A 102527-nucleotide genomic window follows, 5' to 3' on the forward strand; every position below is an offset into this window, starting at 1 on the left:
TTCTTGTCTTGTGTGTTCAGGGCTGACCCTGGAGTGGAGATTGTCTGTTCGTACAGAGGGACAAACATGAAGGTCCATGAGGGGCTCATGTGCTGGCACGTCCTTCTCAGCTCCCTCAGCCCAGGGACAGGCCCCAGGGATGTGGACCCCAGATCAGGTCCCCAAGGACTGAGGGTGACGTAGTTGGAATTTCATTTTATTTACCAGATTAGTAAATAATTTGTATTGGAGTATAGTTCATTTCCAATGTTGGTTTTGTAGGTGTACAGCAGTGAGCTGCAGATATTCATAGACCGGATATGTCTTTAGACCTAACATGTAGTCTTTTTCGGAGGCTTTGCCCTATAGGTGATTTCATAGTGTTTAATAGGTTCCCCATTATATACGGTCAGCCTTTGTGGATGATCTGTTTCTGTACATGGATGTACATGTGTTAATCCGAATCTCCTGATTTTCTTTTCACCCCGACATTTCCACTTCAGTGCCTCTAAACTGGGTTTTCTGTCTGTGAGTCTGCTTCAGTTTTGTAAATGAGTTCATTTGTGTCAAATTTGAGATTTTAAGTGATAACATATGACATTTATCTTTTTCTCTCTTACCTGCATCACTTAGAAGGACTTAGCAATCATAATACGATGTGGCTGAGAGTCATTATTCCGTTCTTTTTCTCCGGTTGAGTAACATTCCCTTGTCTGTATATAAACCTACCACAACTTCTTTATCCATTCATCTCTGTGTGGACATTACGGTTACTTCCTGGTGTTGGCTCTGGTGGACAGTGCTGCGGTGCACCTTGGCCTGCACGTGTTTCGTTTCGTTTCCAGATTACAGTTATTTTCAGGGCAGAGTTCTAAGAATCGGTGTGCTGCATCATACGGTATCTCTGTCTTTAGGTTTTTATGGAACTTCCACGCTGTTCCCCACAGCACTATTACCAATGTACATTCCCCCAGTGGCCTAGAGGCTTCCCTTTTTCCAGGCTCTCTCCAGAATTTGTTTGTAGTCTTCTGATAACAGCCATCTTGTCCATTGGGAGGTGATATCTCTTTGTAGTGTTGATACGCATTTCCCTAATTATGTGTGATGCTGATCATGTTTTCATTTGGTGTTTGGAAGTGCAGAGCCTTAATCATTAGCCTGATGGGGAAGCCCTTGCCAATGTGTGTTAGCTGACTATATCACAGGCATGCCTTTCCTCCCTGTGTTGTTTAGTCTTTTTTAAAAATAAATCTCTAGTTCTGTAAGATCCTTTCTCATAGGTTCTGATCTTCTCACTGATGGTTTTTCTACAAACATTTGTGATTTTGGTTTTTTCTAGGGGCTATGAGCTCAGGGACCTTCTACTTTCTTGGCTTTTCTCTACTGAATAATTTCAGTCAAATTATTTTCAAATATTATCAGTGTGATTCTTGTTTACCAACTTTTTTAGTATATTTATGTAACAGTGTACGGTAAGTTATATACTCTTGTTTTTTAAAGAATTAGTGTTTTCAAGATAAATAGCACTTAGTTTAGCTCCGTTGCTTCAGTTTATAGAGGAAGCAAATGAAATCCACTCAGAGAGTCGTTGCCAGGACTAAGTTTCTGGGCTGGTCTATTGTTCTTCAGCCAGTTGCTCCTTCCCATTTACAATATGGGTCACAATTTGTCTGGATGACCATTTCCTAGAACTGCGTTCTACACAGTAGATTGTTCTTCAAAAATATTTTTTTAGAAATGCTGCATAACATAGCTTGTTCTTGGTAATTCTTGGGAAATCCTTATTAAAAAAGTGAGACAACCTATGTTGAGAAATCTAACTTCTCACCTCTGGACATGAAGCTGCACAAACTCGAGGAGATAGTGAAGGAAATGGGGAGGCTGGTATGCTGTGGTTCATGGGGTCCAGTGTTTCTTAATGTAACCAAAGGATACATTAAAATATTCCATTAAAATACTGAGGCTAACAGCACAGAGTCTAATGTGGGAAAGCTCACATAAAGAAATGTCCAGGACTTCTATTCAGTAGGGCTGCTAAGTTACAGAGGGATTATGCATATTTCAGAGCTCCAGACAGATGTGTACAATCTAAAGGAATAAAGAAGAAACATGTTGACTCAAGAAAGAAGCCGCTTTACTCCTAAGTAACTGAAGGCAAGTAAATGAGGATGACACTCAAGCTCCAGTGAATAGATTATGTAAGTAGGTGCCTAAAGCCCCTGAACCTTAACCTCTCAGTCATGAGAAAAATTTCCTGTTATATATAAAACTTTGAAGCAGATAAGCTAAGGGAAGTACAAGTGCACACACACAGAAATACATGTGTGTGTATGTGTGTCTGTTTACATATGTCTGTGTACATACGTAAGAACAGAAGAATTGTCTTGTTCACAGAATGGTTTCTCAAACAAGGATATATCCTGAATTTTATAAACAAAGAGTTTAGAAAACCTAGTGGCTTAAAATTCGGCCAGAAAATATTTGCAGAACACCTACAAAGTACCAAATATTATTCATCAGATTCTAGTTCTCATTTCTTATTAGGCTTACATTACACTATGTGATAAAACACTTTTTGAAAAAAGTATGCATAATGAATTAAGGTGATGTGATAAAGTGGCTGAGTACTTCCTTTATATGGTGTAATCAGGGAAGACCTCTATGAGGACTTAGCATTTGCAATAAGCAGTGTGGCCCTCCAAAACTGCCTATGCCCTAGTCCTGATAATCTGGGAATATTCTTCTCATACCACATGCTTCAGACTTGACAGCTGATAGGGCTGTGTTCCACAAGGTCACCCAGGAAGTCAGGCGATGGGAGCCACCATCTCTCTGCATGTTGTCAGGTATAGCAGCAGGTGAGTGCTCTGTAGCCTTTGAGGAAGTCTTGCATAGCACTTCCATCCAGTCTGCTAGAATTTATTGTATAACCACTCCTAATTATAGGTGTCTGAGAGATTCAGGGGAGAAGACAGAATATTTGGAGCCACCACTATCTGTGCCACAGGTAATAACACCCCTTTTTAAAGCAAAATATCCGTGGCATTAACAGATAGATTCATCTATCGTACAATTCAGGGGACACAAACTATAGTTGGATGGTGAATAGAAGTTGCACAGAATGTGAGTATATTGAATATAAAGAAGTATTCAATTAATAATAAGGTATCTCACATGTAAGAGTAAGCAAAGAATTTTAGAAAGTTACAGCAGGGAGTTAGGAATGTTAGCACTTATGTAAGTAGCTCTGTAGTCCAGGATGTGTCATGTGGTACAAAAACTTAAAACAGTGTAGTTACTACCATAATCAGATGATTAAGGTTAGCATGTCAGTGAAAGCCACAGAATAGGGAAAACAACCATTTCAAATACTGAGCACTTTATACATGTCTCTTTTTGCACTGAGTACTTTATATTCATGTGTGTGCTGTGCTGTGCATAGTCGCTCAGTTGTGTCTGACCCTTTGTACCCCCATGGACTGTTGCCCGCCATGCTCCTCTGGGAGCCTGGGATGCCTGGAACATCCCAGGCAAGAATATTGGAGTGGGTTGCCATGCCCTCCTCCAGGGGATCTTCCCTTCAACCCAGGTATCGAACCCAGGTCTCCAGCATTGCAGTCAGATTCGTTACCCTCTGAGCCACTAAGGAAGCCCAAGGGATAGGCTACTGGAGCAGGTAGCCTATCCCTTCTCCAGGGGATCTTCCCAGCCCAGGAACCAAACCGGGGTTTCCTATATTGCAGGCATATTCTTCCCCAGTTGAGCTACCAGGGAAATCCATATTCATGCATAGCTTAAGTATAGTACAGTGTTTTTTAAAGACAAAGAAATGAATTATGAGAGGCAAGGAAAATAGTAATACCCAACAGTACTTTTTAAAAACTGTACTCGGCATTCGTTATTCATAAGTAGAATGAATTCATGGTCATAAAATTTAAAGGAAACACTGAACAGTAATTTTTCCTCTTGGATATTTTCTGTCACATTAAGAGCTCTGAGAAGCCTTCCAGAAGAAACCAGGTAGTGTCTTTTACCCAAGTTTACCAAGCTTTTTATCATATAGGTAAAAAGAATAGAGAAATATTAACCTGCCATACCCTGCTCAGCCTGGCATACAACTGAAAAAAAACAAAAAGAGGCTTTTCTGCCAGTTGGCTTTCAAAGTGGTCGATTCCTGAAATTCAGCCTTCCTCAGCTGTAATGTAAACCTATCATGTGCATAGTCTGTTTGAATTTGTTGCATCTCCCCTATGAGGTTTGAGATCAGGGGAAACTGACAGCAGATAGGCTGATACGCATGCTTTTTACTGAGCTGTAACAAAGTCTTTTGTCTCTGTCCCAGGAGTTTTATGTGTCTCCTGCCAACGTATTAGCTTGTAAGTAACATTAAGTCTAAAATATAATAGTGCAGCATCAGATCAGATCAGATCAGTCGCTCAGCCGTGTCTGACTCTTTGCAACCCCATGAATCACAGCTTCCCTGTCCATCACCAACTCCCGGAGTTCACTCAGACTCACGTCCATCGAGTCAGTGATGCCATCCAGCCATCTCATCCTCTGTCGTCCCCTTCTCCTCTTGCCCCCAATCCCTCCCAGCATCAGAGTCTTTTCCAATGAGTCAACTCTTCGCATGAGGTGGCCAAAGTACTGGAGTTTCAGCTTTAGCATCATTCCTTCCAAAGAAATCCCAGGGCTGATCTCCTTCAGAATGGACTGGTTGGATCTCCTTGCAGTCCAAGGGATTCTCAAGAGTCTTCTCCAACACCGCAGTTCAAAAGCATCAATTCTTTGGCGCTCAGCTTTCTTCACAGTCCAACTCTCACATCCATATATGACCACAGGAAAAACCATAGCCTTGACTAAACGAACCTTTTTTGGCAAAGTAATGTCTCTGCTTTTGAATATGCTATCTAGGTTGGTCATAACTTTCCTTCCAAGGAGTAAGCGTCTTTTAATTTCATGGCTGTAGTCACCATCTGTAGTGATTTTGGAGCCCAGAAAAATAAAGTTTGACACTGTTTCCACTGTTTCCCCATCTATTTCCCATGAAGTGATGGGAGCGGATGCCATGATCTTCGTTTTCTGAATGTTGAGCTTTAAGCCAACTTTTTCACTCTCCACTTTCACTTTCATCAAGAGGCTTTTGAGTTCCTCTTCACTTTCTGCCATAAGGGTGGTGTCATCTGCATGTCTGAGGTTATTGATCTTTCTTCTTGCAATCTTGATTCCAGCTTGTGTTTCTTCCAGTTCAGAGTTTCTCATGATGTACTCTGCATATAAGTTAAATAAACAGGGTGATAATATACAGCCTTGACATACTCCTTTTCCTATTTGGAACCAGTCTGTTGTTCCATGTCCAGTTCTAACTGTTGCTTCCTGACCTGCATACAAATTTCTCAAGAGGCAGATCAGGTGGTCTGGTATTCCCATCTCTCTCAGAACCCTCCAGAGTTTATTGTGATCCACAGAGTCAAAGGCTTTGGCATAGTCAATAAAGCAGAAATAGATGTTTTTCTGGAACTCTCTTGCTTTTTCCATGATCCAGCAGATGTTGGCAATTTGATCTCTGGTTCCTCTGCCATTTCTAAAACCAGCTTGAACATCAGGAAGTTCACGGTTCACATATTGCTGAAGCCTGGCTTGGAGAATTTTGAGCATTACTTTACTAGCATGTGAGATGAGTGCAATTGTGCAGTAGTTTGAGCATTCTTTGGCATTGCCTTTCTTTGGGATTGGAATGAAAGCTGACCTTTTCCAGTCCTGTGGCCACTGCTGAGTTTTCCAAATTTGCTGGCATATTGAGTGCAGCACTTTCACAGCATCATCTTTCAGGATTTGGAATAGCTCAACTAGAATTCCATCACCTCCGCTAGCTTTGTTCGTAGTGATGCTTTCTAAGGCCCACTTGACTTCACATTACAGGATGTCTGGCTCTAGGTCAGTGATCACACCATCATGATTATCTGGGTCGTGAAGATCTTTTTTGTACAGTTCTTCTGTGTATTCTTGCCACCTCTTCTTAATATCTTCTGCTTCTGTTAGGTCCATACCATTTCTGTCCTTTATCGAGCCCATCTTTGCGTGAAATGTTCCTTTGGTATCTCTGATTTTCTTGAAGATATCCCTAGTCTTTCCCATTGTGTTGTTTTCCTCTATTTCTTTGCATTGATTGCTGAAGAAGGCTTTCTTATGTCTTCTTGCTATTCTTTGGAACTCTGCATTCAGATGTTTATATCTTTCCTTTTCTCCTTTGCTTTTCGCTTGTCTTCTTTTCACAGCTATTTATAAGGCCTCCCCAGACAGCCATTTTTCTTTTTTGCATTTCTTTTCCATGGGGATGGTCTTGATCCCTGTCTCTTGTACAATATCACGAACCTCATTCCATAGTTCATCAGGCACTCTATCTATCAGATCTAGGCCCTTAAATCTATTTCTCACTTCCACTGTATAATCATAAGGGATTTGATTTAGGTCATACCTGAATGGTCTAGTGGTTTTCCCTACTTTCTTCAATTTCAGTCTGAATTTGGCAATAAGGAGTTCATGGTCTGAGCCACAGTCAGCTCCTGGTCTAGTTTTTGCTGACTGTATAGAGCTTCTCCATCTTTGGCTGCAAAGAATATAATCAATCTGATTTCGGTGTTGACCATCTGGTGATGTCCATGTATAGAGTCTTCTCTTGTGTTGTTGGAAGAGGGTGTTTGTTATGACCAGTGTGTTTTCTTGGTAAAACTCTATTAGTCTTTGCCCTGCTTCATTCCGTATTCCAAGGCCAAATTTGCCTGTTACTCCAGGTGTTTCTTGACTTCCTACTTTTGCATTCCAGTCCCCTATAATGAAAAGGACATCTTTTTTGGGTGTTAGTTCTAAAAGGTCTTGTAGGTCTTCATAGAACCGTTCAACTTCAGCTTCTTCAGCATTACTGGTTGGGGCATAGACTTGGATTACTGTGATATTGAATGGTTTGCCTTGGAAACGAACAGAGATCATTCTGTCGTTTTTGAGATTGCATCCAAGTACTGCATTTCGGACTCTTTTGTTGACCATGATGGCCACTCCATTTCTTTTGAGGGATTCCTGCCCACAGTAGTAGATATAATGGTCATCTGAGTTAAATTCACCCATTCCAGTCCATTTTAGTTAGCTGATTCCTAGAATGTCGACATTCACTCTTGCCATCTCTTGTTTGACCACTTCCAATTTGCCTTGATTCATGGACCTGACATTCCAGGTTCCTATGCAATATTGCTCTTTACAGCATCGGACCTTGCTTCTATCACCAGTCATATCCACAGCTGGGTATTCTTTTTGCTTTGGCTCCATCCCTTCATTCTTTCTGGAGTTATTTCTCCACTGATCTCCAGTAGCATATTGGGCACCTACTGACCTGGGGAGTTCCCCTTTCAGTATCCTATCATTTTGCCTTTTCATACTGTTCATGGGGTTCTCAAGGCAAGAATACTGAAGTGGTTTGCCATTCCCTTCTCCAGTGGACCACATTCTGTCAGATCTCTCCACCATGACCCGCCCATCTTGGGTTGCCCAAGGGGCATGGCTTAGTTTCATTGAGTTAGACAAGGCTGTGGTCCTAGTGTGATTAGATTGACTAGTTTTCTGTGAGTATGGTTTCAGTGTGTTTGCCCTCTGATGCCCTCTTGCAACACCTACCGTCTTACTTGGGTTTCTCTTACCTTGTGCGTGGGGTATCTCTTCACGGCTGCTCCAGCAAAGCGCAGCCATTGCTCCTTACCTTGGACAAGGGTTATCTCCTCACTGCCGCCCTTCCTGACCTTCAACGTGGGATAGCTCCTCTAGGCCCTCCTGCGCCCATGCAGCCACATCTCCCTGGACACGGGGTTGGTCCTCCCGGCCACCACCCTTGGCCTCGGGCGTGGGGGCATGGGGGCGTGGGGTAGCTCCTCCCGCCAGCCACCCCTGGCCTCGGGCTTAGGGGCATGGAGTAGCTCCTCCCGCCCACGGCCCCTGGCCTTGGGCTTGGGGCATGGGGTATCTCCTCCCTTTGCTATTTCCATGTTAAGGTAATTTTTCCTGGGCTACTAGTTTTGACAGAGGAGAAATAAGAGTTACTGGGCAGTCAATTCACAGATGCTATGATCTACCAAAGTGGCAAGGTCTTTTTTTGTGTGTGTGTCAGTATTACAATTTATTTTTAGCTTTTTATTTTTAATTGGAGTGTAGGTGATTAGCAACATGTTAGTTTCAAGTGTACAGCATAATGATTCAGTTATAAATATAGATACATTTATTACTCAGCCATTAAAAAGAATACATTTGAATCAGTTCTAATGAGGTGGATGAAACTGGTGGTGATTATACAGAGTGAAGTAAGCCAGAAAGAAAAACACCAATACAGTATACTAACACATATATATGAAATTTAGAAAGATGGAAACAATAACCCTGTATGCGAGACAGCAAAAGAGACAGAGATGTATAGAACAGTCTTTTGGACTCTGTGAGAGAGGGAGAGGGTGGGATGATTTGAGAGAATGGCATTGAAACATGTATAATATCATAAGAAATGAATAACCAGTCCAGGTTTGATGAAGGATACAGGATGCTCGGGGCTGGTGCACTGGGATGACCCAGAGGGATGGTATGGGGAGGGAGGTGGGAGGGGGGTTCAGGATGGGGAACACGTGTACACTCATGGCAGATTCATGTCAATGTATGCCAAAACCAATACAATGTTGTAAAGTAATTAGCCTGCAATTTAAATAAATTTATATTAAAAAATAAAAAGATTCTTTTCCTAAATGAACGGTTACAGAATGAGTAGAGTTCCCTGCACTGAACTGTAAGTCTCTGTTAGTTATTTATATACAGTAGTATGTATATGTTAATCCCAAACTCCTAATTTATCCTTCCCCCACCTTTCCCTTTGGTAACCATAAATGTGTTTTTGCAATCTGTGAGTCTATTTCTATTTTGTAAAGAAGTTCATTTGTATCATTTTTTTTAAGATTCCGTCTATGTGATACCATATGACACCTTTCTGTGACTTACTTCACTAGTATAGAAATCTCTAGGTCCATCCATGTTCCTGCAAATGCCATTATTTCATGCTTTTTTCATTGCTTTGTGTATATGTACCACATCTTGTCTGTGCAGTCCTCCATCACTGGATTGTTTAGGTTGTTTCCATGTCTTAGCTAAACAGTGCTGCAGTGAACAGTCGGGTGTGTGTATCTTTTCAGATTGTGCTTTTCTCTGGGTACATGTTCAGGAATGGGATTGCTGGGATCATATGGTAGCTCTGTTTCTAGTATTTAATTAACCTTCATACTGTTGTCCAGAATGGCTGTATCAATATACATTCTCATCAACCGTGTGGGAGAGTTCCATTTTCTCAGCACTAACTCCAGCATTTACTGTTTATAGATTTTTTGATGATGGCCATTTTGACGATGTGAGGTGATACCTCATTGTAGTTTTGATTTGCATTTCTCCAGTAATTAGAGATGTTGCGCATCATATCGTGTGCTTTGTTGGCCATCTGTATGTCTTCTTCAGAGAAGTATCTGTTTAGATGTTCTTCCCATATTTGATTGGATTGTTTGTTTTTTGATGTTGAGCTGCTGCTGCTGGTAAGTCACTTCAGTATATGCTGTTTGTACATTTTGGATATTAATTCCTTGATAATTGCTTCATTTGCAAATATTTTCTCTCATTTTGTGAGTTGTCTTTTTATTTATGGTTTTCTTTGCTGTGAAAAGTCTTCAAATTTAATTAGGTCCCTCTTTTTTTTCATTATTCTAGGAGGTGAATCCAAGAACATAATGCTGTGATTTATGTCAAAGAGTGTTCTGCCTGTGTTTTCCTCTAAGAGTTTTATAGTATTTGGTCTTACATTTAGGTCTTTTAGGCATTTTGAATATCTTTTTGTGTGTAGTGTTAGAGAATGATATAATTTCATTCTTTTACATGTAGCTGTCCAGTTTTCCCAGCACCACTTATTGAAGAGACTGTCTTTTCTCCATTGCATATTCTTTCTTCCTTTGTCATAGATTAATTGACCATAGGTTCATGGGTTTATTTCTGGGCATTCTGACCTCTTCCATTGATCGATATTTTTTGTTTTGTGCCAGTACCACACTGATGTGTTACTGTAGCTTAGGAAAATATCTTTTAAACCCTCCCAGTTAAAAGACATTTTGTCAGTATGTTTTGAGTAACTTTGGATTTTTCAAAGATCCTTCAGAAATGGTGATATCTCAGTTTGTGGTTTTCAGTGTTTACTGTGGCACCTAATGTGAGGAGACTGAATTGCTTTTGGATTTTAGTAGGCAAACAAAGCAATTAAAGTTTGTTAATCAGCCAGTTGTGTCTGATTCTTTATGAGTCCCAGGGCTTCCCTGTCCTCCACCATCTCCTGGAATTTGCTCAAACTCATGTCCATCAATTTGGTGGACTTGATGCCGTCCAACCATCTCATCCTTTGTTGTCCCCTTCTCCTCCTGCCCTCAATCTTTCTCAGCTCAGAGGCTTTTCCAATGGGTCAGCTCTTCACATCAGGTGGCCAAAGTATCGGAGCTTCAGCATCAGTCCTTCCAATGATCATTCAGGGCCGATTTCCTTTAGGATTGACTGGTTTGATCTCCTGGCAGTCCAAGGGACCCTCAAGAGTCTTCTGCAACACCATAATTTGAAAGCATCAATTCTTTGACGCTCAACCTTCTTTATGGTCCAACACTCTCATCTGTACAAGACTATTGAAAAGAAAAAAAACACACACACAAAAATGTAGCTTTGACTGTACAGACTTTGTTGGTAAAGTAATGTCTCTGCTTTTTAATACACTGTCTAGGTTTGTCATAGCTTCTCTGCAAAGGATCAAGCATCTTCTCATTTCATGGCTACAGTCACCATCTGCAGTGATTTTGGAGTCCAAGAAAATAAAGTCTGTCACTGTTTCCATTGTTTCCCAGTGTATTTGCTATGGAGTGTTGGGATCCACTGCCATGATCTTCATTTTTTGAATGTAGAGTTTTAAACCAGCTTTTTCACTCTCTGCTTTAACCTTCATCAAGAGGCTCTTTAGTTCCTCTTTGCTTTCCGCCATAAAGGTGGTGGCATCTGCATATCTGAGGTTATTGACATTTCTCCCACTAGTGTTGATTCTAGCTTGTGCTTCATCCATCCCAGCATTTTGCATGATATACTCAGCATATTAGTTAAGTAAGTGGTGACAATATGCAGCCTTGACGTACTCCTTTCCCAATTTGGAACCAGTCCATTGTTCATGTCTGGTTCTAACTGTTGCTTCTTGACCTGCATACAGGTTTCTCAGGAGGCAGGCAGGGTGCTCTGGTATCCCCATCTGTTGAAGAATTTTCCATAATTTGTGTGATTCACTCAAAGGCTTTAAGCATTGTCAATGAAACAGAAGTAGATGTTTTTCTGAAATTCTCTTTTTCTTTGATCCAAAGGATGTTGGCAATTTGATCTCTGGCTCCTCTGCCTTTTCTAAATCTAGCTTGTACATCTGGAAGTTCTCAGTTCACATGCTGTTGAAGCCTAGCTTGAAGTATTTTGAACATTACCTTGCTGCTGCTGCTGCTAAGTCACTTTAGTCGTGTCCAACTCTGTGCGACCCCATGGACAGCAGCCCACCAGGCTCCTCTGTCCCTGGGATTCTCCAGGCAAGAACACTGGAGTGGGTTGCCATTTCCTTCTCCAATGCATGAAAGTGAAAAGTGAAAGTGAAGTCGCTCAGTCGTGTCGGACTCCCAGCGACCCCATGGACTGCAGTCCACCAGGCTCCTCCATCCATGGGATTTTCCAGGCAAGAGTACTGGAGTGGGGTGCCATTGCCTTCTCCAATTACCTTGCTAGCATGTGAAATGAATGCAACTGTGCAGTAGTTTGAACATTTTTTGGCATTGCCTTTCTTTGGGGTAGGAATAAAAACTGACCTTTTCCAGTCCTGTGGCCACTGCTGAGTTATCCAAATTTGCTGGCATATTGAATGCAGCAGTTTAAGAAATGCATTTTAAAAAGGAAAAGAAAATGAAAAACCTTATAAAAAATTTAGGAAAATGTGGTCAAGATTGAATTTAAAAAGAATGTTTCAGAAAGAAATACAGATGCATAAAGAAATAAAAATTCAAGTAGACTACTTCACACAGAACATTAGACTGAATGTTTTGTGATACAACAGGAACTAGGCAAAGCACAGGGATACGAAAGGGCATCTTTTAATGAATGAAACCAGTCTTTCTGCAGTGACTGTGAAAGCAAGAAATATTACAGAAAGTAACCATTAATGCCCATTCTACTCATTGTACCCTTTCACCCAAAACTTTTTATTTTCATTTACATCTCTTAACACTAGCACAGAACTCTTTTTATTTTTATTTATTTATTTTCTGGCTGTGCTGGGTCTTCATTGCTATGTGCAGGCTTTCTCTAGTAGTGGTAAGCAGGGGCTACTTGTTGTGATACATGGGCTTCTTGTGGCTTCTCTTGTTGCAGAGCGTGGTCTTTAGGTGCATGGGCATCAGTAATTGTAGCACTTGGGCTTAGCTGTCTTGCTGAATGTGGAATCTTCCTGGACCAGAGTTCAAACCTGGGTCTCCTGCATTGGCTGGTAGATTCTTAACCATTGGACCACCAGAGAATTCCTAGCATAGCATTCTGAAATTGCCAAGCATAAGTTGTATGCAGCTGAGTGAAAAGATCAAAATGTATTCAGTTTTCCAGAAGAGCTGATGAACATGGAAAATGACAAAATCCTTTTACATACCCATTTATATAATCATTGACAAAAATATAAGCATATATTGTTAAAGAGAGCATCATTAAAAATAATTCCATAAAGAAGGAAACTGAAGTAATGGATAATAAATGGTTCAGAGGCCAAGCGTTTGGTTACCATTCTTAAATGCCTTTCAAAGTAGTTGATCCTCGTGAAATGCATGTACCAACAGTCTTGGGGTTTGTGTTGTTTCAGGGACATTGATAAGAGTAATGATATTTCCTCTTTGAGGAAGACAAGTGTTCAAGATCCAGGATTTGTTTAGGTTGTCCAGTCCTCTGCCATATTTACCACCAGGGAACCAATTAGTAAATCAATATCCAATAAAAATACTTGTATCATGAATAAGTGAGATCTGTAGAAACTTAATTCAAGTTGTTGTGTGTATGTTAAATTTTAAAAGGTACCTATTTTTGTTCCAAGTGTGGATGGCATCTTAGTAATTCTTTAGAAATGTGCTTATGCTCAGTGCAAAACAAAAACAAAAAAATGCCACTAGTTCTTCAACTCTAAGATAAGGTGTGCTTGCAAAGATAAAGCACATCAAATCTTCATTTTGTAGGTCGATATTAAGAATGGTCCTGACGTAGCCGATGCATGAATGTGAAGACTCATTTGCTCCCTGGAAAGCAGAAAGTAAGTACTTAGTGCTTATCAGAAAGTTGTGGAAAAAATAGGTAATTCTGACATTCTTTAGATTGAAGATGTCATATTTTCTAGTAATTAGCCCAGCTTCTCAAGCTGGAGAGAAAGATTCTCTGATGCACTTCATGGATGAGACAATTATTTTCCCATTCCAGGGAGCATGAAGCCTCCTTCCCAGCTCTCAAGAGCTGCACGCAGTCAGATGAGGAGGGTCACTCATTAAATCTGCTCTGAATGAGCATTTCCACTCCTTGCTGTCCCTTCAGACCATCCTCCATTTAGTGGTGTATGTACTGCTACTTTCAGAAAGACTACTGGTTTATTCTCTCTGTGAATAAAACCACACCTTAGCTCTACCATCTTTGCTTTATTCCCTCCTGTACATCCATCTTCTTATTTTTCAATTGTTTATAAATCTGCCCACAGGCATAATTATTAAATATTCAACATGAGGCCTGTTTAAGGAAATCTATATCTGTGATTCTTCTAAATCTAGTAAATCAAGTAATCTATAGAGAACAGTGTTCTCTGTTTGTAAAGGGAAAAAAAAGAACATTGTGTAAAGAGCAGTAGCTTTCCACTGCAACAATCAGATGTTTAAGAAAAATCAATATACTTGTTGACAGTGACACGTTAGAGAGTTCTCCATCTTTTACCTTAATTTAGCCACATAGAGCCCCAAGATACTGGGTATTCAGGGTTCATTTAGCACTGATGAAATATATCACATAACAGTTACAGGGAAGAATACAGAAAAATTTACAATTATTACACTTCATTTTGAAAAGAATATTTTCCCACCAGAACAAGTTTTTGTTGTAATATGGCTTTTAAGTGGATAATCTTTTCTGTTGTATAAATGGTCATGTGCATTACTTTGTTTAATCATAACTTATTTGTTACTTGACTAATGATAGGTCTTAAAGGTGATACAATATTTCCTTCATTACAATGTGAATATATTAGATTAGCATTTTGAATATTCTGTTCAGATGGATTGTAGGCAGAAGTATTCAGTCTTTTTAGTGAATAAATATAGGCAGAAAGCATCAGAACAAAAGATTGAGTGGTCTTCCTAAGCCCAAGTTCTCATTCTTACATACAGAAAATACTGTTGTATGTCCTGTTTTACTTTTTTTTAATAATTCAGTTTGACTGATGTCACACTTAGAAAATGAACAGATTTGCACTGTTAAAATTTTCTGTAATGTCTCAAAAAGATAGATAGAATGAATGCTGGTGAATCCCTGGCTACTGGAAGTATAAAATTTTCATAGAGATTAGTTGTGATAATTCATATAAAATGGTTATCATAATTTTGGTGCACAATAGAAGGTCAGTCATTATCAGTGGCAGCTCCAGAATTTCTGTATAAGACATCATACAGTCAACAATCTGATTGAAAGTAGAGTAAGAAGACTTATTTTGAAGTTGTAATTTTTCATAGCAAGTATATTTGCTTTTATTTTGATTGTATATATTTTTTGATTTTCCTGGGAAGAAGGGTGGATGGAACCTAATGTAAGTGGAAAATCCTCCCCACACCCTACCAGGCCACACCAATGCCACATATGATTATTAAAGGCTTCATTTAGGGAAGATTGAGTCAGATGTTCCTCTATTTACAAGGGGGCATAGGCACTAATAACTAAAACACAGAGACCTGAGCCACGTCTTCAATTTTGCTTAAACTCCTACTGTCCACATTTACCTGATTTTTCCTGTAAACTCTGAGTAATTTGGTTTTACTGTATTGACTTGTTTTTCTTCTATTCTTTATACTATTGTATTCAATTTTAGTTCATGAATTGTAATAATTCATCAAGACTTCAACATTAAACATGTAGGGTACACACTGATTTTGTACTGTGATTGTAGCATATTTTTATGCTACAGTCCTTTATATTAATATGTTATCTTCATCTTAAAATAGCATATTTATCCTGTTTTCTTACCATCATTTATTGAGTTTCTATTTCTCCTTAATTTCTAGCTTATTTAATAAACCTTTCTATTTTCTTTTCTCTTGTAAATTTCAGTCTCCCCAAATATCTACTGTTTTCATTTATATATAAACTTTCCTAGTCTGTGATTTTAGTAATTTGTGATTTTAAAATAATTAGCTAGAAATAATCAAGAAATGAAAAGTTAGAACACATTTAGCTTTTGTGCAACATTTTAACTTTTCAAAAGTGATGACTTCATTTTTTAGTGCAGTCCTCTCAGAAGAAAGATGTAGTGATCTGCTTGGTATTACTAGGGCTTATTATTCATTCAGCCTTCATTTATGTTTTAATTTACGTTCAGTTCAGTTCAGTTCTCAGTCATGTCTGACTCTTTTCGACCCCATGAATTGCAGCCAGCACGCCAGGCCTCCCTATCCATCACCAACTCCTGGAGTTCACCCAAACTCACGTGCATCGAGTCAGTGATGCCATCCAGCCATCTCATCCTCTGTCGTCCCCTTCTCCTCCTGCCCCCAATCCCTCCCAGCATCAGAGTCTTTTCCAATGAGTCAACTCTTTGCATGAGGTGGCCAAAGTATTGGAGTTTCAGCTTCAGCATCAGTCCTTCCAATGAACACCCAGAACTGGTCTGCTTTAGGATGGACTGGTTGTATCTCCTTGCAGTCCAAGGGACTCTCAAGAGTCTTCTCCAACACCACAGTTCAAAAGCATCAATTCTTTGGCACTCAGCTTTCTTCACAGTCCAACTCTCACATCCATACATGAGCACTGGAAAAACATCTCAAAACTTCAAAGATACATTAAAAACAATTGTTGACTAGACAGATCCAGAAATATTTGTAGCCTAATTTATAACCTCTTTTTGATAAAATGAAAACAAGCAATATATAATGTTATAGCAGCTGTATATAATTTTTATTATATACTTACTTATTTAACACTCCACTCGGCATGCACAGTATGAAATCATAAAAGCAACAAACATCACTGTACCAATACTCCATAAGATTATTTGTACCAGGCGAAGGAGGTTTATTTTTCCAGTTACTTGATCTATGAACATTGCTGCCTTCTCATCACCAATGGTGGCAGTCTGTAATAAAGTTAATAGTGTTTTTGGGGTAGTTTAGTGAAGCAAAATACTCAAAACCTTCAATTTATGTATCAGTTTTTTTTTTTTCAAAACACTGCATAAATTTTAGTTATTTTTTTCTGTAAAACAAGCTAATGGAAGTCTCTTTGCATGTCAGAGAAGGTAATAAATGCCAAGGTGGAATATTTAGAGAAATACAATCATTTCCCTTTAAACATGTTATATAGCATTCTTCAGTACACTGACTTCTTTGTTCAATACACTGGTCTTACAGAAATATTTTCCAGTTTCCCAAAGAATGTTTCTTAGTGACAGAGGGAAATATCAAGGGTCAGCAGTTTTCTTCCTCTAAAGGCTTATACAATGCATTTCCTAATTCTGTGGCTAATCCACTCCATGATTTTTACACTAAAAATGTCTCATCAGGAGATAAACTGCCTACATTTACCATAAACTCATCTTTATAAACTTGGTTGGCTTTTATTAACACTACAATATTCACACTGAGTTATTTGGAATGTCATGTTTGCATGACTCTTCCCCATGCCAAGCACTATGACAAGAGATAGTGTTTAATATATGCATTATGGAAATAATCTTAAATGATAGGAAGTACTTTGTCTTTCTAAAATAAAAACACTGAAATCTAACATAATCCTGATATTTCTGCATGGCTTGGTTCTCTCAAAATAATTAATTCTATAATTAATAATGTATAAACTTGCCCACATGAGTAATGGAAACTCATACAACTTCAAATACTATGCACACTTACTCAATCTTCAATCATCCAAGATTTATTCTATATACAAAGATGTTTGCTATTTCAGTGACTAATAGATAAAAATACTAACCTCATTAAGCCAAAGAATAGGCACCAAATAGTTCTGCTCCAAATGCTTTAATGCTCTGTAATATACATTGAAAATAATTATAAAATATTAAATAATTATGGAAATAAATATATATTATACACGCATAAGAGAAGTGTTAGTAATTATCTCTATACATGAATGTTCAGAAACTAGTTGCTGTTGTGTCTTGGTTAAATTCCTTGATTTTTGTTCCACGTGATGAATCATTTAAATTTTAAGGTCTGTTTCTGAGTTTTATAATCACTCTATGAATCTTTCTAATATATATTTCTAATTAGATTCACTTTTTCTAATCACTTATTTTCCCTTTCAACAAGTGATGCCCAGGAAACTGAGAGAGTAAATTCCTAGGCAGGTTGATAAGAAGTCGGGGATCCCCAAGGACAGAGGGGTCTGGAACTCTTGAGGAGGAGAGGACAAACTTTTTTATCCTCTATATTCCTTAGGATTATATAGCAATAATGTAACCTGCTTGAGGACAGTTTCTGGAAAAAAAAACCTTCTGGCTAATCCTGTTATCATAAAATGTAAATTATGGGAGTGGGTCTAGTAAGGTCTTTACAACCTCCAGACATTGTTTTGATTCGCTTATTATTAATTTGACTAATAATAAAATTCAATAAAAATTTGATAATTATTATAAAATAATAATTATCAAATTATTATAATAATATTTTGATAATTATAATTTGATTATTATAATATTTTGTAATTATAATTATCAAATATTATTATCATCATCATCAAATAGCTAACACTAGCAATGGGGTACTCTTTCTGCCCCCTTCTGATGTCTATGTCAGAAGCTTTCTCTACCTCTTTTATACTTTAATAAAACTTTATTACACAAAAGCTCTGAGTGATTAAGCTGCGTCTCTGGCCATGGATTGAATTCTTCTCCTCCGGCAGCCAAGAATCCCAGTCTTTTTTGGTTTGGCAACAACCTTTCAAAACTAAACTTTGAATTCTGGAAACTACTGTCATAGAAATATTTGGACAGCTAGTGTGGAATGAGCAATACCACTATACACTCATTCCAAAATGTGTGTAAATACCATTTCAATACAAACTAGATATAATTCTAAATTGCAAATGAAAGTTATTAGCATTTTATGATTTAATGAATTAAGCCAAAGAAGTTGAAATTTTATTTTATGTATGTTTTTTCATCATATTGGATTATTACTGCATGAGTTTATTCAAGAAAACTAAGAAGAAGTGGCAAGAATACACTGAAGAACTATACAAAAAAGATCTTCACAACCCAGATAATCACGATGGTTTGATCGCTCACCTAGAGCCAGACATCCTGGAATGTGAAATCAAGTGGGCCTTAGGAAGCATCACTATGAACAAAGCTGGTGGAGGTGACGGAATTCCAGTTGAGCTATTTCAAATCCTAAAAGATATGCTGTGAAAGTGCTGCACTCAATATACCAGCAAATTGGAAAACTCAGCAGTGGCCACAGGACTGGAAAAGGTCAGTTTTCATTCCAATCCCAAAGAAAGGCAATGCCAAAGAATGCTCAAACTACCACACAATTGTACTCATCTCACATGCTAGTAAAGTAATGTCCAAAATTCTCCAAGCCAGGCTTCAGCAATACGTGAACCGTGAACTTCCAGATGTTCAAGCTGGTTTTAAAGATCAAATTGCCAACATCCTTTGGATCATCAAAAAAGCAAGAAAATTCCAGAAAAATTTCTGCATTATTAACTAAACCAAAGCCTTTGACTGTGTTGATTACAACAAACTGTGGAGTATTCCTCAAGAGATGGGAATACCAGACCACCTGACCTGCATCCTGAGAAACCTGTATGCAGGTCAAGAAGCAACAGTTAGAACTGGACATGGACCAACAAACTGGCTCCAAACTGGAAAAGGAGTACGTCAAGGCTGTATATTGTCACCCTGCTTATTTAACTTCTATGCAGAGTACGTCATGAGAAACGCTGGGCTAGAGGAAGCACAAGCTAGAATCAAGAGTGCTAGGAGAAATATTAATAACCTCAGATATCCAGATGACTCTCTTATGGCAGAAAGCAAAGAACTAAAGAGACTCTTGATGAAAGTGAAGGAGGAGAGTGAAAAAGTTGGCTTAAAGCTCAACATTCAGAAAACTTAAGATTATGGCATCTGGTCCTATCACTTCATGGCAAATTGATGGGTGAACTGTGGAAATAGTGACAGACTTTATTTTTTTAGGTTTCAAAATCACTGCAGATGGTGATTGCAGCCTTGAGATTAAAAGACACTTGCTCCTTGGAAGAAAAGTTATGACCAACCTAGATAGCATATTAAAAAGCAGAGACATTATTTTGCCAACAAAAGTCCATCTAATCAAAGCTATGGTTTTTCCAGTAGTCATGTATAGATGTGAGAGTAGGACTATAAAGAAAGCTGAGCGCCAAAGAATTTATACTTTTGAACTGTGGTGTTGGAGAAGACTGTGGTGTTGAGAGTCCCTTGGACTGTAAGGAGATCCAACCAGTCCATCCTCAAGGAAACCAGTCTTGAATATTCATTGGAAGGACTGATTCTGAAGCTGAAACTCCAATACTTTGGCAACCTGATGTGAAGAACTGACTCATTTGAAAAAACCCTGATGCTGAGAAAGATTGAAGGTGGGAGAAGGGGAAGACAGAGGATGAGTAGGCTGGATGGCATCACAGACTCGATGGACGTGAGTTTGAGTGAATGAACTCTGGGAGTTGGTGATGGACAGGGAGGCCTGGCGTGCTGCAGTCCGTGGGGTTGCAGAGTCGGACACAACTGAGCAACTGAACTGAACTGAACTGATGGTGACAAAGAATACTTTAATCCACAGCTTACAGTTTCTACAGTCAGAAATTCTTGGACATAGGTTTTCAAATCATTTAATGGTCATGCTTTTCTTTAGTAGCCTGTTTTGACATTCCTAAAGGGGCAGATATTCTAAATTTATGTAGAAATTAGAAAAAAAATCTTATCTCTAAATCTTTTAAGAGTATCAGTAATAAAGCTGGTAGAAAGAATTGAGCTGCAAACCTCTTACAGTGCTAACATGGAAGGATATAACCATGCTTATACAATTTTTCATATCTCCTTTTGCATTTTTTTCTGTGCATATATATTTTCCTCATACAAATTTGTTTATGCAGTCCATTCACTGTCTGTCTTCCTAGTCCAGCTACCTAAATTTCCGTAGACTTTCTTTTATTTCTATTTACCAACATTTTGTTTTATAGAGGTACAGGTAGATTTTTACTTTCATGACTCATTATTATCTGTGGTCAGTGCCTTGGGCTAAATAACTCTGATCATCTACATTACTTTAAAAAACAGATTTTTTTTTTTTTACATTGGAGTATAATTGCTTTGCAGTGTTGTGTTAGTTTCTTCTGTACAACAGCGTGAATCAGTTAAAAGTATACATAAATCCCCTTCATCTTCAGCCTCCCTGCCACCCCTCTACATCATCACAAAGCTCTGAGCTGAGCTCCCTATTCTATACATCAGCTCCCCACTACCTGTTTTACACATGGTCGTGTGTTTCTGTCAGGGCTGCTCTCTCAATTCATTCTACCCTCTCCCTCCCTCGCTGTGTCTACACATCCGTTCTTACATCCTCATCTCTATTCCAGCCCTGCCAATAGGTTCATCAGTGTCCCTTTTCTAGATTGCATATATATGTGTTAATATATGATATTTTTCTGACTTAGAGAAGTTGAATTTTATATTCTTTCCCCTTCTTTTCATAGATATGCTCTCATTCTTACAAGAAAATACTAAAAATCATAATGAAACTTGTTCAAGAGACTCACTCAATTTTTCTTGCTGGTTTAACCAGTATATTGATCTGCAGTTGTTTTGCAAACTGTAGAGTGAATCCAGTTATCTAAAGACAGAACAAACTAAATTAATTATCAACTTCCTTAAAAAAAAAGATTTTATAAATCCAAAATTTATTTTTACTGTTACATAAAACCTAAAGTGAAACTCTACTACTTGAAATTTATTAAATAACTAATTGGACATATTGCTTCATGCACACATAATTCTCCATAATTAAATTTTGTGTGCGCATGAATAGGTGTATACAGATGTATATACCCATGCATATATATACACACAAAATTCCTTTGCCCATCCTAATGCCTAGGCTTTATTTAAATTTAAGATATTTATTTGAACTGGTTTTGAGGGATCCACCACAATAGTACTGAAACCCAGTACTGTTTATACTGTCTATAAATCCTGAACTTTGCATGGTTAAGTATATATCAGTCAGAACCCATATATCATCTGTATAATTATAATACTACTTATTATTCCTTATACTGAAATGTGACTTTTAAAATGCTGGGATATCATTTAAACTTTGAATAGGAGAACATTAAAATAAATGAAAAGTTGAAAACTGTTACTCTATAGGAAATTTAATAGATGTTTCCCTACACTGAGTATAATCAATCTTACCTCAAATGCATATATATCTGTAAAATCTTTCAATTGCTTGTAATCTACAGTATCCCTTCATGTGAGCAGTACTTGCAGTTGTTATAAAATGAGCATAAAATTGTACTTTATACCAAATTGTTTTAAGTAGAATCATGTCTATCATTGCTTTCCCTGACCTATGAAGAATTAAAAAGATCTATAAAATTTCACATGCTATAAATTAAAACAGAATTATTTCATCTCATAAGCAACAATGGGAAAAAAATGTTATTTTCATTGATATAAAAGTAAGTAATTTATCAAGATTGTGATGCAATAAACATAATCAATAAATGTGAGAAAATGGAGAGAATTTAATTTTTCTTTCATTAAAAAATAATGTTAAACCAAACAGGTCAACAATGTAGTTGCTTACAGGTTCAACATCTAAGTACGTGCTATGTTCTTCTTCATTTGGACTTACGCCTTCAATAGGTTCTGCAATTTCTGGACTTGCATATAGAAAATGAGGAAGTGAAATGTACACAGGTTTTCTTGCAAGCAAGTTTTAAAAGACAAATGATATAAATACTTTTTCTTATTATACATCCCTTTCAGAAAAGATTTCCTTGAAGATAAAGCTTTTTAAGTTAAAAATGAAATGCAAAGTTTGCTTTGACTACTAATTGGATGGTGAGGGTTAGAGACAATTATAGCATCTAATCACTTTTGAACAATAACAAAGAAGAAATGTAACCAGTCATCCCTTAGGTGTTTATTTCCTATAAGTAAGGCTTAACTGGCCTTCCCTGGTAGCTCAGTGGTAAAGAATCAGCCTGCCAATACAGGAGATAAGGTTTGATCACTGGGTCAGGAAGATCCCCTGGAGGAGGAAATGGCAACCACTCCATTTTCTTGACTGGGAAATTCCATGAAAAGAGGAGTCTGGTGGGCTATATAGTCTATGAGGTCGAAAAGAGTCAGATACGACTTAGCAACTAAGCAACAACAGCAAAGCTTAGCTGCTGAACACAAAGTTACAACCATATACCTTCATGTTTCAGGTAGTAATGTGCCTATGGACTGATAATTTTTTAAAGAGATTCTTTCTTTCTTCACACCTACACCAATAGGAAATAGGTGAGCAAAATATGATAAACTCCATATTTTGAGTCAATTCTTGTTTTGGAGACTTCCTGAATACACTTATTTTTATTTACCATTTTCTAGGGTAGAAAAGTTAGAAAAATGCTAGATAAGTTGGGATGTTTAAAGTATTCTGATAACTATTTTAATTTTATCCTAAATCTAAAAAGAACACAGAGATTCTGCACAGCAGAGGACACCATCAAAAATGAAAAGGCTACCTATGGGATGGGAAAAAATATTTTCAAAACTTATATCCCATAAGTAAGTAATATCCAAAATATACAAGGTATTCACACAACTCAAAAAAATAATCCTTAAAAAATGAGCAAAGAACCTTAAGATTTATTTTCCAAAGTAGCACAGAAAAATATCAGGGTGGTTTTACCTAATAACAACTAACTTTTGAAACAGTGAAAATCAGAACAAAAACAGCCTACCACTTTCTGCCATTGTTGCCTTCTCACTTTAAATTTCTTGTGGAAAGAAACCCTGGGTGAAGTTTACATTTTAAAGAATAATGCAAATTATGCCATGGATTGTAACATTGAGAACCTGTAAACTTACCTTCTTGGCATTTGCCAATGTCTAGCACACCATATAAGGTACAGTTTTTTGAGAAGTTTTTCTGTGCAGAAACAGTGGTTGTCTGGATTTTGAAGTGGAGATGCAAAAGCCAAGGATGGAAGAGTGAATCTGTACACAGGGATTCCTTTCAGATTCGTTTCAGCTGTGAACACAACATAGATGGACCTGAACACAGATACGGAAAAGCTTCATTCTGGGAAACTGAACTTCCTTCTGGAGATCCATTTTCTCCTATTGTAAAATTTATATTATTGCTTTAACTTAGGAAAATTATGTAATCTTGCTAGAATTCCTGCTTAATTCTTAGGAAAAAAATCTTGAGAGATTTTAAGCTATAACAGAACTCAGTACTTGGATATTCTTACCTTTGTTTTCAAAAGCTTCTGAGATTAATTTTTGTTTGTGAACTGCAATAGAGTATTTATCCCTTGAGATGGGAATGGCAGCCACTCTAGTTTTGTTGCCTGGAGAATCGCACAGATAATGGAGCCTGGTGGGCTACAGGGCTACAGTCCACAGAGTTGGACATGACTGAGCGACTAACCACATAGAGTATTTATACAGCAGACATTTCTCATAGTTCATTTCTTCTGTGGATTAATTATTGATGACTCTCTCAAATCCTTAATTCGTGCCCAATTTAAGTGAGATAAAAATAAAGTTTCAATCTTCCAAAACTTAATCATGGAGAGAAATTCTGCTTGAGTGTGTGCATGCTTGTGTTTAATATTTGCCTTCTACATGCCCATCATTTACAGCTCTTCACCATAACCAGGCTTCCCTGGTGGCTCAGAGGATAAAGCGTCTGCTTACAATGCAGGAGACCTGGGTTCGATCCTTGGATCGGGAAGATCCTCTGGAGAAGGAAATGGCAAACCAGTCCAGTACTCTTGCCTGGAAAATCCCATAGACTGAGAAGCCTGGTAGGCTACAGCCATGGGGTCGCAAAGAGTCAGACAACGACTGAGTGACTTCACTTCACTTCACTTCACTTTACCATAGCCTCGACAATGTACTGGATCCCACTATATACTTTTTTTTTTTTTTAATACCCAGATGACCTTATTTGAAGAAATTCTGCTCTCTTCAATTTTACAGATAAGAAAAGTTTCAGAGATCTTCAAAGCTTTCTCACACCACAAAGAATTTAGAAACTAAAGGATTCAAGCATACCCAATGCCCAGTGTGGGTGCTGATGCTTGTGTGATAGTTACTGCACCCTGCCAATTTGAATGGATGTCGTAATGCCAGTAGAGCACATTAACAGATCTGTGCCTGGAATCTCATCATTTTAGACAATTTAAGGAAGATCGGGCATGTCTTTCTTGACTGTTATTAAGCATACTACCACTTCAGTAAAAGAGAGGAACAAATAGCTCTTGCTTAGAAATGACAAAGAAGAAAATGATTTGTGTTACGCAGAGTGCCCTTCTACATCTTTTAGTTTACAGAAATAAACACATTATGAATTCTATATTGTATTTATTAATATATCAAAAAACTTCCTTAAATTTGTTTTATTTTTCTAATGTACTATTATTGAGTGTGGTCTTCTTGATTTATCTCTTGTCACTTGGGGAAATAATTCTGACTTAGAGAAATACATCAATGTCTTTGTCTTACCTGAAAATGTCCAAGGAGAAGAATTGTAATACCCGGATCTTCTCAATAAAAGGTGGAAATGAAGCTGCATCTGTTTAAAAGTTGAGCCAGTGGCAAGGGATTAGATGCAGTTTGTGTCTTAAATCAAGAAATCTTGATTCCAACATGCTTGATAGAAATATAATATGAACTGTAGCAATTCTACATGTAATTTTTTAAACAGAAATTTATTTTTCTCATTCCTTTCTCTTTTATTAAATTTTCTGTTGGATCAGTTGATGAACCATGTTTTGTTAGTTTCAGGAGTATAGCAAAATGATTCAGTTATACATACACATGTATCTATTCTTTTTCTTTTCCCATCTAGGTGAAAAAAGAATATTGAGTAACGCTCTTTGTGCTATACAGTAAGCCCTTGTGGGTTATCTGTTTTAAACATTAATAGTGTATGTATGTCAATCCCAAACTCCAAATCCATCTCCTCCTCCAACTTCTTCCCTCAGTCACTGTACTTCATTGTCTGAAGTCTGTGAGTCTGTGTGGTAAGTTCATTTGTATCACTTTTTTAAGAGTCTGCAAAAAAGCAATATCACATGATCCATGTCTTTCTCTGATTTACTTCACTTAGTATGATAATCTCCAGGTCCATTCATATTGCTGCAAATGGCATTATTTCATCCTTTTTAATAGCTGAGTAATATTCTGTTTCACATATGCACCACATTTTCTTTATCTGTTGATGGACATTTAGGTTGCTTCCATCTCTTGGCTATGGTAAGCAGCACCGCAATGAATCCTGGTCTGCATATAACCTTTTGAACTACATTTTTATCCAGATACATGCCCAGGAGTGGGATTGCTATATCATATGGTAGCTTTATTTTTAGTTTCTTAAGAAACCTCCATACTGTTATCCATTGTGACTGTTACCAGTTTAAATTCCTACCAACAGTATAGGAAAATTTCCTTTTCTGCACATCCTCTCCAGCCTTTATTGTTAGTGAATTTTGGGGTGATGGAGTCTGACCATTGCGAAGTGATACCTCATTGTAGTTTTGATTTTCATTTTTCTAGTAAACAGTGATTTTGAGCACATTTTAATGTACTTCTTGGCCATCTGTATGTCTTCTTTGGAGAAATGTCAGTTTAGGTCTTTTGCCCATTTTTTGATTTTTTTTTTATATGTAATATAGAGAATATGAGCTGTTGAAAACTTTGGAAATTAATCCCTCATTGGTTGCATTGTTTGAAAATATTTTCTCCCATTGTGAGTTGTCTTTTAATTTTGTTTATGGTTTACTTTGCTGTACAAAAGGCTTTGAGTTCGATTATGTCCTATTTGTTTATATTTCTTCTTATTTCTATTTCTCTAAGAGGTGGCTCAGAAAAGATACTGCAGTGATTTATGTCAGAGAGTGTTCTGCCTATGTATTCCTCTAAGAGTTTCATAGCATTCAGTCTTTAGTTACTTAATCCATGTTGAGTTTATTTGTGTATGGTGTTAATGTTCAATTTCATTTTTTTACATGTACTTGTCCCATTTTCTCAGCACCATTTATTATACAGTCTTACCTACTTTGCTGTACATTAATTGGCCATATATGTGTGCGCTGTTTCTGGGCTTTCTACCCTGTCCCAGGGATCTACATTTCTGTTTTGGTGACACTGCCATACTGTTTTGGTGACTGTAACTTTGTAGTACAGTCTGAAGTCAGGGAGCCGTGATTCCTCCAACTTTGTTTTCCTTCTCGAGATTGCTTTGGCTATTCAAGGTCTTTTATGTCTCCATACACATTTAAAAATTTTTGTTCTAATTCTGTGAAAAATGCCATTGGTAATTTGATAGGGATTTCATTGAGTCTTTAGATTGCACTGGGTAATATAGTCATTTTAACAGTGTTGATCTTTGAATACCAGAATGTGATACATCTTTCCATCTGTTTGTGTCATCTTTGATTTCTTTCATCATCATATAGTTTCAGAGTATAGGTTTTTTGTTTCCTTAGGCAATTTTATTTCTAGATGTTTTATTCTTTTTGATACAATGGCAAATGGGATTGTTTCTTTAATTTATCTTTCTGATCTTCATTGTTAGTGTACAGAAATGGATTACATTTCTGTGTAATAATTTTGTAATAATAATAATTACACACTTAGTTATCCTGCAACTTTACTGTGCTCAGACACTCAGTTGTGTCTGATTCTTTGTGACCCCATGGACTGTAGACCACCAGGCTTCTCTGTCCATGGGATTCTCCTGGCAAGAATACTGGAGTGGGTTGCCATTTCCTTCTCCAGAAACTATATTACAGCTCTTCAAAAATGAATTCAAGGGTTTTCTGATAGCATCTTTAGGATTCTTTGTGTAGAGTATCATGTCATCCACAAGCAATGACAGTTTTACTTCTTTTCCAATGTGGATTCCTTTTATTTCTTTTTCTTCTCTGATTTCCATGACTAGTACTTCCAAAACTATGTTAAATGATAGTGATGAGAGTCAATATCCTTTCTTGTTCCTGGTCTTAGAGGAAATGCTTTTATCTTTTAAATGTTTAATATGATGCTAACTATATTTTTGTCATATATGGCCTTTATTATGTTCAGATAGGTCTCCTCTGTACCCACTTTCTAGAGATTTTTTTTAAATCTCAATGGATATTGAGTTTTGTTAAAAGCTCTTTCTACCATCTATTGAGATGGTCATGTAATTTTATTCTTTAATATTCTTTGATATCATATATCACACAGATTGATGTCCAGATATTGCAAAATGCTTGTATCCATGGTATAAATCCCACCTTATCATGTTGTGTGATCCTTTAATGTATTATTTGATTTGGTTTGCTAGTAGTTTGTTGAAATTTTTCACATCTGTATTCATCAGTGATACTGACCCATGGTTTCCTTCTTTGCAGTATCTATGTCTGGTTTTGGTATCAGGGTGATGGTATCCTCATAGGATGAGTTTGAGAATATTCCTTCTTCTGCAAATTTTTCAGTAGTCTCAGAAGGATAGGTTTAACCCTTCTGTAAGGTTTTAGTAGAATACACCTGTGAAGCCATCTGGTCCTGGACATTTTTTGTTAGACGTTTTTAAAGCGCAGTTTCAATTCCATTACTTGTGATTGGTATGTTCATATTTTCTATTTCTTCTTAGTTCATTCATGGGAGCGTATACCTTTCTAAGAATTTGTACATTTCTTCCAGGTTTTCCATTGCATTGACATACAGTTGCTTGCAGTTGTCTCTTATGATCCTTTGTATTTCTGTGGTGTTTGTTTTAAATTATGTTCTTTTTCATTCTAATTTTATTGATTTGAACTCTCTCCCTTTTTCTTTCCTTGATGAGTTTGGCTAAAGGTTTATCCATTTTGATTCTTTTTAAAGAACAAGCTTTTAGTTTTATTGATCTTTTCTATTTTTTTTTCCTTTTTGATTATGATTTGTTTTCTTCTACTAACTTTGGTGTTGTTTGTTCTTCTTTTTCTATTGCTTTAGGTGTAAGGTTAGGTTGTTTATTTGAAAATTTTCTTGCTTCCTGAGATAAGATTGTATTGCTATAAACTTCGTTCTTACAACTGCTTTTGCTTCTTCCCATAAGTTTTGGATCATCATGCTTTTATTTTCATTTATCTCTACGTGTTTTCTTTTATTATTATGCTTTGATTTATTCAGTGATCTATTGGTTTCTTGATAACATGTTGTTTACCTACAACACATTTGTGTTTTTTCAGTGTTTTTCTTGAAGTTGAATTCTAATCTCATAGCATTGTGGTCAGAAAAGATGCTTGATATGATTTCAGTTTTCCTAAACTTATCAAGGCTCACTTTGTGGCCCAGCCTGTGATCAGTCCTGGAGAATGTTCCATGTGAACTTGAAAGGAATGTATATTCTGCTTCTTTTGGATGCAGTGCACTATAAATTAAGTCCATCTGGTCTTTCTTTTAAGGCTTGTGTTTCCTTTGGTCTTCTGTCTGGATGATCTGTCCATTGCTGAAAGTGGGATGTTAAAGTCCCCCAGTATTATTGTGTTACTGTTGATTTCTCTTTTTATGGCTGTTAGTATTTGATTTATATATTAGGATGCTCCTATTTTAGGTGCAAGTACATTTGTAGCTATTACATCTTCCTTTTGGATTGATCCCTTGATCATTATGTAGTGTCCTTCTCTGTCTATTGTGAAAGTCTTTATTTAAAGTCTATTTTGTCTGATGAATGTTGCTACTGCGGCTTTCTTCTGACTTCCGTTTGCATGGAATACCTTTTTCCATCCTCTGACTTTCATTGTGTATGTGTACTTAGATATGATGTGGATCTCCTGTAGACAGTATACATACAAGTCTGGCTTTTGTATCTATTTAGCTAGTCTATGTCTTTGGTTGGAGCATTTAATCCATTTACATTTAAGCTAGTTAGCAATGTCTCTTCCTAGTTCTATATTCTTTATTGTTTTGGATTTGTTTCTGTAGGTCTTTTTTCTTCCCTTTCTCTTTTGTTCTGTTTTCTTGTGATTTGATGACTAGCTTCAGTGTTGAATTTGTTTTTCTTTTTTGTGTGTGTATCTACTGTAGATTTTCAGTTTGCTGTTACCATGAGGATTTGATATAGCAGTCCATACATAAACAAGGTTAAGTTGCTGATGTTTTAATTTCAAGTGCATTTCCAATATCTTGTATTTGTGCTCCCTTATTCTCACAGTTACTGGTTTTGATAGCATATTTTGCATATTTTTGTGCAGATGATTTCCTTTCTTACTTTTTTTGCCTTTACTGGTAAGCTTTTCCATTCTTAATTTCTTTGTTTCTAGTAGTGAATTTCAGTTAGGATTTGTTGCAGATCTGGTCTGGTGGTAATGAGTTCTCTGTAAAGCTTTTGATTTATCTGTTGCAACTGAATGATAGTCTTCTTGGACAGGGTATTCTTGGTTATAGGTCCTTCCCTTTCATCACTTTGGATACATCATGCCACTCCCTTCTGGCCTGCTGAATTTCTGCTGAGAAATCAGGTGATAATCTTATGGGAGTTATGTATGTTATCTGTTGTTTTCCCCTAGTTGCTTTTAATGTTTTTCTTTGTCTTAAATATTTATCCATTTAATTCCTGTGTGTCTTGGTATATTCCTCCTTGGGTTTATCTTGCCTGAGACTCTTTGCACTTCCTGTACTGTACTCACTGTCTTCTTTCCCATGTTAGGGAAATTTGGGGCAATTTATATTCATTTTTCTCTCTCTTTTCCTTCAGAAACTCATATAAATGTCAATATTGGTGCATTTAACTTTGTCCCAGACTTTTAGACTCTCTTCATTTCTTTTTATTATTTTTTTTCTTTATTCTGTTCTGCAGCAGTGGTTTCCACTGTTCTTCTAGTTCACTTAGCCATTCTTCTGCCTCAGTTACTCTGCTGTTGCTTGCTTCTAGTGGATTTTTCATTTCAGTTACTGAATTGTTTCTCTCTTTTTGTTCTTTTGTTTTTCTAGGTCTCTTAAACATTTCTTACATCATCTTGGTCTTTTTATGACATCTTGTATCATCTTCACTTTCATTACTCTGAATTCCTTTTTGGGTAGATCACCTATCTCATTTCAATAAGATGTTCTTCCAAGTTTTATCTTGTTCCATCATCTGGGACATATTCTTCTGCAACCTCATTTTGTCTAATTTTCTGTGATTGTAATTTCTTTTCTGTAGGCTTTAGGATTGTAGTTCTTTTTGCTTCTGCTGTCTGTCCCCTGGGATAAGACTATCTGAGTCTGAGAGGCTTGCACAGGCCTCCTGGTGGGAGGATTTTTTTCCTGCCCACTGGCAGGTAGAGCTGGGTCTAGTCCTTTTGGTGGGCAGAGCTGTACTCAGAAAGTCTGTGTGCTGATGGATGGGGCTGTGTTCCTGCCTTGGTGGTTGTTTTGGATGAGGTATCCCAGCACTGGAGCCTACAGGATGTTGGGTGGGGCTAGGTCTTGGGGAGGAAATGGTATTCACCAGAACTTCCACTACGAGTTGTTTTTTTTTTTTCCCAGTTTGTGGAAAATAATTATACCACCTGGCAAGTACGGAATTTGGTTTCATTGTGATCGTGACTTTGCCCCTCCTTCTGTCTTGTTGTGGTTTTTTCTTTGTCTTTGGATGTAGAATATTTTTTTTTAGATGATTCTAGCATTTTGCTGATGTTGTGGATGGTTGTTGAGCAATTAGTTGTGATTTGGATGTTTTTGAAAGAAGGGGTGAACTCACACTTTTCTGCCTTGCCATCTTACTGCCAGTTGATTCAGAAATTTGAATACACGTAATTTTTAAATCCTCCAATAGCCACCTTTTAAAATGATAAAAGTATCAGTTATATTTAACCCAGTATATCCAAAATCACATAATTTTACACATAATCAATATAAAATTAACAAAATACCATGTGTACTTAGGCACATTTTGGTTTGTACTAACCCTATTTCAAGTACTTAATATGGACAGGTGACTAGCTGCTACCTTATTCAACAAGTCTGTATACTGTCCACATTCATTGGTATTCAATTTTGTATCAGATTTTCCCACTGTTTAAACATAAATGAGTTTTTTTTTTTTTTTAATGGCCAAATCACCTGTTGTTAAAACTATGATTGTTTTCCTACCCTATCAGTAGAGTGGCAGTTTCCTTACTTTGAGGTTCCTTTACATGTCCTTTTGGTGAATGTTGTTCTTACTTTTGATTGTGATTCATTCACCTACACTTATGGCTGATTAACATTTTTAAAATCATTTTTTGAAGTTCTTTCTCTAAGCAGGATTTCATGCAAATAGTTTGAAATTGTATACATCAAAACAAAAAAAGCATTTGTTGAGTTTATTGAATCCCTACAATGGTTATTATCCATGGCACACATTGAATATAAGAAGGAATAACTAGATAATTTCCTCCATTTACTCCACAAATGAGTATCAGCAAAATGAGCCACTGCTGAATGTGTTTGTTCAAACAGTAAGACCTAGCCTTCAATTATGAATACCACATTCTTTTTCTAGTAACAGCACCAACTTTGGAATCTTCTTACATTTCACTTATAACAGAAAATCAGTAAACTTGATCCTGCCTTTAAGATAATGGGCTATTGAAGATTAGCTTAAATGCCCAGATGGATCTCTGAATGGGCATTGCCTACAACTGCCTTCCCAACACCTTAAACATTAAAGGAAAAGAATACATTGAAAAGCTTTAAATATCATCAAAGATTCTGTCATAATGATACCAGCAATTACCATGTGTCATAACCCTAGGATTGTGCATACTAGCAGGACCCTTTTTTTTAAAATACATTCAAGTGTAAATCAGTATTTTAATTTTATACCTCTTTAAGCTTATTGGTGAAGGTATAGTAAGTACTTCTTTCATGCTAACAACATTGGAATCCTTTCTGTTTCTTTACACTCTTTTCCTAGTGTGTAACCAACAATCTGTCTCAAAGAGATTCCATCAGAATCCTTGGTCTGCCCAATATACCTCTACTCCTAGTATTTTTACTTCTGTTTTTCTCTTAGATACTTTTAACTTCATGATTTCTTCCCAACTTTAGTTTAGAATGTTCATTTTTGCATGTTTTTTCATGGTTGGTAACAATATCCAGTACAGGTATGTATTGGTTAACACATATATAACCTTATTTTTGTTGCTACTGTTGTTCTTTTCTCCATAATTATGATCATCTTATTCAAAATAGATGGCTCCCCTTGCAAGGTTACTGATTCTTCTTCATATTGAAACCTCCACTTGGAAAAATGTTTTACCTTTTATAATTATGTTGATTGTTAAATTCTTTCAGTTTTAAGTTATTATCTACACAGTATGTACAATAGATGTGAACAGTAACTACTAACCTCTTTACTTCTGTGACCAGTAAGTCAGTTAATTAGTCTTTACAAAGCAGTAGTAAAGATGCTTTGTAAAGCATTATTACAAAGCATTAGTCTTTACAAAACATTTCCCTAGGAATGCAGTAATGGTTTATATTTAGTGATTAATCTTGAGACATTTCATCAAATTAGATAGTTACTATTACTTTGCCAACAAAGGTCCATCTAGTGAAGGCTATGGTGTTTCCAGTGGTCATGTATGGATGTGAGAGTTGGACTGTGAAGAAGGCTGAGTGCCGAAGAATTGATGCTTTTGAACTGTGGTGTTGGAGAAGACTCTTGAGAGTCCCTTGGAATGCAAGGAGATCCTACCAGTCCATTCTGAAGGAGATCAGCCCTGGGATTTCTTTGGAAGGAATGATGCTAAAGCTGAAACTCCAGTACTTTGGCCACCTCATGCGAAGAGTTGACTCATTGGAAAAGACTCTGATGCTGGGAGGGATTGGGGGCAGGAGGAGAAGGGGATAACAGAGGATGAGATGGCTGGATGGCATCACCGACTTGATGAACATGAGTTTGAGTGAACTCCAGGAGTTGGTGGTGGACAGGGAGGCCTGGTGTGCTGCGATTCATGGGGTTGCAAAGAGTTGGACACGACTGAGCAACAGAACTGAACTGAACTGAAGCCTGTTTTGGAATTGAGACTCTGAATTATGTTGTAGGGATACAAAGATAGGTAAAAGCATCCCTATCCAGAACATCATCGGCATGATGGTAGATTTGTGGGAAAAAGGAGGGGGTTTCATTGTGGTATTATTACAAAACAAATACCCTTACCTGTACCATTAATCATGTCACAATAACTTGCCTGATAGGAGAGATGCCTTAGGGGGAAAAAAAAAAGGAAAGGAAATGAACATTTGCATTCCAAGAGCACATCTCACATTAATTTTTCTTTTATGGTTCAAGTGGTGGGGGTGGTGATTTAATTGCTAAGTTGTGTCTGACTCTTACAGGAGTCTGTAGCTCACCAGGCTCTTTTGTCCATGGGATTTTCCAGGCAGGAATACTTGAGTGAGTTGCCATTTCCTTCTCCTGGCAATCTTCCTGACCCAGGGCTTGAACTTGGGTCTCCTGCGTTGCAGAGAGTTTCCTACATTACAGGTGGATTCTTTACCGACTGAGCCACCAGGAAAGCCCTACTTCTGCTAACGTAATAAACATTGATTAGACTAGTTGTGACAAATGCTAAATTTAAGAAATACTCTAAATCATTTGGTCTATGTTTTGTTAGAAGTTTTCATCTTGCTGAGGTGAATGAAGTGCCTGATACCATTAAGTGGCCAGATTATAAAATAAAAACTGATAAATTTTGTTAGGAACAACTTGGAACAGACCGAGTTTTTAAACATTTTTTGAGAAATATTTATCAGAAATTTAGATCTCTGTTTAGGATTAAATTTCTGTGTTCCGGTGGGAGAAGTGGATTATTACATAGTATATTGAGTGTTCAACTGAATAGGAGAAAAATACTAAGTAGGTAACTGATGTAAACTCAGTATGAGGGAAAAGAGGGGAGTGTGGAGGAGCAAAGAAGCAGATGTTTGATCAGAAGTGACTGGAAATGTAGATAATCAATTTATACTTTTCCCCTCTTTTAACTTTGCATGAACTGACATTAAAACAGAATGGAGTTTATTAATTTATACTCTGGTATTTTCATGAAATATACATATCCATATAACTGGAAACAGTACAAACAATGATGGTGATTGTTTCTCTGCAGTCTCAGCCACTTTTTGGTGATAGAAAATGGGTTTTTCACCCTCCAAATATATCATACCGTAAGATGTCAAGGCAAGCTGTTGCTTCTATTTGAAACACAATAAGCCGTCAATAATGCTCAGTCTTGCCGTGGTCAGTTAAATTAACCTTATCTTAACCTTAACGGAGAAGGCAATGGCACCCCACTCCAGTACTCTTGCTTGGAAAATCCCATGGATGGAGGAACCTGGTAGGCCGCAGTCCATGGGGTCACTAAGAGTCAGACACGACTGAGCGACTTCACTTTCACTTTTCACTTTCCTGCATTGGAGAAGGAAATGGCAACCCACTCCAGTGTTCTTGCCTGGAGAATCCCAGGGACGGCGGAGCCTGGCAGGCTGCTGTCTATGGGGTCACGCAGAGTTGGACACGACTGAAGCGACTTAGCAGCAGCAGCAGTAGTAACCTTAAACTCATGTGAAATTCTTATTCCAATTAGGAGCACTCAGTAACTCCTCAGAACCTCTCTGTAATACTGAAATTAAAGAAATGCTCACTGTACTCAATATATGAACACTGATATGATATCCCATAAAATGAGCATTTAGATGTGTTTTATCCCTCCATTAGATTTTCCTGTAAAAAAAAAATGTGAGTATGAACTCTGTAGATGAAAAAGGAATATGAGTAATTATTTAACTGTTTTATGCAAATTTTAGATAGGAACTCAGTGTGAGGTAATGCTTGCTTAATTAATAAAAATGTTCCATCTCTTGATTTTGATTATTCTTTGTCATAAAATCACTGATCTAAAACTCATTTTAACTTTGAGGAGAAAAATCTTTTTCTCCTTGGTATTTATTGGGGTTCTTCCTATTTTAGACATATGACAGATTAGATGTACTCCAGATAAGCAGGCAGAAGTTAGAGAAAAGTAGGAAATTGTGGCTAGTGAACATATCTCATTCTACTACTGCTTCACAGAATATGTGCTTTTTATTTTCAAGTTCAGTATGTCAGTTTTAAACAGGAAATAATAATTCCATTTTTATAATGATAGGCTTTTTAAAAAAGCTGAGTTATTTTAGAACATTTGGAAGGGGAAAGTCATAAAAGTTGTAGCATGGATTCATTAAGCTTCCATCGTTATAGACATGTTTAGTCATGTCACTGGAATGAACAATAATTTTATTTCATGCTCAGTAAAAAAAAAAAAAAACAGTATATTTTCCTAGCTCCTGGATGATGAGTTGACATATTGATATTCTTCCTTTTAATTTGCTATTATGTAATTGAAGTGTGCATGAAAACTCTGGTTATGCAACACAGATTAAAGTGGCCCCTTTAGATTTCTGTATATAAGAGACCTGTTCATAAAGGTGAACCCTCCAGTGGGGCTGATACTCAGCAGCTATGTACCAGTGTGACCAGTCATCACAACTAAAAGGTTAATGCCTGATAGACCAGGAGTTTCTAAGGGCCGAGATACAGGCAACTCTGTGCCATAGGTTGGTGCCTGTGCCTTACCAGTTGGTAAATAAGTTTCTTGCCTGCCTTAAAGCATCCTAGTGACACACACACACACACACACACACACACATACAACTTTGCCTGTATACTTACTTTTTGCCTTTATATGTGTCTATTCTGGCAACTTTGCTTATGTCATCTTTCCCATTGAAAACTTTATAAACTCCATCTGCAGTGTTGTTGTACTGAAGAAATACATGCAAGAAAAAATTACTTCTAAAACAAGCCATGCTTTCCAAATTATAAAGTATGTAATTAACTCACTTTTGCATTTCTCAGACACTGGCTGTTCACAATTATTTTATATGATTTGAAATGTATAAGTGATGAATTTTTAAAATTACTTATTTTTAATATTTTATAAAAACAAGATATAAAAAGTGCCTAGAAATAAGTGCTAGATGCTGAGATAAAGGAAGAAAACAACTATCAGAAGCTGACATGATCCAACTCCAGTACTCTTGTAATTAAGCCAGAAAGGCCATTTTGATCACTAGTCCTGTTATATTGAGGTGAAGGAATAGTTAACAAAACCTATGAGAAATATGACAGCTTTCCTGAAGTTTTCTCAATATTATGATCTCTAATATGTGGTTACTAAAATTTAGGTACACAAAATTAATAACAGAATTAGCGAAGGAAAGAATTGAGTATTTTAGGTAAATAATAATAACTGAATTTATTATCATTTAAGGCTTCTATACTTAAATTTAATTGATATATAACCTTGCAATCCTAAAAATCATCTCAAGTAAGATAATTAAAGAATATAACAGATATATAATAAAGTGCCAAATGAATTCATATTCAATTTTTAAATGCAGTAATCAACTGGTTCTTTTCATGGTTCAAAACATTAAACTATAACTAAGTACATCACCAAGTTCACATCTTCTTAAATTTCCTATATGTCACTTCATGACATTTGTAGATGTTTTTATCAACTAACTATGAAAATATGACATTGCTGATTTATCCTTCTTGTGTAGAATTTCAGGTAACTTTTAAATTTACATTAAAACAAACTTGTAGGTCTAGAGAAGGAAGAATGGTATGATGAATACATTTCGTATAAAAACTGGGCATTCAATTTGATTGTGCATAGATAGAAAACCAAAGTCGAAAGTGTTCAAAGTTTTTCCACCCTACAACTTAATTTTAGACAACTTATGTGTTTGTCAAAGAATGGAAACTTGATTAAATGTTAGTTTAATTTTGATTAGTAAATTCAGACAAGTAAATTTTCCCAGCTAGGAAAGATAAAACTATGTGACATAGACTTTGAAATAGTGAGAATATTTATTAGGGTTAATACACTAATAGGGTTAAGAAATAGGGTTGCTGCTGCTGCTAAGTCACTTCAGTTGTGTCCAACTCTGTGCGACCCCAGAGACAGCAGCCCACCAGGCTCCCCCATCCCTGGGATTCTCCAGGCAAGAACGCTGGAGTGGGTTGCCATTTCCTTCTCCAATGCATGAAAGTGAAAAGTGAAAGGGAAGTCGCTCAGTCGTGTCTCACTCCTAGCGACCCCATGGACTACAGTCTACCAGGCTCCTCCGTCCATGGGATTTCCCAGGCAAGAATACTGGGGTGGGGTGCCATTGCCTTCTCCGAAGAAATAGGGTTAACACACTAAATAATAAAACTGTGAATTGCCAATGCCATTATATTTATCTGGTGAAAGTCCAATAATATTGACATTTGTATTGTTACTCACAGGATAAAATGAACCAACTGTAGTAGTAGGGTGTGGAACCAAATGCAAGAATGGATCCTTACAGGCCCACTAGTATATATAGTTTTTTTAAAGTTCTCTTTTGAAACATGAGAATTTGACTTTTTGATAAGTGAGTTGAGTATTCAATTCACTTTTTAAACTTTTAAAAGTGACTTTTAAGAACTTAGAGTATGTACTCTGAGATCAGAAATACGGTTGACACACTAAATGATAAACTTATGAATTGTCAATGTGATTATATTTATCCAGTTAAAAGTCTAACAGTATCAAGATTTATAATTGTTACTTACAGGATAAAACACATCAACTTCGGTAGGAATAGAGTATGGAATCAAGTTCAAGAATGGATCTGTATATCCCCACAATAGTTCTTTTAAAGTTCTCTTTTGAAACAGAAGAATTTGACTTTTTGGTAAGTGAACTAAGTATTCCTTAAATGTATCTGGATAGAGATGTGATACAGCCTGAAAAAAAAAAAATCATGGTTTAAGACACCAACTGCAATATCACTTTCTTAACAAATAAATATAAATACAAGAATTAAACTGAATAAAACAATTTCCAGCTATCTTTAAAATGACTGCCAAATCTAGCCAGGACTAAAGTATATTATTTCTTCATCTCTTAATGATTACATTTCTCTGTGGTTGTGTGGGCCACAGGAAGAGGAGTTTCAAAGTTAAGTCCTACTTTTTGACAAATTTTACTTATTTATTTCATTAGTGATTTATTTTGGCTGTGCTGAGTCTTCGTTGCTGTGCACGCTTCTCTCTAGTTGCCTTGAGCAGGGCCAGTCTCTAGTTGTGGTGCACGGGCTTCTCATTGTGGTGGCTTCTCTTGGTGCAGAGCATGGGCTCTCGGGTGTGCAGACTTTAGTAGCTGAGGCATGTGTGCTCAGTGGTTGCGGCTCCCCAGCTCTAGAACACGTGCTCAACAGTTGCGGTGCGCAGGCTTAGCAGCTTTGAGGCATGTGGGATCTTCCTGGACCAGGGATTGAACTCATGTCTCCTGCATTATCAGGTGGATTCTTTATCACTGAGCCACCAGGGAAGCCCCATAAATCCTTTTTAAAATGATACACTCTAAGTGGTCTTCTAATCAGTCTTCAGTTGTTTATTCTATCATCTTGTCATCTTTCCAAATGATCATAATTCAAAATAATAGCACAAGAAAGCATTTTTATAAAAATGAAAACAAAAGATATCTAATTGTAGTTTTAATCATGGGTTCTAGAGGATTTCAAAATCAGTAATTTTGCTGTTGTCTACTGTTGTCTGCTACTTCACTGGAATGTGAAGTCAAGTGGGCCTTAGAAAGCATCACTACGAACAAAGCTAGTGGAGGTGATGGAATGAATTCCAGTTGAGCTATTTCAAATCCTGAAAGATGATGCTGTGAAAGTGCTGCACTCAATATGCCAGAAAATTTGGAAAACTCAGCAGTGGCCACAGGACTGGAAAAGGTCAGTTTTCATTCCAATCCCAAAGAAAGGCAATGCCAAAGAATGCTCAAACTCCCACGCAATTGCACTCATCTCACATGCTAGTAAGGTAATGCTCAAAATTCTCCAAGCCAGGCTTCAGCAATACGTGAACTGTGAACTTCCTGATGTGCAAGCTGGTTTTAGAAAAGGCAGAGGAACCAGAGATCAAATTTCTAACAGCCGCTGGATCATGGAAAAAGCAAGAGAGTTCCAGAAAAACATCTATTTCTGCTTTATTGACTACGCCAAAGCCTTTGACTGTGTGGATCACAATAAACTGTGGAAAATTCTGAAAGAGATGGGAATACCAGACCACCTGACCTGCCTCTTGAGAAATCTGTATGCAGGTCATGAAGCAACAGTTAGAACTGGACATGGAACAACAGACTGGTTCCAAATAGGAAAAGGAGTACATCAAGGCTGTATATTGTCACCCTGCTTATTTAACTTATATGCAGAGTACATCATGAGAAACGCTGGGCTGGAAGAAGCACAAGCTGGAATCAAGATTGACAGGAGAAATATCAATAACCTCAGATATGCAGATGACACCACCCTTATGGCAGAAAGTGAAGAGGAACTAAAAATCCTCCAAATGAAAGTGAAAGTCCTAGTGAAAAAGTTGGCTTAAAGCTCAACATTCAGAAAACTAAGATCATGGCATCCAGTCCCATCACTTCATGGGAAATAGATGGGGAAACAGTGGAAACAGTGTCAGACTTTATTTTCTTGGGCTCCAAAATCACTGCAGATGGTGACTGCAGCCATGAAATTAAAAGACACTTACTCCTTGGAACGAAAGTTATGACCAACCTAGATAGCATATTCAAAAGCAGAGACGTTACTTTGCCAACAAAGGTCCGTCTAGTCAAGGCTATGGTTTTTCCTGTGGTCATGTATAGATGTGAGAGTTGGACTGTGAAGAAGGCTGAGCGTCAAAGAATTGATGCTTTTGAACTGTGGTGTTGGAGAAGACTCTTGAGAGTCCCTTGGACTGCAAGGAGATCCAACCAGTCCATTCTGAAGGAGATCAGCCCTGCGATTTCTTTGGAAGGAATGATGCTGAAGCTGAAATTCCAGTACTTTGGCCACCTCATGCGAAGAGTTGACTCATTGGAAAAGACTCTGATGCTGGGAGGGATTGGGAGCAGGAGGAGAAGGGGATGACAGAGGATGAGATGGCTGGATGGCATCACTGACTCGACGGACGTGAGTCTCAGTGAACTCCGGGAGTTGGTGATGGACAGGGAAGCCTGGCGTGCTGCGATTCATGGGGTTGCAAAGAGTCAGACACAACTGAGTGACTGAACTGAGCTCACTGCTACAGCCAGGTTGAGAATGGTGAACTTGTCATCCTCAGTTCCAACTGATAGCGAGGGTTCAAAGATGGCGCCATTGGGCTGCAGGAAAGAGACCATGTGGCTCTCAGAGTCCTGGTTTATATTTTCCTTGGTGAGATAATGAACTCTGAAAAACAGGAGGAACTAAAACTCAAAACTGTTGTTTCAAATGAATGTCATTCATTTTAACAGAAGTTAAAATTCGCAATAGTTATTCAAATGAAAATTAATTCTCAAATGCCATTCATTTAAGCAGCGATTATGAGTACATAAATTATGTCAGAAATTAGGGTAAACAAGCAGATTAAAATGATAAATAAGCCAATGCTGAGCCTCCAGCAAATTAGAGAAGAGGAATCTTAGGTGTGCATAGCAGAGGAGAAGGAATATGTGTCTTTATAGGAGTTTACACAGGTTCTGTGAGAAAACATGGAACAGGTACAAACTTGGGCTATGGATTATGGTGGGGATAATGGACAGGATACAATTCCATATTAAGTGTTCTGAGTGAGAAAAATAAGCTTAGGTAAGATGAGATAGAAAATATCATGTGTTAGGTGAATGTGTTATTTTAGTAATTCAGATGTTTCAATATGGTTGGTTTAAGGAGTAAGGAGAGTGGTGGAAATAAAGTGATTAAAATAGGTAAGATCTGGACCATAAAAGGGTTGCATCCCATAATGAAATGTTTAGCTTTTATCCTGAGGGTGAGGAGAAGAAAGAGAGTTTTAAACAAGGGAATAGTAAGAGCATGTTTTCATATAAGAGAAAGACTGTTCAAAGTGCACAGACTTTCCTGTATTGGCTTTTCCATATTTTCCAATGTTTTAATGAGAATTAAAGATGCTAAGTGAAATATACTTTCTACTTTACAGATCGTTTCCCCTCAATCCCTGCCCCATATGTTGTTAAACTTATTACATCTAAGCTTCTCGCTCTAACACCTCTAGGCAAAGTACCATCTACCCTTAGGAAAGAGATCAAGGGTGGTTTTAGGGGGAAAACTCTTTTGCAAGTACAAGATATTTAGAGAGATGAAATAAGGTATACATTATTCATTGCTCTATCATAGAATATCTATTATGTGAGGTTATAGTAGATCTCTGTTGTTATCTGACTAAGGTAAACACTTAAAACAACAGGAAACTGAAGTGTGGAAACAAAAATAAACCAGAGAAAACCTGACGTGATTTCAGTCAGGTATATTATGTGTGTTTTATATGCCCAAGCAGTATCTGGTAAATGGTAATTTCTTGGTAAATATTTAAGAATGAATAAATAACGGTTCATATTCTTTAAAAAGTGAATTAACAAAAATATAGAAATATATCTTATTTCTAATATAATTTAATTAAAGCTTTATTGTTCACTATTCTTGGAGTACTGCAGACACAGAATACAAAAATCTAAAACAGCAGCCAGGATAGTCTATTACTACTCAATTATTATTTCCTCTTAGAAAATTATATTTTAAACTTAGATTACGTATTATTAACATTTTACTGTTAAAATACTTTAATTTTCAGGAAGATTTATATATGTATAATATTTGAAATAATAGCAAAATAGTTTTGACCCAAATTGTTTTCTTAGTTGTAGTTATAACACTATACCAGTAGATGGCAATCACTAAGAGAAAAATCCTTTAAACTGAGGTCTGTGTTTAAAATGTACTTTTTTTTAATATAAATTTATTCATTTTAATTGGAGGCTAATTACTTTACAATATTGTATTGGTTTTGCCATACATCAACATGAATCTGCCACGGGTGTACACGTGTTCCCCATCCTGACCCCCCCTCCCACCTCCCTCCCCATACTCTGGGTCGTCCCAGTGCACCAGCCCCAAGCATCCTGTATCATGCATCGAACCTGGACTGGCGATTCATTTCTTATATGATTTTATACATGTTTCAATGCCATTCTCCCAAATCATCCCACTGTCTCCCTCTCCCACAGAGTCCAAAAGGCTGTTCTATACATCTGTGTCTCTTTTGCTGTCTCACATACAGGGTTATCGTTACCATCTTTCTAAATTCCATATATATGCATTAGTATACTGTATTGGTGTTTTTCTTTCTGGCTTACTTCACTCTGTATAAGAGGCTCCAGTTTCATCCACCTCATTAGAACTGATTCAAATGTATTCTTTTTAATGGCTGAGTAATACTCCATTGTGTAAGAGAACATGATCACTCAATTTTGGTGTAAAAATTAGACTACATACAGGTTCTAGAAAGTGTTGGTTAATGAGATCAAAGGGAGGAGTTCCTCTCTACTTTAGCCCAAGATTGGTTTCTGTGTACTCCTACCAAAGCAGAGGAACTTAAAAAAAAAAAATTATATTGGATCTGAGAATATTCTGAAGGAATTAACCAGGTCTTCAAAGAATTGGTGTAGATCGATCTCAAAGTAGATAATTTTATTCTTTGACCCATGTCACATCCTGCCAGAGTTTCATCAACTTCACATTAGCAGCCAAAGCTAAATAAGCCTGTGCTTCTGTTTGAGGAGGGAGATCCTTCTCCACTGGAAAAGGTTGGTTTCCATTCCAATCCCAAAGAAGGGCAATGCCAGAGAATGTTCAAACTACTGCACAATTGCACTCATTTCACATGCTAGCAAGATAATTCTCAAAATCCTTTAATCTAGGCTTCAACAGTGCATAAACCAAGAACTTCCAGGTGTACAAACTGGATTTAGGAAAGGCAGAGGAATGAGAGATCAAATTGCCAACATCCATTGGATCATACAAAAAGCAAGGGAATTCCAGGAAAACATCTACTTTTGCTTCGTTGACTACACTAAAGCCTTTGGCTGTGGATCACAACTAATTGTGGAAAATTCTTAAAAAGATGGGAATACCAAACCACCTTACTTGCCTCCTGAGAAATCTGTAAGCAGGTCAAGAAGCAACATAAAAACTCAGCATGGAAAAACTGACTGGTTTAAAATTGGGAAAGGAGTACATCAAGGCTTTATATCATCACCCTGCTTATTTAACTTACATCACAGCACATCATGCAAAATTCTAGGCTGGATGAATCACAAGCTAGAATCAAGATTGCTGGGAGAAATATCAATAACCTCAGATATACAGATGACACCACCCTAATGGCAGAAAGCAAAGCGAAACTAAAGAGCCTCTTTATGAAGGTGAAAGAGGAGAGTGAAAAAAAGCTGGCTTAAAATTCAACATTCAGAAAAACTAAGATCATGGCATCTGGTCCCATCACTTCATGGTGAAATAGATAGGGAAAAAATGGAAACAGTGACAGACTATTTTCTTGGGCTCCAAAATCTCTGCAGAAGTTGACTGCCACCATGACAGTGACACTTGCTCCTTGGAAGAAAAGCTATGACAAACCTAGACAGCATATTAAAAAGCAGACATATTACTTTGCCACCGAAGGTCCTCCTATGGTTTTACCAGTAGTCATGTTCAGATGTGAGAGCTGGACCCATAAAGAAGGCCAAGTGCTGAAGAATTGATGCTTTTGAACAGTGGTGCTGGAAGACTCCTGAGAGTCCCTTGGACAGCAAGGAGATCAAACCAGTCAATCCTAAAGTAAATCAACCCTGAATACCCATTGAAAGGCCTGATGCTAAAGCTCCAATACTTTGGCCACCTGATGTGAACAGCTGACTCATTGGAAAAGACCCTGATGCTGGGAAAGATTGAGGGCAGGAGGAGAAGGGGGCGACAGAGAATGTGATGGTGGGATGGCATCATTGACTCAATGGACTTGAGTTTGAGCAAACTCTGGGAGATAGTGAAGGACAGGGAAGCCTGGCTTGCTGCAGTTCATGGGGTCGCAAAGAGTTGGACATAACTGAGTGACTAAACAACACTTTTCCTCCACTTCCAGTTTCAACTGTATTCAGGATTTAATTGATGGAAAAAGCTATTAGCTTTTCCTGAAATGTAACCAGTCATTTTCCTATTATTTAAGGCATATAAACAGACACTATGGAGAAGGCAGTGGCACCCCAATCCAATACTCTTGCCTGGAAAATCCCATGGATGGAGGGGCCTGGTAGGCTGCGGTCCATGGGGTCGATAAGAGTCAGACACGATGGAGTGACTTCACTTTCATTTTTCACTTTCATGCATTGGAGAAAGAAATGACAACCCACTCCAGTGTTCTTGCCTGGAGAATCCCAGGGATGGGGGAGCCTGGTGGTCTGACGTCTATGGGGTCACACAGAGTCGGACACAACTGAAGCGACTTAGCAGCAAACAGACACTGAGAACTGTTTTATTGACCTATTGAGACAAAATGACTCATAGTTAATCATAAATTCCTTTAATATTGTTCAGTTCAGTCACTCAGTCATGTCCGACTCTTTGCGACCCCATGAGTCACAGCACGCCAGGCCTCCCTGTCCATCACCAACTCCCAGAGTTCACTCAACTCATGTCCATCGAGTCGGTGATGCCATCCAGCCATCTCATCCTCTGTCGTCCCCTTCTTCTCCTGCCCCCAATCCCTCCCAGCATCAGAGTCTTTTCCAATGAGTCAACTCTTCACATGAGGTGGCCAAAGTACTGGAGTTTCAGCTTTAGCATCATTCCTTCCAAAGGAACACCCAGGACTGATCTCCTTTAGAATGGACTGGTTGGATCTGCTGGCAGTCCAAGGGACTCTCAAGAGTCTTCCCTAACACCACAATTCAAAAACATCAATTCTTTGGCACTTAGCTTTCTTCACAGTCCAACTCTCACTTCTATACATGACCACTGGAAAAACCATAGCCTTGACTAGATGGACCTTTGTTGGCAAAGTAACGTCTCTGCTTTTGAATATGCTATCTAGGTTGGTCATAACTTTCCTTCAAAGGAGTAAGCATCTTAATTTCATGGCTGCAGTCACCATCTGCAATGATTTTGGAGCCCAAAAAAATAAAGTCTGACACTGTTTCCCCATCTATTTCCCATGAAGTGATGGGACCGGATGCCATGATCTTAGTTTTTTGAATGTTGAGCTTTAAGCCAACTTTTTTACTCTCCTCTTTCACTTTCATCAAGAGGCCTTTTAGTTCCTCTTCACTTTCTGCCATAAGGGTGGTGTCATCTGCATATCTGAGGTTATTGATATTTCTCTCGGCAATCTTGATTCCAGCTTGTGTTTCTTCCAGTCCAGCGTTTCTCATGATGTACTCTGCATATAAGTTAAATAAGAAAGGTAACAATATATAGCCTTGACGAACTCCTTTTCCTATTTGGAACCAGTTTGTTTTTCCATGTCCAGTTCTAACTGTTGCTTCCTGACCTGCATATAGGTCTCTCAAGAGGCAGGTCAGGTGGTCTGCTATGCCCATCTCTCAGAATTTTCCACAGTCTATTGTGATCCACACAGTCAAAGGCTTTGGCATAGTCAATAAAGCAGAAATAGATGTTTTTCTGGAACTCTCTTGCTTTTTCGATGATCCAGCAGATGTTGGCAATTTAATCTTTGGTTCCTCTGCCTTTTCTAAAACCAGCTTGCACATCTGGAAGTTCATGGTTCACATATTGCTGAAGCCTAGCTTGGAGAATTTTGAGCATTACTTTAGTAGCGTGTGAGATGAGTGCAATTGTGCAGTAGTTTGAGCATTCTTTGGCATTGCCTTTCTTTGGGATTGGAATGAAAACTGACCTTTTCCAGTCCTGTGGCCACTGCTGAGTTTTCCAAATTTTCTGGCATATTGAGTGCAGCACTTTCACAGCATCATCTTTCAGGATTTGAAATAGCTCAACTGGAAGTCTATCACCTACACTAGCTTTGTTCATAGTGATGTTTCCTAAGGCCCACTTAACTTCACATTCCAGGATGTCTGGCTCTAGGTGAGTGATCATACCATCGTGATTATCTTGGTCATGAGGATATATTTTGTACAGTTCTTCTGTGTATTCTTGCCACCTCTTCTTAATATCTTCTGCTTCTGTTAGGTCCTTACCATTTCTGTCTTTTATCGAGCCCATCTTTGCATGAAATGTCCCCTTGGTATCTCTAATTTTCTTGAAGAGATCTCTAGTCTTTCCCATTCTGTTGTTTTCCTCTTTCTTTGCATTGATTGCTGAGGAAGGCATTCTCATGTCTTCTTGCTATTCTTTGGAACTCTGCATTCAGATGCTTATATCTTTCCTTGTCTCCTTTGCTTTTCACTTCTCTTCTTTTCACAGCTATTTGTAAGGCCTCCCCAGACAGCCATTTTGCTTTTTTGCATTTCTTTTCCATGTTACATATATACAAATTTATTTGTGTACTTTAGTTGCAAACTAACACAAAACACAAAAATTGTTTGTGTACTTTAGTTGCAAACTAACTTCTCTTTCCAACCCTCACCTCTTTGCTTCTCCAAGTAAATCAATTACATCTTACTCGTTTCACTTTTATCCCTTAAAGAGAGAAGTGCACAGCTCTAAGAATAAAATATATATTAACTGTCACCTATCAGAGCAGGACTAGGAGAGGGGTCAGTATTGTGTTTGTTTTTCTATACCACAATTAGTATCCTTTAAAGTCAAAGCATAACCTCTCCAGACAAACAAAAAATTAAACAAAAATCATGGTAAGTTCTCAAATTCTAACAACTATTATCTTTTATTACATGCCATCAGTTCACTCAGTTCTGATTTTTAAAGTTATGCTTAGATGCTTATTAAGTTATATGTGAATTCTAGATTTTCAAATGCACATATCATAGCTACATCATTTTTTTTTGAAACAAGATATTTACATAGGCTTTTGATAATGACATAAGAACTGTAAGACTCTGAAAAAAAATTTTTTTTTGAAGGTAATATTTTTTTCTGTAACAAAGAAAACCAGGTAATCTGTGAGAGAGTTGTGAATAGTCATGGGCATATGCCTGGAGCTAGGACACATGGGGATAATTGCTGGACAGAGTGACACTCCGGCACTCCACAGCTTACATTATGTGTTGTAGCAGCAGGCATCCCCTCCCAGCTGCTCTTACTTCATTATATTTGAGTGTGAGTTTTTGATATAGTTGTTGATATAGAAATATATTAATGCACAGAAAGGAAAGAAATTATGTAATTACAGACTACCTAAAACAAGTAAGTAAAACTATAAATTAGAGGAAACTATTGAAAATATGATATTTTGTACCTAACCATGGCATATAACTAGTTGAAATTATTCTTGAGGAACAATAAAAATTTTTATAACAAATGATACAGCAGGACTTAACTCTGTCCCCATATGGGCACCATAAATAGATTCCTAATATCACAATAAAATTAGTGTTTTGGGCACCTCTGGCCCCCCTTTTCTTTGATAGTTAGAAAAAACAGTCTATAATTTAGATAGGAGAAATTTACTCAATAGTATAAGAGTTACTAATTCTCAAGTTTATATAAATCGCAACATATACCCTGGTTTCAGTTTATTTAATTTAAAATTGAAATGTTCTGGCTAATTATTTTCCCCTAGTTCTAATAGTCTAATGTTTGGTTCAGAAGTATGTTGAATTATTAAGGCATATAAAATATTTAGTCTCAATAGTGGGTAAATTATAAGAATGAAACTATTAAATAAGTAAAAACACCCTTAAGAGCTGGAAAATAGTTTGAATAGAAATCCTTAGCAGGTTTTGTGGTTATGTAAAAACTGTAGTGTTGGAGAAGACTCTTGAGAGTCCCTTGGTCTGCAAGGAGATCCAACCAGTCCATCCTAAAGGAGATCAGTCCTGGGTGTTCATTGGAAGGACTGATGTTGAAGCTGAAACTCCAATACTTTGGCCACCTGATGCGAAGTGTTGACTCATTGGAAAAGACCCTGATGCTGGGAGAGATTGGGGGCGGGAGGAGAAGGGGACAACAGAGGATGAGATGGCTGGATGGCATCACCGACTCGATGGACATGAGTTTGAGTGAACTCCGGGAGTTGGTGATGGACAGGGAGGCCTGACGTGCTGTGATTCATGGGGTCACAAAGAGTCGGAAACGATTGAGCGACTGTACTGAACTGAAAATCAGTTTAATGTTGAGGTTCTCAAAATTGAGTATGTGTTGAAATCCTCCAGGATATTTTTTGAATTCATTACTGGTGCCAAAACTTGGAGTATCTGATATGTTTGGTAAGGTGGGACCTGAGAATTTGCATTTCTCCATAGTTCCCAGGAGATGCTGATGTTACTGGTCCAGCAGTCACACTTTGAAAACACTCTTATAACCCACACTTTCAATTTTAGGATTTAAAAATACTCTGGTTTTACATTTTTTGGATAGATTTTTTTTCCTATTTAACATGCAGATTTTAGAATTATTTAGAATATACGTCACAAGTAAAACTCCTATAGCTTTTTAAATGTATGGCAGTTAATTGATGCTGGTAAACTCATAATAAAATATGTATTTCTTATCATCATTGTATCTTTAGGGTTTTAAATAGGCAGAAACAAATATTTCAATGTATATTAATGGCAAGAAAATGACGAGTATGTTTCAATAAAACAGCATTTGTCAAATGAAAGCTTTTTCAGAAATACATATGATCAAGTGCCACTTTTTGTGGGGACTCACTCACCTGTATGTGTAAGGACTCCTTTGCTTGACTTTAATTTTGCTGCTATGAACTACCACTTCCTTTGGATTCTATACATCGAATATCCAGAATTGTCTATAAACATCTGTGTCTGTTTTAAACCAATTTTTAAAAGCAATTGTACCTTCTTCAAGGACAGCTTCCTGTGAAACAGAAAACAACTTTGGGTTATTTCTTTGTGGTCAGTATGGGCATTTGTGGGCGTTGCAAACCTTTAATTATCCAGTGAAAAGACTAAACTCAAGTATCTTTTCATGAGAACCTTGGCAACCTGCCACATGCTTGCAACAGAAATGTTTTCAGCACTTGAGATAGCAGTCTCTTTTAGTCAACATTTTAAAAAGAGAATCATGTGATATTGTAGACATGTCTGGTGATTGTAAGGCCAACCATTGGCAAGCTTTAAAGTGACCTTATGACAGTATTGTGAAAGCTTATAATACAATTATTAAGAAAATTTCATCAAAACTTTTCCAGAAAGTTCTTATCAGGTCAAACATTAACTTTTTTGCCCTCTGTGAGTTGCATTGAGGAAGGAAAGGGAAAAAATCTGATGGTATTGAAGCTTTTTCACTTTTCTTCAGAAGCTTCAAAATCCTGCTCAGTGTGGCTTCCCTAATTCTCAATATGTTTATAGAAACATGTTAGTACATATTTCCAGAAACTTCAACAGTCTAATTCATTACATTTAGGCTACTACATTTTAGATAAAAGGGGGAATGAAGGTTTCTTATTATTCTTTGTGAAATCCATTAAGAATGTTAAGAATCATGGATGTTCCTTGTAGTAACGATATACAAATAGAGAAAATATCAGTGACAGAATCAGAAAACCCTGCTTTAGAAATCTCTCCTGTGCTACAGGAGTTGAAACTATAAAGAGTCACCAAACTCTCATGGGTCAATTTCACTATGTGTCAATGGAGGGAATTATCATAGATGCTCTCCCAGGTTCCTTCCAAGGCTTTGACTCTCTGAGAAGGAAGCCCAGGAAGCTCTAGAAGCTAATGCATACGAAGGTGACTTTGTAGCAGACAGTGTTTCCAATTAGTACCTTGGGAGGAATATGTACCCAGATGTAATGCTTCAGTTTATCTTAGTGCTGGAGGAAGAGGGAGAACAATGTTTCACAGAAAATTGAGCCTAAAATCCTCATGAACACAGGACAATCTGACCTTTCATTCACCAGGAAGCATCAGTTCATAGAAGGAGGGATCAGGAAAGGACACTGAACATTGGCCCGTTTTCTGGGAGAGCGTGCCGAGGCTCTGAGAAGCCTGGTGTCTGGCCAAGGGTCACCGGGTCAAATACGTAGAGGTAGAATCATGACAAGGCTCCTAGGCTCTGGCCCTTTGTTTACTCCACTTTTACTCTGTGCTTTTACTAGTTTTTTTTGTTTCTGTCATGTCTGCACTTGGTTGATAGTAGTCAAATTAAGTTTCATATCTTCAGGATACTTTACTTATTGCTTAATGGAGAGAATAAGGGAATTTCTTAGAGATGAACAGAGTATCAGCTAAAATGCCAGTACAAACGCCTGTGATGTCATAATCCTTTTACACAGGGTGCATTGCAGCTGCTAAAGCTTTGTGAGACTGTCTTACTTTTTACAAGCAATTATCCTTGAAGAACTTTTTCTTTGCTCCTAAAAAGTCTTTATTTCCATAGCAAACCCAAAATTGAGACAAAATTACTGCTATTCTAAATGTAAAGATGTTCACCCTAAATGATCAGGATGTTATAGCTGGAACCTATATGGAAACTGAAAGCTATGTTAGTTTACCCATTTTGAGAGACTTTATAAAGAAAAAAACATACACCAACATACACACATATATATGATTACTTTCACATTATAGAATCTTCAGATCAGATCAGATCAGTCGCTCAGTCGTGTCCGACTCTTTGCGACCCCATGAATCGCAGCACGCCAGGCCTCCCTGTCCATCACCAACTCCCGGAGTTCACTCAGACTCACGTCCATCGAGTCGGTGATGCCATCCAGCCATCTCATCCTCTGTCGTCCCCTTCTCCCCCTGCTCCCAATCCCTCCCAGCATCAGAGTTTTTTCCAATGAGTCAACTCTTCACATGAGGTGGCCAAAGTACTGGAGTTTCAGCTCTAGCATCATTCCTTCCAAAGAAATCCCAGGGCTGATCTCCTTCAGGATGGACTGGTTGGATCCCCTTGCAGTCCAAGGGACTCTCAAGAGTCTTCTCCAACACCACAGTTCAAAAGCATCAATTCTTCGGCGGTCAGCCTTCTTCACAGTCCAACTCTCACATCCATACATGACCACGGGAAAAACCATAGCCTTGACTAGACGAACCTTTGTTGGCAAAGTTCTCTGCTTTTAAATATGCTATCAAGGTTGGTCATAACTTTCCTTCCAAGGAGTAAGTGTCTTTTAATTTCATGGCTGCAGTCACCATCTGTAGTGATTTTGGAGCCCAAAAAGATAAAGTCTGACACTGTTTCCACTGTTTCCCCATCTATTTCCCATGAAGTGATGGGACCGGATGCCATGATCTTAGTTTTTTGAATGTTGAGCTTTAAGCCAACTTTTTCACTCTCCACTTTCACTTTCATTCGGAGGATTTTTAGTTCCTCTTCACTTTCTGCCATAAGGGTGGTGTCATCTGCATATCTGAGGTGATTGATATTTCTCCCGGCAATCTTGATTCCAGTTTGTGTTTCTTCCAGTCCAGCTTTTCTCATGATGTACTCTGCATATAAGTTAAATAAACAGGGTGCCAATATACAGCCTTGATGAACTCCTTTTCCTATTTGGAACCAGTCTGTTGTTCCATGCCCAGTTCTAACTGTTGCTTCCTGACCTGCATACAAATTTCTCAAGAGGTAGATCAGGTGGTCTGGTATTCCCATCTCTAGAAGAATTTTCCACAGTTTATTGTAATCCACACAGTCAAAGGCTTTGGCGTAGTCAATAAAGCAGAAATAGATGTTTTTCTGGAACTCTCTTGCTTTTTCCATGATCCAGCGGATGTTGGCAATTTGATCTCTGGTTCCTCTGCCTTTTCTAAGACCAGTTTGAACATCAGGAAGTTCACGGTTCACATATTGCTGAAGCCTGGCTTGGAGAATTTTGAGCATTACTTTACTAGCGTGTGAGATGAGTGCAATTGTGCGGTAGTTTGAGCATTCTTTGGCACTGCCTTTCTTTGGGATTGGAATGAAAACTGACCTTTTCCAGTCCTGTGGCCACTGCTAAGTTTTCCAAATTGGCTGGCATATTGAGTGCAGCACTTTCACAGCATCATCTTTCAGGATTTGGAATAGTTCAACTGGAATTCTGTCACCTCCACTAGCTTTGTTCGTAGTGATGCTTTCTAAGGCCCACTTGACTTCACATTCCAGGATGTCTGGCTCTAGGTCAGTGATCACACCATTGTGATTATCTGGATCGTGAAGATCTTTTTTGTACAGTTCTTCTGTGTATTCTTGCCATCTCTTCTTAATATCTTCTGCTTCTGTTAGGTCCATACCATTTCTGTCCTTTATCGAGCTCATCTTTGCATGAAATGTTCCTTTGGTATTCTGATTTTCTTGAAGAGATCTCTAGTGTTTCCCATTCTGTTGTTTTCCTCTATTTCTTTGCATTGATCACTGAAGAAGGCTTTCTTATCTCTTCTTGCTATTCTTTGGAACTCTGCATTCAGATGCTTATATCTTTCCTTTTCTCCTTTGCTTTTAACTTCTCTTCTTTTCACAGCTATTTGTAAGGCCTCCCCAGACAGCCATTTTGCTTTTTTGCATTTCTTTTCTATGGGAATGGTCTTGATCCGTCTCCTGTACAATGTCACGAACCTCATTCCATAGTTCATCAGGTACTCTATCTATCAGATCTAGGCCCTTAAATCTATTTCTCACTTCCACTGTATAATCATAAGGGATTTGATTTAGGTCATACCTGAATGGTCTAGTGGTTTTCCCTACGTTCTTCAATTTCAGTCTGAATTTGGCAATAAGGAGTTCATGGTCTGAGCCACAGTCAGCTCCTGGTCTTGTTTTTGCTGACTGTATAGAATCTTAATGACTAATAAATTTAGTATTTATCATGTAGCTCTCAAGACATATATTTATTTCAGTTCTTAATGAGAGGAAACCAGTATATATTTATGGAACTCAGTATATATTCATGGAACTGAAAAGGCACTGTGATAGAATGTACTTGGCAGGACAGAAAAATCCCTCACTATCATGTTTGTGCTTTTCATATCAAAACACATTGTAAGTGTATCATGCTTTTATTCTAAACTCCATGAATCATCTTGTCTTATTTGTTCATCTGGAGATACTTAATTTTTCTTTAATGAGAAAGTTGAAACACAAAGAGTTGAAATGAATGCATTGAATTATCAGCTGTGAGAGTTAGGGTTATCTAACCCCATCCATGTTTTTTAGAGGTAGAAGTGAGTCCTAGAGAAACAGATGTCTTCTTCAGTTTTGTATGACAATTTATTGGTGGATAATGGAATCAGGTATTTTAGTCCAGTCTTATGTAATTTCTAAACCACCACAGTTTCTTCAGAGAGCAAAAGAAAAAATTTTGAAGCAGTCAGAATAGGAATGCCTTCTGATCCTAACACTACCACATGTACTATAAAATTGTATTGGCTTACTTGAGTACTAAGACTGATTTTATCATAAGTTCCTTTAATTTTAAATCAGCAAAAGTTTGTACATCTTTTGTGAATTTAAGAGATTTTGTTTTTATTTTATTTTTTAAATTGTTAATTGGAGAGTAATTGATAGACCTGGATTATCTGGTCTATTTTGCAAATGTTTCATTAAATTTAAAGTACAAAGGTGGTAATTATATGTACAGCAAAAGTAATATAAGATCCTCTCCCTTGGCCAATATGTACATCAGTATCTTTCCCTTAATTTAAGTATTGATATTATCCCAGCCTGGTAAGGAGATCAAACCTGTCAGTCCTTAAGAAAATCAATCCTGAATATTCACTGGAAGGACTGATGCTGAAGCTGAACTTCCAGTACTTTGGCCAACCTGATTTGAAGAGCCAGCTCATTGGCAAAGACTCTGATACTGGGAAAGATTGAACACAGGAGAAGGGGACAACAGAGGATAAGATGGTTGGATGGTATCACCAACTCAATAGTCATGAGTTTGATCAAACTCCAGGAGCTACTGAAGGACAGGGAAGCTTGGTGTGCTGCAGTCCATGGTGTTTCAAAGAGTTGGACATGACTGAGCCACTGAACAGCACCAACAAAACCCTAGTAATGGATAGATTCCAGCCAGATGACTCTTACATGGCATGGTCTCCAGCTAAGTTGAAAGCCATTTACCTTGAAACTTCTTTTTGCTCCATTAGATTGAAAGCTGATTTTTGAGAGAATAGTATCTTCTATCTAGTCACATGGTCACTTGATTATTGCTTTTATGGGAAAATGGTACTCATCCACATGATAGGCAACTTTAGTTTAACTGTTAAAATGTCTTTGATATCTTCCTATGCATTAAGTATATAGAATACTTATATAAAATATGTATAGTCCCTTTTTTTAAGGATATTACACAGTAATGAGGGATAGAATCATATATAGCAGATTTTAATCCATGAGTAGATATCCTTAGCCTACTCTCAGCCTGACCAAGTACATTGACTTTATTACTCGAGCCTTGATTAAAGTGGTTAATAAAGAAATAGATGCTATGAGTTTGATCCCTGATTTGGTCACATTCTAAGCATTTAACTTAGGCAGGTTACTTAATTTCTTTGTACCTCAGTTTCCTTATCTGTAAAATGGCTGTAATAATATTAATATAATAAATTAATAATAATTATGAATTAATATAAATAATATAATAATAATATAATATTAATATTAGGTTGAACTAATACAACTAGCATTTTCAAAAGTCAAAATCAGTGCAATATGGTGAAATTAAATATTTATCCTCATATGTTGTTATAAGAATTAATAAATGTTAGCACTTAGTATAGTCTTAGCATATAGCAAACATTCAATAAACCTTGGCTGCTATTATTATAGAAATCCTATCCACCTTTAGAGGGAGCACTCTCATCTCATTTACTTCCCAGATTGCTCTAACTACTTTGTTCTTAGCATTACTGTATAAACCACTCATGTGGCAATAACTCATATAAAATCCTATGACATTTCTTTCTTTTCTTAAAAAAATTATTTTTGGCTGCACTGAGTCTATGTTGCTGCATGTGGGCTTTCTCTAGTTGCAGTGTATGGGCTACTCATTGTGGTGGCATTTCTTGTTGCAGAGGGCTCAAGGGCTCTCAGGCTTAGTCGTGGCTCATGGATTTAGTTGCCCCAGGGCATGTAGGTCTTTCCAGACAAGGTACTGAACACCTGTCCTCTGCACTGGCAGGCAGATTCTTAACTACTGGACCACCAGGAAAGCCCCTGTGAAACTTCTTTTTCTGCTATTTAATCTGCTGCTTTTTTCTGCTGTCATTTTATTTTATTTTATTTTTAAACTTTACATAATTGTATTAGTTTTGCCAAATATCAAAATGAATCTGCCACAGGTATACATGTGTTCCCCATCCTGAACCCTCCTCCCTCCTCCCTCCCCATACCATCCCTCTGGGTCGTCCCAGTGCTCTAGCCCCAAGCATCCAGTATTGTGCATCGAACCTGGACTGGCATCTCGTTTCATACATGATATTTTATATGTTTCAATGCCATTCTCCCAAATCTTCCCACCCTCTCCTTCTCCCACAGAGTCCATAAGATTGTTCTATACATCAGTGTCTCTTTTGCTGTCTGCTGTCATTTTAATATTGACTCGCCATCCAGTGAAATCAAAGCTTCCTTGAAAAGTAGAATCATACAGAAAACAATTTTCATTATCTCTGCTCACTACTAAAATTTGTTTTGTTAGGACTAGTTACAAGCAGTTTTTACATGTTCAAAAATGTTTCTCATATGTGTGGGCATTATGTACATGTGTGACTGTGCATTGCTGAAAAAGAGAAGTATTTAATTCCCTTCTTGGTGTTCAACAGTATCAAATTTATTTTAAATTGCCTATTTTATACAGTATTCACTAAATATTAATCAAGTGACATTAACAAAATCAAGGTGATGAATTATTCTTTGAAAATATTGATAAAACTTTGTCCTCTTTCTTAAGTCTTTTGGTGGTTTTTACTTTCCACACTCATGGCAGCTCATGTCCTTGACTTTATCTAGCAAAATTGCATAAACCTGCTGGACCTACACAAACATAATAGGAAACATAGTCTAAAATACTGGTAAATAAATTTTCAGATACAATGCATAAAAAGCATGAAGTCCCTAAAAATTTACATTGGAAATAAAGAGTAAATAAATACATATATATGAAATAAAATGTATTGATTATTTTAGGCTATTTCAAATGCTCATGTCAGGGTGATTTCTTATGGTGAACGATGTTGGATTTGTGATTTCTGAAGAAGATTTAGCTTAGGAACAAGGGACCAGGCTTCAGACACTCAGAATTTTGTGTGGCAGAAGTTTATTACAATGAAAAAGGACAGAGGAAGCTTCTGACATAGACATCAGAAGGGGGCCGGAGACTGCCCCTCTTGCTAGTCTTGTCAAGGCCTTATATACTTTTTCAGTTGGTTACTAACAATAGAATGATCTTACCAGACCCACTCCCACCATATCCATCTTAAGATAATAGGACTAACAATAGTACTGGAGTGGGGTGCCATTGCCTTCTCCGAGAAAGGTCTTACCAGACCCCAAAGAAGATGTCCTTTTCATCAGAGGGGACTAGAATGCAAAAGTAGGAAGTCAAGAGATAACTGGACTAACAGGCAAGTTTGGCCTTGGAATACAACATGAAGCAGGGCAAAGACTAATAGAGTTTTCCCAAGAGAACACACTGGTCATAGCAAACACCCTCTTGGAACGACACAAGAGAAGACTACACATGGACATCACCAGATGGTCATACCAAAATCAGATTGATTATATTCTTTGCAACGGAGATGGAGAAGCTCTATACAATCAGCAAAAACAAGATTGGGAGCTGACTGTGGCTCAGATCATGAACTCCTTATTGCCAAATTCAGACTTAAATTGAAGAAAGTAGCAAAACCACTAGGCCATTCACGAATGACCTAAATCAAATCCATTACAATTATACAGTGGAAGTAACAAATAGATTCAAGGGATACGATCTGATAGAGTACCTGAAGAACTATGGACAGAGGTTCGTGCCATTGTACAGGAGGCAGTGATCAAGACCATCTCCAAGAAAAAGAAATGCAAAAAAGCAAAACAGTTGTCTGAGGAGGCCTTACAAATAGCTGAGAAAAGAGGAGAAGCTAAAGGCAAAGGTGAAAAGACATACCCACTTAAATGCAGAGTTCCAAATAATAGCAAGGAGAGATAAGAAACCTTTCCTCATTGATCAATGCAAAGAAATAGAGGAAAACAATAGAATTGGAAAGACTAGAGATCTCTTCAAGAAAATTAGAGATACCAAGAGAACATTTCATGCAAAGATGGGCCTGATAAAGGACAGAAAAGTACGAACCTAACAGAAGCAGAAGATATTAAGAAGAGGTGGCAAGAATACATAGATGAACTATACAACAAATATTTTCATGATCCAGATAACCATGATGTTGTGATCAGTCACCTATAGCCAGACATCCTGGAATGCGAAGTCAAGTGGGCCTTAGGAAGCATTACTATGAACAAAGGTAGTGGAGGTGATGGAATTCAATTGAATTGTTTCAAAGCATAAAAGATGATGCTGTTAAAGTACTGCATTCAGTATGCCAGCAATTTTGGAAAACTCAACAGTGGCCACAGCACTGGACAAGATCAATTTTCATTCCAGTCCCAAAGAAAGGTAATGCCAAAGACTACCACACAATTTCACTCATCTCACACACTAGCAAAGTAATGCTCAAAATTCTCCAAGCCAGGCTTCAACAGTACGTGAACTGTGAGTTTCCAGATATTCAAGCTGGATTTGGAAAAGGCAGAAGAACCAGAGATCAAATTGCCAACATCCTCTGGATCATTTAAAAATCAAGAGAGTTCCAGAAAAACATCTACTTCTGCTTTATTGACTACACAAAGGCCTTTGACTGTGTGGATCACATCAGTGTGGAAAATTCTTCAAGGGATTGGAATACCAGACCACCTTACCTGCCTCCTGAGAAATCTGTATGCAGGTCAAGAAGCAACAGTTAGAACTGGTCATGGAACAACAGACTGGTTCCAAATTGGAAAAGGAATATGTCAAGGTTGTATATTGACACCGTGCTTATTTAACTTGTATACAGAGTACATTATGAGAAATGCTGAGCTGGATGAAGCACAAGCTGGAATCAAGATTGCTGGGAGAAATATCAATAACATCAGATACACAGATGATACCACCCTTATGGCAGAAAGTGAGGAGGAACTAAAGAACTTCTTGATTAAAGTGAAAGAGGAGAGCAAAAATGCTGGCTTAAAACTAAAACCAATACAATATTGTAAGTTAAAAAAAAAAAAAAAAGACTGAACTTAAAAAAAAAAAAACCTCAACACCCAAAAAACAATGATCACGGCATCCAGTCCCATCACTTCATGGTAAATAGATGGGGAAACAATGGAAACAGTGACAGACTTTATTTTTTTGGACTCCAAAATCACTGCAGATGGTGACTGCAGCCATGAAATTAAAAGATGCTTGTTCCTTGGAAAAAAAGCTATGATCAACCTAGACAGCATATTAAAAAGCAGAGACATTAATTTGCTGACAAAAGTCCATATAATCAAAGCTATGATTTTTCCAGTAATAAATATGGATGTGAGAATTGGACTGTAAAGAAAGCTGAGCACAGAAGAATTGATGCTTTTGAACTGTGGTGTTGGAGAAGACTCTTGAGAGTCCCTTGGAGAGCAAGATCAAATCAGTCAATCCTAAAGGAAATCTGTCCTGAATATTCACTGGAAGGACTAATGCTGAAGGTGAAGCTCCAGTACTTTGGCCACCTGATGCAAAGAACTGACTCATTGGAAAAGACCCTAATGGGAAAGATTAAAGGCAGGAGGAGAAGGGGAAGACACAGGATGAGATGGTTGGATGGCATCATCAACTTGATGGACATGAGCTTGAACAAGCTCCAGGAGTGGACAGGGAAGGTACAGGGAAGCCTGGCTTGCTGCAGTCCATCGGTTGCAAAGAGTCCACAGGACTACGCTCCTGAACTGAACTGAACCAGACCCACTCCTACATAAGATAACAGGATTAGTTCTTGTTAAGAAGGAGAAACACATCCTTGAGCAAGATACATTGTTGTTATATAATCATTTGTACAGAGCTTAAGGAAAAATATACCCTTGAGCAAGATGAGTTGTTTTGTTGTATAATCATTGTCTCTGGGCTTAAAGAAAATAAAGTCTTATGTGACTAAGAAAAAGAAATATAGAAAAAAGTCTGTCTTTTTCTCCTCCTTGAGAGCTCTGGACCCCTTTCTCCTCCTTGAGGGCCCCAGACTCATTATCAACCTATGTAAGAATTAACTCCTCAAGGGTACCATCTTTTAGAATCAAAAGATAACATAGAATCTCAACTCTGTACTTTAAAAATTAGATAACAACATGAGATTATTTTCTGATCTTTTAGAATTAAGCACTTTAATTCTTTTTTAAAAATGGCTGTTGTATACAGGTAATAACTTTCAATTTGGTATTTCTTAAATGAAGCAAGTAATCTGCAGTGGCTTCAATAAAAGTAAATAAAAGTTGACAAGTTCTAAACTGTATGTATTTTTAAAATAACAGAATTAATCTAAGTGCTCCTAAGGCAGGGGTAAGGCACTTTGTGCTCTGGGATTATACAGAATTCACAGGTGCAATACCTACTGTTGACCAATTTGCCTGTTCTTTTGTCTCTGCATTCAGATTCTCTATAAAGCAAATTTACTGTTTAATCTGTAATCTCTATTGTAAAGATTAAATCTCTCTGAGCTCTGACCTTTGGAAGTATTTGTCCTGTGCTTGTCACCCAGTTGTATCTGACTCTCTGCGACCCCATGGACTGTAGTCTGCCAGGCTCCTTTGTCCATGGGATTCTCCAGGCAAGAATACTGGAGTGCCTAATTCAAATCGCTTATTAAACCTTGGAACTTTTTTCTCCTAAGGTATACATTTCTATCAGTAACACAATTGGCCATCTTGCAGTCTGCTATTTTTACTCTTCTCTCTCTCTCCCCTTTTAGTCCCTTTATCCTATTGCATCTCATCAACCATTAGTTCTAAAATATCCACCACTCTAGACAGAGTGCATTTTGTTATGTACACACTGTGCAAAGATCTTTATAAAAGGGAATCTTAAATTCTCCTTGAAAGTGATCATGTCCTACCTAACTTTTGTTGGTTTTCTTGTTTTTAGTCTCCTCAATTTCCAACACTTTATATTTCAGAATTATACAGTTCGAGACTATGGAAAGTATCTAGTCTCTCCAGATTGCCTACGTTTGGAAATTGGCTCATCCTCTTTTTGGCTAGGTGAGAGTGCAAGTCAGTTTAAGCTCTTGTGACTGTAAAATGGGAAAAATAATCATATGTTCTCATAGGTATTTGTGAAGACTAGATGAATATTTATGCATATTGCTTGCTTGCTAAATCTCTTCAGTCATGTCCGACTCTTTGTGACCCCATGGCCAGTAGCCCACCAGTCTCCGCTGTCAATGGAATTCTCCATGCAAGAATACTGGAGTGAGTAGCCATTCTGTTCTCTGGATGAAGCTGTTAGTAGTAGAAATAGCATGTCTGTGAGCGACGTGGCATGCTGCAGTCCATGAAGTCACAAAGAGTTGAACATGACTTAGCGACTGAAAAACAAAATATACTAAATGCAAAGTAATTTAGGGTTATTTAATGAAGCTCTTTTGTTGTTGTTCAACTCTTTGCTACCCCATGGACTGCAGCATGCCAGGCTTCCCTATCCTCCAAGGTCTCCTAGAATTTTCTTAAACTCATGTCCGTTGAGTTGTTAATGTTATCCAACCATCTCATCCTGTGTCACTCCCTTCTCCTTCTGCCTTTCTGCCATTAGTTCCTCTTTGCTTTCTGCCATTAGAGTGGTATCATCTGCTTGTCTCAGGTTGTTGATATTTCTCCCGGCAATCTTGAGTCCAACTTCTGATTCATCCAGCCCAGCATTTTGCAGGATATACACTGCATAGAAGTTAAATGAGCAGGGTGATGATATACAGCCTTGTCGTACTCCTTTCCCAATTTTGAACCAGTCTGTTGTTTCATGTCCTGTTCTAACTATTGCTTCTTGACCTGTGTATGAGTTTCTCAGGAGGAAGGTAAGGTGGTCTGGTATTTCCATCTCTTGAAAAAATTTCCAGTTTGTTGTAAACCACAGTCAAAAGGTTTAACATAGTCAGAGAAGGCAGAGGTAGAAGGTTTTTTTTCTGAAATTCTCTTGCTTTTTCTGTGATTCAATGGATGCTGGCAATTTGATCTCTGGTTCCTCTGCCTTTTCTAAACTCAGCTTGTACATTAGGAAGTTCTTATTCTAAACTCAGCTTGTACATTAGGAAGTTCTTAGTTCATGTAGTGTTGAGGCTTGGCTTGAGGGATTTTGAGCGTTATCTTGCTAGCATGTGAAAGGAGCATAATTGTATGGTAGTTTGAAGTTTTTTGGCATTGCCCTTCTTTGGGATTGGAATGAAAACTGACCTTTCCCAATCCTGTGGCCACTGTTGAGTTTTCCAAATTTGCTGGCATATTAAGTGCAGCACATTAACAGCATCATCTTTTAGCATTTGAAATAGCTTAGCTAGAATTCTGTCACCTCCATTAGTTTTGTTTGTAGTAATAGTTCCTTAAGGTCCACTTGACTTCACACTCTAAGATGTCTGGTTTTAGATGAGTGATCACACTTCTGTGGTTATCTGGGTCATAAGGTATTTTTTGTATAGTTCTGTGTATTCTTGCCACCTGTTCTTAATCTCGTCTACTTCTGTTGAGTCCTAGCCATTTCTGTCCTTTATTGTGCCCATTTTTGCATGAAATGTTCCCTTGGTATCTCTGATTTTCTTGAAGAGATCTCTAGTCTTTCTAGTTCTATTGTTTTCCTCTACTTTGCATTGTTCACTTTAGGATGGCTTTCCTGTTCTCCTTTCTGTTCTCTGTAGCTCTGCATTCAGACGGATATATCTTTCTCTTTCCCCTTTGCCTTTTGCTTCTCTTTTTTTCTCAGCTATTTTAAGGCTTCCTCTTGCAATCATTTGCCTTGTTACATTTCTTTTTCTTGGGGATGGTTTTGGTAATCACCTCTGGTATAATGTTATGGGCCTCCATCCATAGTTCCTCAGACACTCTTGTCTACCAAATCTAATCTCTTGAATCTATTTGTCACACTCCACTGTGTAATCATAAGGCATGTGATTTAGGTCATACATGAATGGCCTAGTGGTTTTCCCTAGTTTCTCCCATTTAAGCCTGAATTTTGCAATAAGGAGCTAATTATCTGAGCCATAGTCAGATCCAGGTCTTGTTTTTGCTGACTACATAGAGCTTCTCTCTTTTTGGCTGCAAAGAATATAATCGTTCTAATTTTGGTATTGACCATTTTGAGATGTCTGTGTGTAGCGTCATCTCTTGTATTGTTGGTAAAGTGTGTTTGCTATGGCCAGTGTGTTCTCTTGAGGCAACTATGCCTGCTGCTAAGTTGCTTCAGTCGTGTCCGACTCTGTGCGACCCCATAGACGGCAGCCCACCGGGCTCCCCTGTCCCTTGATATCAATCTCTAAATGCAGATTTTTATATCCAATATATAATGGAAAATAAACACCAACTACTATTGTCTGTCCCATCATTAATTAAATATTCTGATACTCAGTTCAGTTCAGTCTCTCAGTCATGTCCAACTTTTTGCAAACCCATGGACTGCAGGACACCAGGCTTCCCTGTCCATCACCAACTCCAGGAGCCTACCCACACTCATGTCCGTCGCATCAGTGATGCCTTCCAATCATCTCATCCTCTGTCATCCCCTTCTCCTGCCTTCAATCTTTCTCAGCATCAGGGAGTTTTCCAGTGAGTCGATTCTTTGCGTCAGGTTGCCAAAATATTGGGGTTTCAGTTTCACCTATTCTGATATTCAAAGCATCCTAAATCTTACCCTCATTGTTCTCTTTTTAATCTTCTCTCTTCTTAAGCCTATATTTTTGGCACATTTTCTACACTTGTCCTTCCCTTCTCACAACGTTTAGTTACATTTGCACTACTTTATCCATTATATTAGCCTGTTCTTTGACCCCTTTATTTGCAGCCCTCTTTGGATGTTCAAAGTTTTATACTTCAAAATTAAACTCAAGTCTCACATTTTTACTGAAGTTATTTATTGCTCTGAGAAAGTTCTCTTTCTAAATTACATTTATATAGCCTCCAATTAAAATAAATTTATATTAAGCAAATAAATTACATTTATGTTTCCATATTATATACTTTAGAATTCAATGGTAAAATTTCACAGGTCTCCTTTTTTTTTTTTAACTAATACACTTTTTCCCCAATTGAAAGATATTTCTTGAAGTAAATATTTATTTTATTCTGTCTTAGTCTCTATGCAAAAGCAAATTTCTAATGTCTGAAAACTCCTATTTCCTCAGGATTAGCATTGTGAATTTAGAGGGAAAATATTAAATAAACACTAAAGAAATCAGAGGGCTTCCCTGGTGACTCAGCAGGTAAAGAATCTGCCTGCAGTGTGGAGGACCTGGGTTTGATCCCTGGGTTGAGAAGATCCCCTGAAGGAGGAAAAGGCAACCCACTGTAGTATTCTGGCCTGGAGAATTCCATGGACTTTATAGTCCATGGGGTTGCAAAGAGTCAGACATGACTGAGCGGCTAACTTAGAACTAGAAAATTGATAGTACACCTTTCTTGTCATCTAATGAGAATCTATGTCTATACTATCTTGAATAATAAAAGAATAGATTACCACTGTTGAAATATTTATCATCAATTATATATTGGAAAAGTAATCTTAATATAAAATATGATGCACTGGAAGATTATTGTGACTTTTCTACTCTGAAGACTTTCCATAATATGAGTTATAGACTCTGTGTTAGAACTGACTCTGTTTTCTCTAAAGAAAATGTTGTTGTACAAAGTCTGTATATCAAGTCACTGTATTTTTAGTTAAAACTATAGCCTTTTTGTTAAGTATATGATGGGATATGTCCTACATTTCATTTCTGAAAGTATTTTCTGGGAGTCAAGTTTAAAGCTTCATCAAAAGGAAATAAGACAGTCATATATTACACGTATTTTAAAAAGCAGTATGGTAAGTACAAGGTTTTTACCAGTTTTTCCAGATATTCATGTGTTAATATTAACTATAATTATGCTTAAGTTATATATAAGAAATGTGATTTTACTTTTTTCAGTATTAACCAGAGTACAGCTACTTTTCTAAATGTACTGTCACAAAATACAGTTACTTGTTTCTTATTCAAAAACATATCAGTATATTCTGTGGACATAATTAAAAGCAATTAATAATCAGTTAAGAGATACAGAAAATAAGTAGATCTAAAATATATCAAAAAGTCATTGTGAGAGGAGGAGAATACAAATGCAGGATTTTGAAAATGCATTTGAAAATGAGATCAACAACCTAAGACAATAGTGCATATGTAAATAGACTACTATACAATTACCACATGGTAATCACAAACCAAAGATCTAAAACACATATACATATGAAAAAGAAAAAGGAGGAAATCATAACAATAAAAAGTCAGAAAGTCAGAAAGTGAAGTCACTCAGTCGTGTCCGACTCCTTGTGACCCCATGGACTGTAGCCCACCAGGCTCCTCCATCCATGGGATTTTCCAGGAAGAATACTGGAGTGGGTTGTCATGCCCTTCTCCAGGGGATCTTCCCAACCCAGGGAACGAACCCAGTTCTTCTGCACTGTAGGCATACGCTTTACCATCTGAGCCACCAGGGAAGTCCCATAACAGTAAAGATAGGCATCAAATCATAAGAGAAGAGAGCAAAAGAAGAAAGAGAAAAATAAAGTCCTACAAAAACATATCCATAATATTAACAAATGGCAACAAGAACTTAGATATCAATAATTACATTAAATATATATGGACTTAATGTTTCAAACAAAAAATAGAATGTCTAAATGGATACTAAAACAGACCCATATACATGTTGTGATATGAGATTCACTTCAGATCTAAAGATACACAGACTAAAACGAGGGATGGAAAAGGGTATTCCATGCAAATGAAATGCAAAAGAAAGCCAGAATAGCAATACTTACATCAGACAAAATGGATTTAAAAATATAGACTGTTATAAGACACAGAGAAAGATACTCCATAATGATCTAGGGATCAATCCAAGAAGATATAATATTTGTAAATATATATTTGCCCAACATCAGTTTCAGTTCAGTCGCTCAGTTGTGTCCGACTCTTTGCGACCCCATGAATCGCAGCATGCCAGGCCTCCCTGTCCATCACCAACTCCCGGAGTTCACTCAGACTCACGTCCATCAAGTCTGTGATGCCATCCAGCCATCTCATCCTCTGTCGTCCCCTTCTCCTCCTGCCCCCAATCCCTCATAGGAGCACACAAACATATAAGGCACATATAAATGGACATAAAAGGAGAAATCAACAATAACACAACAATAATAGAGGACTTTAACGACCCTCTTACATCATACACATCATCCATATAGAAAATCAATCCGAAAACATTGGCCTTAAATGATACATTAGACCAAATGGGCTTACTTGATATATTATGTGTGTATCAGATCAGATCAGATCAGATCAAATCAGTCGCTTAGTCGTGTCTTACTCTTTGTGACCCCATGAATCTCAGCAGGCAAGGCCTCCCTGTCCATCACCAACTCCCGGAGTTCACTCAGACTCACGTCCATCAAGTCAGTGATGCCATCCAGCCATCTCATCCTCTGTCATCCCCTTCTCCTCTTGCCCCCAATCCCTCCCAGCATCAGAGTCTTTTCCAACGAGTCAACTCTTCACATGAGGTGGCCAAAGTACTGGAGTTTCAGCTTTAGCATCATTCCTTCCAAAGAAATCCCAGGGCTGATCTCCTTCAGAATGGACTGGTTGGATCTCCTTGCAGTCCAAGGGACTCTCAAGAGTCTTTTCCAGCACCACAGTTCAAAAGCATCAATTCTTCAGCGCTCAGCCTTCTTCACAGTCCAACTCTCACATCCATACATGACCACAGGAAAAACCATAGTGTTGACTAGACGTACATATATGTATATACATATATGAACATTCCACTCAAAAACAGAATATACTTTCATTTCAGTTGCATGTGGAACACTGTCCAGGAGAAATTCCATACTAGGTTACAAAAGAAACCTTGATAAATGTAAGAAAATTTAAATACTTTTAAGCACCTTTCCCAACAATGTGATGAGACTTGAAATAAACTGAAAGAAGAAAAAAAAAAACTGCAGAAATTTTCTTAAAAAATCACAGAGAAGCTAAACAGTATGATACTAAACAACCAATGGATTACTGAAGAACTCAAAGAGGAAATAAAAAATTACCTAGAGACAAATGAAAATGAAAACATGATCCAAAATCAGTGGTTTGCAGCAAAGGCAGTTTTAAGAGGAAAGTTTACAAGTTTACCTCAGGAAACAAGAAAAAAATCTCAAACAACCTAAACTTACACCTAAAGAAACTAAAGAAAGAAGAACAAAAAGTAGAAGGGAAGGAATCATAAACATCAGAAATAGAAACTTAAAAAATACAGAAGATCAATGGAACTAAAAGCTGACTCTTTGAAAAGATAAAGTTGATAATCCTTTAGCCAGACTCATCAAGAAAAAAACAGAAATGATCTAAATCAGTAAAATTAGAAATGTAAAAGTGGAAGTTATCACTGACACCATAGAAGTACAAAAGATCATAAGAGGCTACTGTGAACAACTGTGCCAATAAAATGGACAGCCTAATCTAAGAAAAGACAAATTCTAGATACAGTATCTCAAGACTAAACCAAGAAGAAATAAAAAATATGAAAAGACCAATTACCAGTAATGAATTGAATCAGCAAATTAAAAACTCCCAACAAATAAAAGTATAGGATCTGATGGCCTTGAAGTTGAACTCTGCTAAACACTTACAGCCATGGTAACTACCTCTCCTTCTGAGACTAGTCCCAAAAATTTCAGAGGAAGGAATACTTCTGAACTCATTCTATGAGGCCAGCATCACCCTGATACCAAAACCAGAGAAACCAAGTAAAAGAAAAAAAAAGGGAACCAAAAGTCAATATCACTGATGAACATAAATGTAAACACCCTTAACAATATAGTAATGGAATGTAACAATACATTAAAAGGATCATCCATATAATCAGGTGGCATTTATTCTGGTGATGGAAGGATTTTTCACTATCTTCAAATCAACCAATGTGATATACCATATTAACTAATGAAGAATGACAACTGTATGATAATCTCAATAGTTGCAGGAAACTTTTTAGATAAAATTTGACATCCATTTATGATAAAAATTTGCCAGGAGGTAGGCATAGAGGTAACCTCCTCAACATAATAAAGGCGTGATCCATCATAGCTAACATCATACTCAATGAAGAGAAGCTGAAAGTATTTCCTCTAAGATAAGGAACAAGACAAAGATGAACACTATTTCCACTTCTGTTCAATGTAGTTTTGGAAGTCCTAGCTGTACCAGAGAAGAAAGGAAAGAAAAGGAAATTGGAAAGGAAGAAGTAAAACTGTTACTTTTACAGATGACATATATTATGCATAGAAAATCTTAAACATGCCATCTAGAAAACTACTAGAGTTCATCAGTGAATTCAGTAAACATTCAGGATAGAAAATTAATATACAGAAATCTGTTGCATTTCTATACACTTAACAGTGAACTATCAGAAAGGGAAATTAAGGAAACAGTCCTATTTACCATTGCATCAAAAAAGATATAATACCTAGAAATAAATCTACCTCAGGAGATAACAGACCTATACTTGGAAAGCTGAGAGACAGATAAAGAATATACAAGCAGATACAAAGATACTGTGTTCTTGGATTGGATGAAATAACATTATTAAAATGACCATACTACCCAAGGCAGACTAGAGATTCAGTGTAATCCCTACTAAGTAGCAATGGCATTTTTCAGAGTAGTACAACAAATAATTTGAAAATCTGTATAGAAACAAGAAGTTCCCAAATAGCCAAAACAATATTGAGAAAAAAAAAATGGAGCTGGAATTATCAAGCTTCCTGAGTTCAGAGAATTATACAAAGCTGCAATAATGAAAATAGTATTGTACTGTCACAAAAAACAGACATATAGATGAAAGGAGCAGAATAGAGAACCCAGAAATAAATCCACACATCTATGATCAATCAGTCTTCAACAGAGGAGGCAAGAACTTACAATGAAAGTGAAAGTGTTAGTCACTCAGTCATGTCCAACTCTTTGTGATCCCATGGACTGTAATCCTCTAAGATCCTCTGTCCATGGGATTTCCCAGACAAGAATACTGGAGTGGGTAGCCATTCCTTTCTCCAGGGGATCTTCCTAACCCAGGGACCAATGCGGGGTTGCTTGTTTTGCGGGCAATTTCTTTAGCATCTGATCACCAGGAAAAGAAGACCGTTTCTTCACCAATTGGTGCTGGGAAAGCTGAATAGTCTCATTATAGATTAATGAAATTAGAACACTCCGTCATACCATATACAAAAATAAGCTCAAAATGGATTAAAGACCTAAACTTAAAGCTGTATACCCATGAAACTTTTAGAAGGAAAGGTAGATAGGACACTGTGACATAAACCCCTTTCTTTCTGTCTCCAAAAGCAAAGGAATAAAAATGAATATTAAAAAAATGAGACCCAGTTTTCTTAAAAGCTTTGGTACAGCAAAGGAAAGATTGCTGAAGTGAAGACAGCTTACTGAAGGGGAGAAACTGTTTAAAAATGATAAGACCGTGGGTAAGAGGTTAATGTCAAAAATATATAGATATCTCATGCAACTCAATATAAAAAAAGAAAAAACAGAACAATCCATTTTAAAAATAGGCAAAAGAACTTAGTATATTTTTAAAATTTTATTTATTTTTACTGAAGTATAATTGATTTATAATGTTCTTAATTTCTATATAGAGCATGTGTGTGTTAGTCACTCATTTGTGTCTGATTCTCCGCAATATCATGGACTACAGCCCTCCAGGTTCCTCTGTCCATGGGATTCTCCAGGCAAGAATACGAAGTGGATTGCCATTTCCTTCTCCATATAGAGCATAGTGATTCAGTTTTACCTAAATATACATTCTTTTTAAATAGTCTTTTCCATTATTATCTATCATGGGATATATTTTAAAATTGGAGGACACTCACCTTAGAATGTTGCATTAGTTTCTGCTGTACAGTGTTAATCAGCTATATACATCTGTCCTCTCCCTCCCGCTGCCTCCCGCATCCCACCCCTCTAGATCATCACTGAGCACCATACTGAGTTCCCTGTGTTACACAGCAGCTTCCCACTAGCTATCTGTTTCATACATGATTTTATATATATATATATATATATATATATATATATATATATATGTATAAATATATATCTTTATACATATATATATATATAAATGCTACTCTCTCAATTTGTCCTGCCTTCTTCCTCCACTATATCCACAAGTCTCCCCTACATCTGCATCTTTATTCCTGCCGTGAAAATAGATTCATCAGTACCATTTGTCTAGATTCCATATATATATGTGTGTGTATGTGTGTTCATATTAGTTTTCTCTTTCTGACTTACTTCACTCTGAATGACAGACTCTAGATTCATCCACATCACTGCAAATGACCCACTTTCACTTCTTTATGCTAATGCTATGCTATGCTAAGTCACTTCAGTCGTGTCCAACTCTGTGCGACCCCATAGACGGCAGCCCACCAGGCTCCCCCATCCCTGGGATTCTCCAGGCAAGAACACTGGAGTGGGTTGCCATTTCCTTCTCCAATGCATGAAAGTGAAAAGTGAAAGTGAAGTCGCTCAGTCATGTCCGACTCTTAGCGACCCCATGGACTGCAGCCTACCAGGCTCCTCCATCCATGGGATTTTCCAAGCAAGAGTACTGGAGTGGGGTGCCATTGCCTTCTCTGCACTTCTTTATATGGCTATATAATATTCCATAGTATATGTGTACCTTAATTTCTTTATCCATTAATCTCTCAATGGATATCTAGGTTGTTTCCATGTCCTGGCTATTGTAAATAGTGCTGCAGTGAACATTGGTGCCAGACATCCTAGAATGTGAAGTCAAGTGGGTCTTAGGAAACATCACTACAAACAAAGCTAGTGGAGGTGATGGAATTCCAGTTGAGCTATTTCAAATCCTGAAAGATGATGCTGTGAAAGTGCTGCACTCAATATGCCAGCCAATTTGGAAAACTCAGCAGTGGCCACAGGACTGGAAAAGGTCAGTTTTCATTCCAATCCCAAAGAATGTTAAAACTACTGCACAATTGCACTCATCTCACATGGTAGCAAGGTAATGCTCAAAATTCTCCAAGCCAGGCTTCAGCAATACGTGAACCATGAACTTCCAGGTGTTCAAGCTGGTTTTAGAAAAGGCAGAGGAATCAGAGATCAAATTGCCAACATCTGCTGGATCATCAAAAAAGCAAGAGAGTTCCAGAAAAACATCTATTTCTGCCTTATTAACTATGCCAAAGCCTTTGACTGTGTGATTCACAATAAATGGTGGAATATTCTGAAAGAGATGGGAATACCAGAGTACCTGATCTGCCTCTTGAGAAATTTGTATGCAGGTCAGGAAGCAACAGTTAGAACTGGACATGGTAAAACCAACTGGTTCCAAATAGGAAAAGGAGTATGTCAGGCTGTATATTGTCACCCTGCTTATTTAACTTATATGCAGAGTACATCATGAGAAGTGCTGGGCTGGAAGAAGCACAGGCTGGAATTAAGATTGCCGGGAGAAATATCAATAACCTCAGATATGCAGATGACACCACCCTTATGGCAGAAAGTGAAGAAGAGCTAAAGAGCCTCTTGATGAAAGTGAAAGAGGAGAGTGAAAAAGTTGACTTAAAGCTCAACATTCAGAAAACTTAGATCATGGCATCTGGTCCCATCACTTCATGGCAAATAAATGGGGAAACAGTGGAAACAGTGGCTGACTTTTTATTTTTCTGGGCTCCAAAATCACTGCAGATGGTGATTGCAGCCATGAAATTAAAAGATGCTTACTCCTTGGAAGGAAGATTATGACCAACCTAGATAGCATATTCAAAAGCAGAGACATTACTTTGCCAACAAAGGTCCGTCTAGTCAAGGCTATGGTTTTTCCAGTAGTCATGTATGGATGTGAGAGTTGGAGTATAGAGAAAGCTGAGTGCTGAAGAATTGATGCTTTTGAACTGTGGTGTTGGAGAAGACTCTTGAGAGTCCCTTGGACTGTAAGGAGATCCAACCAGTCAATGCTAAAGGAAATCAGTCCTGAATATTCATTGGAAGGATTGATGCTGAAGCTGAAGTTGCAATATCTTGGCCACCTCATGTGAAGAGCTGACTCATTTGAAAAGAGCCTGATTCTGGGAAAGATTGAGGGCAGGAGGAGAAGGGGACAACAAAGGATGACATGGTTGGATGGCATCACGACTCAATGGACATGAGTTTGGGTAAACTCCTGGAGTTGGTGATGGATAGGGAGGCATGGCATGCTGCGGTTCATGGGGTTGCAAAGAATCGAACACGACTGAGTGACTGAACTGAATGTTGGTGTACTTGTGTCTTTTTTTTTTAATTTATTTTTAATTGGAGAATAACTGCTTTACAGTGTTGGGTTGGTTTCTGCCATATATCAACATGAATCAGCTACAGGTATACATATGTTTCCTCCCTCTTCAACCTTCCTCCCACCTTTTACCCATCTATTTATCACAGAGCAGCAGGTGGAGCTCCCTGCATTATACCACAACTTCACATTAACTATCTGTTTTGCATATGGTAATATATATATTTCAGTGCTCTTCTCTGTTTGTCCCATATTCTCCTTCCACCTCTGTGTCCATAAGTCTAGTCTCTATGTCTGAGTTTCTGTTCCTGCCCTGCAAATAGGTTGATCAGTACCATTTTTATAGATTCTATATATATGCATTAATATACAATATTTGGTTTTCTATTTCTGACTTACTTCACTCTGTGTAGCAGGCTCTAGATTCATCCACCTCACTAGAACTGACTCAAATCTATTGCTTTTTATGGCTGAGTAATATTTCATTGTATATATGTATCACTTCTTTATCTATTCATCTTGTCAACAAGCATCTAGGTTGTTTCCATGTCCTGGCTATTGTAAATAGTGCTTCAGTGAACACTGGGGTACATGTGTCTATTTCATTTATGGTTTTCTCAGGACATATGCCCAGTAGTGGGATTGCTGGATCGTGTGGTAGTTTTATTCCTAGTTTTTTAAAGAAATGTCCGTACTGTTTGCCATAGTAGCTGAATCAATCTACATTCTCACCAGCAGTGCTAGAGGGTTCCCTTTTCTCCACATTCTCTCCAGCATTTATTGTTTGGAGAGGAAATACAGATGGCCAACATCATGTAACATGCTCAACCTTATTAATAGTCAGATCAGATCAGTCACTCAGTCGTGTCTGACTCTTTGAGACCCCATGAATCGCAGCACGCCAGGCCTCCCTGTCCATCACCAACTCCCGGAGTTCACTCAGACTCACGTCCATCGAGTCAGTGATGCCATCCAGCCATCTCATCCTCTGTCGTCCCCCTCTCCTCCTGCCCCTAATCCCTCCCAGCATCAGAGTCTTTTCCAATGAGTCAACTCTTCGCATGAGGTGGCCAAAGTACTGGAGTTTCAGCTTTAGCATCATTCCTTCCAAAGAAATCCCAGGGCTGATCTCCTTCTGAATGGACTGGTTGGATCTCCTTGCAGTCCAAGGGACTGTCAAGAGTCTTCTCCAACACCACAGTTCAAAAGCATCTATTCTTCGGCGCTCAGCCTTCTTCATAGTCCAACTCTCACATCCATACATGACCACAGGAAAAACCATAGCCTTGACTAGACGAACCTTTGTTGGCAAAGTAATGTCTCTGCTTTTGAATATGCTATCTAGGTTGGTCATAACTTTCCTTCCAAGGAGTAAGCATCTTTTAATTTCATGGCTGCAGTCACCATCTGTAGTGATTTTGGAGCCCAGAAAAATAAAGTCTGACACTGTTTCCACTGTTTCCCCATCTATTTCCCATGAAGTGGTGGGACTGGATGCCATGATCTTCGTTTTCTGAATGTTGAGCTTTAAGCCAACTTTTTCACTCTCCACTTTCACTTTCATCAAGAGGCTTTTTAGTTCCTCTTAATAGTCAGGAAAATATAAATCAAAACCACAATGATATATCACCTCACACCTGTCAAAATGGCTATCAGTATAAAAGCACAAATAACATAATGTTGGTGAGAAAAGGTAACCCTAATTCATTATCACTGATAATGTAAATTTGTTCAGCCACTGTAGAAAACAGTGTGGAGATTTCTTACAAAACTGAAAATAGAATTATCATGTGACTCAGAAATTACACTCCTGGATACATAGATGAAAAACCCGCTAATCTGAGAGCATACATGTACCCTAATATTCAAAATTGCATTATTTTCAGCTGCCAAGACATGGAAGCATCTTCAGTTCCATCAACAGATAAATGGATGAAGAAAATGTGGTATATATGCACAAAGGAATAGTTCTCAATTATAAAAAAAGCAATTTAACCATGTTCAATGTAGATGGACTTGGAGGGCCTTAACCTAAGTGAAATAAGACAGAAAAAGACAAATATTGTATGATGTCACTTATATGTGGAGTGTAAAAAAATACAGCAAACTGGTGGGGGGGGTGGGGAACAGGAAAAAAAAAGAAAAGGGAGAAGACTCACAGACACAGAAAACAAACTAGTGGTTACCAGTGAGGAGAAGGAAGGAGAGGGACAATACAGAAATAGGGGGAAAATGGTTATTATGAGATTATATGAAATCATGTATGTGAAACTTGAAAATTTCAAAGCACAATAGAGTTTAAGAATCTTTCAATAAAAATGGTATATATGTATACAAAAAAAGCATATAACATATTCTTTGGACATACTTAAAAGCAATGACACGTTCTAGATACTACTTGTACCTTTTTAACTGTCTTCTGAATAAGCATGTCTCCAACTGGCACTAGAATACCACCAAACACAGCCAGGACTGCACCGATGGCAGCACCAGTGATGAGCCCACAGTTTCGATCACAGCCCATTTCTTGTTTAGGGGAAAAGCTAAGATTCAGCACCTGTTTCTTTCAAACTCTCAGGTCTGATGAAGGTGGTTTACAAGTGGTCTGGTTCTATCATTGGAAGGAGATCATAAAACAGAAGCATAAATATCAGTACAATTATCAAAGTACAAGAAAAACATACAACTGAAACAGATAATTTTGCCAGTTATAAATAAATAATTTTTTTAAAGAAAACTTTCTAGGTCTTACCCTTTTCTTGATTTGAGCTACCTACCAGTGATAGAAATAATAAATATTGTCACATAGAGCATTTCTTTAAATTCTACTTTTTAAAATGTTCTTCTTTGAATGATTCACATACTGAAATCTTACCTAAGGAAATCGTGCTTACTGTACTCTCACCTTTTGCCTTCTTTTGTCAGCCTGAGACACTTATAGGTAACCTCACCCTTTATCCGGAGAAGGCAATGGCACCCCACTCCAGTACTCTTGCCTGGAAAATCCCATGGGCGGAGGAGCCTGGTGGGCTGCAGTCCATGGGGTCGCTAAGAGTCGGACACGACTGAGCGACTTCACTTTCTCTTTTCACTTTCATGCATTGGAGAAGGAAATGGCAACCCACTCCGGTGTTCTTGCCTGGAGAATCCCAGGGACAGGGAAGCCTGTGGGCTGCCGTCTCTGGGGTCGCACAGAGTCGGACACGACTGACGCGACTTAGCAGCAGCACCCTTTGTCTTGCTTCTACACCCTACCTGGAGTTCTCCTGCAAACTGAATGCGAGTGTACAGATGTGTTTTCCTTCTAAATGCTAAGCGAGTGTGGTGACAAGTATTTTCTTTACTGTACATTCTTCACAAGTAGAAAGATACAGATTTTACAGGCAATGATATGATGAGTCTCAGAAGGAATCAATTCTTCTAATAATTGTAAGCTATCAGTTAAAACAAAAATGCATCTGTGAACTGGGAAAATACATTGTCCAGAAAATTAATACTAGATTGCTCTCTACTGTCATCAAAATTGTAAACGTTATTTAAAGAAAATTTCATTTTCACGAGTATTTAGTTCATGCTTAAATTCTTTCTTACATTTGAAAATATTGCAGTTTTAAGAAGACTATTTTCAATTTCATTTTTAATAATGCCTTTTAGATAGTCTAACGGTGAAAAGAATTTCAAGAAATATTTAAGGTAGTTGTTGACTAGCTTCTGTGACAGGCCTTGTTTTCTTACAAATCTCGTGTGTAGTGTGTGTGTGTGTATACACATATATATAAAAAACACATTTGAGTGGAATACAGTTCTTTTTGCCATGGGCAACTGATTTGTGCCAATTCTGTTAAAATCAACTACGTGGTGTGAGTATGTGTTTTACCTAGTCAGTCTCATCTTTGGTATATTTATATGAGATATGCATATTTCATAAAAATTGCAAGAAAATACTTAGTGGAATGAATAGGTCCTATTGTAACACATAATTTATTATTCTAACATTTGAAAACATACTCATTTGAGCTATTTTGGTTACAGAAGAATTTTTTTTAAATCGAGTTGACCTGACATTGATAAACAAGGTGTGCTTTGTAACTTTTAATCAAATATTCCCTACTTCAAAATGCCCCAGCCAAAAAAAACAAAAATGCCAACAGAATGAAGGCTGTAGACAAAAAAGACATACATATAGTATTTTTGTCAAGCTTATAAATATAATATTAATTATATTTTTGTTGTGGTCTTACATTTTCCCTTCCACAGCTTTGTTGTGGTAGTATCATTCTTATGAATTTATTAGTATTTTTTCCACTTTAGTAATCATTTTTTTTCATAATTATTACATATGTGGCTAAGAAAATAAGGGAAATTAGACTTTCCACAAAATTTGGACAGAAAAAATGTTAGAAAAATTTTCATGGTAATGTGTTAATTTTTTGCTTTTATCTATTAAGATCTTCCTGTACCTGTCTTAGGATCAGTTCAGTTCAGTCACTCAGTCGTGTCCAACTCTGCGACCCCATGAATCACAGCACACCAGGCCTCCCTGCCCATCACCAACTCCCAGAGTTCGCTCAAACTCATGTCCATTAAGTTGGTGATGCCATCCAGCCATCTCATGCTCTGTCATCCCCTTCTCCTCCTGCCCCCAATCCCTCCCAGCATCAGGGTCTTTTCCAATGAGTCAGCTCTTCGCATAAGGTGGCCAAAGTACTGGAGTTTCAGCTTCAGCATCAGTCCTTCCAGTGAACACCCGGGACTAATCTCCTTTAGGATGGACTGGTTGGATCTCCTTGCAGTCCAAGGGAACTCTCAAGAGTCTTCTCCAATACCACAGTTCAAAAGCATCAATTCTTCGGTGCTCAGCTTTCTTCACAGTCCAACTCTCACATCCATACATGACCACTGGAAAAACCATAGCCTTGATTAAACGGACCTTTGTTGGCAAAGTAATGTCTCTCCTTTTGAATATGCTATCTAGGTTGGTCATAACTTTCCTTCCAAGGAGTAAGTGTCTTTTAACTTCATGGCTACAATCACCATTTGCAGTGATTTTGGAGCCCCCCAAAATAAAATCTGATACTGTTTCCACTGTTTCCCCATCTATCTGCCATGAAGTGATGGGACTGGATGCCATGATCTTAGTTTTCTGAATGTTGAGCTTGAAGCCAACTTTTTCACTCTCCACTTTCACTTTCATCAAGAGGCTTTTTAGTTCCTCTTCACTTTCTGCCATAAGGGTGGTGTCATCTGCATATCTGAGGTTATTGATCTTTCTCCCGGCAATCTTGATTCCAGCTTGTGCTTCTTGTCTTAGGATACTTCCACTGTAAATCAGGATGAACAGACTGATTCACACTGATGTCCTGGTGGCTAAGAAGCTTAAATGGTCATTAGGGTCTTTTTTTTTTTTTTTTTTTCGAGTGTAAATGAAAAACACACAAGCCTAAACAAGTGACTTATTTTATCCTGTGGAAATTATGTGTCACTGAGCAAGTAGGGTGGGCTTTTTACTAACTTTAGGGGTGAAAGATGAAGAGCAACATGCTACCTCCTGTGACTTTGGCTAGGGTTATCATAATGCAATGGAATGAGTTAGGTAAACCTGATAATAATGACTATATATTCTCAGGTAGAATCTTCTTTGTGAAGTCTAATTTTACAGCCACTTAAAGTGTTCATGGAACATAATCTCTTAAACAGTCATTGTCATTGCTAAGTAGAGAAAGTCATCCAGATATTCTGTGCAGATACAAATGGGATCATATTCAGGGGGGTTATTAAATAATATTTTATTGAATACCCATTTCATAGACTATTCCCCATTTCTCAAATACATGTTATACCTCAAGTAGTCATCAAAATACAAGGATTTTATATTTTGTGTGATTGAGACTGGTGGCCTGACAATGAAACCAGAGCCTGATTTGCCACCACTTAATCTCTCTATGCCTCTTAATTCCTTATGTGTAACATAAGATGCTAACATAATATCTGGAGTTTTTAATATAAGCAGCTTAACTGGTTCTTCACTCAAATTCTTACACGGAAGACCAGGCAAAGTGACTTTGATTACAGCAGTGGTGGGAACCCAAGACCTCCATGTTCTTTGCAGGTCTGACAGATGGAATACAAGTGATTTAAAAATTTTAATTATGTCACTGCTAAAAATGGATGTATGTGTGTATATTTGCCCCTTTTCAGATTTTATGCCATCACCTAGTTGAGAATCTATTTTTCCTAGAATCATTCTCCTTTATTCACGCAGCCCATGGACTACAGGGAAGGGTCCCAAGGGGAAAAAAGATCCCAAGAAAGTCCACTGGATGACACAGGGGGCACATGTTCTTCATTGCCCCCCTCTCTAAACCTAAAAATTCATTACTAGATATCCAAGGACCCTGAGTCCAGAGATGTCAAGTCATGGGCAGACCTGGGTACTGCTTAGGCTCTGTCTGCTTTGAACTTAAAATTGAAGTGAGATAGTGCACACAGCCCACTACTGTTGAGTCAAGTTCATCAGAAAAGAGAAGTGTCAATAATTTATTATTTCGAATTGCATAGTTAGTTACTAGTCTAATACTGGTCTGGATGATATATAAGCTAAGATATAAGTGTTACTCTAATATTCCTGCATAGTCTTCGTCACTCAGTCGTGTCCAACTCGAGACCCCATGGACTGTAGTCCACCAGGCTCCTGTGTCCATGGGATTTTCCAGGCAAGAATGCTGGAGTGGGTTGCCACTCCCTTCTGCAGGGGATCTTCCCGACCCAGAAGTTGAACCCGGGTCTCCTGCATTGCAGGCAGATTCTTTACTGTGTGAGCCACCAGGGAAGCCCAATATTCCTGAATACATGTGCTGGTATTTTTGACAGAAATTGAGTTTATGTACTTTTTCAGATTTTGAGTTGCCTGACTCACTCTTGTCACCTTGATGTAAGTTTTCCATTTTTTTTCTCCCTCTAAGAAAATGCAGGGTATTTCACATAAGTGTATTCCTCCTTTATCACATCAGCAGCTTTGCTTTCTGTGGTTTCAGGTACCCACACTTAAATAAGGTCAACTGAGGGTAACTGAAACTGTGCAAAGCAAAATCTTGAATAACAGGGGACTACTTAGGGTTTGGTGCTATCCGTGGTTTCAGGCACAAGCTGAAGGTGATGGAATGTATCCCCCACACCCGTCGGTAAAGGAGGGATTACTGTACTTGGGTTCATTTATTATGCTTCAGTGCCTTGTCACCATGAGTAAATATTGCTGTCATTGTCGTACTTGTGTTCATACTATAAATTCCAAATAGAGTTGATTGACCCTTGAATATCACAGAGGGGTTACAGGCACGGATCCTGTGCACAGTAGAAAATCTAGGTTGTAACTATACAATCAGTCCTACTTATCTGTGGTCCTGTACGCATGGATTCAACCAATCAGCCATTGTGGTTTGGGCAGTAATTTAGCTTTTATTGAAAAAAATCTGCATAAAATTGGAACCATGAAGTTTAAATCTTCCTCCCCTCCCAAAGGTCAATTGTAGTTTTATTCATTCAAGCAGTGCAGGAACGAGGCATTATGTCAGACATGCACTGGATACATAAGAGAAAAGTTCAGGTTACTCAGCACATTCTATCCAACAGCTCTTTCACTTATGTTCATCTTCAAAAAAATGTGGTTTGTCCCCACTCTTCTCTCAAATGTAGCTATTTGTAGCAGGTAAAAAGTTTTTCTTGCTTACCTGATTTTCTTAATAATGCAGTTTCTTTTTAGAAACCATATGTATCATTTCACATACAAATTTTACTATAATTCCTCTGTGGAAACTTTATAATCATTTTACAGATACATGTCTTAGAGTATTTACAAGATAGTTACCAGTAATGAGGTTACAATAGATGAAAATATCTGGTGTTTCGTGAAGATGGCTTGTTAAAAGAAGAAAGAATAGTAGTTGCTAAATAGAATGATATTCAACATAGGAGCCAAAATGTATATTCTATTCTGTTAATGTTTTATTTTGTGTGTTAGTCGCTTAGTCCTGTCCAACTCTTTGTGACCCTATGGACTGTAGCCCACCAGGCTGTTCTGCCCATGGAATTCTCCAGGGAAATTACTGGAGTGGGTAGCCATTCTCTTCTCCAGAGAATCTTCCCAACCCAGGGATCAAACCCAGGTCTCCCAAATTGCAGGCAGATTCTTTACCATCTGAGTTTCCAGGGAAGCCCAATTATTTTATTTTACATATTATTAAAATGAAAAAGAAGAGAGAAATACATAGATACTTGAAGATGGTTTGGAGATAAACAAATGAGGAAAATGAGGTCCTGAGAGGGATAATAGTTGTGCAGTGTATTACACAACTATTCTAGAACAACAAAAAAATATTTTTTTGTTTTTTTTCTATCTTGTTTATGAGATAGAAATTATTTATACATACAAACATATCAACAGTGTTAATAACAGAATATTGCAGCTTCTTACATTTTAAAATTTTATTTGCTAATTTTAGATTAAACTTCATTCTTTATTGTTTCATCTTAAGAAATAGACAAAACATCGATGTCTCTAGTAATTTATTGCTTGCTTAAAGTACTGAAGTTTAGACAACAAAGGGGCAGGAAAGAAGACTAATTATTGGGACTTGACATCAAGAACAGAAAATGAAAAATGTGTTTTAAGATATCACTAATCACATACTTCTCTTGAATCTGTAGGGAGATCAGCTGTATCCTGTCAGTTCATAGATCATAAATTCTATTCCTTTTGTAGAATTCAGAATGTATCTATATGTGGGCTTTCTTTGAAAAAAGAAGAATATAATTTTTCTGTTTCTTCCTTGCTATCATATCTACAGAGTGTTTCTAGAATGAACGTATAAGCACTATGCCTTTGCACAGTGTTGGCAACATGGTGGTAGGAACTAAGGCTGAGCTACATGAAGTGTCTCCAATAAGTAGTTCAGAAAATCAGAGAAAGTTCCCAAAGAATCTGTAATTATTCCCATGTGTGAATAGAGCTACAGTCCCTGGGAGACTCCACCTAGAAAAGGCATCGCCCAGAGGTAAAATCTCCTGGGATGTGAGCTATGAAACTTTAAAACAGTTTCAGATTGCAGGAGTGCATGCTTGTCCCACAATGAATTTATCTTATAGTTTATCCCATGTGTCACTGGATCTCTACACAAAAGATTTTTAAAAATGTATTTGTTGGTTAACTTATGGATGAGTATTTAAAACAAATGTTTCTTTTACTAGTTTATATAATAAACAATTGAAAAAAGTACATGCAAAGATTTTAATAACATCTTTCAGTATGTTACTTGACAATTCCAGAAATTGTTTGAAATTTTCTCTAGAGAATTTATTGTTTACAATATGTATGAATTTACTTACTATAAGTAAATTAAAACTTTTTCTACAGAATGATTTGTCTTTATTTAAACTTGGTATCATCATTCAAGAAAGTAATTTGCTTTTGTCTGTAATTAGCTTCCTAAATATCCAATAATATAAATTTTGGTTTATTTTTATTCTACCAAATTGTATATAATTTATATAATTTATTTAAATCAGAATCATTATTTTGAATTAATAAATTCACTATCTCCAGTAGAAATTCAAGTGCCCTTGTTCATTAAGAAATGCATAATAAGAGAATATCCAAAATAGACATTGCATTACTGTGTGGACAAAGTCAAGTTCACCAAAATCTGTGCAATTAAGATAGAAGATTAAACAAACTAATAGACTCTCTAAAATAATAATTAGTTAATGATTACATATTGCAAAGCATATTGGTATAAGTATGGCAAGTTGTTTAATAGGAACTAATTCTACTATAATGATTTTTGTTTTCATTATGGTTGTTTTCATTCATAATTTAAATTAAATATCATAGACAATGAAAATTCCCCAGTAATAAAAATGGATACTAGATCATATTAAATGTTAACAAATGTTTACAGATAAACGTAGGACTTTAAACATCAAGCAAAATGACATTAACTGTTGGACAAAGTTTCGATATTTTTAAACATAAAAGGTAAGATTGAGAACTTGGAAAACACAAAACCTAATTTTTTAAAAAAGCCTAATAACTTCAAGACAACATGTCCTGCTTGCTGCTGCTGTTCTATAACTCATTAAGAGTATTTATATAGTAGTGTCATCTCCTATTATTTGGGAAGCAGAAATCTTTTTATTTAAAAACAATCATTATGACTTACTTTTAAAAAGGCTAAGAAGGATTTTTCAAACAAATGCTCCAATATTTAAATAGACAGTTATTCTTAGGACCAAATGTTATTTTGTAGAAAAACTCTACACTGAAGCCCTTATTACCAAAAAAAAAAAGTGAGTTTAAATATGCTTAAAAAAATATGTCGGGCCTCAGTGAGTGATCTGTTGCAAGAGAAATTTAAAAGGAGAAGAAGAAAGAAACTTGCATCCTTTTACTGACATTCTTTTTCAAGGTCTGTTTTTCTGTTCTGGTGATGACCCATTACCTCCATCGGAGATCCTTCTGCAGCACTTTCATTTTTTAAACCATTTTTCCAAATAAGTCAGAGGCCAGAGAGACATAAGGAAATAACTTGCCGAGTGGGCTCTAATATGCTCTGTTTTACTGCACAGTCGTTATTCCAGATGATAAACTGGGTCCGTGATGATGGGAAAGATTGAAGGCAGAGGAGAAGATGGTTGGATGGCGTCACTGACTTAATGGACATGAGTTTGAGCATGCTTCAGGAGATGGTGAAGGACAGGGAAGCTTGGCATACTGCAGTCCATGGGGTCGCAAAGAGTTGGACACAACTAAGCAACTGAACAAAAACAACACAATTAGGTCCAAGGGATCAGAAGTACAGAGTAGGGAGACTTAGCACAGTCTCACTTCCCTGTATGATTTAGCTTCCAGAACTCATTTCATGAAGTTTAAATAAAATGCACTTTTCCATACAGCATTAATCTAAAATGTTGTGCGTAACACTTGTGAAAATAATTGGAGACTGTCAGTCATAAAGGAAATAACCTATTTTTCTAACTGGATTTTTTCCACCATTTGTCACTTCCTATTAGTTTTACAGAAGTTTCATGACCACAGCAAAATTCTTCTATGAAAACCAAAAATATTATTTCTCTCAGATTTTTAGATAAAAAAACAACTATTAAATAACATTTAAATAGAATTACTGTTTAGGATGATATTTTAATATAAAAAGTATTTTCTTAAGTTAACTTGAAAAGGCATTGCACTTGGGGAGAAATAAAAGACCCTCCATATGAAAAACACATTTTTTACAAAGAAATTCTCAATCATACAAGCAAAATAAAAATCTTCAGAGGTTAAGCTTTCATCTGACAGACAGACCAGCTGAATAAATGCTTCTCAATCAGCCTTGAAAGACAACCTGACAATAATAGGCAGAAATGCATTTAGTTCTTTAGATCATATTTAAATCGTGTGTAGGCTCCTTGCATTTGCTAGCTGTGCAACACAGCTGGGAAGGAACCCAAAGCACTTTTTTTCTGGAGAATTGCTTTCTTTTTCCAGGGTATTTTGACTGACAGCTTTATGTAAAAGTAAGTTATAAGAAAAATTATGTATATTGGGATTGTTTTTTCCAATGTCAGACCACTTAAACTAGAAGTGGGCTGTGTAAGCTCATTATACTTTTCATTTAAGAATAACTTACAGAAAGTTTACATATTTTAAAAAGATAATTTCCTTACAACTGAGACCTTGTATCTTTGTTGCATTAGTAAGATGGTAGTATAAAGGCTAATTTAACAATTATTTTGATTAAGAATATCTATTTTATTGTATTTAAGTTGCTTTGATACATTTCCTCCTCAGCCTTAATTCTCACAGATACACCATACACACCAATACACACCATACACACACAATATTAGCCCACTAACACAAAATTTCAGCTGCTATTTTAAAATGGCATATCTTAGGTATATTGAAAGGTTAGTTAAACTATAATAAAAATATGAACACTAATAGAGGAAGATAATTCAGAAAAATACACATAAATAGATGCTTGAATTGACACTGAAGTTCCTTGAATCACTATTTAATCAGTAGCCTGTGCATGCTAAGTCTCTTCAGTCGTGTTGTGTCCCACTCTATGACCCCATGGTTCCTTTGTCCAAGGGATTCTCCAGGCAAGAACACTGGGGCTGCCATGCCCTTCTCCAGGGGATCTTTTCAGACCCAGGGACTGAACTGGTGTCTCTTAGGTCTCTTGCATTGGCAGGCTGGTTCTTTTCTGCAAGCGCCACCTGGGAAGCCCAATCAGTAGCCTAATACCATCTAAATTCTCTGTCTCTGGAAAGAAAAATGTCACATGCTTCTGTGAGTAACCCAAAGAGTTATATTTCCATTTCCAGAGACAGCTGTTAAGTGTTCAGTCCCATAAACAATGTTCTTGAATAGCTTAGCATACAAGACCTGGAAAATGCAGAGCTATGTAAAATCTGCAACCATATATTTATATTTTAAGCAAAATACTCATCTGAAACAGTAAGTCATAAAATTGCCATATCATTTCTGAGTAATTTATGTTGAGGTTTCCATTTTAAAAAGATTATGTACGTACAATATTTTGAAGGGTATGTGTCAGCAGATAATAGGGAGAGTCTAAGAGGACCCATCCTCACAGGCCTCGATTCTTGATGAAGACACAAAAAAGAATCTGAGGTCTTACCCATAGCAGAAATAAGTTTATTGAAGAAAACAGAAAGAACACCTCAAAGGAGAAGTGGGCAAACCAGTAAAGGCACTGCCCTGAAATGATGAGGAATAGGGTTTTTCAAGTCAGGGCTTTTGTGTATTCATCTAGGTAGGTGGGGATTGACGTTTTTGATTGACAGTTGCGAGTTACATAACAGGCTCTATTGTGCATGTCTTCCCCATACTTGAGGACACAGCTGTGCATTAAGGAAGTATGTGGTGGGGTAGGAGAAGTCCCTGTGGTTAGTTTGTGTCCACTGTGCCCTGGGGCACATAGGCTGGGTGGAGTTGGAAAAGTTTCTGTGGGTATTTTGTAGAGTATCTGTGAACTCTTCCTCAGCCTTACCAGGCCTGTCAGGTGGGGTTTAGAGTTTAGCTTGAAACTTTTACAGCTATGCCACCCCTCTTTTGCTCATGCTGAACTTTCTACCTAAGAGTACGTTTTATATGAGGATAAACCTTAACCTTATGTAAATCCACTGCTGCTGCTGCAGCTAAATCACTTCAGTCATGTCCGACTCTGTGCGACCCCATAGACAGCAGCCCACCAAGCTCCCCCGTCCCTGGGATTCACCAGGAAAGAACACTGGAGTGGGTTGCCATTTCCTTCTCCAATGCATGAAAGTGAAAAGTGAAAGTGAAGTCGCTCAGTCGTGTCTGACTCTTAGCGACCCCATGGACTGCAGCCTACTAGGCTCCTCCATCCATGGGATTTTCCAGGCAAGATTACTGGAGTGGGGTGCCATTGCCTTCTCCGAAATCCACTGCAGGGGTCCCCAACCCCTGGGCCACCTACAGGTGCGGCACCTGTTAGGAATGGGGTGTGCAGCAGGAGGTAAGTGGCAGGGGACGAAAAGGTTGGGGACCGCTGCAGAGCGCTAGACAAATTTAGTAGAATGAAAAACTAAAATTGTCTATATGCCAAAGACAGCTTAGGAACAATGCTTTGGGAATGCTTTTTTATATTTTTTTGGAGGACCACTCAGAATTTGGAATCAGATAGACATAACTGACTCCTGGTATTACCACCACTAGCTTTATTCACTGGGGGTTTGGAGGTAAATAACTTTTTTTCTTAATCAAAAAAATGGAGGAAACTCAATTCAAGAATCATAATAAGAACTAATTGAGTAAAGTTGTGTGTAGCACTTGACAGGTGCCTGATTACAAGCCAGCAAAATGCTTCCCTTTCCATTTTTGCCCCTGGCCATTTTCTCCTCTTCTCTGTTTCCTGGAGATTACATATCTCCATCAGATTTACATTTGATTGTTTTTTTTTTTTTTTTTTCTTTTTTGCATCTCTAACTGCATCTGTTAGAATGTTAGCTCTATTGTGAGGGGAAGGGGGAACTTGTCTGTTTAGTGCGCTGCTAAAGTGTGGTCATGTATGGATGTGAGAGTTGGACAGTGAAGAAGGCTGAGTGCCGAAGAATTGATGCTTTTGAACTGTGGTGTTGGAGAAGACTCTTGAGAGTCCCTTGGACTGCAAGGAGATCCAACCAGTCCATTCGGAAGGAGATCAGCCCTGAGATTTCTTTGGAAGGAATGATGCTAAAGCTGAAACTCCAGTACTTTGGCCACCTCATGCGAAGAGTTGACTCATTGGAAAAGACTCTGATGCTGGGAGGGATTGGGGGCAGGAGAAGAAGGGGACGACAGAGGATGACATGGCTAGATGGCATCACTGACTCGATGGACTTGAGTCTGGGTGAACTCCGGGAGTTGGTGATGGACAGGGAGGCCTGACGTGCTGCAGTTCATGGGGTTGCAAAGAGTCGGACACGACTGAGTGACTGAACTGAACTGAACTGAGGGTAACTTCAAATCCAGGATGTACTATATATAAGGCAGTAATAATAAACTTTCAACTCTTTGCATAAGTCAGTTAATTTGAGTAGCTTTTCCAGGGCTACCAATTTTGACAAAAGAGAAATATGAGTTACCTGACAATCAACTCACATTTACTACCTACCAAGGTTACAGCTTTCCAGGGTGTGCAGTGATAAAGAATCTGCCTGCCAATGCATGAGATGTAAGAGACACAGTTTTAATCTTTGGGTTGGAAAGATCCCCTGGAGTAGGAAATGGCAACCCACTCCAGTATTCTTGCCTGGTAAATTCTATGGACAGAGGAGCCTGGCAGGGTACAGTCCATGGGGTCAGAAAGAGTCAACACGACTGAACAAGTGGGCACCAAAGTTACAGGGTCTTATTTAACATTTACCTACTCTGTTTCATTCACTGTGGAAAACACTTGACATACATTATTTATTAAATTAATCAAAGATACTCCATGGTTTAGGTATCAGAATTTTCATTTTACATGTAAGGGAATTAACACACTGGGCTTAATTAATTTTTGTAAGGTCATGAAAGTGGTAGGCCTTACCTACCAAAGTAGGGGGTAGGCCTTTAATTCAAATCCCAGGCACCAAAACCAAATTTCTATCCATCACATTTAGAGAAAGAAGGTTATAGGAATTTTAAATTTATTCACAATAGAAAAAAATGTTTTCACAAAAATCAGATCAGATCAGATCGGTCGCTCAGTCGTGTCCGACTCTTTGTGACCCCATGAATCGCAGTACGCCAGGCCTCCCTGTCCATCACCAACTCCTGGAGTTCACCCAGACTCACGTCCATCAAGTCAGTGATGCCATCCAGCCATCTCATCCCCTGTCATCCCCTTCTCCTCCTGCCCCCAATCCCTTCCAGCATCAGAGTCTTTTCCAATGAGTCAACTCTTTGCATGAGGTGGCCAAAGTACTGGAGTTTCAGCTTTAGCATCATTCCTTCCAAAGAAATCCCAGGGCTGATCTCCTTCCGAATGGACTGGTTGGATCTCCTTGCAGTCCAAGGGACTCTCAAGAGTCTTCTCCAACACCACAGTTCAAAAGCATCAATTCTTTGGCGCTCAGCCTTCTTCACAGTCCAACTCTCACATCCATACATGACCACAGGAAAAACCATAGCCTTGACTAGACGAAACTTTGTTGGCAAAGTAATGTCTGCTTTTGAATATGCTATCTAGGTTGGTCATCACTTTCCTTCCAAGGAGTAAGCGTCTTTTAATTTCATGGCTGCAGTTACCATCTGCAGTGATTTTGGAGCCCAGAAAAATAAAGTCTGACACTGTTTCCACTGTTTCCCCATCTATTCACAAAAATAGTAGAAACTAAATTGAAGATTTTTTTTTAAATATTAAAAGCCCAAGTTTTCAAATGTTTACCATAAAAAGAAAAGCAAAATAAAATGTTATTGTCCAATAAATATAAATAATATATGAGAAGACAGCAAAGGAGTTTTGAAGTCACTTTAGTCATGTCTGACTCTTTACAACCCTATGGACTATATGGGATTCTCCAGGCAAGAATACTGGAGTGAATTTCCGTTTCCTCCTCCAGAGGATCTTCCCAACCTAAGGATCAAACCCTCGCCTCTTACACCTCGTGCATTGACAGGCGGGTTCATTACCACTAGCACCACCTGGGGAGTCCTCACAAGCACTCTCCTGATATCTAATGAGTCACTCTAACTTCCACACTTGGTTTCATATGTCCCTGTTATTTATTCTCTATTAGCTGAGGTAAATACACCTAAGAATATTGTATAGTTGACACATAGCCGTGTCTTCATATCCTTGGGTTCCCTAACCGCAGGTTTTACCAAACTTGGAATTCAGTTTGTGCTTGAATCTGGAGATGTGAAGAGCAGATGCTTCGTTGAATCTGAAGATGTGAATGGCAGATATGGAGGACCAATTGCACTATGCCGTTTTATGTAAGAAACTTGAGCCTCCTTGGATTTTGGTATTCATGGAGGTCCTGGACCAATTCTGTGCAGATACCTAGGGCTGACAGTATAACATTACCTTCGTTTCAGGTGTACAGCAAAGATTTGGTTTATAGGCACTGTGAAATAATCACTAAAGTAAGTCTAGTTAACAACTATCACTGTAAATAGTTACAGTTCTTTATTCTTGTGATCAACACTTAAGGTTTACTCTCTTAGCAGCTGTCTAATGTGCAATACAAGATTACTTACTGAGTTGTCATATTGTACAATATATCCCAAGGACTTAATTACTAGAAGTTTGTATCATTTTGACACATTTTGCTGACTCATCTACCCCCACTCCTTGCCTCTGGCAACCACCAATTTGTTTTGTGTATATCTGAGCTTGACTTTTTTTTCTTTTTTCTTTTGGATTCCACATATAAATGAAATCATACTGCGTTTGTCTTTTTCTGTTTGACTTATTTTACTTACGGTCCTCAAGGACCATCCATGGTGTCACAAAGGTCAAGATTTTACTTTATGGCTGCATGATAGTCTGTTCTAGATTTTACTTTTTATGGCTGCATGGTAGTCTGTTGTAGATAGATAAATCAATCAATCAATCAATTGATCGATTGATCTTGGTTATTGTTAGTTCAAGATTTTACTTTTTATGCCACATGATAGTCTGTTCAAGATTTTACTTTTTATGGCTACATGATAGTCTGTTGTAGATAGATAAATCAATCGATTAATTAATTGATCGATTGATCTTGGTTATTGTTAGTTCAAGATTTTACTTTTTATGCTGCATGATAGTCTGTTCAAGATTTTACTTTTTATGGCTGCATGATAGTCTGTTGTAGATAGATAAATCAATCGATTAATTAATTGATCGATTGATCTTGGTTATTGTTAGTTCAAGATTTTACTTTTTATGGCTGCATGATAGTCTGTTCTAGATAGACAGATAAATCAATCGATCAATCAATTGATCGATTGATCTTGGTTATTGTTAGTAATGCTGAAGCAATATCGGGAATGAAGAAATCTTTCAAAATCAATATTCTTGTTTTCTTCTAATAAATACCCAGAAGTGGAATTGCTTGATCTTATTGCATTTTTCCCCATCTATTTCCCATGAAGTGATGGGACCGGATGCCATGATCTTCATTTTCTAATTGTTGAGCTTTAAGCCAACTTTTTCAGTCTCCTCTTTCACTTTCATCAAGAGGCTTTTTAGTTCCTCTTCACTTTCTGCCATCAGGGTGGTGTCATCTGCATATCTGAGGTTATTGATATTTCTCCCGGCAATCCTGATTCCAGCTTGTGTTTCTTCCAGTCCAGCGTTTCTCATGATGTACTCTGCATATAAGTTAAATAAGCAGGGTGACAATATACAGCCTTGACGTTCTCCTTTTCCTATTTGGAACCAGTCTGTTGTTCCATGTCCAGTTCTAACTGTTGCTTCCTGACCTGCATACAGGTTTCTAAGCAGGCAGGTCAGGTGGTCTGGTATTCCCATCTCTTTCAGAATTCTCCACAGTTTATTGTGAATCACACAGTCAAAGGCTTTGGCATAGTCAATAAAACAGAAATAGATGTTTTTCTGGAACTCTCTTGCTTTTTTGATGATCCAGCGGATGTTGGCAATTTGATCTCTGGTTCCTCTGCCTTTTTTAAAACCAGCTTGCACATCAGGAAGTTCACAGTTCACGTATTGCTGAAGCCTGGCTTGGAGAATTTTGAGCATTACTTTACTAGCGTGTGAGATGAGTGCAACTGTGCGGTAGTTTGAGCATTCTTTGGCATTGCCTTTCTTTGGGATTGGAATGAAAACTGACCTTTTCCAGTCCTGTGGCCATTGCTGAGTTTTCCAAATTTGCTGGCATATTGAGTGCAGCACTTTTACAGCATCATCTTTCAGGATTTGAAATAGCTCAACTGGAATTCCATCACCTCCACTAGCTTTGTTCATAGTGATGCTTTCTAAGGCCCACTTGACTTCACATTCCAGGATGTCTGGCTCTAGGTCATGCTGCGATTCATGGGGTCGTAAAGAGTCAGACACGACTGAGCGACTGAACTGAACTGATTGCATTTTTAATTTTTTGAGAAACCTCCACATGTTTTCCATCATGGCTGTTGTTCAGTGGCTCAGTCATTTCCAACTCTTTGTGACCGCATGGACTGCAGCATGTCAGGCTTCCCTGTCTTTCACTATCTCCTGGAGTTTGGTCAAACTTCATGTCCATTGAGTTGTGATACCATTCAGTCATTTCATCCTCTGTTGCCCCCTTCTCCTCCTGCCATCAGTCTTTCCCAGCATCAGGTTCTTTTCCAGTGAGTCAGCTCTTCACATCAGGTGGCCAAAGAATTGGAACTTCAGCTTCAGCATCAGTCCTTCCAATGAATATTCACAGTTAATTTCCTTTAGGATCAACTAGTTTGATCTCTTTGCTGTCCAAGGGACTCTCAAGAGTCTTCTCTAGCACCACAGTTCAAAAGCATCGATTCTTGGGTGCTCAGCCATCCTTATGGTCCAACTCTCACATTCATACACAACAACTGGAAAAGCCATAGCTTTGACTATACAGACCTTTATTGACAAAGTGAGTTCTCTGCTGTCTAGGTTTGTCCTACCTTTTCGTCCAGAAGCAAGCGCCTCTTAAATTCATGGCTGCAGTCACTGTCCACAGTGATTTTGGAGCCCAAGAAAATAAAATCTGTCACTGCTTGCATTTTCTCCACCTCTGTTTGCCATGAAGTGATGGGACCATATGTCATGATCTTAGTTTTTTGACTGTTGAGTTTTAAGCTAGCTTTTTCACTCCTCTTTTCACCGCCATCAAGAGGCTCTTTAGTTCCTCTTTGCTTTTTCTGCCATTTAGGGTGGTATCATCTGCATATCTGAGGTTATTGATATTTCTCTGGGCAGTCTTGATTCCAGGTTGAGCTTCATCTAGCCCGGCGTTTCACATGGTGTACTCTGCATGTAACTTAAATAAGCAGGGTGAAAATAGACAGCCTTGACATACTCCTTTCCCAATTTTGATCCAGTCCGTTATTCCATGTTGTTCCATGGTAGGTATGCCAACGTATATTCTCAACAACAGTACACAAAAGTTTCCTTTTCTCCATATCTGTGCCAGAAGTTGTTATTACTTTACTTTTGATGACAGTCATTCTAACAAAGTGTGCAGCAGTGAGATATCATTGTGGTTTTGATTTACTTTCACCCGATGATTAGTGATATTAAATATCTTTGCACATACCTGGTAGGCCATTCATATGTCTTCTTTGAAAATCTGTTTTGTTCATATCTGCCAAAATTTTAATCAGATTTTTTAAGCTATTCAGTTTGAGTTCTATATTCTTTATATGTTTTTCATATGAATCCCTTGTCATATATATGATTTGCATGTATTTTCTTCTACTTCACATTTTGCCTTTTTATTGTTTTCCTTTGCTCTGCAGAAGCTTTCAAATTTGATGTAGTTCTATATATTTGTTTTTGCTTTTGTTGTAAAACTTAAAAAATTATCATCAAGGTTAATATCAAGAAACTTACTGAATATGTTTTATTCCAAACGTTATATGTTTTGAGGCCTAATGTTCAAGGCTTTAATGCCTTTTGAGTTAATTTTTGTGTATGATGTAAGATTGTGGTCTAGTTTCATTCATTTGCATGTGACTCTCCAGTTTTTGCAGCAACATTTATTGAAGAGACTGTTGTTTTGCTGTTATATAGTCTCCACTACTTTGTTGTAAATTAATTGATCACATAGGTTTATTGCTCCTCTCTCTATTCGTTTCCATTAATATGTGTCTTTTTATGCTAATAACATCCTGTTTTGTTTATGGTATGATACAGTTTGGAATCAGTAAGTATGATGCCTCCAGTATTGTTCTTCCTCCTCAAAATTCCTTTAGCTATTTCAGAGTCTTTTATAGTTTGGTAGGGGTTTTAGGATGATTTGCTCTATTTATGTGAAAAATGCCATTGGAATATTGATAGAGATTGGAATGAACCTGTAGTTTGCTGAGTAGTATGAACATTTTAACAATATTAATTCTTTCAATTCATGATCATGGAAGATCTTTGTGACTTATTTATTTCATCAATGTTTCATATTTTTTAGTGTGCAGAATTTAAGAGAAAGAATTTCCCTTTCACCACCTCAGTTAAGTTATTCCTATGTACATGGTTCATCTTGAACCAGTTGCAAATGGGATTGTTTTCTTAGTTTTTGTGTCTGGGAGTTTATGATTAGTGTATAGAAAGGCAGCATTTTTGTACTTTGGTTTTGTATCATGCCACTTGATGGAATTTGTTTACTAGTTCTGTGTTTTGTTTTTTTTTTTTTTTTTCTTTTTTGGTAGAATCTTTAGGACTTTTTCCATATAATATCAAGTCATCTGCAGAGACAGTTTTACCTCTTCCTTTCCAATTTAGATATCTTTCATTTATTTTTCTTATCTGATGGATGCAGCTCAGACTTCCAGTACTATGTGGAATAAAAATTGTGAGTGGTCACTCTTGTCTTGTTACTGATCTTAGAAGAAAGTTTTTCAGCTTTTCACCATGGAATATGATGTTAGCTGTGGGTTTGTCATAAATGGCCTTTATTATGTTGAGCTACATTTCCTGTAATTCTGTTGGAAGTTTTTATGATAAATAAGTGTTGAATTTTGTCAGATGCTTTTTGTGTATCTATTGAGATAACCATGATTTTTATTTTTCATTTTGTTAATGTGGTGTATAACATGGAATGATTTGCACATGTTGAACCATCCTTGTGTCCTTGGAATAAGTTCCACATGATCACAGTGTATAATCATTTTAACGTGTTGTTGAATTTGCCTTGTTAATATTTTGTAGAGAATTTTGCATCTGTGTCTACCAGGGATATTGATCTGTAATTTTCTTGTGCCTTTCTTATGTGGTGTTGGTACGATGGTTTTGCTGGGCTTGTAATATGAGTTTGGCATGTTTCCTCTTCTGTTTTTGGGAAGAGTTGAGAAGAATTTATATCAATTCTTGTTTAAATGTTTTGTAGAAATCACCGATGAAGTTGTCAGATCCTGAACTTTTGTTTGGTGAAAGGTTTTAGATTTCTTAATTCAAACTGTTTAATAGTAATTGGTGTATTCAGTTTTTCTGTTTCTTTATGATTTAGTCTTGGTAGGTTGTTTCTAGAAGTTTATCTCATTTCTTTTAGGTGATCAGCTATATTGACATATAATTGTCAATATTTGTATCTAATTAACCTTTGTTTTTCTATGGTATCAGTTGTAATATTTCCTCTTTCACTTGTGATTTTATCTGAATTCTTTCATTTATTTGAATTTGTTTTGGTGCATGTAGCCAAGGTTTTTTTTGTTTTGTTTGTATTTTCATAGAATCAGCTTTCAGTTTTGCTGATCTTATCTACTGTCTTTTAGTCCCCATTTATTTCTGCTCTATTTTTATTTCTTTCCTTCTGCTAACTTTGAACCTCATTTTTTTCATTTTCTAGTTCCTTGTGGATGGGAGAAATGTTGGCTTTCAGATCTAGTTGTATTGTGTGCTCATCTCTCAAGGGCAGTTACTAAATGTTAGTATGCCTGATGTGGGGTTTAGACTTTTTCCTCCTTAGGCGGATGCTCCAGGTTAGATTTAACCTTGACTGTTTCTTGACAACAGCAGGATTGTTTTGCAGCCTCTTCTACCTGCCCTGATGTGGAATTTTTCTCACTCATTCTAGGTGTTGGAAAACTTGCTCAACTAGTTTTTAGTTTTTTCAGAGAAAATTGTTCTTTATGTTGCTGTAGGTTTGAAGTGTCTGTGGGAGAAGGTGAGTTCAGGAATTTCCTGTGTTGCCAGCTTCAGCTGGAACCAGAGTTAAATATTCTGATAACATAAATAATGAAACAAAATAACAGATTTCAGCAGGAAATTATTTGTAGAAAAATTTCTGAACCCTTGTCACTCAGCTGTCCATTCAGTTGATTACTCCATTGGTTCCCCTCCTTGTACTTGTAATTCTCTAAACATGCTGCTCACGTGCTGGTGGCAGGGCTAGGGTGGGAGGGGAATGGGGATAAGCAAAAGGAAGTTAACTGCTAATACAGATAAGTTTCACAGTCTTATGGGGCCTTTAATTTAAAAGGGTCATTAAGATACCCATGGAAAATATACAACATAACAGATGTTAATATTTCAAAAAAGTTTCAGAAATAAAGAAAAGTTTTAGAATCCTGCTCCCTATCAGAAAGTGGAAATATTTAATAATTTATCACAATCCAAATTTCCATTTTAAGAAGTCTTCTTAGAAGAAGATTCCTATGAAGGTTCCTATGAAGTCTCCAGCTGTTAAATTCTCCTCTTTAATACTTAGGAAGTGGAGTTATACCGACTACTTATTTCCAATCGTTCACGTGGGCCTGTCTTTCCATAATAAAACATAGTCCTCAACTGTGTAGAATGAATGTAGTATTAGCAGTAGAACAGTAGCTGTAACCATGGCTCTATGAGCCTAGGTAGGTCCAAGCTCAGTTCTTTCCTTTGCACTGACCTTATTTATGCTTCTATTACTGTATAGATGCTCATTCTTCCCTAGAAATAAGCCTTTGCCTTTGTATTCTCCTCTCTTGCCCCTGATGCTTCTCCCTCTCTAGACATCTTCTATGCAGGCAATCCAGCCTATTGTTTTGCCCAGAGTAAAGTTCTGTTCAGTTCAGTTCACAGTCACTCAGTAGTGTCTGACTCTTTGCGATCCCATGGGCTGCAGCACGACACGGCACCCTGTTCATCGCCAACTCCCGGAGTTTACTCAGACTCATTTCCATTGAGTCGGTGATGCCATCCAACCATCTCATCCTCTGTCGTCCCCTGCTCCTCCACCCTTCAATCTTCCCAAGCATCAGGGTCTTTTCCAATGAGTCAGTTCTTCGCATCAGGTGGCCTAAATACTGGAGTTTCAGCTTCAGCATCAGTCCTTGCAATGAATATTCAGGACTGATTTCCTTTAGCATTCACTGGTTGGATCTCCTTGCTGTCCAAGGGACTCTCAAGAGTCTTCTCCAACACCACAGTTCAAAAGCATCAATTCTTTGGCACTCAGCTTACTTTATAGTCCAAAAATCACATCCGTACATGACTACTGGAAAAACCATAGCTTTGACTAGATGGACCTTTGTTGGCAAACTAATGTCTCTGCTTTTTAATATGCTGTCTAGGTTGGTCATAACTTTCCTTCAAAGGGGCAAGCATCTTTTAATTTCATGGCTGCAGTCACCATCTGCAGTGATTATGGAGCCCAAAAAAATAAAGTCTGTTGCTGTCTCCACTCTTTCCTCATCTATTTGCCATGAAGTGGTGGGACCAGATGCCATGATCTTCGTTTTCTGAATGTTGAGCTTTAAGCCAAATTTTTCACTCTCCGCTTTCACTTTCATCAAGAGGTTCTTTAGTTCTTCTTCATTTTGTGCCATAAGGGTGGTGTCATCTGCATATCTGAGGTTATTGATATTTCTCCCGGAAATCTTGATTCCAGCTTGTGCTTCTTCCAGCCCAGCATTTCTCATGATGTACTATACATATAAGTTAAATAAGCAGGGTGACAATATACAGCCTTGACATAATGCACTCGTTTCCCTATTTGGAACCAGTCTGCTGTTCCATATCCAGTTCTAACTGTTGCTTCCTGACCTCCAACAGATTTCTCAAGGGGCAGGTCAGGTGGTCTGGTATTCTCATCTCTTGAAGAATTTTCCACAGTTTGTTGTGATCCACACAGTCAAAGGCTTTGGTGGTCAATAAAGTAGATGTTTTTCTGGAATTGTCTTACTTTTTCAATTATCCAACAGATGTTGGCAATTTGATCTCTAATTTTTCTACCTTTTCTGAATCCAACTTGAACATCTGGAAGTTCATAGTTTACGTATTGCTGAAGCCTGGCTTGGAGAATTTTGAGCATTACTTTACTAGCATGTGAGATGAGTACAATTGTGCGGTAGTTTGAACATTCTTTGGCATTGCCTTTTTTTGGGACTGGAATGAAAACTGACCTTTTCCAGTCCTGTGGCCACTGCTGAGTTTTCCAAATTTGCTGCATATTGAGTGCAGCACTTTGACAACATCATCTTTTAGGATTTGAAATAGCTCAACTGGAATTCCATCACCTGCGATAGCTTTGTTTGCAGTGATGCTTCCTAAGGCCCACTTGACTTCACATTCCAGGATGTCTGGCTCTAGGTGAGTGATCATACAGTCGTGAAGATTTTTTTTGTATAGTTCTACTGTGTATTCTCTCCACCTCTTCTTAATATCTTTTGCTTCTGTCAGGTCCATACCATTTCTGTCCTTTATTGTGCCCATCTTTGCATGAAATATTCCCTTGGTATCTCTAATTTTATTTTAGAGATCTCTAGTCTTTCCCATCCTATTGTTTTCCTCTATTTCTTTGCATTGAATGCTGAGGAAGGCTTTCTTATCTCTCCTTGCTATTCTTTGGAACTCTACATTCAAATGGATATATCTTTCCTTTTCTCCTTTGCCTTTCACTTCTCTTCTTTTCACAGCTATTTGTAAGGCCTCCTCAGACAGCCATTTTGCCTTTTTGCATTGCTTTTCCTTGAGAATGGTCTTTATCCCTGCCTCATTTGCAGTGTCACAAACCTCCATCCATAGTTCTTCAAGCACTCTGTCTATCAGATCTAATCCATTGAATCTATTTCTCACTTCCACTGTATAATTGTAAGGGATTCAGTTTACGTCATACCTGAATGTTCTAGTGGTTTTCCCTACTTTCTTCAATTTGGCAATAAAGAGTTCATGATCTGAGCCACAGTCAGCTCCCAGTCTTGTTTTTGCTGACTGTATAGAACTTTTCTATCTTTGGCTGCAAAGAATGTAATCACTCTGATTTCAGTATTGACTATCTGGTGATGTCCATGTGTAGAGTCATCTCTTGTGTTGTTGGAAGAGGATGTTTGTTATGACCAGTGCATTCGCTTGGCAAAATTCTATTAGTTTTTGCTCTGCTTCATTCTGTACTCCAAAGCAAAATTTGCCGCTTACTCAAGGTATTTCTTGACTTCATACTTTTGCATTCCAGTCCCCTATAATGAAAAGGGCATCTTTTTTGGGTGTTAATTCTAGAAGGTCTTGTAGGTCTTCATGGAGCCATTCAACTTCAGCTTCTTCAGCATTACTGGTCGGGGCACAGACTTGGCTTACCATGATATTGAATGGTTTGCCTTGGAAATGAACAGAGATCATTCTGTCATTTTTGAGATTGCATCCAAGTACTGCATTTTAGACTATGTTGTTGACTTTGTTGACTATGATGGCTACTCCATTTATTCTAAAGGATTCTTGCCTATAATAGTAGAAATAACGGTCATATGAGTTAAATTCACCCATTCCAGTCCATTTTATTTCACTGATACTAAAATGTTGATGTTCACTCTTGCCATCTCCTGTTTGACCACTTCCAATTTGCCTTGATTCATGGACCCAACATTCCAGGTTCCTATGCAATATTTCTCTTTACAGCATTGGACTTTACTTCCATCACCAGTCATATCCACAACTGGCTGTTGTTTTTGCTCTGGTTCCGTCACTTCATTCTTTCTGCAGTTATTTGTCTACTCTTCTCTAGTAGCATGTTGGGCACCTACCGACCTGGGGAGTTCATCTTTCAGTGTCCTGTCTTTTTGCCTTTTCCTACTGTTCATGGGTTCTCAAGGCAAGAATACTGAAGTGGTTTGCCATTCCCTTCTCCAGTGGACCACATTTTGTCATAACTCTCCACTGTGACCCCTCCATCTTGGGTGGCCCTACACAGCATGGCTCATAGTTTCATTGAGTTAGACAAGGTTATGGTCCACGTGATCAGATTGGTTAGTTTTCTGTGATTGTGGTTTTCATTCTGTCTGCCCTCCAATGGAGAAGGATAAGAGGCTTATGGAAGCTTCCTAATGGGAGAGACTGACTGAGGGGGAAACTGAGTCTTGTTCCTATGGGCAGGACCATGCTCAGTAAATCTTTAATCCAATTTTCCTTTGATGGGTGGGGCTGTTTTACCTCCCTGTTATTTACCTGGAGCCAAACTATGGTGGAGGTAATGAAGATAATGGGGATCTCGTTCAAAAGGTCCCGTGCAGGCACTGCTACACTCAGTGCCCCCAACTGTGCAGCAGGCCACTGCCAACCCACACCTCCACAGGAGATTCCTGGACACTCACGGGCAAGTCTAGGTCAGGCTCTTGTGGGGTCACTGCTCCTTTCTCCTGGGTCCTGGTGTATGCAAGGTTCTGTTTGAGCCCTCCAAGCGTCTATTTCCCAGGTCTGTGTAAGTTCTGGCAGCTTTAGGGTGGGGCTAAAGCTCTGCAGCTGTTAATATATTCCTTAGAGTTTATGTGATATATAAAACTCCAGGGTCCTGAAGACTGCCTTTATTCCAATGCATAATTTCCATCTCAGATAAACTCTAGTGAGTATCTCCAGAGTTTAGTATCTCTTCCCTACCTGTGACCTATCTCCTACTTTACATACAGTAAACATGAGTATTTGTCATGTATATTGTAAAGCTAAGCAAATAACACATTTCAGAAATCTTGAGAGTATAAAGTTACTGCCACCTCACCCTCTACTCTGCTGTATAGAACCTATAGATGCCTGTTACCATCTGAATATGCTCAAAGAATGCTCAAACTACTGCACAATTGTACTCATCTCACACGCTAGTAAAGTAACGCTCAAAATTCTCCAAGCCAGGCTTCAGCAATACATGAACCATGAACTTCCAGATGTTCAAACTGGTTTTAGAAAAGGCAGAGGAACTGGAGATCAAATTGCCAATATATGCAGGATCATCGAAAAAGCAAGAGGGTTCCAGAAAAACATCTGTTTCTGCTTTATTAACCATGCCAAAGCCTTTGACTATGTGGATCACAATAAACTGTGGAAAATTCTGAAAGAGATGGGAATACCAGACCACCTGACCTGTCTCTTGAGAAATCTGTATGCAGGTCCAGAAGTAACAGAGCTGAACATAATAGCTGACAACAGCTGACAGGAAGTAACAGCTGACAACAGACTGGTTCCAAATACAAAAAGGAGTACGTCAAGGCTGTATATTGTCACCCTACTTATTTAACTTATATGCAGAGTACATCATGAGAAACACTGGGCTTGATGAAGTGCAAGCTGGAATCAAGAGTGCCAGGAGAAATATCAATAACCTCAGATATGCAGATGACACCACCCTTATGGCAGAAAGTGAAGAAGAACTAAAGAGACTCTTGATAAAAGTGAAAGAGGAGAGTGAAAAAGTTGGCTTAACGCTCAACATTCAGAAAACTAAGATCATGGCATCTTATCCCATCACTTCATGGCAAGTAGATGGGGAAACAGTGGAGACAGTGACAGACTTTATTTTTTTGGCCTCCAAAATCACTGCAGATGGTGACTGTACCCATGAAATTAAAAGGTGTTTACTCCTTGGAAGTAAAGTTATGACCAACCTAGCCAGCATATTAAAAAGCAGAGACGTTACTTTGCCAACAAAGGTCCGTCTCGTCAAGGCTATGGTTCTTCCAGTAGTCATGTATGGATGTGAGTTTTGGACTGTAAAGAAAGCTGAGCACTGAAGAATTGATGCTTTTGAACTGTGGTGTTGGAGAAGACTCTTGAGAGTCCCTTGGACTGCAAGGAGATCCAACCAGTCCATCCTAAAGGAGATTAGTCCTGAGTGTTCACTGGAAGGACTGATGTTGAAGCTGAAACTCCAATATTTTGCCACCTGATGTGAAAAACTGACTCATTTGAAAAGACCCTGTTGCTGGAAAGACTGAAGGAAGGAGAAGGGGATGACAGAGGATGTGATGGTTGGACGGCATCATCAACTCAATGACATGAGTTTGGGTAAACTCCAGGAGTTGGCAATGAGCAGGGTGGTGTGTCATGTTGCAGTCCATGGGGTCACAAAGAGTCAGACATCACTGAACGACTGAACTGTACTGAATTGAACCATCTGGAAATAGCATTTATAAGCTCAACAGGCAATGGGCAAAACTTAGTGAAATATTTATAGCTAATTTTAAAGTCTGCTGGATTTCCCCTCATCTCATTACACTTCTGTAGTTTTGCTCTCTTTATCTTTTTAGTCAGTCTGGTGATAAATCAAACTATTACCAGGAACAGGTCAAATAAAGCTGTTACAGGTAATTCAATTTCAATCTTTCTTAAATCAGGACTCTTTCAATTTCTTATATATATAAAGCTCTTTGGGATCCTTTGAAACTACAGGTTCTGATTCAGTAGGTCTGAGTTGGCAACTGAGATTCTGCATTTTTAGCAAGTTTATAGGTAATGCTAACACACCTGATTCAGATTTCACACAGTTAAAAAACAAGACTTTAAAACATTTATGTCTGTCCTAAATATGTCACAGTTCTCTTCTTGAGAGTGTAGAATGGAGCATTTCTGAAATATGTGCATATAAGCTTAATAGCATCTGAGAACAGTTGGGAAAAGAAAATAGGAGTTAACATGTCAAAACTGATATATAGACAGAACAGCAAATATACGATTATAGTAGCATATCAAACAGTATTGAAGTAAAGCACATTTAAAATTATAAATGGAAATCACATCTTTTTCTAATAAAGGGAGTTTTTATTTTCACAAATATTTAAAACTGTAGCTGCCTTTGAGACAGGAAAGGAAAAAGCAGTGTATGCCTGTATATATTTGATACCAGTATTCAACACTAACTCCTTAGTAGTTCATTAGCTAAGCTTGCTGCAAATAATTCAGAAAAGCAATCATAGGTAATCCCATTTGTATATGCAGAAATATGTAATGGACAGTGATTATTTAAGTGGAGTGGTTATTTAGAGTTGTAGATGGGCCTGAAGAGGCACACAGAGAGATAGCAGCCGCAGTGTATCTGATACATTGAACTTCAACCTGAAACACTGAACTGACAGTTGAAACACACCTGCAAGAAACTCCAGCTTTAAATATGGTCAGTGTGTAGTTCAGGCATTGACAGTGGGTTAAGATACATTATTGAATGTGTAAAATTCCAAATGCAAATATCCAGCATTTTCACAAGAACAAATTTTCATGGATAACCAGTTTTCCTTATTACTACACGTTTTTTCCCCTGAAATTATACTTCTTTTTCCGAAAACTGAAAGTTGTATAGGTTGTTCTCTTTCTTCACATTCTTTTCAGCACACACCTATTTTAAGATGCTATAGATTCCTAACTTAGGTTACTCCTTTGCACATGCTATTCATTTTCAAACTTCATTTTGAACAACTATAGTTTAATAGAGATTGAGAGTCGGACACGACTGAGCGACTTCACTTTCACTTTTCACTTTCATGCATTGGAGAAGGAAATGGCAACCCACTCCAGTGTTCTTGCCTGGAGAATCCCAGGGATGGGGGAGCCTGGTGGGCTGCCATCTATGGGGTCGCACAGAGTCGGACACGACTGAAGCGACTTAGCAGCAGCAGCAGCAGCAAGCATACTTTAGAATGAAAATGTGCCACTTTACCAAATAGTACAGATTTTCTATGGAATAAAGAATGAAGATTCATCCATGTGTACAGTTATACTTTGCCTTGGTCAAACAAGTCACATGTTTAATGCATTTTCAAAAATGCCACTCCCAACTCAGCACACGCACATTCACACAGAAACATACACACATCCAAATCCATTTTTCATGTAGAAAATCTATGTCTCACATATTAAAGGAAGTATATTTTCTATTGGGTATTTTTAATGTATTTTACTAATGTTTGAGTATGAGT

At 37.7% G+C, this 102527-nt stretch overlaps 1 pseudogene; it reads right to left on the minus strand.

Moving 5' to 3' along the window:
* Positions 1–17246: 17246 nt before the first annotated feature.
* Positions 17247–74729, minus strand: LOC782615 (platelet glycoprotein 4-like; annotated as a pseudogene).
* Between the last annotated feature and the right edge of the window lie 27798 nt (positions 74730–102527).

Source organism: Bos taurus, chromosome 4, assembly GCF_002263795.3.
Source record: "Bos taurus isolate L1 Dominette 01449 registration number 42190680 breed Hereford chromosome 4, ARS-UCD2.0, whole genome shotgun sequence".
NCBI classification, from domain to species: Eukaryota; Metazoa; Chordata; class Mammalia; order Artiodactyla; family Bovidae; genus Bos; species Bos taurus.